Raw genomic sequence first — 117,402 nt, 5'->3', positions numbered from 1 at the left:
TGGAGAAAAGGGTTGGAAAGGGTTCCTTTCTGGTGACCGGGATAAAACAGCATGTCTGGATAAAGATTTTTCATTAGTCATTCTTAGAATCTAAACTGCTTGTATTTTTTGACCAGCTTTGAATCACTAGGTAACTATTCCAATGACATTCTCCAAAGTTCAGTTGGGTTACTATATTCATTTAGTATTAAGGCAAGCAGACAGAGAGACAATGACTCAACGAACATCATACTTGTCTTAATGGTCAGGGTGTACTTGGAATTCAAGCTCCATAAATCCCAAAGCTGTGTGTTGGTTAGATTTGACTTTATGTATGCATTTTTAGAGGAGTAATAACAAATAAAATATGTGCTTATATACATCTAAATCTAAATATATATACATGAGAGAGAGATGTATGATTTGAATTAGCAGCACTTTTTTTTTTTTTGCTGAAACTTTAAAGTCTACTTAGTCCTTAAATACTTGGGAGTATATGTTATAAAATGCAAACAAAAACAAGAAATGAAAGAGTACAAAAGCATCTGAAAGCAAGGTAGCACACATCAATCATGAGATATGTGAACATATTGATATACAAGGCTCAAACTAATATAAAGTTATAGATCTGTCTTAAAATATGATAGAGGGAGTAGATAGCATAGAGCTGGTAAGAAGTAAGTATCAGTTTTTTCCATTTCAATTCAGTTGAGAGTTCTGTGATAGATGTTTATGCCAGAGAAGGAATGCCTCAGTCATAGAAAACTATGCACCAGGCTAAGTTTAGGAAGGAGAATGGATCATAAAGAAAATGCCAGATAACAACATTACATATTTACAAAAGAATCTGTGTATTCAGTGTTGGAATTGGTGGTTGTTTTAATCATCCTCTAGTCTTGTAAGCAGAGAAATTTTTTTAAAAACTGCTAATGAAAAAATGCAATCTCTAGAAAGTAGCAATATCAAAGTATTGTATTAATACATACTGAAATTATAGAGAATTTGTATAATTTAAAATATATCTTTAAGATAACTTAGTTTTATTTAAGTTTTGGTGTTTATCTGTTTTAAAATAATAACATTGGCATCTGTGATAAACTAGATATAAGGCTCCCATCATGCCATTTTTTGGTCCATTTTTAATGTTTTAAAAAATAAAAATTAGTCATATTCTATTATGCATTATGAAGAAATCATTTAGTTTTTATTAGCAGTTTGAAATGAGTTATCATTTCTCATTAAATTGAAATTTTATTGCATGATTTCAACCATCTCCAAGTAATTAAACTGTATGCTCAATATCACCATTCTGTCAACCACCGAAAGGGGGCCCAGCGATTAAATATGCTAGCTAAAGAACAATACTCCCAGCTCTGCAACTCCCATAAAGCAGTATTTAAAAAGGGAAAATCTTAAGTTTTTTTGTTTTTTTTTTTTAAGATTGGATAGAAAATGATGGAATAACTCTCTGTTCACTATTGTATTTCTTCCTTTCCTGGAAGTGTGTATTAATTTTAGCTCAGCTGTCTGACACCTTTAGAAATGCCAAAATGTCATACTCTGGTTGCTACACAATCGAGAATTTGAAAGGAATTTTGAATAGGTTTCCACTGCCCTGAAAAACAGCTAAATTTTTCCAAGTCTGAAGAAATATGAGAGTCTATTTAGAACAGCAGAAAATCTGTGATATCTTTTCCAGTCGTATTTGTATACATGAAAAATGGAATAAAGGAGAAAGAAAATTAAAAGAAAAAGTAAAAGAATAAAAATAACTTTCATTGATGGACTATTAAATGCCAGGCACTGTACTCATGGTTTTATAAAGGCTTCTTAACATATATTTGTAATATTTTATTTACATAATTATCCTGTGAGGAATGTATTAGAAATAATCTCAATATTATATAAGAAAATTGAGCCTTAGAGAACTAAGGTGATTTGCTTAATTCTAGGAGAACTTGGTAAGTCTGGCTCCAAAATATATTCAGCCTTAAGCTATTTTTTTACATTAGACAAAATAAGATAAATCTCCATTATCTTAGTTTGAGGCAAATACAGCTATAAACTGGACAAATTCAGAGACCCCCTCCAAAGTCACTCAGGCACTCATGACCAGAGAAGGCTGCTCTGTCAGGCTATATTGAACGTGAACCCAATAAAACAAGCAACATGCATATTTAATTTTGAAATTTGAGAACCACAAAAGCGAACTCTGATTAAATTTGCTCATTTCTGCTCAGCACTGTGCATCTTCCTTTTCTTTCCCCTGCAGAGGCAAAGGAGGAAAGAAGAGGAAAGAAAGGAAAGGAGTGCATGTCACTAAGTACCGTAAGGTTGAAAGAAATCATCTAGTGTGATAATACACCAAAGCCATTCCTTTAAAGAAAATATTTTCTACTTTACAAAACTAGACAGAACTCTCTCAATTTCCATTATACTGTTCAACAGACTTCCGGATCATGAAATTATATCTCCTATTTTATGTAAGCCAATTTCCTGATGATCAGCTGGCCAATTGTTCTCTAGATAATAACTAGAGCCACATTAATAACTAGAGCTATGGTTAAAAAGACCATTCTTGGTTTTTAACTCTACTCCCTTCAATCATTTCTCAAAGTTAGGATTTTCCATTTCTTAACTCACTATTCAAAGGCACTTGATAATTAAAAATAACTAATTACAGGTCATTACAGAATCAAGGCAAATATAAACAATAATTTTGAGTCTAAGTGACCATTTATTGAATCCATTTAAACTTTTACATTTTCTAAATAGATCCATTTATAAATGTTTTAGCAGCTTGGAAATGGAGGGAGCCAATTATTCTTGCAAAGGCTAATGTGGAGCAAAATGTCCAGTCGTGAGTATGAAAAGAACATCCTGAACTTTCCAACTCAGGGCACAGCTGTACCAGCAGACTTATTAATTCTGGAATTTCCTCACTCTGCTGCTTAGGCAAGATAAAACTTACATGACATCATCGCAGTTTCTCAGCCACAACTGCTTTTTATTAAGCTTAGGGAAGTATTGCTTTGAATGCTTCTTTTCTTATGAAAAATACTTTCGACCTCCACATGCTCTATTCTGTAGGAAGAAGAGTGGTTTGCTTTCTATGAAAGGTGGAAGAGCGTCAGCTTCTGCTCAGAGAACAAGCAAGGGGAATCTACTGATCAAAGCACTTCACCAATATATCAACAAGTCTTTGGAAAATTATAATACTTTAAAAAGTTCAACTTTCCAGAGCCAAGAAAAAAAATAAGTAAAATTGTGTAAAGATTTCCAGGACTGAAGCTGGAGTGTTATCAGATAAAGAACAGGGTGTGTCTCTATTTGAATTCCTTAGAAGGGCTGGATTTCAATCCAGGAATAGAAATTTTTTCTGCTTTCTCAATATGTGATATCAATAGGAATATTTGGTCCGTATGGGCAGACGGGGGGGAAATGCTAATTTTAAGAGGTTATGGTTCAGCTCCAAAAAGAATGTGCTTATTTTTCTGTACTGTGTTATGTTTTACTGTGTTATATTTTGAAACACATTTCAGTGACAGCTTAGGCACTGTAGGGGATGGAGATGTTTCAGGAAACAGGACCGGAAAAAGTCAGAAGGAAAAAAGATAAATTCAGTGTCATACCCTATTTTAAAACTGCTGATTGAAGAACTAGTATAGAAGCTGCAGCACTAGCAAAATAAATATAAATGAAAGGGGCAAAAAAGGAATGCCAGAATGGAGCAGGCTGAAAGGAAGTTCATGCTAGCCTGGGCAGGAATTAATTGTGTCATTTAGTGCTTTCTGCAGGTTTCTCCTCATACCTTTTGAAGTACTTCTAATTCTTCATGTACACAACTGTCTGATGTGAATTGCCCCCCAAACAGATACTCTCAGTACATTTTCTGTATCATCACGTACTTACAGATAACATAAAAGTGGTCATTTTGAAGGTGCCAGCTGGGGGCTGATCTACCACAAATCAGCGATGTACTCTCAAGCAATTCACTTCACTCTGTAAATCCGTTTTCTCCAATTCTTTATGTGACTCAAGTGCTACCTCTGCCTGAGACCTTCCCTGACCATCCTTAATCCAGAGCATATATTTCTAACACCTTATTGTGCTTTTTTTTTAAGATTTTATTTATTTATTTGAGAAAGAGAGAGCGTGCGCACAAGCGGGGGGTAAGGGGAAGAATCCCATGCAGATGCGGGGCTTGATCTTGCGACACTGAGATCATGACCCAAGCCAAAATCAAGAGTCGGACACTTAACCGACTGAGCCACCCAGGTGTCCATTATTGTGCTTTTTTAAAATAGCACTTGGGACGCCTGGGTGGCTCAGTCGGTTAAGCAGCTGCCTTCGGCCCAGGTCATGATCCCAGGGTCCTGGGATCAAGTCCCATATCGGGCTCCTTGCTCAGCAGGGAACCTGCTTCTCCCTCTCTCTCCCTCTGCTTGTGCTCTGTCAAATAAATAAAATCTTTAAAAAAAATAAAATAAAATAAAATAAAATAAAATAGCACTTATTACTCCCTAACATAATATGTTAGTCTGGGTCCTCTGAGAAGCAGATGTCAAGGTGGGGTTAAATCTGAAAAAACTGTATTAGGAAAAATGCCCTCAAAGTGAAAAGGGGGAAGGAGTCCAGAGGGCTGGGAGAGCCAAGAGACTTCACGGAGTCTGTTCCCCACTGACTTGTTCCACACTAGCATGCAGTCGAGGGAAGATGCAGTGCAGCTGCTGGAGGATCCTTGAGCCAAAGTCACCTGCAGGAGAGGCCCTGTGTTTCCCTGAAGCGGTTCTGCCTTAGTGTCCCTGTCACAGTCAGTCATCGACTGGGAACAGACTGGAAGGCAGCCTAGGCCCGAATGAAGTGATGGAGGTCACAGTGCACCAGAACTGGGGCGCTTGGTCAATAATGTTGTTGGACATCTGCAAGGAGCATTCTTATGACCCACCAAAGTAATATACGTATTTGTTCCTTCCATGTTCATCTCGCCCACCAGAATGAATGTTCTCTCAGGGCAGAAACTTTGCCTTTTTTATTAATTGCTCTATCCTCTGTGCCTGGTACATAGTAAAGAACAATAAAAATGTGTTAAATGTAAAATGTATCTGAATTATGGGGATAATATTAGTTGCTATCTTAAAAATAAATGCATTATAAAGTATACTACCCCACACATGGTAAGTCCCTCAATAAATGTTAGCTATTGTTATGAATATAATAAAAATATATCAACATCATACAGTAAGAAATCAAAGGCACTGAGAACTAAGCTAGATTAGAGGTTACATTGAAATTCTTTGGGATAAATATACTTGGCTCTGATTTGGAATTACTGTATGTTGGAGCAAGGAATTTATTAAATACAGACATAGATAGAAACACTAAACTGACTACCTTTTTTGGATAAGCATTAGCTCCATTCTCCAGACTCAAAATTGCAGTTAAGATAGCCTTTTTAGGATCTTGATAGAATAGTCTTCCTTCCTGTGAGCTTTTCCATATTTTGTATGTCATTTAAGAATTTTTTTTCTTAGTACTTGGACTCTATTTAATGTCACACCTGGAACAAGAGCCAGCTTGGGAACCCACAGTCAGGACAGAGTCACATGGCCCATGGCTCACCAGGACCCACATTCTCCCAGCCCACCGCTTATGTGCCGACATAAGCGAAGGAGCCTGCATAACGAAAGTGTGGGACTTAGAGGTTTTCACAGATCACTTACAGCTTTTTATTTTTTATTTTTTTTTAAGATTTTATTTATTTATTTGAGAGAGAGACAGAACATGAGACGGGGGAGGGTCAGAGGGAGAAACAGACTCCCCACTGAGCAGGGACCCGGAGGCAGGGCTTGATCCCAGGACCCCAGGATCATGACCTGAGCCGAAGGCAGACGTTTAACCAACTGAGCCACCCAGGTGCCCCCACTTACAGCTTTTTAGAGCCCTCGTAAAATGAGCTCTCAAACCAGCCACTTTTCGTAGAAACTCAGACACCAGGTGGGTGCGTCAGGTGCGCTCTGGTCTTTTGTTTCAATCTAAGCTTGTTCCAAATCCTCTCCAGGGCCATTCTCCCCATGAAGAAGGCGATGGCAAAATTAGGCCGTGCCAGTCTCTGTTATAAAACATGTGTTTCTGAAAATTTTTACTTAAAAATTCCTTGTAAAAGTCAGCCATTTCTTCCACATTCAATGTCACTTTTTGACCTGATTCCGCTTCAGTTCCCAGGCCTTTAGCTTTTAATCTTGAGTGAATAAATTCTTCTTTTTTCTTATGAAAAGTCAAATTCTATTTTGCACAGAATTGTTGGTTACATCCTTCTGTATTTTGTCTTAACTCTCTTAGCTTTTGTTCCAATGGTGATTCAACTTTCAGGGATGTCAAAGTGAACAAACCAAAGGTTTGCATTTTTATCTGGGATTCCTATCCAATCATGGCAAGATGTTCTTGGCAGAATCTTGAGACCCTGCTGCGCACCATGCTTGTGCTTGGGGGTGGGGGGTAAGCTGACAGCTGGGACCAGTGAAGTTGTTAAAGAAAGGAGAGAGAAAAGTCCTCTTGGGGGCAGCAAGACTGCCATGTCCCAGGCAGCCTGTCACTTAAGAGTTTTTAAAAATCAATATGGCGGATACTTTCCTTGATCAGTGTACCCTACCTCTTCAGAAAACGCATCACACAATCAGAATGGAGTTCCTATGGAATTGATGGCTACATAACCCTTTTTTTTTTTCCCAACTAAAATGATTTTTCCTTTAAATTCCCGTTTGGAATGTTTCAAATCACAGAGCATGTTGCCCCTGGGGCGCCTGGCTGGTTCAGTCAGTGGAATCATTGACTCTTGATCTCGGGGTTGTGAGTTTGAGTCCCCACGGTGGTGTAGAGATTACTTAAATTTAAAAAATTTTAATTAAAAAAAAAGCCATATTGCCCCTAGATTCTAATGTTTTGGCACAATTATCTCTAGAGTATAGTGAATAAAAACAATCACTCCCATTCCCTTTCAGGGGTGGGCAAGGGGTAGAGAGGGTCCTGCTTTGCTTAAAGAAAGTAGGCATCTGGAATTCATAACCAGGGGAAGGAGTTGATTCCTCTATGAGCTGATGCTAAAATAATGAAAAATTCACCTAAATGCAATCTACCTGAAATAACCTTTTCTTCTTTTCCACCTTACCTTGTAAAGGCAGGCAGGAATACTTTCCAATTACCACTCTCAAACTTAATTTTAAAACTCACTTTCTAATATCCATTTTACCTTAATTCTACCTATGTGAAATATTGGGGCTAATGAAGATTCTACAACATAGCTGATTTACCTTAGGTCCCAGGCCTCCTGCACAAGGCTCTGTTCTGGGCCATGCAACACTCCAGGCTCAGCACCTACTTTGGAACATAAAGTCAAATGTGAACATGGGCCACACTTATTTAAGAAAAATATTCTTTTCGGGGCACCTGGGTGGCTCAGTTGGTTAAGCGACTGCCTTCGGCTCAGGTCATGATCCTGGAGTCCCTGGATCGAGTCCTGCATCGGGCTCCCTGCTCAGCAGGGAGCCTGCTTCTCCCTCTGACCCTCCCCCCTCTCATGTGCTCTCTCTCTCTCTCATTCTCTCTGTCTCAAATAAATAAATAAAAATCTAAAAGAGGGGCGCCTGGGTGGCTCAGTTGGTTAAGCGACTGCCTTCAGCTCAGGTCATGATCCTGGAGTCCCGGGATCGAGTCCCACGTCGGGCTCCCTGCTCAGCGGGGGGTCTGCTTCTCCCTCTGATCCTCTTTCCTCTCATGCTCTCTGTCTCTCATTCTCTCTCTCTCAAATAAGTAAATAAAATCAAAAAAAAAAAATCTAAAAGAAAAAAAAGAAAAATATTCTTTTCTTCTGATACATAGAAAGAGATGTGAACATAGTATATGATTACAGTTTTCTCACAAACTCATCAAAATAATAAAAACACATTAAACTTATCATAAACTTACCAAACTTTTTTAGGTATAGACTGAATGTATGTGTCTCTTCTAAAATTCATATGCTGATATCCTAACCCTCAATGTGATGGTATTAGCAGGTGGAGCCTTTGGGAGGTGATTTGATCATGACGGTGTAGCCCTCATGAATGGGATTGGTGCACTTATAAAAGAGACATCAAAGAGCTCCCTCACCTCTTCCCCCACATAAGTACACAGTGAGATAGCCATCTATGAATCAGGAAGTGGGCTCTCACTAGACACTGAATCTGCTGGCACCTTGATCTTGGGCTTCCCTGCTTCCAGAACTGTGAGAAGTAAATTTCTGCTGTTTATAAGCTACCTAGTCCATTATATTCTGTTATAGTAGTCCAAACAGACTAAGACACATAGCAACACAGAAAAATCATATTTTCAGATGCATATATGTATAAATATATCAGTTATGGTTAATGATCATACTTATCAAAATTATTAGACTATGCCATTTGTACAATTCCATACCCTGATGCTTACTTAAGTGTTCTCTTGTTAGCATAGCAAAGGACATTAATGTTTTAGATATAATAAGAATAAGCAAAGATAAGTTATTATTTTCCAAATGTCATCCACTAGAACTATGTTAATAGTGTAATAAAACACTCTCTTTGGTTTAAATGAACAACCATCAAAGAATCAAAGAACTTTATATACTATCTTGAAATTTTCTAGATCAATTCCCTCATCTACAGAATGGAAACTTAGAGAAGTTAAGAAACTAGCCCACTCTCACACTGCACATCTAAAATTAGGACACAAGAATTCTGCTTCTGATGTCACATTCCTTCCACTATCTTATTCTCTCTCTCCTATCTCAGTTGAGAACATAGTCATCCACAAAGACATAAGCTGCACATCTTCTGGTGGCATACTGTAAATGATTTCATATTTATCTATAACTATATGGATATAGCCTTATATAATTTGTACATCTCGTTTATTAACCATAGAGGATTAAAACTGTGAATAAGGGTAATGTTAGCAAAATGTGGAGCCAAAGAGCAATGGCCTTTTTATAATGTTAGGAAGTTTTTAATGGGTGAAAAATTGTTAATGTGATAATATCAAACCAAAATGAATATTTTTTTCTAACCGGAGGGAGTAAATTTCCACACTATATTGAAGGGGGAACTGCTTCTTCTGTTAAAAACCTCTTGCTCACATCTTTCAAACTATAGTTTTGTTCTGTTAGGGGGTCTAGAAATCAATTTCATTGGTTATGATCAGAAGATTTTCAAATGAAATAGAAATGAATAAAATATCAGAGTGCATCACTCAGTCATAATATTGTTTTAAGAAACTATTGATTTTGTTTTATACATGTCCATGTGAACTGGATCTTAGTGTAAAATATATACTGCTTTCTCTAGGTTACAGTCTACAGTGTTTGAAAGCTACTCTTCTACCTACTGCTAGCTGCTGTTTGAAATTGAAAGGTCAGCACAGTTTTTAGCAACTGAGATGGCTTTTCTTCATCACATTAAAACTATTATAACTAATTCCATAAGGAGAGTTATTCAGAATAAAAAGAATCTGAAACAGTAACAAGACAAAACTTGTAGAAAACAATTTAATCAAAAAACTTTGATTTTAAAATGTACAAAGTCTAGGGCGCCTGGGTGGCTCAGTCTGTTGAGCGGTTGAGTGTCTGACTTCAGCTCAGGTCATGATTCTGGGGTCCTGGGGTTGACCCCTGAGTCTGGCTCCCTGCTCAGCGGGGAGTCTGCTTCTCCCTCTCCCACTCCCCCTGCTCATGCTCTCTCTCTCAAATAAATAAATAAAATCTTTGAAAAAAAATAAAATGTACAAAGTCTTTAACATACATTCCTGGGATATTATTTGCCAAGAGTTAGATTGTTTACCCCCAGCACAATTTCAGTTTTACAGATAAGAGAATGAAAGACTCAAGAACACTAATAGTTGAGAATTAGAAATAAATTCAGTCTTTCTGAATTTCTGCTTTATATATACCTATAATTCTTTGAAGTATTTCTATCACTGAATATCTTTCAACAATTTTATTACTCTATTAAAAAGTGTTGTATTTCCCTTTTTCCTTTTGACTGGGAAGTGAATTTCAATAAGGAAGTTCAACTTGAAAACACTGGTGCCCTGAATATTTTCGTCATCTTTACAAAGAAAAGTGCTCTCCAGGGCAACTTCCTTTGGGCTCAGTGCTTCAGCCAATATGCTATGAGCAAAAGATATGGTGTTATTCTACTATTGTATTTCTTAAAGAACTACTTTAAAAACAAGTCAGTCCAAGATGTAAAGTCGTGTGTGTGTGTGTGTGTGTGTGCGCGCGTGGCTTAGAATTGTTAGGTTCCCAGGGGTGAGAAAACAAGTTTGGTAAATTTCCAAACTGCTTAGTATTTTTCATGAAGTCAAAGTACTACCATAGGTATCACAATTCAGAAAAATCTTTACTCGTGAAATGCTCTCGACTTCCTTATGTTCCCCTTCCCTTGTCTTTCAAAAGGGTACAAAGATGCCAAGTATGTTTATCACCAATACTTGAATATAGAAGAAATTTCATTGTACTTTAAGGGACAAAAGAATACTATCTCGTATGAAACCTCAGAATATTTCAGGGAAAATATTTCACACAGGCCAATTCCAAGTGTTTCAGAATTGGGTTTCAGTTCTGGTTCTACTTAGCGTCCAGCACAAGCTTGGGTAACTTTACTTCCCTGAACTTAAGTTTTCTCATCTGTACAATGAGAGACTTTAACAAACTAATCTCTAAGATCCTTTCCATCTCTAAGATTCTAAAGAACCTTATATGTAAAACATGTTATAAAACTTGTTTTATAAAAAATTAAAGGGAAAGAATATTTATGCACAAACCGTAATTGGGCTAGTTGAAAAAATCTGTTCTTATTTTTTGGTGTCACATTTTTTCAGAAGTTGACAGCAAAAGAGCATCCTGAGCTCAGTTTCATGGATGGTACATGAAGCCTGTTACTGCATTTTCCAGGGACATGTTGATGAGTCTATTGTCAGTGAACATAGATAAGAGCCCCCTTAGATGAAGGCCCACATGGGGGGAAACAATTTTAGGTGATGACAGAAAAATGTTTTCCTGTTACCAATAACTTAAATATCATATCCACTTTTGATTTTAGATCAGAGCCAAACAAGTTTAAGCTATAGGTTTGTGCATATTTTTGTTCTTTTGCTCTCACTCTTTATATTCTACTTGTATTTTAACTTCTCATAGCTCTGATTTGTCTTCTTATTTATATTTCACCACTACATTATATGTTTGAATTCATTTTATTATTATTATTCTTTAGAATTCACTTTAAATATTTCATAAGGTGATGTGAAATATTATGAATGCATGAATTGATTGATTAGCTTAATATTAATTAGGCCTTCAAAAAATTGAGAGAGAACTGAGTATTTTTAGCTTGAAAAAACAGAAGTATTTTCACAGTTAAATAGTGTCTTATGGAAAAGTGAATAGATTTCTGTTGTTACAAAGAACAGAAATAAGACCAGTATGTGGAAATTACTGATAGAATTCAATTCATTGTGATGAAAATTTCTTAACAGTTAGTATTTTTTTTTAAGATTTTATTTATTTATTTGACAGAGAGAGAGAGCGAGACAGGGAACACAAGCAGGGGGAGTGGGAGAGGGAGAAGCAAGCTTCCCACGGAGCAGGGAGCCCGATGAGGGGCTCGATCCCAGGACCCTGGGATCATGACCTGAGTTGAAGGTAGACTCTTAACGACTGAGCCACCCAGGCACCCCTTAACAGTTAATCTTAAAAAGGAATAGGGTGTACCACAAAGCATCAAGTTTTCTATCATGTGACTATATTTGAACAGAACCTGGACAACCACTGGTGGTAATAATCCTTCAGTGAATGGGAGGCTGGCCCAGATATAATCTAAAGCCTTCCACATCTTTGAGATTGTAATAAAATACATAGTACAGCAAGAAAAACAATATATAGGTTCTTACAGCATCACATTATCATTGATGACAACAGTATTGGTAATCATAATAATAGCACTAATGGCTGTAATAATACAGTATAGGACTTTACTTGCTTTTATCTGGGTCAGTATCAAAATACATCATATGTAAGTATTATTTCTCATCACAGTTTTACAGATAAGAAAATTAGAATGTTTCAAAGTGAAATAACATACAAGGGTAATGAAATTGCCTAAGCTGACAATAACTCAGCAAAAATTAAGGAGGCCACTGGCTAACCACTAGCTGTGGTTAACTAACAAATGTTGACTCTGGTATAGCAGAGCCTTTTAGAAGGATTGGGATGTATGGCTAGTGAAGTTTTGACTAAGGAAGAGCTGGCTAAGATGCTAAGGATATTGAATTTGACCTTCTGATATTTAACAAAATGTCATGCTGCAGAGCTTTGAGGAGTCTGGTAAGCACTCAACTCCTGAATTTCCTATTTTATAAGAGGATGGAGGACTTTAAGGGATTCTCTTCTCTCTCATATTTCCTCCCATATCTGCATTATTCTTTCAGACCAGCTACTCTAAATGGCAACATGCATTGCCACAAGCAGCTCTGAGCTCCCATCTTTACAGCTTTATGACCAGAGAAAACATCCAATTTGAAACTGCTCTGAAAGGATGCTGATTAGCCTAAATCACCCATACACCAATCACTGGGCCAGTAAAGGGTGAAATACCCCACTTGGAGTTATGCCCACCCTGTGGTTAAGTTATTATTAAAACCTGTGGGTGTTATTATTAAAAGCAGGAAAAGACATTCCTACCTACAAAGTTTTCTGGGTGGGATATGTAGTACAATGTCAATTTTCCTTTTTCCCATCTGTTTGCTTCAGACTGCCTTTTTGATGCTTAACTTGTGACCTATTACAAGCCTATAATTTAAAACTCAGTACTTAGATATGCCAAGAACTGGTAGAAAGTTTGAACTTAGAGGATTAAAAAAGTGTTCAGTCAGGGTTTAGTCAAAATCTCAAGCAGGGTGAACTAAAGGGCATTCTTCTGTAATCTTTAAATGAGGAGAGGAGATAGTATGAGTCTTTATTATCCACAGTTCAAATTATTTTTCAAGAGTGGAGATAGGGGTTGACTTGTCAGTTACATTTGCAAATAAATAATTACAGTACAATATAATTATTATAACAGAAATAAGTCCAAAAGGGTGAAGGAAAGGCAAGTCCGTCTTGGAAAATTATGAAAGGTTCCATAAAGGAGGTAAGTTTTCAATTAACTAAGACCCAAAGGATCCTGAAAGAACGTGGAAAGATCACAGAAAAGCAAGGAGTTCAGTATGGCTAGTGTGGAGTAAATGGGCAAGAATGGCAGATGATAGCAGTCTGAAGCAAGAGCATGAAAGGCCCTACTGGTGATGGGAAGCCCCTGAAAAAAATCTTTGCAGACGAATATTGTGATCATATTTTCATGTTAGAAAAATTATTAATAGAATATAGGTTGGAGTGGAGTGGGAAATAACAAGAGGCTATTGCAATTGTCCAAGGGAGATGAGTCAGGAGAGGTGTTAATTACTTGATGGACTGACAGTGAGAGTGAAGATTGAAGAAGAGTGGACTTGAGGGATACTTAAGGAGATGAGTCAATAGAATTTGATATTAGGATAGAGGAAGTGAAGGAAATGTAATATAGGGGTACTCCTGGATTCCTGTCTTGGGTAATTGGGTGCCATTATCTGAAATGGGGAATGAAAATGGGCTAGTTTAAAAGGGATGGGTGGGGAGAGTCTCATGAATAAGGAATGCTAAAGATACCAACATCAATTTAGGACCTATTTAAGGTATCTGTGTGATATCCAAATGAAGATGTTGCTTAAAAGTCTAACCTGAAGATATACATCTGGGAGTCCTTGGTGCACTGGGACACCTAGTAAAATAGATTGTTCAAGGATATGAGAGGAGTAAGGTCAGACAAGAAAAGAAAAGAAAATGGAGAGCTTGAGAACACAGAGGGCCTTAAGAAAAATATTTAAAGTGTGTCAGAGATGTAGTTGCACAACCAAGAAATAGTGGTACTAGGGAAACCAAAAGGAGAGTTAATAGTGTTACTATTTTTTAATGAAGTTTTTTTTTCCCTCCTCCTCCAGAAGTTTTAAATTTCTGGAAGGCAGGAACTATGTCTTAACTTTTACTATATTTCCTTTAGTGCTTAATTCAGTGAAGGAAATATAGTAAATCCTCAATAAATTCACATTCATTCAGTCTCAAGCAAAATGCACCTATATCAATGTAAAATGCTTCTTCATTCTAATTTTTCAAATAAACTTTTAGTTACCTATGAGTTTACTTAAATCAATTTTTATAACCTGTATGTTCTACCTGCATCAGCTTTGAAATGAGTTTCAAAATTTTATTACTTGAGAGGGATCTTTGATACTAAAGATGGCAGTGGGTTTTTTTTTTAAACTTCTATAAAAAAAAATTACAAAACAAAGTTTAGCCCAATTCCGAAGCAGTAGCTTAAAACTTCTAACTTAAAACTTGTTCTAACGCAGAGTAAGGAGGCAGCCAAATTTTTCTTACCACAATTAACTATTAAGTCAACATGTTTATTAAAGCTTTCATTTTATTAAGAGTCACGAAATAACCAGTTGGGGAATATACCTTCAAGCCAATGGAAGCTATTTCACCGTAAACAAATCGTAATGATTCACAGAAAGCTAAAAGGAACTGCATACCCACATGCGGTTTTGAAGCCAGGCAGTACGGATTGTTTTCTCTCAGGTAACAATACTTAACCCAGTCCTTCGTGGGTTCGCGTTCCTGAGCTTAGAAAATACCGAAAATGTTGACCAAGAGCGCGGGAATAATCACCTCCGCTTGAGGAGAACTAACCCCTTCTTCCTTCTACACCACACAGCCAACCGGCACGCACCTTCTCCCACAGCTAAGCCCTAATAACGCTCCACTCTTGCCTTAGGGGAAATGTTCAAGTTCCTGCTCTCGCGGGATCTCGCGCCTTGGAGTAAGTCAACTGGATCGCGCGCCCAGTCGAACCCCCGCGGGAATACAGTTCGCCAGGTCCGGAAAGCCGGGAAATCGAGTACGGGGCGGGGTTAGCTCGAGGAGCGTGAAGGCGGGGCCTTTCCCGAGGAGGCGGGGCCGGCACGAGGCGGAGAGTGGGGCGGGTCTCCCGGGACCTGTTGAACGCAGGTGTCACTGCCCTTTCTGGCCCTTGGTGTTGGGGCGTGTGCGCATGCTCCATGAGCAGGGTCGGGCTCTGGGCGGCGAGACCAGACTCCTCTGCTTCAGTTCCCGGTGAACCTCGGCTAAGGTGGCAGCTGTTAGTGTCAGACGGGTGTTGGCGTGAGGCGGAGCAGGGCCAGCGGGAGGTAGTCCTGTGAAAGTGGAAGGCCCGTATTTCTTTACCTGGACCGCACTCTCCCTCTCGTTAGGGCAGAGCTCAAGGTAAGTCTCCGAAACTAGTCCCTGGATAGAGATCCAACGACCTGCGACCCCCGCCCCGGGCCTGAGTGGGAGACCCTCGTTCCAACGTCAGATCTTGCTTTTCCCCTAGCAGCCCTGCGACATCCTTCGCCCCCGTTCCGCGGACTCTTTGCCCGGGCTCAGGCATCCGAGGTCACGCAGCCTTCCCTCCTCCTTCCCGCCCGGTCCCGGCCCTGGAGGAGAAGTGTCTGGCCAGGCTGGAGGCGCGCGGGAGGAGGTGCTGTATTTACTTGGTCGTGGTTGTTCATTGCTGCTGTGTTTGAGGGCGGACACGAGGCAGAACCTGGAGTCCGGCTGGGTCGCTTAGTGCGTTCGGATTATGAATATTACGCTTACTTGGCCCCTGCCCCTCACTTGCGGAGCAGCCACTGCCTCGCCCGAGCAGCCCCTTTTTAAAGGGGTCCTGATGGTTATGTTGCGCTTCTTGGAGAAGAGAGATGACTGGATTCGTGAGAATCTGTGGGCTGGTGGTTTCTGGGTGGTAGTAGTAATTTATAGTTAATGTTTAGCTTCTAAACGGCGACTTACGGGGCGTTTATCAAACTACTTTTAAACATCGTTGGAGAACAGGAAGTACTTGTACAGGTGTACTAGGGAGGCTGTCTAAAGCCTGCAATCTGAGCGTGTTCTGAGGTTTTGTTATCCTGCTACAGGGTTTTCTGTATCAGAGCAAGGTCTGATTAATGCTTGCAAAATGTACTGCAAGGCTTTATTTGTTAGACAGCAGAGTATGCCAAAATGTTTCCTTATCTGGAAAAATATATGTATTTTTGCAAGGGATTTTCAAGGCTATTTGTGAGGGATGTTTAAACTTAGGAAGTTCTTTGTGATTAGGGTCTGATTCGCTTTTAATTCTGTTCTTTAAAGAAAAGCATTGCTAATTCTGTGTTTAAAAGGAGTAGCAAGTGCTAACAAAATTCTAATTGAATGTACTTTTGGCCAAATTGATACTTTCTTGTTAGTTTAATTTTCTATTTTCAGTTTCCTGATGATGGCCTAGGCAAAGCTCCTTCATCCTGTGAAAGAGAAATTAAAAACAAACAAACAAACTTATTTTGCAAAAGTGATTTAGGATTTATCTACCATTGTGGTAAGAATTCCAAATAGACACACTCACTGTAGGTAAGAGTTAATTATAGGCTGGAAAAAACACAGTTTTTGTTTTTGTTTTACATTTTAGAGGCTCTTAAAATGAGCTTTTTGGACAGTTTGCCTAGGTTCATGATTAGTGGTGATAAACCATGAAAGTGATTTATTTAAATTTGTTCATAAATTAAACTCATTGGTAGTTACGTGTATTTTTTCCTATAGTGTAAAAATAAGTGACCAAGAATAGGTCTTTTTTTCTCTATTAATTTAAAAACTTTTTATAAATGCATAGTGTTCATGGAACACTAATAGTCACTCCATTAATATTATTTTCTCTAGAAGATACAAAAAGTAGTTTTTTAAAAGATAGCTATTTTAATGTGAGAGGGATACCCTTTTCCACCTAGTTTGTTCTTTTCCTTAAAAAAAAATCTCTTTTCAAAAACTCTTATAATTTTAGTATGCACTGTGATTCAAGAACTTTATTATTTAGTGTCAAATGTTTCTTTTAGTCTCAAATATAATTTTGGAATTATGGTTTAGAAGCCAATTTTAACAAAACAGTTAAAAAATGAAAATTTTTATTTATTTTAAGGTGATGTACACATTAAAAAGTCAAAAATCAGGGTTATTTTTCCTGTTGAAACTGTTTGGAATTCACTCACCTGCCATGCTAGGGAGGATGTTGCTTTACCCTACAATTTTCCAAAAGTATGTTTGAAATCTATAAAGTGGTAGATTAGGCTATCCTACAAAGACATTTACTTATTACAATACTTAGCAGATCTTGTAATTTGACAGCTTTAACTATAAGGTGTTTCTTAATTATAGACCCCAAAGACAACCTACAACAAGGTTGTTTATGTAGTGCGTCTGAAAGTATTTTGAATACAGAGTGTGCTAGGTATGCTAGGGCCCCCCAAATTGTCAATCCTACTGGTTCTCATGAGCTCTTGGATAAAGGAAAGACGTGTACTGATTTATGTCATCTTTGGAAAACTAGCTAGAAATTCCTGATGATACAAATGTAGCATTAGTATATTATTATTAATTTTGTACAGATGTAATGATTTTAGAAAATTTTGCAATATAAAAGATGCATATAGTAGGAACAATAAATGGATGCAACCTGTTCTACCACAGATAAAATCTTCAAAGGTTATTTAAACTTTAAATAACTTTATATAATATCCTAATCTTGGCAAGTTATTATGAGTTTCTTTTAATAGGAACATTATATTTTTATATCTATGTATCTATCTATAGACTATTTAGGTAAGAAGTATTTAGTCTTTGCTCTTCCAAGTTAACACATATCCTCTACCAGGAGTTCTTAAAGTAGGGTCCATGATTAGAACTGTGGTCTGTGGTTAGAACTGAATTTTAATATAATTGGTTTTCTTTGTGATATGATTTTTTTCTTTCTTTCAATCCTATGAATTTTATTTTATGCATTTACAAACATCATTCCAAGGAGCCCATAGGCTTCATTAGGCCACCAAAAGTGTCTCTGACATTCACAAAAGTGCTACAAACCATTTCATCTGGTTGAAGAATTTTTGTTTTAGGTAAGTCACTTCAGAAAAGTTGCTGCATATGTTCATATTTGTAATTCATCAGAAAATAAAATATAATGCAACGTAACTGTATTTCAGTATCTTAGCTGTCATTTCAGTCATCTGAGTTGTGGCATTTTTGAATCTGTTTGGTATTTTTGAATACATTTTGTAAATGTAACTTCTATTTACTTCTATTTTGTAAATATTGACCTGCAAAAAGCAGTTTGGAGAAATACTGGTCCTTTGGAATTTGGAAACTTTTTTACTTTTTGTGATTTTCTGATTTAGCAAATTTACTTAATGAACATTTATTGACCTATTGTTATGCTAGACACCAGAGATTCAAAAATTAATAAGACAACATTAAAGTAGTCAAAAATTTGAGTTCTTCCTTTTCAGAGCCTTATCTCTGGCTGTTCCCAATCCTCCCCCAACTGAACTGAGTTTCCAAAGATAAAATAAGTCTTTTTTTTCTTATACCCTTGCCTTTGCAAGATGCTGCTTCTCCTCTTCCCATTCCCCTTTCAACTTCCCAAAATACCACACCGATGAAGTATTTTCTAATCCATCAAAAGACAATAGATTATCACTTCATTTTTGTGTTACCACTGTATTTTGATCTATATCGTACAGAGATCTATGCTGTAGAGGGAAGACAGAATAAGGGAATCTGGAGATGATGTTATGTGTACTCTCATCTTAAGTGTAAAGAGAGAACCATATGGACAGCACAAAGAATGGTAGGCAGGCAGAGGCGCTTTCTAGGGGACCCAGAGACAGGATGAGAGCAATGTCCACGTACGGTTTGGGTGCTCTAGTAATTTTCTGTGGCTGGGTGGATCATGTTATTTATGAATCAAAATTGTCGTTGAGGTTTGTAGTTATTTTTCTGAAAAATGGCACATAGGTTGAATTTTTTAAATTAAATCTCTGTTGTTTATTATTTCAGAGTTGCTTACCATTGATTTCTAATGTTTTACCTCAGTTTCTCCTTCTCTAGTCCAAAAGTTTGTAGGCAAATGCTTAAAATAATACTGTGATGAATCCACTTGTAAAGTGAAGCATTCCCAAACATTTTCTTGTAAATTAGAATTTTTCATGTTAAATTTTCTTAAAGTAGGATATCTCTGTAAATGAAATCGCTTATTTTTTATTAAGAATGACTTATTAACAGATATTACAATTTAGAAATTGATACTTTATTGTACAGTATGTCTGATCTAACTGAAGTTATAATCAAGATTGATAAAATCAGTTTAAGGAAATGGAGAAAGATAGCAAAATGAGATATAAAATATACAGCTTTTACTTTCTATTCAAATGTTTATATTATTAAAAATAATTTTACTTCAAAGATAGTGTTGTTGTGGCGCCTGCGTGGCTCAGTCGGTTAAGCGTCTGCCTTTGGCTCAGGTCATGATCTCAGAGTCCTGGGATCAAGTCCCGCATCGGGCTCTCTGCTCTGCGGAGAGCCTGTTTCTGCCTCTCCCCCTGCTCTTCTCTCTCTCTCTCTCTGTCAAATAAATAAATCTTAAAAAAAAAAAAAAGTGTTGTTGCTATCATTATAATTAGCTTACATTTACTGAATGCCTGCTATATTTTGGGCATATATTAGGTATTTTATACATGGTTTATGATACTTATAACTATGACCTTTTTATGTAATTATGATTATAGATTATGTAACATACAATTTTAATGATTGAATAGTTGAGTAATGTTCTGTGCTACTGAAAACTTTATAAGAAGTGGAAGAAATAATTGTGGGGCACATGAGGTCAGTATCAGACCTTAGATTCCGTCCTTGTCAAGAACCTATCAGGGCATTCTTTGTCCACCAGGTGTTTTATGCTTTGGCATCTTTGAAACTTCTTAGCCTGCATAATAAACTCTTGCCCCTCTCATGGTGACCTTCCCTGTTTTTAGGCAAGCAGGCTGTTTGAACCCTAAAAGATATTTCCTTCTATAATGTATACTGTATAGGCCTGAAATAATCCTACCTCCTTGACCTAGCTGCCAGATGGTAGGAAATTGTCCTGAACTCTGATTGCCTAGGTCATCTTTGTTAGGAACACTAATTTGTTCATTAAGGTTTCATTTTATTTCCTGAGCTTCCTACAATAAGTATTTAATGAGTACTTACCATGTATTTGGTACTGGTTTACATGCCTGGGATTCACTTTACATTCTAAGATGATTGGGAGGAGAAACAGTAATAATCCTAATAAGTCAATTATATTGCATATAAGATGGTGATGAATGCCAAGGAGAAAAGAAAAGGTAGAGCATGGTAAGGGGGATTGGGAGTGTGGAGTGGAGGTTGTGATGGGTTGCAATTTTTTTTTTTTTAAAGATTTTATTTATTTGACAGAACGAGAGAGGGAACACAAGCAGGGGGAGTGGGAGAGGGAGAAGCAGGCTTCCTGCGGAGCAGGGAGCCCGATGCAGGGCTCTATCCCAGCACCCTGGGATCATGACCTGAGCCGAAGGCAGACGCTTAATGACTGAGCCACCCAGGCGCCCCGGGTTGCAATTTTAAATCCATATAGGCCTCATTTAGAAGGTGATTTTTGAGGAAAGCAATCATGAAGGGTGCCAGGGAGAAGCCATGTGTGCATCAAGGGGAAGTGTATTGCGGTCAGAAGAATAGCCAGAGTAAGGGCTTTAAAGCAGGTGTTTGCAGGGTGTATTCGGAAATCAGAGGGAGGCTGATACAATGGCAATAGAGAAAGTGAAGGGAAAGTAGTCAGAGATGAAGGTGAGGGGTGGGAAGGTGTGACATAATAAGAAATTTGGTCTCTGGCCCCTTTTCCTGACATACAGCTCCTAAAACCCTTGGAGCATCTCTGGAAGTGATTTTTTTTTCATGCATGCTAATGAGATGACTGCTGGTTGGGGGCTCCTGGATAGCCTTAGATTGGGGACTGGTTGCCAGGGGAACCAACTCTGTGATTAGAGGAATTGAACTTTCAGCTTGCCTACCTTCCTCCACCTCCAGGGAGAGGAATGTGGTGGAGGTTGAGCTAATCACTAATGGCCAGTGATTTAATCAGTTGTGCCTATGTAATGAAGCCTCCATAAAAAATCCTAACTGGGGGCGCCTGGGTGGCTCAGTCGGTTGAGCATCTGCCTTTGGCCCAAGTCATGATCCCAGGGTCCTGGGATCTAGCGCCATTTCTGACTGTCTGCACAGCGGGGAGCCTGCTTCTCCCTCTCCCTCTGCCTGCAGCTCCTGCTGCTTGTGCGTGCTCTCTCTCTCTCCCTGTCAAATAAATAAATACAGTCTTTAAAAAAAAAAATCCTAACTGAAGGGGTTTGGAGAGCTTTTGGGTTGGTGAACACGTGGAGGTGCTGAGAGGCTGGTATGTCTGGAGAGGGCATGGACACTCCATGCCCCTTCCCACATACCTTGCCCTATGCATCTCTTCCACATGGCTGTTTCTGAGTATCTTTTTATAATAAACCCAAAGTCTAGTCAGTAAGCTGAGTTCTGAGAGCTGTGCTAGCAAATTAATCAAATTAATCATCCGTGGAAAAGGTTGTGGGAACCCCCAAATTATAGGCGATTGACCAGAAGTACAAGTGACAACCTGGGTCACGTGATCAGTGTCTGAAGTGGGACAGTCTTGTGGGACTGAGCCCTTGACTTGAGATCTGACACTAACTTCAGGTAGATAGTGTCAAAACTGAGTTCAATTGTAGGACACCCTGTTGGTGTCCACTGAGAATTGAAGAATGGCTTGTGGAAAAACACATCTGGTCTCAAGTGCTGTGAGAGTATAGAAGAATTCTGATTGCAAATCAATAAATGTCATATACCACATGAAGAGAAGCAAAGATTAGATGCAGAAGAAGCATTTGACAAAATTCAATATCCTTTCAATGTAAAAATTCTCAGCAAAGTGGGTATAGAGGGAATGTGTCTCAATATAATAAAAGTCATATATGACAAGCCCACAGCTAACATCATTCTCAGCTGTGAAAAGTCAAAAGCTTTTCCTCTAGTATCAGAAACAAAATGGGTGCCGACTCTGACCACACCTATTAGATATAGCACTGGAAGCCCTAGGCAGTGCAATTAGTCAAGAAAAATAAATGGTATCCAAATAGGAAATGAAGAAGTAAAATTATCACTATTTGCAGATGACATTATATTAAATGTGGAAAACCCAAAGACTCCACCAAAACCTCTTAGAACTAATACTCGAGGGGCACCTGGGTGGCTCAGTCATTAAGTGTCTGCCTTCAGCTCAGGTCATGATCAAAGCAAGGGTCCTGGGATCGAGCCCCTCATCAGGCTCTCTGCTCTGCAGGAAGCCTGCTTCTCCCTCTCCCACTCCCCCTGCTTGTGTTCCCTCTCTCGCTGTGTCTCTCTGTCAAATAAATAAATAAAATCTTTAAAAAAAAAAAAAAAAACTAATACTCGATTTCAGTAAAGTTGCAGGATACAAAATCAACATATGGAGATCAGTTGCATTTTTATTCAATTTTATCTGACCCTAAAATTGCTACATCAAATTTCTTTTGGTTTATACTTTTCTGGTATATCATTTTAATTTTATATTTGTGTGTATATACACATATATAACATATAATGCATAAATGTAACTAATATACATACTGTAGTTTTTTTTAGTACAGGCTTTTTTTTTTTTCACTTTTATTTTCAAGCTTGGTTGTCCATCCCCATTTTAACAAGACATATACACACTTCTCTTTGTTCGGATGTTCATATAAAGCATATGTATTTTTTCCACATTATTTTACCAAAATGGGATTATATTACATTTCTTTTTTTTTTTTTAAGATTTTATTTATTTATTTGACAGAGAGACACAGTGAGAGAGGGAACACAAGCAGGGGGAGTGGGAGAGGGAGAAGCAGACTTCCCACAGAGCATGGAGGCCGATGCGGGGCTCAATTCCAGGACCCTGGGATCATGACCTGAGCCGAAGCCTGACGCTTAACGACTGAGCCACCCAGGTGCCCCAGGATTATATTACATTTCTTCATTTTGCCTTTGTCATTCAAAAAACCCTGTTATATAATTATGTCCCTATTTATGGACATTTATTTTGTTTCTTTCCTTATTTATTGCACCTATCAACTATATCTCAATAAGGTAATACTTTTGGGGGGGAGGCATAGATTTTCAGTATTGGGGTTTTTAGATTGAAGTGTGTCTTTAATTTTAACAATTGTTGCCAGGTTGATATAATATTGCTACAAGGGTATTATAGTATAATTACATTTTTTTATTAGTCAACAATAACGGAAAGTACCTCTTTCCCTTTAGCTCCACCAACAGTGTTTCTTTTAAGTTTTTGCCAGCTGATGGAAAGAAACAAACTACCTCTTAATTACTTTCATAATGCTTCTGTGTTGAGGTCTCCAAGATTCCTGACATTCCTAGGTTTGGTGATTTTGTAGAATTTTGAACACTCAGCATATAGTTGTACTTATTGGTATGCTTTTTTAATTATAGCAAAAGGAAATAAAGCAAAATCAGCAAATAAAAAAGGATCATGGGGTGAATTCCGGTGGAAATCAGACACAAGTTTCTCCTAGTTTTCTTCCAATGGAGTCACATGAAACACACAAATTCCTCCAGCAACCAATTGTGACATATGTAAAATGCAGTCTACCAGAAAGCTGTTTAGAGACTCAGTCAGTAGAATTTTTTATTGGGAAGGGGGGTCACGTGGTTATCCTCTAGCTCAAATGTTACCAGAATTCCAGACTTCCAGAAGGAAAGCAGGTGTTTAGGATAAACCACATTGTTTGCACAGTTTAGTTACAGTGACCAACTTTCACTAGTTACTGTGGTGGAATCCTCCCAAAAATTTAAATTCTAAAAGCCTAAAACCTTGCAAGCAGGCTTTCTAAGGATAGCAATCTCTGGTTTGCTATGTTGTCCTTTCTTTTTTCTTGTCGTACAGTTCACTCATTGAAAGAGTACAATTCAGTGGTTTTTAGTGTATTTACAGGAAGGTAAACCTATCACCACAATTTTAGAACATTTTCATCACCTCAAAAAGAATCCTTGTACCTTTTAGTTCTCACTCTTCCCTTCTCATCTCTACTGTGCCATTTCTCCAGTCCAAGCAACCACTAATCTCCTGGCTGTCTCTGTAGATTTCTCTGTTCTGGACATTTTGTATGAATGGAATCAATCGTAACATGTGGTCCTTCCTGACTGTTTTCACTTAGAATGTTTTCAATGTTCATCCATATTGTAGCATGTAAAAGTACTTCATTTCTTTTTATGGCTGAATAATATTCCATTTTATGAATATGTATACACACATACTCATACCGTATGTTGTTTATCCATTCATTAGTTGATAAACATTTGGCTTGTTTCCACCTTTCAGCTGTTACAAACATTGCTGTGTTAGCTCTTTTCTCCATAACCTCCCAAGTATTTATTGAAAGAATTAATATAGAATCACATTTGCGTTCCTGGAATAAATCCTCCTTGATTATTATTCTTTTAAAAAGTGTAATTATTCTTTTGACACATTGATAGATTATGTTTGCTAGTGCTTTATTTACAAGTTTTGTATCCAAGTCACATTAGTCTGAGGTTTATCATGTTTTGATAATAAGGTTATGTTAGCTTCATGAAATGATTTGGGATACTTTGCATATTATTTTCCCTCTGGTCTGCAGTACTATGTTAGAATTAACAGTTCTTTAATGTTTAGGTAAAATTGAACTTTGAATCCATCTGATCCAGTTGGCTTTTTCAGTGGGAGAACTTTTGTTTCCATATTATTCTAGATTTTAAAAATGTTTTCTACTTTTTCTTGGGTTAATTTTGTTAATTTGTATTTTGCTGGGAAATTACCTATTCCTTTAGATTTTAAAAGTTATTGCCCTAAGACTTAAGTCATACTCTTACAGTCTTTTGGTTGCTTATGTATGTGTGGTCATTTCTTATTTATCAATCTCTTTGGTGTTTACATACCTCTTTTCCTTTCTTTAATCAGGCTTGTGAAGATTTTATGTTATATTAGTTTTTACAAAAGTTTACTTTTGGATTTATTTTTTTCTATTGTTTGCCTATGAATGGGCTTGAAAATCTCTTTTTCTCTCTCTCTTTTCAGCTTAAGCCTTCGTAATTTTCATCCTACTTTCTTCCCCACATCATGTTTGGATTTTTTGAGTTATCATTTTCTTTATCTCTCTGAGATTTTTGGTCTTTAATCCTGGAAAAATCTTAGTCATTTCTAAAAGTATTTACTCAATTTACTTTATCCTCTTTCTGGGAACCTTTTAGATAGTATTGATTTCATCCATGCCTCTTAGTTTTTTCAAAATGTTTATATTTTCCACTTCTTTATTCCTTTTTTAGTGCTTTGTAGGAAAATTTCCTGACCTGAACTTACTGCTCATTGATACAGTTTTTGCTTCTATTCATTTTGCTAGTTAACTCATTCTTTTTTTTTAAGATTTTATTTTATTTATTTGACAGAGAGAGAACACGAGAGGGAACACAAGCAGGGGGAGTAGGAGAGGGAGAAGCAGGCTTCCCGCCAAGCAGGGAGCCCAATGTGGGGCTCCATCCCAGGGCCTTGGGATCATGACCTGAGCCGAAGGAAGATGCTCAACGACTGAGCCACCCAGGCGCCCCTAGTTACCTCATTCTTTTACAAAATTTTAGTAGTTTTTTAAAAAATTGCCATATTCAATTGGTGGATATTTATTTAGTTTATTTTAAATTTGTGTTCCCTTTGGTCTGTTCACTCTGTTTTCTCTGTTACAGAATGTTCAGCTTGTTGCCTTTGTTTCATAGTGCTGGTCCCCCTCAAGTGTCTGTTTCTCTTTTTCTTGGAGTACCAAGTTACAAACTAATGATATTTACATTCAAAGGGTGAAAGCACTTGCTCTCATTTGTGTTTCTTCAGATGATTTCAGTGAGTAGAGGTGGGATGTGAGTAGAGGGGCTTGATTTGGAGTGATGCAGCTTGAGCGTTGGTTCCAAAAAGAACTTTCTGTTTCTGTGCCTAGCAGCATGATCTTCCCCAGATCCTACTGTCCTCTGTTCTATTTGAGAAGTAGGGGTGAGGGCAGAACACCCAGGGTCCTTGCACGTACTTGTTACCATTCCCAAACTGCCTGTGATCTAGTGCTTTTCTGCTGTTATAATCTCCCTTACCCTCCAGATGGCAGTAGGGTGGTAGCTGAACTTCCCGTTTTGTTGCATTGTGTGAGGTGGGAATTCTCTGCCCAGAGAAATGTGAGGAATGGAAAAGGTCTTAACTAGAAAGATCTTTTCTAGTATGTAACACTTGGCCCTCTCTTTATCTTAGCTACTGTTTCCCTCCCACTTTAGAAGCCAGTTACTTTTGGTATCCTTAAGGTTTCCTTCCTGTAATCTCCAGACTTGGGCTGGAGGTAGGGAACCAGAGAAGCATATACTAGTTCGACGTCTTGCACAAGAATGGAAGCCACAGTATTTTTAAGTTATCTGTTCATGTCTTTGCCTCTCACCAAACTAAGCTCAGTAAAGGTAGGGATTATTTCATATACCTTAGGACAGTTCATGGTGCAAACATGGTGCCTAGTAAATGATGAAAGAATATCATTTCAAAAGGATTCGTTCATTAAAAATACAAATTTACCACCAACATAAAGCTCCCTTAATGTGGTAAAATTACGCATTTATTAAAAACTTAATTTGTATGAAAGGTTTGGGAATCATTTAGATCACTTTAGAGAAGGTTGCAACCCACGGAGTTAAAATAAAAAGAAAACAACTAACATAGTATAGTGTTTTAGAATTCCTGAAACATTTAACCTATGTTAATCAGGGCTATTATTGCTGTCCCCATTTTAATTAGCAATAATCACGCCTCGGATAAACCTCATTGGCTACGATACTGCCACTGCGCAAAGCTTGCTATCCCCATTTTATAGATGAAAACACTATAAATCAGAGAGGACAAGGATTTATCTAAGGCTAAACAGCTAATAAGTGATGAGCTAATATGTGGGGCTAGAAACAAGCCCTGACTTTAATTCTTTAGATAAGATGCTTCTTTATTCCTCGGTGCTTTCCTGTTTTCGTGGGTATTTGACCAATGGTATTGAACTGATCCATGCCATTCTGTCTTATCTTAACATGCTGTGAAAATGAAGCTCATGACTTTAACAGAGTTTAAAGGTGAAGTCCTTACAGAGGGCTTTTAGTACCCCCACATGATCTGTTTCCCGTTCCTCCTTTTCATCTTTTCCTCTTTGTTTATATTTCTCATGCCACATTGAGCTGCTTACTATTTTTCCAACATGTCAAGCATGCTATTCATTCTGCTAGAAACGCCTTCTCTCAGGTGACATTTTCACCTACTTCAAATATTTGTGCAAAGATAACCTGCTCAATTAGACTTTCCATGACTATCCTATTTAAAAGTGCAAGTTCCCTCACATTATATGCATTTCCCATCCTCTTTCCTTGCATTGTTTTTCTGTTAGCACTCAGCACGTAACTCTTCTAGTACAGTTACAATTTGTTATTTATTAATGTATGCCTTTCCTCATTATTAAATTAGTCCACTGCCTGGCACAGTACTTGGCTCAGTAAATGTTTGTTGAGTGAATGAACATAGGAAGGAAATTTAATTAAACAAGACTTTGTTAGTAATACTTGTTTTTAATGAAGTTTAAAGTCTTTTTACTCAGGAGCATGCATTAGTGAATAGTGTAGAAAACACTAAGTTCACTAAGATTTGTTTATCAATTTAAGGCTTCTTCTGAGTTTTAATGTATACCAATTTATGTAAAATCTACAGAGTTTCTTGGAAAAATAATATTCTGTTCAAGACATGTAACAACATAGAGTATCTGTACGTGTATTTGTTTTAATAAACAAAGCAATTTAGTGTTGACAACAAAGTTAGTACCTTTGAAAATACTACCTGAGATCTAATTTAATTACAGTGTTCTCTAGACTATTTTCCTTTTGAAATCAATGACCACTGAAATCTTCAAACAGGTAGTGATTGATGTCACATTGATATTTTTAAAAATTTTTAATGAAGAATAATGTCTTCTTTTTTGTATTTTAGAACAGTTATAATCCTTTTATGATTATATATTCAGTATTTGTGTTCAAATAGTAAAGTAGGAATTTTCTTGTTTAGCCATTCTTGATTAGCTTTTGCTTTTATTTAAACATTTATTTTCTTTCTTGTAGATTTGCTTTGAGGTCACATTGATGAGAAATATGGAACCACCATTGATAACTTCACCTGTGAAAGAGAGAGTCTTCTTTCTTACTAAAAAAACATAAGGAAAACAAATGACCAAAGGAATCATGCCAGATGGGAACTCAACATCTTTTTGTATCATCTGTTTTTTAAACCATCAAGACCAATGGCTTGTGCTTTAAAGAAAATTATTTGTTCATCAACATTGTTTTTAGCAGTTTAAAAAAAATATTTTTTGCTTTAACTGTACAACTCTCTTATAAAACTTAATGCATATCAAAATCTTTAAGATTTCTTTTTTAGAACTTCAGTGTTTATGTACCCTACTTTTGCTTGACAAAGTCGTCAAAAATTTACAGCATCAGGAAAGATATGGACTTGGAAACTTACGTTACTGTAATTGACTACAGTGAATTTAAGTGGACAGTTCAAGACATCATCCCATTTATCATCAGAAATATCACATAAATATATAATTCTTAGCTTTAATGTACACAAATTTTCTTGAAAATGGCATGGGTAAAATTCTTACGGAAACCTGGCGGCAATCTTGGAAAAGTTTATCAACCTGGGAGTATGCTATCCCTAGCCCCTACCAAAGGCTTGTTAAATGAACCAGGACAAAACAGCTGCTTTCTTAATAGTGCTGTACAGGTGAGGCCATAATTTCTTATTAAATTTATAAAAGTGCTTGTCAGGAAATCCTTTGTTTAATGTTTCTTCTAGTGTAAGAATAAAGTTATTATTGCCTAGAATGACTTTTTAATATCACTTTTAATGATATCAAAAATATTTTGGCTTGGAATTTTGTTTTTTTATTATAAACAGAAATAGATATTATTTATCTAAGATAATTGGGAATGGTTTTAGCAATAGAATAATGTATTACTATGATATAAAATATTTTGACTTAAAATGTTTACTTAGTAAATTAAAATCATGTTTCTAAAATACATAAAATAATTTCTTTGAACCAGCTAACCTACCTCCCTTTACCCCCCCCCCCCTTTTTTTTTAAAGGAATCCAGTAGAATCCCCATAGATAGCTTGGGTTGAAATGAGAATGCAGTTTTAATTCTCAGGACTCAAACTCCTTTCAGCCTCCACTGTGGCCTTAAATCGCTTCTCTGGAATCATATTTGGACACCACTGTTTTAGTGGAATTGAAGATTAATCCATTTTGCTCCAGTCCTTGTTGAAATTCTTTTAATTAACAAGCATGTGCTAACCTGCTTTTCTTCTTTAGATAAATATCCTTTCTTATGTAAGATGTAGTTTTTATTCAGTAGTTCCAGATTTTGCAGGATCCTATGTCCTTCTGACCATTGACTGTGTAGTACTAAAGATGAGGAAGATTTAGAATATTGGAATGTTATTCTATTGACTATAGAATATACCTTAAAAGAATTTATTTAAAATAAATCACTTCTTACATATTTTCCATTGCTTTTTTTTCCCCTCCTGAAAACAGAGTAGAAAGAGAAATATTGGTTAATTAACTCATGATAAATGAACATCTCTAGAATGTGTCACGTGCTCAGACATCTGACTCAGACTTGTTTTCTCAATTGTCCTCTGCCTGAGACAGATGTCAAACTTGAAAGTTCTGTAATTCACCCAGGGAAAGAAATCTAATTGGCATTCTAATATACATTGCGACCCTTAAGTGGCAGTCACTGTTCTGCCATGGCCAAAAGATCCTACTGGCATTAAGTGCTATGAGAAGTGCAAGAAAACATTTATTGAACAGCACTGGATATAGGGAAATACTGTATACCAAAAGACTTGGAATTAAATGCTTTTGTTTAAATCAGGCTGTGAGAAAGGGCTTCTGTCACTTTAAATCTTTTTCTGTTGACCCTTTTCCAGTTCTTTTTTTATGTTTATATATTTCCCTCTATTTCTGTCCTTTTCCTTGACTCCCAAAATCTGTGTGTAGTTAGTGAGACGAAAAGCATGTTATAACAGAAAATTCTGAGTAAGGACACTTATATGGTAAAGAAAATGGAGAAATATTCCAATGATGATCTGTATCTATATCTATCTATATGTTTTAATGAACATTCCATTGATCTTTACCATGAAAGTTATTTATTAACATTTCTGCTGCTCATCATTCCTTTATGGTAGAGGCAGCATTCCATCTGGTATCACTTATTCTTCTTGAAGGACCTCTTTTAACATTTCTTGTAGGTCAGGTCTGTTGTTGGTGAGTTCTTTCAACTTTTGTGTTTCTGGAAAAAATTCTGTTTTACTTTTGTTTTTGAAAGATATTTTTACTCATTAAAGAAGTCTAAGTTGGCAGTTTTTCCCTTTCAGTACTTTAAAGATTTTGGTCCTTTGACTTGTAGCTTGCATTATTTCTAGTGAAAACTATTGTCATTCTTTGTCTTCTGTATGTAATGTGTCCTTTTCCTCTCTCCTTTTAAGATTCTCTTTTTTCACTACTTTAAAGCAGTTTGATATTGATGTGCCTTGACATAGTTTTCTTCATGTTTCTTGTGTTTATTGAGCATCTTAGATCTGTGGATTTATAATTTTAATCAAATTTGGAAAGTCTTTGACCATTATTTCTTCAAATTTTTCTGTCTCTTCCTTTGAAGGACTGCAATTATATATTGCAGTTGGTTGTCTGAGGTTGTCCCGCAGCTCTGAGGTTGTCCCGATGCTCTCTTAACTTTCATTCTCAGTCTTTTTTTCTTTCTCTCTGTTTCATTTTTTATGCTTTCTATTACCGTGTTTTCAAGTTCATTAATCTTTTCCTTTACAGTGTTTAATCTGTTATTAATCCGAGTATATTTTAATTTCAGACATTGTAATTTTAACCTCTGGAAGTTTGATCTGGGTCTTTTAAAAATCTCTTTCAAGTCTATACTTAACATGTTCAGTCTCTTCTATACATCTTGAACATATGAAATACAGTTATAATAATTTTTTTAATGTACTTGTCTACTAATTCTGTCATTCTACACATTCTGGGTTTCAACTGATTTTTTTTCCTCCTCATTTGGGAATATATTTTCTTGTTTATTTTAATGCCTGGTAATTTTTGATTGGGTGTCAGACCTTTTGAGTTTTATCTTATTGGGTGATAGATATTTTTATATTCTTAGAAATACTCTTGAACTTTGTTCTGGGATAGGGTTGTTTTATTTGGAAATAGTTTGATCATTTTACTTTTAAGCTTTGTTAGGCAGTCCCAAAGTTGTGTTTATTTCAGGATTAATTTGTCTACTCCTGGGTAAGACCCTTCCTTCTTTAGCCAATGCTCTGTGGATTATGAAGCATTCTACATTGGCTCTTAGGAGCAGGCACTAGGCAGGTATGAGCTCTGGGCACTAGTCTCTCTAATTTTGGGGGGTATTTCTTTCCTCAGCCTCGGGTAGTTTCCTCACAGTATTTGCCTGAATACTCAAGGGGAACCCTCTGTAGAGCTGTGGTATTCAATCTGTGTGCAGCTCTCTCCTCTGCAGCACTCTGCCTTGCCAACTCTAGCTACTTTAGAGTCCCTGAACTTCCACCTCTATCCTTTCAACTCAGGAGATCTTTTGGCCCAGATGTTAAGATGTCTGCCATCTAAACTAATTTGCAAAGCCAATCTTCACTAACAAAACAGGTATTCAGATATAAATTTTCTGTTAGAAAAAGCCTGACTTCATTTTTTAAAATGCAGACTGTAAATATTATGCAGTTTGATGAATAGTTTTTAAAACTGCTGAGAAATAAATTGTGGAATATGTCCTGTAAGAAATTATTAAAAGTGGACATTATTAAAATGTACTGTTTTCAGTAGTGGTTGTGCTAATTTACATTCCCACCAACAGTGCCTGAGGGTTCCCCTTTCTCCATATCCTCACCAACACTTGTTATTTCTTTTCTTTTTTGACAATAGCCAATCTGATAGGTGTGAAGTGATATCTTATTGTGGTTTTGATTTGCATTTCCCCGTTGAACATAGTTTCAGGTGTCTGTTGGCTCTCTGTATGTCTTCTTTGGAAAAATGTCTATTCAAGTCCTCTGCCCATTTTTTAATCAGGTTGTTGTTGATGATGTGGTTGATATTAAGTTCTATAAGTTCTTTATATATTTTGGATAACAACCCCTTATTGTGTGTATGAGTTGCAAATACCTTCTCCCAGTAAGTAGGTTGCCTTTTTGTTTTGTTGATGGTTTCCTCTGCTGTCCAGAAGCTTTTAGGTTAATGTAATCCCATTTGTTCATTTTAGCTTTTTTGCCCTTGGCCGAAGAGACTGGTCAAAATATGTGTATGTATGTATATATATATATTACTAAGACTGATGTCAGAGAGTTTACTGTGTTTCTTTTCTTCTAGGAATTTTATGGTTTCAGGTTTTACATTCAAGTCTCTAATCCATTTTGAAGTTATTTTTATATGTCATGTAAATGTGGTTCAGTTTCATTCACATGTAGCTGTCCAGTTTTCCCAACACCATTTATTGAAGAGACTCCAGTATTTTCTCCATTGTATAATCTCAGCTTCCTTCGTTATACATTAATTGACCATATAAGCGTGGGTTTCTTTCTGGGCTCTCTATTCTGTTCCATTGACTTATGTGTCTCTTTTCCTGCCAGTACCATACCATTTTGATTACTATAGGTTTGTAGTATAGTTTGAGATCAGGAGGCTTGATGCCTCCAGCTGTGTTCTTCCTTCTCAAGATTACTTTAGCTATTTAGGGTCTTTTGTGATTCCATACAAATTTTGGGATCATTTTTTCTACTTCTGTGAAAGATGTCATTGCTATTTTGATGAGCATTGCATTGAATCTATAGATTGCTTTGGGTAGTATGGATATTTTAACAATATTAATTCTTCCCAATCCATGAACATGGAATATCTTTCCATTTGTGTCAGTTTTGATTTCTTTCAACAATGTCTTATAGTTTTCAGAGTACAGTCAGACCTTGTTTTATTGTGTTTCACCTTATTACACTTTGCAGATACTGCATTTTTTACCAATTAAAGTTTTGTGGCAACCCTACATCAAACATGTCAGTGGATACCATTTTTCCAATAGCAACTGTTCACTTTGTGTGGCTTTGTTATATTTTTGTAATTCTTGCAGTATTTCAAACTCTTTTATTGTTACTATATTTGTTATGGTGATCTGTGATCACTGATCTTGATGTTACTATTGTAATTGTTTCGGGGCACCACAAACTACCCCTGTATAAGATGGTAAACTTAATTGATAAATGCTGTGTGTTCTGACCAGCTGTTCCCTTATCTCTCTTTCTCCTTGGGCCTCCCTATTCCCTGAGACACAACAACATTGAAATTAGGCCAGTTAATAACCCTATAGTGCCCTCTAAGTGTTCAAGTGAAAGAAAGAGTTCATGTCCTCTTACTTTATTTATATTTTTTAAAAGATTTTATTTATTTATTTATTATTTATTTATTATTTGAGAGAGAGCGAGCACAAGTCGGGGGGAGGGGCAGAGGGAGAGGAAGAAGGTGAGAATCTCAAGCGGACTCTGAGCTGAGCATGGAGCCTAATGTGGGGCTTGATCTCACACAACTCTGAGACCATGGACTGAGCCGAAATTGAGTCGGATGCCAACTAACTCAGCCAACCAGGCACCCCTATACTCTCACTGTAAAGCAAAAGCTAGAAATGAGTAAGCTTAGTGAGGAAAGCATATCGAAAGTCGAGATAGGCTGAAAGTGAGGCCCCTTGTGCCAGTCAGTTAGCCAAATAGTGAATACAAAGAGAAAGTTCTTGAAGGAAATGAAAAGTGCTAGTCCAGTGAAAACACCAATGATAAGAAAGTGAAACAGCCTTCTTGCTGATATGGAAAAAGTTTTAGTGGTCTAGATAGAAGATCAAACCAGCCACAACATTCCCTTAAGTCAAAGCCTAATCCAGAGCAAGGCCCTCACTCTTTAATTCTATGAGGACTGAGAAAGGTGAGGAAGCTGCAGAAGAGAGATTCAAAGCTAGCAGATGTTGGTTCATGAGATTTAAGGAAAGAAGCCATCTCTGTAACAGAAAGTGCAAGGCGAAGCAGGAAGTACTGATATAGAAGCTGCAGCATGCCATCCAGAAGATCTAAGATAATTCATGAAGGTGGCTACATTAAACAACAGATTTTCAATGTAGACAAAACAGCCTTCTATTGAAAGAAGATACCATCTGGGACTTTCATAGCTAGAGAGGAAGTCAATGCCTGGCTTCAAAGCTTCAAGGGACAGGCTGGCTCTCTTGTTATGGACTAATATAGGTGGTGACTTTAAATTGAAGCCAGTAGTTGTTTGCCATTTCGAAATTTCTAGGGCCCTTAAAAATTATGCTAAATCTACTCTGCCTGTGCTCTATAAATGTAACAACAAAGCCTGGATGACAGCACATTGTTTACAACATGGTTTACTGAATCATCCTGCTGATGAGACTTACTGTTCAGAAAAAAAGAATCCCCGCAAAATATTACTGCTTATTGACAATGTACCTGGTCACCCAAGAGCTCTGATGGAGATGGACAATGAGAGTAATGTTTTTATGCCTGCTAACACAATATCCATTCTGCAGCTCACGGATCAAGGAGTAATTTCACTTTCAAGTCTTGTTATTTAAGAAATTTCATAAAGCTATAGTTTTCATAAGGCCTAGCTTCCATAAGTAGTGATTCCTCTGATGGATCTGGACAAAGTAAATTGAAAACGTTCTTCAAGACTGTGAATCTAGATGTTACTAGAAACATTCATGATTCATGGGAAGAGGTCAAAATACCAACATTGATAGGAGTTTGGAAGAAGTCAATTCCAACCTTCGTGGATGACTTTGAGGGGTTTAAGATTTCAGTAGAGCAAGTACCTGCAGATGTGGTGGAAAAAGTATGAGAACTAGAATTAGAAGTAGAGCCTGAAGATGTGACTGAATTGCTGCAATCTCATGATGAAACTTTAATGGGTAAGAACATCTTGTGGATGAGCCAAGAAAGTAGTTTCTTGAGATGGAATCTACCCTTGTGAAGATGCTGTATACATTGTTGAAATGACAACAAAGGATTTAGAATATTACATAAACTTAGTTGATAAAGCAGCTGCAGAGTTTGAGAGGATTGAGTCCAATTTTGAAAGTTCTATGGGTAAAATTCTATCAAACAACATTGCATGCTATAGAAAAATAGTTGGTGAAAGGAAGAATTGATGTGGCAAACTTCATTATTGTCTTATTTTAAGAAATTATGACAGCCACCCCAGCTTTCCACAACCGTCACCCTGATCAGTCAGCAGCCATCAGTATCAAGGCAGGACCCTCTACCAACAAAATGATTATAACTCTCTGAAAGCTCAGGTGATGGTTAATATTTTTAGCAATAAAATATTTTTAAGTTAAGGTATGTACATTGTTTTCTAGTCATAATGCTATTGCATGGTTAATAGACAACAGTATAGTGTAAACATAACTTTATATGCACTGGAAAACTAAAAAGTTTATTTGACTGACTTATTGCAATATTAGCTTTATTGTGATGGCCGACAATTGAACCTGCAATATCTTAGAGGTATGACTGTACAGGTCTTTCACCTCCTTTGTTAAATTTATTCCTAGGTATTTTATTCTTTTTGATGTAACTGTAAATGGGATTATTTTCTTAATTTCTCTTTCTGATAGCTCATTATTAGTATATAGAAACACAACTTATTTCTGTATGTTAATTTTGTATTCTATGACTTTACTGAATTCATTCTAATAGTTTTTTGGTGGAGTCTTTAGGGTTTTCTATATATAGTATGTTATCTGCAAATAATGACACTTCTTTTCAATTTGGATGCCTTTTATTTCTTTTTCTTGCCTAATTGCTGTGGCTAGGACTTCTTGAATAACAGTGATGAGAGTGAGTACTTTTGTCTTGTTTCTGATTTTAGAGGAGAAACTTTCAGCCTGTCATTGTTGAGTATGATAGTACCTAGGGGTTTGTCATATATGACCTTTATTATGTTGAGGTATGTTTCTTTTATGCTCACTTTGTTGAGAGTTTTTATCATAAATGTTGATATTTTTGTCAAATGCTGTTTCTGTATAAAGATCATTATATGATTTTTGTTCTTTGTTTTGTTAATGTGGTGTAATATGTTGATTGATTTACAGATGTTGAACCACCCTTGCATCCATGGAACAAATCTCACTTGATAATGGCATCTGATCCTCTTCATGTACTGTTGAATTTCATTTGCTAATATTTTGTTGAGGATTTTTGTATCTATGTTCATTGGGGATATTGGCCTGTTATAGTCTCTCTCTCTCCTTTTCTCTTCCTTCCTTCCTTCCTTTCTTTCTTTCTTTCCTTTGCCTGGTTTTGATATCAGGGTAATGTTGGCCCTGTAAAATGAGTTTGGAAGTATTTCTTCCTCTTTAATTTTTTGGAATAATTTGAGAAGGATAATTACCAACTCTTTATTTTTTTTATTATTATTTTTTAATTAATTTTATTTTACTATGTTAGTCACCATACATTACATCATTAGTTTTTGATGTAGTGTTGCATGATTCATTGTTTGCGTATAACACACAGTGTTCCATGCAACACGTGCCCTACTTAATACCCATCACCGGGCTAACCCATCCCCCACCCCCCTCCCCTCTAAAACCCTCAGTTTGTTTCTCAGAGTCTATAGTCTCTCATGGTTCATCTCCCCCTCTGATTTCCCCCCCTTCATACTTCCCTTTCTACTATCTTCTTTTTTTTTTTTTAACATATAATGTATTATTTGTTTCAGAGGTACAGGTCTGTGATTCATCAGTCTTACATAATTCACAGCACTCACCATGGCACACATCCTCCCCAGTGTCCAGCACCCAGCCCCCCATCCTCCCACCCCACACCACTCCAGCAACTCTCAGTTTGTTTCCTGAGATTAAGAGTCTCTTGTGGTTTGTCTCCCTCTCTGGTTTGATCTTGTTTCATTTTTTCCTCCCTTCCTCTATGATCCTCTGTCTTGTTTCTCAAATTCCTCATATCAGTGAGGTCATATGATACTTGTCTTTCTCTATTGACTTATTTCGCTTAGCATAATACCCTCTAGTTCCATCCACGTTGTTGCAAATGGCAAGATTTCTTTTTTTTTTTTTTTGATGGCTGCATAATATTCCGTTGTATATATATACACCACATCTTTATCCATTCATCTGCTGATGGACATCTTGGCTCTTTCCATAGTTTGGCTATTGTGGACATTGCTGCTATAAACATTGGAGTGCACATACGCCTTCGGATCACTACATTTGTATCTTTGGATTACCAACTCTTTAAATGATTAGTAGAATTCACCTGTGAAACTGTCTGATCCTGGACTTTTGTTTGGGGGAAATATTTAAATTACTGACTCAGTTTCATTACTTGTAATCATTCTGTTCAGATTTCCCATTTCTTTGTGGTTTGATCTTAGAAAGTTGTGTTTTTTTCTAGGATTTTATCCATTTCTTCTAGGTTTTTCAGTTTGTTGGCTTGTTATTTGTAGTAGTCTCATATCCTTTGTATTTCTGTGGTGTCAGTTGTAACTTCTGCATTTCTGATTTTGTTTATTTGAGTTGTCTCTTTTTTTCCTGATGAGTCTGGTGAGAGGTTTATTGATTTTATCTTTTCAAAAAACCAGCTTTTAGTTTCACTGTTCTTTTCTAATTTTCTTTTTTTAAGTCTCTCATTTATTTCTACTTTCATCTTTATTATTTCCTTCCTTCTACTAACTTTGGGCTTTGTTCTTCTTTTTCTAGAGTCTTTACATGTAAAGTTTGTTTATTTGGGCTTTTCTTATTTCTTGAAGTAGTCCTGTATTGCCATGAACTTCCTTCTTAGAACTGCTTTTGCTGCATCCTATAGATTTTGGAAAGTTGTATTTCCATTTTCATTTATCCCAAGGGTTCCCCTCCCCCTTGACATTTCTAAGCACTTTTTTTCCCCTGTCTTTTTATTATTCAAGTGCATAACATGTAGTGTTATATTAGTTTCAGGTGTATAATATAGTGATTCAACAGTTCTGTACATTTCTCAGTATTCATCAAGGTAAGTGTACTCTTCCCCTTTATCGAACCCATCCCCCAGACTACTTAAGAGTCTTTTTTTCTAGTTTGGCTCTTTTTTTTCTTGTTTGTTCATTTGTTTCCTAAATTCCACATATGAATGAAATCATGATACTTGTCTTCCTTTGACTTATTTCACTCAGGATTATGCCCTCTAGTTCCATCCCTGTTGGTGCAAATGGCAAGATTATACTTAAATTTTTTTCTTCGATTTCTTTGTCTACCTATTGGTTGTTTATAATCAACATTTTAAAATGAAGTAGGATAAAGATTAACGATTAGAATAACTTTTGATATGGATTTGTTAAAAGAGGGGATAAACTGTTATACTGAATAATGTATAAAGAAGTTGCATAAAATATTTTTTCTGTAGTTTGGATCCAGTATAACTTAAACATTTTGCTCATCTAGAAAACATTCCAGTTACATTTGAAGAGTCACTTCACTGGCCTTAGAAACATTATGGAGGGTATTCGCTTTTGACTGAATATTTTAGAATTTTATCCGACATAACTATAAGTAGTTATGACATATGGTGTGGTTTTAAATTTTCTAAGTTAAAAGCAAAGTTATTTAATAGCTAGCATTTATTGTGTTCTTACTTATGTTGGTACTTACCTGAACACTATATGTTCTCTCTAATCTAATTCTTACAACAATCCTAAGAGGTAAGTACTGCTTTAATCTTCATTTTACTGATGAGAAAATTGAGTTTCAGAAAATATTTTGCTCAAGCCAACCCAAGAGCTGGCAAGCAGTAAATCCAGAATTAATACCTAGGCAGTCTGCCTTCAAACATTTATTACTAAGCACAGTGCTATGCTACTTCCCAAGGTTGTGCTGTCCTGTTCTTCATCTTGACAGATGAATGAATTCCAATGCCATGTATTTTATGGTGTGATCAGATATGTATGATATGCAAGAAAATTATTAGACATTTTCAAGTGCTTTGCAAAAACACTGCATTATTTGTGATACTTAAATGGATCCTATTTTCTTTAAGAAAAAGCAACTGTCAAAGGGAAATTCTGAAATGGCCTTTAGTTATTAAGTAATTGAAAATAATAGGATATTTATTAAAATCATTTATTTTTCTTAATCTTTGTTTCTAATTGGGAGAAATGAGAGATCATGAATGGATTTTCTAAGTTACAGTATTTGAGGAAATGACTGAACAATATAGGGAAACTTGGAGATGTTTGTTGTAATAGTAATTACAGCAACAAATAGGAGCTGGCATTCATTGCATTCCAGTTATGTACTGGGCGCTCCTCTAAGCACTTTATATGTTAATACATACCGTTTAATCCTTACAAGAATGCCATGAGGCAGGCAAAATTATCCCCACTTTTTAGTTTTTAGATTTTTTTAGAATGATTTTAAATAATGGACTGATTTTATTTAAACAATTAGTGGTTTTTGTTTTTTTCTTTTAGTAGCAAATGATGAATGGATAATTGCAGCAAATACATTCGTATTATTCCTTAACTGATGCTTTTTACTGTCCCCCTGTTACCACACAGCTGGCTGCTTTGTCATTCAGTATACCAGGCCACAGGCCTCATCAGCTCACCTTTTTTTCTGGCTGTTACATACTGACCCTTATTTGATACACCCTGGCTTTCAACTCCAATTATATTTCCTTCCTAAAGTTCAGTCTGTTCCAAGTATTATAATCACTTCCTCTTTCATGTCACTGCCAAGTCCTCCGTTCAGTGTCCCATGTTTCCTGTTCATATAAAATCCTTAACTGAGGAATTAGTTTTTTCTTAACTCTGCCTGTCAGTTTTTACATGTGAATCAATAGGAATATCTTCTAAATCCCTCTTTTATATATTCACTACACGTATATAGCAGTTTCATCCTTGCTGTTAGTTTCAGTGCTTATATATGTCTGATTGTGCACAAGAGATTAAAAGAAGTTACTAGCCTTCTGCAATTTAAATCAAATCTGTCTTTTATCATAGGGAGAAAAATTTTACTGTATTTCTTTCTTATAATTTTTTAGGTCTTATGGCAATTGGATATATTCCGAAGAAGCTTGCGGGTTCTAACTGGACATGTTTGTCAGGGAGATGCCTGCATATTTTGTGCATTGAAGGTAACCTTTTAATAGTACTGAAAAATTACTATTAATTGTTTTGCCAAAAATTTAATTTTGATAGTTTGTTTGATCAGTTTACTTGAAGTTGAAATTCATTGTCAAGTGACTTAGAGCTTTGAGACGAATTCTTAAAGTATGATTTATTCAAGTTTCTGGATTTTTTCCCCACTTTTATGTAAGGACAGTTAAAATTAATATTCTAAATAGTGTAGAAACATTAGGAACATTACATTTTTCATTATTTTGGAAAAATTCTTTATTCATTTTATGAAATGGATTTTGAACTACTACTGGATTTTGTGCACTGCTGTAGTTACTGATGATACAGCAGTGAACAAGGTGATAAGACCTCTGTTCTCATGGAGCTTACATTCTTGTAGGGGAGGAGAAAATAAGTAAGCAACATATAAAGTATGTTAGATGGTAATAACTACAAAGGGGGAAAATAAATCAGGGAAAGGGAATAGAGAGTGTTGAATAGTCAGGAAAGCCTCACTGGGAAAGTTTAAACCATTACCTGGAAAAGGTGATAGAGTGAAGCTTTCCAGGCAAGCCGGGAAACAGTAACTGCAAAGGCCCTGAGGTGAGTGTGAGTGATTCAAGGAAACCTGGGTGTCAGAAGCTTTGTGAGCAAGGGGGAGAGTGATAAGAGGTGAGCTCAGAAGTAAGGTGAGTTGTGGTGATTTTAAAACATGTCTGCAGGGGTGTCTCGGTGACTCAGTTGGTTAAGCGTCAGACTCTTGATTTTGGCTGGGGTCATTATCTCAGTGTCATGACATCAAGGAGCTTCACCTTGGGCTCCATGCTCAGCAGGGAGCTGCTTGAGATTCTCTCTCTGCTCTCCCTCCCCCCACTCCTGTGACTCTCTCTCTCTAAATAAATAGATAAAATCTTTAAAAATAAAATAAAACATGCCTGCAAATTCTTAAGTTTTTTTTTTTTTTTTTTTAGAAAGAGAGCATGAGCAGGGGAGGGGCAGAGAGAGAGAGAGGGAGAGAGAGAATCCTGGGCAGGCTCTCATGCCCCGGGCGGAGTCCAACACGGGGCTTGATCTCACAGCCCTGAGCTCATGACCTGAGCTGAAATCTAGAGCCAGACAGCTAACCACCCACGTGCCCCTCTTCTGCACTCTTCCTATCAAAAGGTGGAGTCTAGTTCTTTGAATATGGACTGGCCTTAATGATTCATTCCCACCAAATAGAATGGCAGAAATGACACTGCAGACATCTGAGGTTAGGTTAGATTAGAAAAGGTGATAAAATTTCTATCTGGCTCTGTCTGTTGGGCTGTCATTCTTGGGAGTGAGCCGTCATAGGGTGAGGAAGCCAAGTTGGCCACAGCTAAAGCAGAAGTCTAAGCGGACAGGCAGCACCAACAACCAGCATCAACTGCTCAATGTAAGTGAGCAACCTTCAGATGGTTCTAGGTCCCAGCATTCAAACTGTCCCAGATAACTCCCAGTGGAGCAGAGTTGAGCTGTCCTTACCAAATTAATGATTTGTAATCATAATGTTATTTTTAGCAAATAAGTTTTGCGGTCGTTTGTTATGGAGCAATAAATAACTGGAACAGGAGTCCATATTGTGTAGGTCCTTCTAGGCCTTTGTGAGGACCTTGGCTTTTTCTCTTGAGTGATTTAGGAAGTCTCTGGATTGTTTCGAGTGGAAGAGTGATATAATCTGTTTTAACTAGATGGAATGTTTGGACTAGATCTCTTTGGCTACTTGGATGAGAATAAATAGAAGAGAGACAAAGGCAGAAACAGGGAGTCGCAATGAGTTAGCATCTCATTTGTATCATTGAAATTTGCCCAAGAATTTAAGGTTTTATTAACATGTTTCAGAGATAAACATTTCATTCTTTTACATTCTTGAATATTCTTACACACACACACATACATGCAAGAAAATGAAGAGCCATTTTCCTGCTTTATTTTGATTTTTTTTTTTTTAAGATTTTTATTTATTTATTCATGAGAGACAGAGAGAGAGAGAGGCAGAGGGAGAAGCAGGCTCCCAAGGAGCAGATTGCCCGATGCGGGACTCGATCCCAGGACCCTGGGATCATGACCTGAGCCGAAGGCAGACGCTTAACCATCTGAGCCACCCAGGCGCCCGCTTTATTTTGATTTATATTCCTGAATATAAATCACCAAAGAAGGCAATTTTATATTCTCTTTTTTAGAACATGGCAAAATAGGGTTATTGTTAGGGGATAAAGAATGAACTTAGTTCAAATTACAGTATCACATTTTATTTACGCCACAGTCAATTTTGGATATTTTGTCCAATTGTAAAATGAGTATAGTTAAGATTTCTAGCCTGAATCTTTCATAGCCTTACACAATCACCTGCCTGCCTCCCCACCGGCTACCCAAAACACTCTCTTCTTTCTCACTCTCTCTCTCCCTATCTGTCTCAGGTACTGCACTTTAGCCAGACTGGCTACCTCTTGCAATTTTCAGAGCTGGCTTCCATCTCTGACTCTTTTCATTGTTATTCCTTTTGTCTAGAATGCTTTTCTTCTAGATGTTTTTGTGGCTAACACCCTGTTTCCTTTATGCCAATCCTCAAATGAGGACATCAGTAAGACCTTCCCTGACTACCCGAGGTAATAGTTAACCTTTCTACTCTCAGTATCTCTACTTCTATTTATAATACTTTATTTTTCTGTCTTGTATTTTATTTCTTTGTTTTTCTCTATTGTGTTTACCACCTTCTGATATACTATATAATTACTTACTTGCTTTCTCCTGACTATAACTAGAATGTGTGCCCCATGAGGGCAGGGTTTTTGTTTATTTTCTAGTGAAGATGCCTCACATATACTAAGCAGTCAAAAAACAGATAACAAATGATTGAAACTCAAGTGTAGGATTAATATCTTAAGCATTATCTTGAAAAGTTAATTAACTAAATAAGAAATGACATATGAAAATATTTTCTATTTTTTCATATTTGTAATTATAGCTAAAAGATTATACTTCTGGATATCTAATATCATTTGGCATCTTTATTCTTCAATTTTTAAATTTATTTATAAATTAGATTTTCTTGCAGTAGTGGAACAGATTTTTGAAATATTTTCCTAGCCTACCATATATTGATCTGAAAAAAAAAAATGTTTTTGAGATGACATACCCCTTGAGCTAATTAAGAGTTTAATATGGCCAATCCTTATTTGGTGGGTTGTCACTAAAAACTTTCTTTTTCCCCCACCTAAGATGATTGTCATAAAACTGGAACTTATTAAAAAGTTTTTCTTATTTAAATTCAATAAGGAAAATGGAAAACCAGATTAACACCTATAATCACTTGTTCTTGAATGTTGCCACTATTTCTTCAGCTTAGGTTAGAAATAATGCTCTAGGGTCGCCTGGGTGGGTCAGTCATTAAGCGTCTGCCTTCAGCTCAGGTCATGATCCCAGGGTCCTGGGATCGAGCCTCACATCGGGCTCCCTGCTCCGCGGGAAGCCTGCTTCTCCTTCTCCCACTCCCCCTGCTTGTGTTCCCTCTGTCGCTGTCTCTCTGTCAAATAAATAAATAAAAATCTTAAAAAAAAAAAAATAGAAATAATGCTCTAAGTGAGGAAAACTGATAATTTGAAAAAAAATTTTCTTTAAAAATTAAAAGTCATCATCTTTTCAGAGTTCATGCAAATTGTACAGTGTCAGTTTTTAAAGGCAAATTTAAATAGTGGAAAATTTTCATTGCATTGAAGTTATTTAATTTTTGTTTACTTTTAAACCAGAGTTTGTCATTTTCTGAGGTTTATTTAGGAAGAAACAAAAAAACTGTAAAAGTTCATTTAAGCTACTTTTTCTTTTTTTAAGATTTTATTTATTTATTTGAGAGAGAGAGAGAGAAGCCAGGGGAGGGGCAGTGGGAGAGGGAGAAGCTGACTCCCTGCAGAGCAGGGAGCCTGATGCTGGGTCCCACGATCCCAGGACCATGAGATCGTGACCTGAGCTAAACCAGCTGAGCCACCCAGGTGTGCCCCAACCTACTTTTTTTTTTTTTTTTTTTTAAGATTTTATTTATTTATTTGAGAGAGAGAATGAGATAGAGAGAGCATGAGAGGGGGGAGGGTCAGAGGGAGAAGCAGACTCCCTGCCGAGCAGGGAGCCCGATGCGGGACTCGATCCCGGGACTCCAGGATCATGACCTGAGCCGAAGGCAGTCGCTTAACCAACTGAGCCACCCAGGCGCCCCCCAACCTACTTTTTTAAAAGACTAGTGAGTTCCTACTAATTTTCGTGTGATTATATATTTATTTTTGGTTAACACAATTTTAATTTCTATAATATACTTTTAGATTTATAGCAATTTATCTCAGAACTCTTCCTTAAACAATTTGGATCAGAATTAGCTGGGGAACAGTTTAAAAATTGCCCTCACTTCAGCATACTCAATTAGAATCCCTGAAGATGGGAACTGAGCACTTACTTAATTCTGTGCACACTAACGTTTGATTTCGAGGCTGGGGCAACCATTTCTATACATTACTGATACAAATAATCTTTATATGGAATTTTGGAGCAAAAGACTATTAGTTTCTGGGTATAGTGTTATGAGTTTCACTCTTTTATAATGAAATTACTGACATGTTTCTTTAGTCGTTGGCTTTAAACTTACTGATGTACTTGTTGATCCCCAGACAATATTTGCACTGTTTCAACACAGTCGAGAAAAAGCACTTCCCTCAGATAACATAAGGCATGCTCTAGCAGAGAGCTTCAAAGATGAGCAGCGATTTCAGTTGGGCCTTATGGATGATGCTGCAGAGTGCTTTGTAAGTATTTTTGATAATCCTTAAATCAGAATACTAGCTTGTTTTCCTTAAATGATACGAATTTAGAGATGAATGAAACAAATTTCTAGCAATGGAAACAAATCATAACTACTCATTGGATCCATGCCTTACCTGCCCTTCAGAGCTCAGTTTAAGTCCATCTGTCTCATGACTTGATTTTGGTTATTGTGCTGCTATCATTTTTATTGGGTATTAGAGTACTGGAATATTTTAAAATTTATTTATTGGAGAAAACATTTATTAAATATAAATTATGTCACTTAAGTCAGTGTTCTGCCTCCACAGGGTTTATATGTGCAACACATTCCCAGCAGTAGCATTTCTCATTACATGCAATGATTCTCTTTGGGAGAGAAGAGGTTCTTGGTGGGCAGCTATCAGGGGCAGCAGTTCTTTTTTTTTTTTTCCAGTAGTCTCATTGTATATATTTATTGAGATATAATTTAAAAATTGTCTCCAGCTTTACTGAGATACAAGTGTAAGGTGTATGATGTGTTGATTTGATACATTTATATGTTGCAAAATGGTTACTGCGTAGCATTAGCTGACGCTTCCGTCCCGTCACGTGATTGTTTTTTGTGGTGTATGTTATGCAATATTACAGTTGTCTTTGGATGAATTTATACATGCAGGTTCCTGCCATCCGAATTACAACATGAAACATGCCCATTGCAGTAGTTTGTTGAGCGACTCTTGCCACTCAATTCCACCCCACGGGCACTTGTGGGTCTCCTTTTGTTTTCACAAAGCCCGTTTCTGAAATGCCTCCATGTTGCGTAGATCCCGACTCTGTCTCTCGTCTGGAATCATTGCGAATCGTTATAGTAGGTGACCTTTTGTGTCTGGCTTTGCTCACTAAGTTCTTTGTGGAGATGAAGAACCCAAAGAATTAGCAGTGAAGCTTGTGGAAAGAATTTGGAATTCCATAATGGGACATAGGGAGTAGATGTTAGGATCTCGGCAGTAGCCAAAATGGACTATTTTGTGGCCAAAAGAATGGTCTGGGAGAGCCTTAAAATTGGAGCATATGCTGAGTTGGAAGGAAGGTATGGGGTGATCTGTATAAACTAGGGAAGCAGGGTAGGCACCACTGGGGGTTCCTGGAGCGGCATCCGTGTGTCTCTTGGAAGAGCTAGTCTTGACTTCCACCCCAGCTAATTGCTGTTGTTTGGCTTTCTTGACTTTTGCTCTGTGGTTCTTGAACCAAACCTGCAGTATGGTGGGATGTATCTCCAGTTTCGAGGCCATTTCTTTCTGAAGGCTGGGAGTGGGGTATGGGTTCTTGCTGAACAAGAATTCTAAATCTGCCAGTTGTTTCTCAGTGAACATGGCTCGTTTCCTTTGTGAATGTTTCTGATCCTTTCCTTTAGGAAGGTCCCCTGCGCCTGCCATCCCATCTAGCGGGGTCCCCATGCTCTGGTCCTGTGTCAAGGGGGGCGGGCAGCAGTTCTGATACACCTCTCACTCTGGGTTGAGAATCATGACTGGGGTTGATGTTACCACAACATTGATAAGTAGAGCATTCCTTTGAGTAGTAACTAAACCTTACATATATGTGTGTTGATTATTGAATGTGTCAGTCTTCTAGATGTTACCTATATTTAAAGAGGTAGCCATTTTTTTTTCATAGTCTTACATCTATTTAGCAAATTCTATACATTTTTTCATCAGAAAACCTTTTAAGGTTTTCCTTGACACATTATTTTCCTGAAACCACTTCTTACTAGTTCAGGCCCCTACTCTCAGCATTATTTAAGCCTCCTTACTTGTATCCTTTCAGCCTATCCCCTTATAGTGTTTTTTAATGGCCAACAGATTAATAAAATTTTCTTCAGATTAATCTTTGCCCTTCAAATATTCTTGTGATTCAAATCTGGACTCTCTCCTGACATTTAAGGCCGTTTACAGTTAAACTGCAGTTTACCTCTTTATTTCCTCCTGGAATTTTCCCTCCTATGAGGTGGTTGTATTCCTCAAGTATGTCTTCTAAATTCACTGGATTTCTGTAGATTTTACTATCTATAGAATTTATTTGGCATTTATATGTTATTATCATTTTTTTAAAGATTTATTTATTTGAGAGAGAGAACGCGTACACGTGCACTTGCACGCGTGTGTGTGCATGCACACACACACAAGTGGGGGGGAGAGGCTGAGGCAGGGGGAGAGAGAGGATCCACAAGCAGACTCCCCGCTGAGTGTGGAGCCCGATGCAGGGATTGATGCCAGGACCCTGAGATCACGACCTGAGTTGATACCAAGAGTCAGCCACTTACCTGACTGAGCCACTCAGGTGCCCCTGTTATTTCCTTAATGAGCATCTTTACTGTTTCCTTGGACAGATGGAAAGCTCTTTGACTAGTGCACTGCATAGCATACTTTCCATGTTGATCAAAATGTGTCAAAAACAGTCATAAAATATGCTTTTCATATTTCTGTTCCTAATTGATCCATTACTTAAAATATAAATATATTTTGTACAATACCAAACTTTGTAGTTTATTTTCACTTAAATGAAATGTACTAATATGAGATAGGATAATTCATAGAATACCTAGAAATTTAGGTTTAAATAATTGAATGCTTTTAAACTTCCTAGGGCAGAGGAGAGGGGTTAAGTTAGCTAATTAAAAGAATCCATTGGATAAGCTTTGCTAAAAAGAAGTCTTATTTGTTAAAGAAATAAATACTCCTTATTGATCTGTATTACAAATTTGAAATTTGTTTGCAGGGCAGATTCCTTGCATTAGGTTGTTAGTGTAGGTATTGTAAACCTTTATCATTGCTATTTTAATGTGAGTTATAGAGACTATAAAAATGTTCCAAGTAGAATTTTTGAAAGATTAACTGCTTTTCCCTAATGTGAGAATGCTGGAAATATAGGAAACATGTTTTCTAATATTAAATTCTAGATGTTAGCCACCATGAATTGATTTTTTAAAGGATTTTTAAAATATTTATTAAAATCATATGTTACATTATAATGTTTCTTTCATTAAATTTTTTTTTTAAAAGCTAATACTACAAAGGGTGAATAATTGAACAGCATTTGAAGGGTTGATTAAAGAGGAAAGCTGGAAAGCTGACAGTATATATGGCACTGTTCAAATTGGAAAATCTTAAAAAGATTTTTAAAATTTGTAAAGTTAAAAAGTTATATTGTATAGTGTCATCTGTAAGATTCACAACTCGTTTGTCTTTTAATTTTTTAAATTAGGAAAATATATTGGAGAGGATTCATTTTCATATAGTACCAAGCAGAGATGCAGACATGTGTACCTCCAAGTCTTGTATCACTCACCAGAAGTTTGCTATGACTCTGTATGAACAGGTGAGATGGCTTAACCACTTCATTAGTTATTCTCTTTGTTATTATTATGTTTGTTTGCATACATTTATACATATATATTACATATTTAAATATATGTAACATATGTATTATATTTATGTTTTATGGTTGATAAATTAAACATGTTTTTACCTGTAGTGTGTGTGTCGCAGCTGTGGAGCATCATCAGATCCTCTACCTTTTACAGAATTTGTGCGGTACATTTCTACAACAGCCCTATGGTAAGAACCTACTAAAGCATGTTTACCGAAGATGTTAATAACGCATTTAAGCACATTGAGCATTTATTTTATAAAACCATAACATATGTGAGTATCTGTTCTCTGTCTTAGACCTGAAAATATGTAACCATCAGAGGTACTAAGTGATGTCTATCTCAGCTGGCTGTTCCTGATTTGGCCAGAAACCGTACACTTGATGAAATTTCCAAATATTAGTCAAAATTTGTATCTTTTTATATTTATAGCAAGTTTTGGGAATTTTAAAGGAGACCGTAAAATGACAAGTTCAATGGTAAATGGAGCTGCACGTGATTTCTTCATTTTTCCTAAGGTGTTATCTTTGTAGTAACAGTGTTTCCCGTCAGCTCCATGTCCCTTCATGGTGATGGAAGCCAGGGTAAGAAGAGAAGAAAAAAAAAGGTGAAATTAATTCTCCGTTAGATATATTTCATTTAAGGCCTCAACATTCACCTGAAATAAAAATTTGCCATGCTTGCCTGTCCCCTCCCTCCCTGCCCATGAAACATTAGTGAGTTAGGGATCCAAAATGATCCCTAGACTTTACATAATAAGAGTAATTTAAACACTTCCTCACAGGTATTAGAAAATATAAATATTTGATATATGACAAACATTGAATAAAATCATAAATATTTACAGGTATTTTGATACCAAAAACAAAACATGGATCAATAATTATCAATCAATACATTAGTACAAAAGTTAGTTACTAAATGCTACCAATATTTTTATCATTGTGCAAAATGAAATTCAGGTGCTTATCTGTTTCATTATATTATTAAACTTCCTGGCTATTTTGCATATGACACAATATTTCTTGAAGATTATTGAACAATAGTAATTTGATTATTTGAGTGTGTTTAGTGTCTTAATATATACAGAGTTGGGGAGCATTGTTTTGGGAAGCGTTCTCTAAACTTCAGTCAGTTATAGATTCATTTTTTTTTTTCTTTGTATGAAAAGTAGGATGGTGTTTGAACAAGGATAGGCCACACATTAAAAACCGTAAAACTTTAAGCCTACTCGGAAACTCTTATATAAAATGACAGTGCTTTGATTCAGTATCTTATGTAACAAGAGTTGGAGCTCCATTAGTCGGTCCCTGGTCCACACCACCAATTGCAAGAAACCAGACTTTGAACTCTAATTATGGTTGATCCTTCAGATAACACAGGTTTGAACTGCACAGGTCCACTTAGATGCAGATTTTTCTCAATAAATATATGTACAGTACTGTAAATATATTGTCTCTTCTTTAGATTTTTTTTTTTTTAAGATTTGTTTATTTGAGAGAGAGAGAGAGAGCATGCACATGCAAGCGGAGGGAGGGGCAGAGAGAGAGAGGGAGAGAGAGAATCTCAGGCAGACTCCCTGCTGTTTGTGGAGCCCAACCCAGGGCTCGATCTCATAACCCTGAGATCAAGACCTGTGCCAAGATCAAGAGTCTCACACTCAACCACCTGAGCCACCCAGGTGCCCCCTTTATGATTTTCTTAATAACATTTCCTTTTCTCCAGTTTTTTGGAAGAATATAGTATATGATACATATAACACAAAGTGTGTGTTAATTGACTGACTATTATTGGTAAGGCTTCTGGTTAATAGTAGGCTATGAGTAGTTAACTTTGAGGGGGGTGTCAAAAGTTATATGCTAATTTTGGATTGTGTGAGGGTCGGCGCCCCTTACCGCATGTTGTTTAAGTGTCAACTATAATCACCTTCTTTGTATTGGTAATAAGTATTGGATACCAATTACAGAATTCCAGGCTTTACATAAATCATCACTTTTAATGTTAACAAAAACACTATTTTGAATGTACAGTTTGAATGAGCTTATCAGATTTAGTGCTTTCTCATATACTTGTGAAGTGCTTTAGAAGAATAGGTGCTTTTAGTTGTTATTGAATACTGTATATTAAACCGTGGAACTGTAAAATATATCCAGCTCTAGGATAGTTAATATTACCACTAAGCAGAACCAGAGCATCTAGAATGGAAAGTAGTAAGGATATTTGAGCTTTTATTACATTTCTTTTTGGAAATGTTTAAATAGTTATTTAAAGATAATACGTTGATATATAAAAATTTGATTCTAAAGTAGACTAAACAAAAAGTGACACAGATATCCTGCCTAGGCTCTAATGAAATGGTTAGCACTCATAAGGCACAAGCCTGGCCTAAATAGTTTTGGTTTTGACTTCTGCATTAATCAGCAAAGGACCCCTCTGTTAGCTGAAAATGATACCTTTGTTTCTGAGAACTTTAGGCCAGAGAGGAAGTCTTTCCAATAATTTGTTGTTCTTGTTAGGCCAAAGTTGAAACTCAAGTCCCTACTTGTTAAGTAATAATAGAAACATTTGACTTAGAACTACCTCCAGATGGATCATCTTATCACCTCGTTCATGTAGTTCCAAACAATGGTAAAATTTAGTGTTATTCTATTCTTGACCTAATTTTTTTCATCATACACCTGCCAAATTTCATAATTTTTCACTGTATGGAAATTTACTTTATGGTTAATTTTTCAAACAGAACCTGTTTTAAGACAGAAAAAGCAACCATACCCATATTGATAACTTGGTATTTTTCACGCATAAGTTTTTAGATCTTCTTAAAGTTCATAGTACACATTTGAAACTGCTGCTTTCTTTTGTAGCAATGAGGTAGAAAGGATGATGGAAAGGCATGAACGTTTTAAGCCTGATATGTTCGCAGAATTGCTGCAAGCAGCAAATACGACTGATGACTATAGGAAATGTCCTGTAAGTATAATTTGGAGAATATTAGTGTGCTTCTATGTTTGTAAATTTGAAAACAGATACTCAGAAATTACCATGAAAATACTACTTATACATGGACTTGATTTTAAGAATTTATTTTTTTCAGTGTTATTTTAGGCAACTCTTTATACCATGTGAGCTATTTATTTGAGCACTATTTCTTTAAAAACTCTTTGTGAAGGATTTAAGTTAGTGTATGCTGATTAATTTTTTTTTTTTTTTGAGAGAGAGAGAGAACGAGCATGCAAGCAGTGATGGAGGGGAGGGGCAGAGGGAGAGGAGAGAGAGAATCTTAAGCAGACTCCCTGCTGAGCATGGAGCCCTAGGTGAGGCTTGATCTCACAACCCTGAGATCATGACCTGAGCTAAAATCAAGTGTTGGGTGCTTAAGTGACTGAGTCACCCAGGTGCCCCCTGATTAATTTTTTTAAGTTCTGAAATCTATCGTTTGACTAAAGAGAAAGTTTATTTATTTTCATTTAAACATTACAAATGGTACCATTGTTTTCTAATGTAATATTATTAATGACTTCAGTGTTCTGTTTCTCATTTTTTTAGATAGACTTCTTGTTTTAACAGATTTAAAAAATACCAAAGAAAAGTACTTCGATTTAAAATAAACTTACTTTTAATCAATAATTAGACAAATAATTTGATAAAAGTGAATTTTAGTATGCTGAACAAATAATTTTCTGGTATATGTAAAGATTGTTACTGTTTAATACAAACTGTATAAGGCATTACCTATGATATATCTATTTCAGTAATTTCAAAATTTGCCTTTTGTGTTTTTCTTTAGAGTAACTGTGGCCAAAAAATAAAAATTCGCCGTGTTTTAATGAATTGCCCAGAGATTGTTACAATTGGTTTAGTATGGGATTCTGAGCATTCTGACTTGACTGAAGATGTTGTTCGGAATCTAGCAACACATCTTTATCTTCCTGGGGTATCTCAACTGTTTTCATTCTCTTCCTTTTTGTTTTTAAATTCTTTTAAAACATATTCATGTTTTATAATACACTTGTTTTTCAGAATTAACTTTTCTTTCTAAAGAAAATAACATTCAGATATAATGCTGATAAAGTTCATCAAATCAGGCTAACTGGAATGCCTTTCTTGCATAGACTAGGAATAGCTTTCAATTATAAACTGTCTCATGCTCTAATTCTGTATTACTCTAGAATGATGATAGTGATGTGTGTCTTTGTGTGTGTGTGTGTGTGTGTATGGTAATGACAAGTATAAATATTAACCTAGAAAGGTTTAAGATTCAGAAATCATCTACAGCACTGATCTCTTAATATGCTTATTAACATTTTAATATATTTTGAATTGGTTTATATTACAATTAAACTTTTAGATAATATGTTTCATGTATGTTCAAATATGTGATTCAATCAAAAATTATTAGGAATTGTGTAATTTATCCCACATTTCCAGTTTATGTATATAAAGTGTCAAGATACTGGGTTACTGAACTAAATTGTAGTGAATTCATTTTATTGGAGGAAGAGTAATAGTTATAGTTAATATTAAGTAATAGTTAAGAGTAATTCTATTCAGTACAATCTCAGTGATACCTTCTGTACTAGTATAATATTGAATTAGGGAAGCTTGCATAAGAAATTTTTTCATAGATAGTCAAATACATAACTCATGAAATTATTGTTCCTCATTTTTAAAAAGATACAGTATTAAATATACATTGTTATTTTTTAAACAGCTTTTTTATAGAGTTACTGATGAAAATGCCAAAAATAGTGAACTTCACCTAGTTGGTATGATCTGCTACACCAGCCGACATTATTGTGCCTTTGCTTTTCATACCAAGAGTTCCAAATGGGTATTTTTTGATGATGCAAATGTGAAAGAGGTAAGTGACACTTTCACTGGGATAATTATTGTGACTTTTACTTTTTAGGAATAAATGAAATAATATATAAAATGTGTATTACATAATATGTAAAAAAAGATTGTATGTAAACATTTCTTATATAAAATAATAACCTTAATGATAATAGTATTGTTAAGTTCATACTTCCTTTTAATTTTTGAAACCTGGTTTATTTTAAAGCCAACTTTTAAGCCAATCCATTTCCAGAATAATAAAAAAGGTGACTAATAAATGTTAGAATGCAAATATGTAACTGTCATTGATTCATATGTCTGATACATTTTGTCTGATACATAGTTGCTCTGTGTATTTCTTTGTGAATGATTCACAATTGCTTTGTATAATTAGTGATGAAAATCTGCTTGTTTTTTAAATTATTATGACTGCCTTTTCAAACTTTGTGTATGGTATTCAGAATTAGATATGCTTATTATATCTTTTGGTAAATAACTTATTCAAACATTATAATATCTAGAAAACTAGTGAATAATAGTTTGTAGTAAGGAGTATGTATGAGAATCACCTTTGGAACTTTTTTTTTTTTTTAAAGATTTTATTTATTTAACAGAGAGAGACATAGCGAGAGCAGGAACTTGTACAAGCAGGGGGAGTGGGAGAGGGAGAAGCAGGCCTCCCGCAGAGCAGGGAGCCTGATGTGGGACTCGATCCCAGGACCCTGGGATCATGACCTGAGCCGAAGGCAGACGCTTAACGACTGAGCCACCCACGCGCCCTCACCTTTGGAACTTTTGAAAAAACCGGTACCTGCCTACACTCTTAAATTCTCAATTCAGAGGTGTAGAGGCCAATACCTGATTTTTTTTTAAAAGTTCTATAGGAGATTCAGATTTTCCACATTTGAAAACTGTTGATCTTGTCAGTACTATGCCTGGACCTATTGGCTTTGAGAATCCTATTATTAAGCAGTAAATGGATTTAAAGTAAAAATTATTTCACTGTTATAAGCAAATGATGTACAATTCCATTTGCTTTCATTTTAACGTAGAAGAAAGGGCCATTTATCAGCATCATGAATTACTAAGTCAGGAGAAGTTCAAATATTCAGTATTTAGTGGATTTCTAATTGTTTCTATGAAGGATGAACTGCTATGGAAATAGCCCCTCCAATATTAAAAATTAGAAAACCAAATAGATGAAACAACTTTTTTAGACATTGGATAGCAGGCAGTTGAACAGAAAAAAGGAAACAAACAAGATGAGCCCTATTATTATTCCCATTTACTGCCTACAGATAGTTTTTACACTGCAGGGAGGTGGAACTCAAACAAAGCCTAGACATCTCATTGAGTTGAGGAAACCGAGATTGGAGTTCAGGAAGCCAAGATGGCTAAAATTCACTGGACAGATTACCAGAAAGAATACTGCACAGAGGGAAAGTTCTGGAGATTGGTAGATGGGTCCCCTTTAATTTTTGCTGAATAGTGATCTGACATGTGTGGAGCAAACCTGCACAAGGTGGGGGAAAGAATTACTGGAAAACAGAAGGTCAGACGATTTTCAAAATTCATACAGGGCTAGGAATAGTTTGCATCCACACCAGCAAGAGTGGAAAGATGTTGTAATGCATAGAGCAACAAATAGAATCCTCAGAAAAGTACCACCTTAATAATGGGGCTAAATTATACCTAGCCTGAATACTGCTCTGGACCTGGCATAAAAAGCCTAAAATGAAGTCTTCAAAGGACCAAGATGATCCTACATAACTTAACAAATGCCAGAATGAAGTCCAGTACTTTTTAAAAGAACACAACAAAATTCACCCAAAAATATAAATTTCAATTAAATTTCAATATGGCATTTCAAGATAGTATTCAATAAAAAATTACAAAATATGTGGAGAAGTAGGAAAATGACCCATACCCGTATTAATAGAAACAGACCCATTCCACCACTCCATTTCTTCCAATCACATGATATGGGGGTGAGGAAGCAAGGTAGAGAAATGAAGTACACCTTCTATTCTCTCAGGAACTTCATCAACTTCACCATTCCTACCCTCAAAAAAGGGTTCTGGGTAATAATCAGGTGACGTCCAAGGTCATGTCCAGGCCAGCTCTAATATTAAATCATTAAAAAAAAAAAAAAGACCCAAAATGGCAGAGATGGAAGTATCAGACAAGAATGTTACAACTTCTGTTTCAGTGTAGAGAGAGTTATTGGATAACAGTCAATAAACATGGACCATAAAAATAATCGATAAATTGGATTTCATCAGAACTTTTGCTCTTCAATAAGATACTGTCAGGAGAATAAAAAGGCAAGCCATAGACAGGGACAGAATATTTGTCTAGCATATATCTAATAAAGGCTATATCCAGAGTATATAAAGACTCTTACGACTCAATAAAGAAAGACAAATTGATTAAAAATGGGCAAAAAAGATAATAGGGAAAGATAGTGGAGTAGGAGGACCCTATGCTCACCTCGTTTCATGGATCCAATTAGATAACACTCACATCAATGTAAATAATCCAGAAAACTGCCTGAAGACTGGCAGAACAAACTCCACAACTAAAGGTAGAGAAGAGGCCACCTCAAAGAGGGTAGGAAGGGCAGACATGGTGGGGAGCTAAACAGATCACAGGCTGTCTGTAGAAGGGAGGGACTTGCGGGTGAAGAGAAGGGAGAGAAACAGACTATCACACTGGGAAGACAAATCCCTATAACATTTGGCTTTGAAAACTAGAAGGGCCAAATTCTGCGAGTTCTTACAACCAGTAGGACTTAATACTAGCAAACTGAATCCAACAATACATTTAAAAAAAATCATTCACCACAGTCAACTGGGATTTATTCCTGGGTTTGCGAGGGTGATTCAGTATTCACAAATGAATCAACATGATACACCACATTAATATAAAAGAAAGGATAAGAACCCTATGATCTTTTCAATAGATGCAGAAAAAGCATTTAACAAAGCACAACGTCCATTAATGATAAAAACCCTCAACAAAATAGGTTTAGAGGGAACATACCTCAATGTAAGAAAAGCCATATATAAAAAACCCACAACTAACACCATAGTGGGGGAAAAAAAGAACTTTTATAGTCAGGAACATAACAGGGATGTCCACTCTCATCACTGTTAATTTAACATAGTACTGGAAGTCTAAGCCACAGCAATCAGACAACAAAAAGAAATAAAGGCATCCAAATTGGTAAGGAAGAAGAAAACTTTCACTATTTGCAGACAACATGATGCTCTATGTAGAAAACCTAAAAGACTCCACCACAAAAATTGCCTGAACTGATACACAAATTCAGTAAAGTCACAGGATACAAAATGTACAGAAATCTGTAGCATTTCTACATACCAATAATGAAGCAGCAGAAAGAGAAATCAAGAAATCAATCCCATTTACAATTGCACCCAAAACCATAAAATATATAGGAATAAACATAAGCAAAGAGATGAAAGACCTGTACTCTGAAAACTATAAAACACACATGAAAGAAATTGAAGATGATGATGGAAATGGAAGAACATTCCATGCTCATGGAAAGACAATATTGTTAAAATGTCCATACTACCCAAAGCAATCTACACATTTAATGCAACCCCTATCAAAATACCACCAGCATTTTTCACAGAGCTGGAACAAACAATCCTAAAATTTGTATGGAACCACAAAAGACCCCAAATAGCCAAAGCAACTTTGAAAAAGAAAAGCAAAGCTGGACACATCACAATTCTGGACTTCAAGTTATAATACTTGAAGTTATTTTACAAAGCTGTGGTGGTCAAAACAATATGATACTGGCACAAAAATAGACATAGATCACTGCAACAGGATAGAAACTCGGAATGGAACTCACAACTATATGGTTAATTAATCTTTGACAGAGCAGGAAAGAATATGCAATGGGAAAAAGACAGTCTCTTCAACAAATGGTGTTGGGAGAAGTGGACAGCAACATACAGAAGAATGAAACTGGACCACTTACACCATACAAAAATTAAAAATGGATTAAAGACCTAAATAAGAGACTTGAAAGCATAAAAATCCTAGAGGAAAACACAGGCAGTAACCTCTTTGACATCAGTCATAGCAACTTCCTTCTACATATGTCTCCTGAGGCAAGGGAAACAAAAACAAAACTAATGGGACTTCATCTAAATAAAAAGCTGTACAGCAAAGGAAATGGTCAATAAAACTAAAAGGCAGCCTACAGAATGGGAGAAGATATTTGCAAATGACATATCTGATAATGGGTTGGTATCCAAAATGTATGAAGAATTTATAAAACTTACCACCTGAAAAAATGAATAATCCAATTAAAAAATGAGCAGAAGACATGAGCAGTTCTCCAAAGAAGTCATACAGGTGATCAATAGACACATGAAGAGATGCTCAACATCACTGATCAGCAGGGAAATACAAACCAAAACTACAATGAGATATCACCCCACACATGTCAGAATGGCTAAAATCAACAACTAGGAAACAACAGATGTCGGTGAGGATGTGGAAAAAGGGGAACCCTCTTGCACCATTGGTGGTAATGCAAACTGGTACACCCACTCTGGAAAAGTGTGGAGGTTCCTCAAAAAGTTAAAAATAGAACTACCCTATGATCCAGCATTGCACTACTAGGTATTTAGCCAAAGAATACAAAAATACTAATTCAAAGGGATACGTGCACCGCAATGTTTGTAGCAGCATTATCAACAACAGCCAAATTATGGGAACAGCCCAAATGTCCGTCGACTGATGAATGGATAAAGAAGTAGTAGGGTGGATGTATGCATGCATGCAATGGAATATACATGTACAGCCATAAAAAATGAAATCTTGCCGTTTGCAATGACATGGATGGAGCTGGAGAGTATTATCCTAAGTGAAGTAAGTCAGAGACAAATACCATATGATTTCACTCATATGTGGAATTTAAGAAACAAAGGGAAAAAGAGAGAGAGGCAAAGCAAGAAACAGACTCTTAACTGTAGAGAACAAACTGATGGTTATAAGAGGGGAGGGGAATGGGGGATGGGTGAAATAAGTGATGGGGACAAAGGGGTGTACTTGTGATGAGCACCAGGTGTTGTGTAGAAATGTTGAATCACTAAATTATGTACCTGAAACTAACACTGTATGTTAACTAGCTGGAATTTAAATAAAAACTTAAAAAAAATTAAATTACATGAACTAACACACACACACACACACACGAAATATGCTCATAATAGATATGTGACTTGCCTAGCATTTTCCTTGTGATACTAATCCAGAAATGGAGGTAGAGAAAAGGAGAGAATAAGCACTCCCAGGCAAACTGTGACATGTAAAATTTAACTTGAAAACCTCCACATCCCTTTTCTTCTTCCTTTTCCCCAACCATGATGTGTCCCTCTCCCTGAGAGCTCCTGTCCCCTATGACTCCACAACAGTTGATGCTCTGCTCCAGAAAGAGTTTAATAGGTTTATTTCCAGGGTGCTTTTGTTTGTGGGGTTTTTTTTTTGGTGTTTTGGCTCTATCAAAATTTTTTTTTAGCAGCAAGGCCAAATGAAAGGAAAATTGGTGGGTCCAGGAAGTCCTACAGAGAGCTACCAAGGTCACACCATACTGTAGTTGGTCACCTTACTTACCTTTAAAGAAAGTCATGAGAAAAGTAAATCTGACCCAGGTGTCTTAATATTAGCAAAGAAACTCAACAGTAGTGTCACAAAGACTGGTAGGAGGAGGACTTCTCAAGGCTCATGTAGCTGTGAGTGACTCCACCACCCTGAGTGACTCCTGGGTCTTTCGGTGCACATACTGCATAGTGCCCTGGTGGCTCATGGGAATGCATGGAGGGCTGGCCTGACAAGGTGAGAGGAGTACTCCCAGTATCATTCTTGCCTCACAGTCAGTCAGGAGAATCCCCTCAGGGGCCTCCCTTCTCTCCTGTCATACGAAGTGCAGTTTGTTTTGCCTCGTCGGCACGTGAACCTTTATAATACACATCAGGACCTGAGTAGCCAGAGCAGCTAGAAGAAGGCAAACAGCTACTGACTATAGGAAGAGAGCAGGCATGGAAAGAAGAAAATAGTGAGAGACACGAGAGCCTTCCAAGTCTGAGTTTGTCAAACAAGGTCTTTTTTGGAGTTTGGGATGAAAGAGAATCCAGCCGTAGGTGTGAAAGAAGGAAAGCGCAAAATGAAAAAAAAAAGAATTGCAAGGTTTTTGTGTGCATGCATTATTAGTTGTAATTGCTTTTTTTTTTTTTTTTTTTTTGCGTAACTAAAATAAAGGTTTAGTTTTCTATTAAATAAAAATTCGGGAATTTAAAAAATCTGTGGGCTCAGTGTGCAAGAACCCAAGAGTGGAAAACCATAGGAAGCTGAGTCCCTGCCCTTAAAAAATGATACTCAGTAAACTATTAGGTATAAAGTAAATACAAATTCAGTTCACAATGAGATTCTATTACTCATGTGTTAGAATAGCTAAAATTAAAAAGACTGACCATTCTAAGGGTTGGTGAAGATGTGGAATAGCTAGATCTCTCACAGAAGACCGATGGAAATGCAAAATGAACAGTCATTTTAGAAAACTGTGTATCAAATTCTTACAAATTTAAAAATGTACTTCCATAGATACTAGTAATTCCACTCCTATAAAAACATTATGTCCACACAAAACTTGTACTTGAATGTTTATAGTAGTTTTGTTCATAATAACCAAAACTGGAAACAACTTAAATGTCCATCAACGGTGAATGGATAAACTGGTATAACCATTCAATGGAATATAATACTCAGCAGTAAAAAGTAATGAACATTGTGGAACATTGTGGAAAAATCTGAAAAGCAACATTGTGGAAAATGCTGTGGAAAAATCTGAAAAGCAATATGGTAAATGAAGGAAGTGAGACATAAGAAACTATGATTCTGTTTATCTAAAATTCATGAAAAGGAAAAAACAAAGTGACAGTAAATCATTGGTCGCCAGTCACTGCAAAGGGGGTACAAAGGAAGTTTATTGGGGGAGATACATGATTGTATGTATATATTTGGCAGAATTCATTGACTGGTGTACTGTAGCTGGGTAGTTTATTTCATGTAAATTATACTCAATAAAGCCAATGAAAAAATTGGGGTATTTATATTCTAAAATAAACACTTTGCTAAAATTATGTGGTACTTTTATATAGCAGTTTATCAACAAATTCCACGTTGAATCAGTGTGTAGTAACATTTTGGCACTCCTTTCTATCCACATAGTTTAAATGGTCCAAATTTGAAGGAAGAATTTTGAGTCACTCTGAGTTTCAGGTTTGTTTTGTTTTCAGATTACTCTAGATCCTCAAGTATCTCAGATTCCAAGGTAAGAAGGGTAAACAGCTAAATATGTGTAGTTTGAAAAAGCTCCTTAGGACTTTTAAAGATCCCTTACTTCTCTGCCAAAGCCAGTATTCTAGAATGCTTTGTTTTTTATTTGGTTGGGTTTTGTTTTGTTTTGTTTTAAATCAGTTTTATAGAGGTATAATTTACAAACATTAAAATGCACCCATACATAGATACGGACAAATGTGTACATACCTGTGTAACCTACACAATTATTATACAGAACACTTTCATCATCCAGAAAGTTCTGTCATGTTCCTTTACTGCTAATACCCCCCCCACCCTACCCTGGGCCCCAGGAAATCCCTGATCTCACTATAGATTAGTCTTGCTCTTTCTACAGTTTTGTAAGAATGGTGTCTCATAGTCTCAATTCTCTGTGTTTGGTTTCCTTTATCGAGCATAATGCCTTTTAAGACTCATTCATGTTCTATCAGTGCTTCATTTTTATTGTTGTGTTCCATTACATGGCTATATAACAGTTTATCTGTAATTTACCTTTTGAATTATGGATAGTTTTTGTGTGAACATGATTTTTTTCCTCATTGCTCTTAGCTAATACTCAGAAATGGGGGCACCTGGATGGCTCAGTCAGTTAAGCGTCAGATTCTTGATTTCGGATCACATCATGATCTCATGTTCGTGAGATCAAGCCCCACATTGGGCTTTGCACAGGATGTGGAACCTGCTTAAGATTCTCTTTCTCTCTGCCCTTCCCCCCCCAATTAAAAAAAAATATATATATATATATATTAAAAGATACTCAGAAGTGGAACTTCTGGGTTGTATGATAAGTGTAGTTAAACTTTATAGGGAACTGGCAAAATGATCTTCAAAGTGATTATACCAGTTCACATTCCTATTAGTGTATGAGAGTTCCAGTTGCTCCACATTCTCAGCAACGTTTTATGTTAGTCTTTAATTTTAGCCCTTTTAATGAATGTATAATGTTATCTCAGTGTGGTTTTAATTTGCATTTTCCTTATGATTAATGTTTTGAGTACCTTTTTGTGTGCTAATTGGCCATTCTTTTATTTTTTTGGTGAAGTGTCTTCAGATGTTTTGCCCATTTTAAATTGGATCATCTTCTTATTAATGAATTGCAGGAATTCTTTATTCTGCACAGCAGTTCTTTATTAGATGTTTGTGGCTTGTTTTTTTCATTTTCTTAATGGTAACCTTTAAAGAGCAGAAGTTATTAATTTATTTTGATATGAAGCCCATTTTATAACTTGTTTCTTCTGTGGTTTGTTTGATATCCTTTTTTTATTTTTCTGAAAGAGAGTGTGTGTGTGCATGTGCAAAAGTGGGGGGAGGGACAGAAGGAAAGGGAGAAAGAATCTCAAGCAGGCTCCACACTCATTGCAGAGCCCTTGACCCCATGATCCCCAGGTCATGACCTGAGCTGAAACCAAGAGTCGGATTCTCAACCAACTGAGCCCTCTAATCGCCCCTGTTTGATGTCCTAAGAAATCTTTACCTTCTCCAAGGTTAAGATTTTCTCTTTTGTTTTTTCCTATAAGCTTTAAGTTTTTGTGTGACTCATTCTGATTTAATTGTTGTGTTTTATGTGTAGTGGTGTCAAAGTTCATTTTTTCATATGGCCATCCAGTTGTTCCAGCACCTTGTTGAATAGAATCTTATATTTCTCCATTAAATTAACCTTTAAATCTTTGTCAAAAGTCAGTCAACCACATACATAGAAAAGCTTTTTAAAATTTGTTAATCTAAATCTTGATATAGTAAGTGTACGATTTTGCTCAATTTTTTAATGATAACATTTAAAAGATGTTTATTAGACTAGTTTAAGACAAAAGTAATCATATAATATGATGAACAATTGAACTGCTAGTGTCTGAATTCTTTAAATTTTTTTAATATACAAATTTAGTCTCTGCTATTCAAATATATAACACATTGATTACAAGATTTTGTTTTGTTTTTATTCATTGTGGGTTTTTTTAAAGGTTGGGACTAGATGGAAGGATGTGGTCTCCAAATGTATCCGATGCCATTTCCAGCCACTGCTTTTGTTTTACGCAAACCCAGATGGCACAGCAGTTTCTACTGAAGATGCACTTAGGCAGGTCATCAACTGGTCACATTATAAATCCGTTGCAGAAAATATGGGTAATTTTTAAAAGTTCTTTTTAGTGTTCTTTATAGTATCATAGTCATACTAAGTATTAATATAGTGAAGATAAAATGAATTTTGAGGATAATTTCAAAATTCAATTTCAGTAAAGCAGAATTCAGGAAAATTCTTACTTGGAGTTAATCTTTATAAGGAAGCCTTTCCCCACCAGTGGCCTCCAAAGCACCCTCAGGAGCCACCCACTTCTGTGGTCACACAAGCACAGAAGGGGATACTTGACTGGAAGCTCTTTCTAGCAGTAAAAATTGAGAGTTAAAGTGAGTTATACCCTGAAAAAGTCCAAAGGAGCCAGGCCATTTTTGGATGCATTACAAAGCAGATAGAAATCCTTTAAAAATGTCACTCCTTTGAGTTTATAAGCAGTTATCCACAATACTAAAAATGATTCAGGGGAGCCTGGCTGGCTTGGTCAGTGGAACATGACTCGATCTCAGGGTTGTGAGCTCGAGCTCCACATTGGGTGTAGAAATTGCTTAAAAAAAAAAAAAAATTCAAACTTCTTTTCTTCTGGTGGGGAGGAGGATGGGAATAATACGTTTTTGTTTGTCTTTTAAGGATGTGAAAAGCCCTCAATTTATAAATCAGATAATTCAAAAGAAAATGGATTTGGTGATCAGGCAAAACAGAGAGAAAATCAGAAATTTCATACAGATAATACATCATCATTTAATCGGAGCCACATTCAAACAAGTGACGGTAGAGGACAAGGTATGTGTTTAAATTGTTATTTTCACATTGTCCCTGAGTGATTACGTTTCCCCCTTTCCTCTTTACTGAATCTGTAATTTCTGGTAAGTACCATAGAAAAGGAGGGTGCTTAACTAACTTTGCTTGGCCATGAAGAGAAAATAACAACTAGATAGCAAAATTTTGTCTTTTACGCATTTCTCTCAGACTTATAGTTTGATCTGAACAGTTGGACTCGACTACTGTTTGGGTTCCTCCATACACTCAGAGCTGTAGTAGGCTTGAGGCAATCTGGACAGTTACCAAAGAAAGTCATAATATGGCCTTCTAGGAGTTAATTATTAACTTGGAGAGGAAAAACATGAGTTAATAATTTGGCACATATGCTAAATTTAAATTTACCATTAGTGAATGCAACAGTAGTAGTTCAAAGTTATTATAGTTGTACTTTATACTTAACCTCATTTTTATTCAACTCTGTCTTGTTATTGTCATCTCACAACTTTAATTTTCACAAACCAAGTTCTGTGACTTGGGTCCAAAATAAGACATTGCAGCATGGTGTGTATAGTTATGGTTTAGAAATTTATTGAACTCTGAGTAGGTTGATGTTCAGGATGATTTTATAAGCGGCTTTAAAATGCATTAATGAAATAATGTGTAACCATAAAAGTAACCCATTTAATCAAGGGTGGTAGGATCCAGAATTAACAATTGTCATCAACAAAGAACTACAATAAATGCTTTTAAAAGTTCTTAATGGAACTATACCTTTTACCCTCTGTACTGTCATACTCTTAGATTAAGCTGTTTGTCAAAAGAGAACTACTTTTAAGCCCAGAAACTGTGTATGTGATTACAAACACAAACATTAGAACCAGACAACTTGGGTTCGTAATCCTGGTTCTACATTTACAAGCTCTGTGAACTTGGGCAAGTTTTCAACTTCTCTGTGCCTCAGTTTCCTAATCCATAATGGAGGCAGTAATTGTACCCACCTCAAAGAATTAAATGAGTTAAGACTTATAATAGTGTCTGACACATAGTGACCACTCAGTTACCTTTAGCTTTTATTATTTCAATACAAGATCTCTTTTTTCCTTTTACACTAGCTTTAGGAGCAATACAAGAAGTTTTAAAAGCCAACATGCATCTCCAGTGTCAGAATAAATCACATTGAGTTTTCTGGTTAAACATAAAAAAATGAGTTCATTGTATACTTTATATTTTGTTTTTAATATATAGCATCTTAAAATTTTTATATAGTTCAATTTGTACTTTTGTTGAGCAATTTGAAAAATGATCTATATCATTTATAAGAATGATTTCTTTTACAGTTAAGTTAAGTCACAGTGATCAAAGGGAAAAAATAAAAGACATTTCCAGAGAATGTGCTTTAAAAGCCATTGAACAGAGAAACTTATTTTCCTCACAAAGGAAAGATTTGGAGAGGGGACAAAGAAAAGATTTGGGCCGACATAAAGGTAAGTTAGAGCTAATAGTGTTCATTTGAAAAGGAGTTGCTAAAATCTTATTTTTAAACCAAATTTTATAACTTTAATACAACTTAATATAATTCATTTATATTTATTATATATATTTGTTTACATGTTATGTTATGTATCTCAATATTATTTCTTTAATACACCTATTAAATCTATAAATATAAAACTTTTCTGGTTCTTATTTAATTCTGGCCTGGAATACTTGTGCTTTTTCTAATGTTTTAACTTTCCTTTTAATTATAAATTCAATTCACCCATATGGTACATTCAAATAAGAAGGAAGGTATAAAATTAAGTGAGAAGAGCAGCCCCTCACCTTCCCTCTGTTTCACTGTTAATAGTGTGCAGTTCATTATGAGCATGTCTTACTCTTTATGGCTTTATCCTCTTTTCTTAAGGACATACCACAATTTAAATGGTAAACTTGCTAGACTTTAAAACTTGATTTAAGATTTTTGCTGCAGTGATATCCTTTTACATATACCGTTGTGTCCTTTTTTGTGTATAGCCGGAGCATAAAATTATTTCAGGAGAATTGCTGGGTTGAGGTGTGTTTATGCTTAATTTTGATGGATGTGGCTCAGTTGCTCTCCTAAAAGACTGAACCAGTCTGCACTCCCACTGACTGTGATTAGATGTCTGCTTCTTCATATTCTTATCAGCAGTTGGCTTAACAAACTTTAAATCTTTACCAGTATAAGAGATGGAAAGTACTTTTATTATTATGACTTTCATTAATGATGAGTGAGATAGAATACTGGCTTTTTTTTTTTAAAGCTTGAACTATGATCTACTATAGAGGTCATTTTCTAAAATCAGTATATAACTACTTACCTTATAAATGCCTCTCATTAAGCATAGAGAGTGAGGAAAACACTTTTCAATGTCAAATCACAATGTGAGATAATATAAATCTTATAATTATTATTCACTTACTACGGCTTAACATTTCTTCTCAAACAAGGTATTTGGCTTGTAACTAAGAAATGTCTCTGAAGAGTATTCATTTGTATCTTTATTTAATTATTTAAAGATTTGGTTGATGAAGACCTTCCACATTTCAAGTCTGGATCACCTCCTGCCCCAAATGGCTTTAGACAATGTGGAAACCCACATCTCTATCATAGTCAAGGAAAAGGACCATGTAAACATGACCGAGTTGCCCATCAGAGTCGAGCTTCTGCACAAACGCTGAGTTCAAGTAAATCCCAGATTCTTGCCCCAGGAGAGAAGGTAACTGGCAAAGTTAAGAGTGACAGTGGCACTGGATATGATACAGACAGCAGCCAAGATTCTAGGGATAAAGGAAGCAGCTGCAGTGGCAGCAGTAAAAGCCGGACCCGAGGTTGGAAACCTATGAGAGAAACGTTAAATGTTGATAGTATTTTTAATGAAAGTGAAAAAAGGCAGCATAGTCCAAGACATAAATCAAATACCAGTAACAAACCTAAATGTAGCAAAGATCAGAGTTTTAACAACTGGCCAAAAGAAAACCCAAAGCAAAAATGTCTAATGACCATATATGAAGATGATACGAAGCAGGAAATAGGAAGCAGGAGTTCCCTTGAATCTAATGGAAAAGGAGCAGAGAAAACTAAAGGCCTCAAAGAGACTAAAGTTCATGGTGACAACTGGCAGATGCAAAGGACCGAGTCTGGATATGAAAGTAGTGATCATGTCAGTAATGGATCAGCTAATTTGGATTCACCTGTTATCGATGGAAATGGTACAGTAACGGATATCAGTGGTGTTAAAGAAACAGTATCCTGCAGGTAATGCACAAATTAAATGAATGATTTCCCCCCATCATTCTCTCCTGTTATGTGAAGTAATTTCAAAGTCTGGGGTCAATTAAGTGGGAAAGAGCTTGACTTCAGAATGAAGAGACCTCTGGGATATTGCAGGTTATTTGATGGTTCAGGTTTCTGTTTTTAATAGTTATTTCCTGATTCCAAAAATATTTTTAGGAAATTTTAAAAGTACAGAAATACATTATTATTGTTGCCACTGATAACTGTTAATACATACTACAGGTTTTAAAGCATAGATTTAAATTGGTGGCGTCTCAGTCATTAAGCTAATTATATAATTCTTCAGTCTATTTAATGTTCATTATCCCATCTCTAGTATCTGTAACTCAGAGCTGGGAATATTTTCTACTTTCACAGCCAGTTCCATGGAAGAGAGATTTTTTCCTTTAGCAAATATAAAAGAATGCAGCCAAATAACTAAGTCTGTGTTCAATTAATTTTTAATTAATTCTGAATATATTTGTATGTTACTGTTAGCAGTACATTTGCCCTTTTCTGTGTAACCTCTAAAGCATGTCCACAGCTTAATTGGCTGATTTCTTACGTCAGTCTAGCCACAATTTCTGCTTTTAATCCACCTAAAACATCTTAATTTGTTATTAGCTGGTGTTTCATCACATTTATTATTAAAAAGCCAGATTTGCAAAAATCAACTGCTTGTATTTTATTAAAATAATCATTGCAATAAAGACTTCAGAAAACTTTTTTATTTGGCAGGATAATTTCATAACACATCTTGGAAAGGGGTAGCCTATGGTAGTAGAAAGATCAGGACTTTGCAACCAGATAGACTTGGATCTTAAGTATTGGGCAAATTAATTTGACTTTGACAGCCTTAATTGCCTTTTGTAAAATGAGGATGATAACTACTTTTAAGTGTTGCTGTGGCTATGTAAATTAAATAATGCACATTAATTCCCTAGAACAACACATGTCATATAATTGCTTAACAAATGTTATTTCCTTTCTTTTTCTTAGATTCTAACTAAAATAATAATTCATGATAGCTGATGTATTTCATGTATGTTTTCTTCTGTTTTCTAGTGACCAGGTAAAGACAAACAACCCAAATATAGAATGTGTCAGCTCTTCCTCCCAACAGAGCAAAAACTACTTAGAAGGTAAAATTTTATTTACATATATTGTAGTAGTAGCTATAAAGAATAAATTGTGGTAATAAGAGTAAAGAAGCTAGGAACAGTCCTGTTACTGATAAGATTATGAGTAATGAGGATGGAAGTTAAGAGAGTTCATGCTTTTAAAGGCTTTGAAAGGATGGGAATAGCTACTTCAGGGAACTGGCAAAGAGGGGAGTGTCAGTCAGGATAGGCTAGGTTCTAGGCTACGCAGTGGTAACAACTTCAAAATCTCAGTGTAGCAACACACATTTGATTTTTGCTGATGATATATGACCAGTGGAGGCCCGAATGGAGTCTCTTCCTAGAAATCACTCAGTGCCCCAGGCTAATGAGACTCCATCTCCATAGATGCTTCTCTGAACCTTGCAGTATTGTGGGGAGAGGATATTGAGGGAGGACACAACAGTCACTTAAAACTTCAACCCAGAAGTGATACATGTATTCCCCTCAAATCTCATTGGCTGAGGCAAGTCTTACAGACAAGCCTAATTTCAAAGAGGGTGGAAAGGTAGTCTTACCTGTGCCTGGAAGGTGAACTGAAATGTGTGTGGACAGTCCTAATATCTGCCACAGGAGTTAGGGACAGGATAGAAAAATGGATAAGCAGCCTGTTGGAAAAGTTCAGTTTGGAAACAGTAAATATATTAATGGGGTGGCATTATTATAGGTGATCCATTACCCACACAAAGCAGCCCAGAAACAAAATTAGATGTTTCAATGTATATAGAATTCAGGGCTGCTAATGAGAGGATATACCTGAAGGATTTGGGGGAGAAGGATCAAGGAAAAGGATGAGCAAGGGGATTATTGAGGTTGCAATCAAAAACAGTATTTTCAAATGTTAGAATTCAGAGGATTAGAAGAGATACAATTTTTCACAATAAAAAATAGCCATGAAGAAATTTTAAAGTTTGTTTTTAATCTTTATCATTCTTAAGGCTTTTGTGGAGATTATTTCAAGGTTACAGACTTTGAATATGATTAAATGTTAAATCATTTTGTTTTTATCAAGTGGTATAATATCAGAAGGAAACACTTATATTGAGGAAATAACCTTCCTTTCCTATATAAAATGTCTCGCCTCTTTTAAAAATCTGATAAAAGTCTGGTAAGCAAGTATTACAGGAAACAGTAAAGGGCTGGCCAGAAATCAACAGCAGAAGTCGGTGAAATTGAAAAATAACCACAAGTTCAGTGCTTTTTACAAAACGATGCTTGCTTCCTGATAGTAATAAAAACATAACATCATAGAGATTTTGATGGTCAAGAATGCATTGCTATAAGAGCTTTGCAGCGGTTTTCCCCATTTAATATGAAAGAGTATGTATGTAACCTACTTAAAAATATTTTTTTATTGTGGAAAAAAAGATATTTTTTATTGTGGTAAAGTACACATAACAAAATTTGCCATTCTAACCATTTTTAAGTGACAGTTCAGTGGTATTAAGAACATTCACATAGTTGTACAACCATCACTACCATCCACCTCCAGGTCTCTTTCAACTTCTCAGACTGAAATTCTGTACCCATTAAACAGTTCTCTATTTCCCCCTCTCTCCCAGCCCCCAGTAATTACCATTCTACTTTTTGTCTCTATGAATTTGACTACTCTGGGTACCTCAGATAAATGGAACCATACAATACGTGTTTTTTGTGACTGGCTTATTTCACTTAACATAATGTCTTCAGAGTTCATCCATGTTGTGGCCTATGTCAGAATTGCATTCCTTTTTAAGGCTGGATAATGTTATGTTGTGTGATATAACACATTATGTTTATCCATTCATCTGTTGATGGACATTTGGGTGGTTCCTATCTTTTGGCTATAATGAGTAATGCTCCTATGAACATTGGTGTACAAATACCTGAGAATTCCTGCTTTCATTTCTTTTGAGTATATACCCAGAAGTGCAATTGTGGGATTCTGTGGTAATTATGTGTTTAATTTTTTGAGGAACCGCCACACTGTTTTCAACAGCTGCTACACTGTTTTACATTCCCACCAGCAATGCACAAGCGTTCCAATTTCTCCATATTTTCACCAACACTTGGTGTTTTCTGGGGTTTTGTTTTGATAATTATCATCTAATCACTAATAAGTGTGCAGTGGTTTCTTACTGTGGTTTTGTGTAACCCACTTATTTGACCACATAAATTACATTATGTCAAAATTATTTCTTATTTAATTAATGTCAAAGCCTACCATAGTTCTTTAAGCTGTCTTTGCCTTGAGAATCTTTGTTAATGCTCCTGCCTAATGGTGTCTCTATGTATTCCCCTCCCCAACCCTTTGAGAACATGTTAAAGTAGTACAGGAATTTTTTTTCCCAAGCCAAAAACATACCCTGTGTGGATTTTTGTTTTTGGTAAGGCACAATTTAATTTAATTCTTTGTGATTTGCACACTTATATTATTGGCCTGAAGAATCACTTTCTGTAAGTAGCTAACAGATTTAGAAAGTTAAGGAGCTTTAGAAATTTTTTTATTTTCATATTTTGTTTGATATTTAAGTGAGTTTTTAATACAATCCAAACAAATTTGTTTGATGTCAGAGAACTAAAAATCTATAGTTGTGCCATCGTAATTATTTCTTGGTATTTTTTCATTGACAAAGATATGTAGATTTCTCTGCCTATGTCATTATGGGTTCTGCTGCCTAAAGCTATTATTTGGGAACATTGTTGAAATTTCACAGTGCCATTTGGATTATTTTAGCTCCTCTTTTAAAATGGGTCACTGATTAGGAGAATTTCAAATGCCTTAAATTACATTCAAGACAGACTTTATATGTTCAAAAGTACATGGTTGGGAGAAGGTATCACATATTGTAAGAATACAGGTAGTTTGGTCTATGCAAGGCTGAGTGCGTTTGTGGAAATTATGAGATAATAGGTAGAGGGTGGACAGAAGCCAAATCATGATGAAACTTTTATGCTATTTTTAAATCCTACAGTAAGTGGAAAGGCACCAGAGGACAAGGAGAGGAATATATTCCAGTTGGCATTTTAGAAAGACTGGTGGCAATGTAGAGGGTGAATTTGGAGCAGTGAGAGAAACATTAGTTAGATGACTATTTGAACAGCCTGGAGAGAAAAGGTGGGGGCATAAACTAAGGCAGTACCCGTATCACAAAAGAAGATTTGGGAGTTTATAAGAATGTGTAGACAATGGAGTCAGTTTTTATAACAGATGTACAAAAGGGAGGAAAAGGAGGAAGCTGGGGATAGCTGTTATCTGAGACTTGTGTAAGTAGATACACCATTTACCAAATCAAAGAATATAAGAAGAAGAAACAACTTCGGGGGGATGAGAGGAGACACCAAATTTATTTTTGGATTTGTTTATCATCTAGGTAAATAAATTTTTCAGGCAGTTAAGGACATATGTCTACAACTCAGGAGAGATGATATATTTGGTAACCAGACACATATATGGGAATTGAATGCCATAGACGTGGACTGCATCCTCAGGAAAACTGGAGACAAAGGAAAAAACTTGGGATTTGCTGAGTAAGAGAGATGAGCTAAGGATAGAGAGAAAGAGCAACTTTGGGAAAGTATGAGGAGTAGCTAAAAGGTATGAGAAAAAAGGAGAGAAGAGTATCAGAGGGAAACCAGGAAAATGGGGAGCTTCAAGAAGACAAGTTGCCACAGATTGAGCAGAATAAGGATAAAAAATGTGGATTTTTTTTTTTAAGGATTAAAAATTTGATTTAGCAGTTAGTAAGTCATTAGTGAAAGAGGAAAAGCAGTGTTAGAAGAACATTAGGAATGAAGCAAGCTTGAGGTAGGACTGAAGTATTTAGAAGTAAAGGGCCATGATGTTTGTAACTTAAAGTGGTTCAGAAAAAAATGTTAATGGGTGAATCTGGGTAAAGGGTTTACAGGTATTCTTTGTACTAGTTTTAATCTTTCAGTTTTTCTGGGCTTTTTAAAATTAGTTCCAAATAAAATATCTTAGAAAATTATAGTACAATAAAAAGTTAATAAAAGAGAAGTAAAGAAATGTCTGTTCAAAGAAGCAGTACTTAGAGGAGAAAGAAGCAACCAAGGGCTTAGTTTTGCATTTATGTTACAGAGGGTAAGGAACTAATGATGTGAACAGGGCAAGAGAAAGGTGCTAAGAACTAGATCAGAATAGTAATTGATGGAGTAAGATCTCTGAAGGTAGAAGGAAAATGAAACAAAGAAGGTAAAGAGGCCAGTTAAAGTTTTGTGATTTTTCCAAAGCATTCAAATTTTATTAAAAACGATTTTTTATTGTAAATCAGATCATTGATTAGATTACTGCTCTTGAATGTTTAAGCTTTGTAATTGTAATTTTACTGTTATATTTTGAAGTCTCCCTATGCAACAAGAGTGAAGATTACATTGTCTAGACGAGCAGTTTGGTTTTATTGCTACCTAAGCCTATTTTAAACATAGGTCATCTTTTCAGATGAAATATATGTTTTGATTTCTTGACTGTTGGGCTTTTAAAAAAAAATAAAGTATCAAAATTAGCATTATTAATTAAAGCTTCTTGCCTGATGTTAAGGTGTCTTCTGTGCCGAGTGTAAAAATCAGACTATTTTAGATTTGCAAAGAACCTGGAGCCAAAAGTCCCAGTAAAGATACATAGATGTCTATGTCAGCAGAAGAGAAAAATAACACATCTATTTTTAAGTTAGTTGGAATTCTGAAGTCAAACCACTTGGTTGAATGTCTGCCATAGTGATATTAAAATTTCAAATATGTTTATAAGACCTCTGCTGCCTCCTGCTGTCTGTTATGTGGATACGTTAATAATAGTGAAGAGTTTTTTAAGAATTAAGTGTTTCTTTGATGTTTGTGAATAATAAACCTGAAATTAATGGATAAGTTAAGTAAACATTCTGAAGTTAAAATCAAGATGAGTGGAGAATTATAATGTAACTTCAACTTAACAAATTTTTCAGGCTGAAAATTATTGAAGTTCTTTTTGACATTACTTTTTTTTCATTTCCCCCCCCCCCCCATCAGAAAGTAGCTGTTGAAGAGAGAGGCTGTTTTTGAGCCTCAGCAGTGGGTCAGGCTTACAAGCAACTAACACTCTCTGGGATAAATTATACTGCCTTTTATTTTTAAGATTTGTATAAGTGTGGCACTTGATAGACCAAAATAGGTCAGGGGGAAAGGTAAGAAGAATTTGTCTCAGTTTATACTTATCTAGTCCTGGTTCTGTGAGTCGGGAACATGGTGGACAGGGTGGGGATGATTTAAAAGAAGAAAAACAGTTACGTTTTCCATGTGATTGTTTATTCATTCTCTAGACTTTCACTGAATGTCTTTTATGTGCTAGATATTGTGCAAGGGGAAACAATAACAAAAAGGGGATATACTGTCCAATAGAAAGAGCTTACTGCAATCTAGTGGATGTAGGAGTGTGAAATCTTAAGCAAATAAATGCCAGACTTATAGTTCCCCTCATTCTACTATCTTAGGCTTTTATTGGAAGGTAACATTCACTGTGTGAGCAATATTGCATATAGGGTATTAAATTCTCATATGTGTTATACAACTGTTTCTTGGAAATTCAAGATTTAACTTGCAGAGGCTGATGATAATCGAATATAGATTTTTCACAGGATAATATTTAGATGTTTAGATCAACTATAGATTCCAGTTGAATTTTGACTGACAGAGTAGTTTTTAAAAATGTACCCAGAAGATCAACTTAGGGATAAAAGCCATCAAAGATAAAGTTCTTTGTTATTGTTTAAAAAATAAAGTTCCTGCTTTAATAACTTTGATTTTGTTTTCTTTGCAATCTTCAATTCATAGACTTGGAGTACAGTCAGAAGCATGAGAATGAAAGGAAATGTAAATGAACATGATGAAAATGCCATCTAAAAATAAGGGAGGATACTGAAAACTTACTAGAATTTTACAGAAGTATAGGGAATTAATTGAATATTCAAGCTAAAGCCATATATTTTGATATCTTCTGGGGGCCTAGTTTCGTCAGGAGGAGATTCTGTATGACGATCTAGGATTTTAGTGGCGTATGAGAAAGAGAGCTTGCAGGTAGTGGAAAGAGCACTGGCTTTGGAGTTAGCCCTGGGCTGGTTTAAATGCTGTCACTTACCCAGTTATATAGCATCACTTGGGTCACCCAACCTCCTTGGGTAAAAAAGGGAAATTGTTTCACAGAACAGCTGTGACTGAGATTTTTTAAAGACTATTTTCAATCAACTGAAGCAGTGCTTTGACCTCAGGATATCTTTATACTATTAAAAAATACTGAGGACCTCAAAGAGCTTTTGTTTTGATGGGCTATATATGTTAATAATTACTGTATTAGTCTTTAAAATGGGAAATTTTTTCATTTAAAGAATGATTTACTTTACTTAGGCATGATTTTGTAACATCAGTATATCCTTATTTGGAAAATATTGGTTTGCTAAATTATGCAAGTCTTCCAAATGTTGATACATTTCTTTATATTGTTTTTTTAAAAAACCACCTTTGTTAATATTACCACAAATATTAGCAGAAAGCCTTTATAATTCTTGGGAAGCTAAAAACTCATGGTGGTGGATACAAGTTTTCCAAAATTCTTATTTTCATCTCAAAATTTGAATTTTATCAGTGGCAATAAATAACTCTGGTTGTTTTCCTTGAAATGACAGGTTCACTTCTTTAATTTTCAAGAAAATTTCTGCCAGATACCCAAGTCTGAATAACCAGAATCTATTATCTTTCAAGTAAAAAACAATGTTCAACTTTAAAAATTAAATGAAATAATTATTATGAACCTCTTACAACTTGAGTCAGCAATCAGAAAATGGTAGCTACCTACAGGGCGCCTGGGTGGCTCAGTTGTTAAGCAACTGCCTTCGGCTCGGGTCATGGTCCCAGGGTCCTGGGATCGAGTCCCATATCAGGCTCTCTGCTCCGCAGGAAGCCTGCTTCTCCCTCTCGCACTCCCCCTGCTTGTGTTCCCTCTCTCGCTGTGTCTCTCTCTGTCAAATAAATAAATAAAATCTTTAAAAAAAAAAAAATGGTAGCTACAGAGTGATCATATTAACATTTTACATGTTAATCATAATACCTTTCCACATGTTTTAATTCAGTTGACGTTCCTAATGTTCCTGTGAGGAAGGTAAAATAGGTGTCATTATCTCATATAAATGAAGAAACTGAGATTATAAGGGATTGAGAGGTTTGCTTAAAGCTACTAGCAAATAAGTAGTGAATCCAGACTTCAATCCAAGCCATCTGTCTTCAAGTGCAGGATTTCCCCGCCATTTTGTCAGCAAAGACTATATGTTATATGACAGGGAAAACACATAGCTCCCCACAGTTGAACAGCAATAGTGTTATTTGGGCATTGCTAACGTTTTCAGGTGATGATAGAAACAGCCATTTATTTTGTATAAAGTATTCAGAAAAGACATATTATTTGAGCTGAATCTTGAAGAATTAATTTTGTTTGTTAGTTGTAAGAGAATTACCTATTTGTAGGAAACGTAAATTATGGAGAAGTATACACGCAGTAAATTATAAAAGATCATTTAAATAATTTTGTTTTTCTCTCTCCTAGCCTCAGGATTTAGAAAAGAACTCAAGAATTTGGAAGTAGGCTATAAATCTCATGAGTTCCACCCAGAGTCACATCTACAAATAAAAAATTCTTTGATGAAAAGGTAATCAAAGATATTTAGAAATACTAAAATCTTTCGTATTAAATGCATGTATTATAGGAACTCTTTATCAGGCTAAAAATCCATGATGTTATGATGCCTGTATTATTGGGGATCATTAAAAGGATATAGGCCTATGGATAGAGGGCCTACAGAGTACCAGGTACAATACATGATGGTTATAATCCTCAGCATTCTGATGAGGTGGGTGGTATTTAGTAAGAGAAAATTAGGGGCTTTTATTAAGTAATTTGCTCAAAGCAGTGGAGCTGAAATTTGAATGCAGCTCTTATCTACCTAGCAAAGCCTCTACTCTTTTCATCATTTCGCTCTAATTGAATTCCATGCAATTCATGTGAGAAAAGTAATTTTCATGACAAAAATAATTTGCAATGTGGTATCATTTATCTTCATCTCAGAAGTTAATTATTACCTAAAAAAAGGTAATCTTGATTAAATTATTTTTAATTCGTATACCATCCTTATAGCATTGTATGTCAAAGTTGTCTCTATTGGTATAAGCTTTGTAATGTTGGTCAAGAAGTGTTTTAGGGTATTGAAGTATTTGCTTATAAAATTTTTTTGAAGTCTATGCTACATTTTATTACAAATAAATGTAATTTCAGTGTTTGTAAGTTGAAATGAATTTTTTTTAATTATGCTTCTGATTATAAGCGATCTAATTTTGGTAATGACAGGTGTTTCTGGCATTCATGTATTTTGGCATACACTTTGGAGTCAGAGAGTATAAAATGGTAATGGTTACAAATATCTTCCCATTTCTGTTATGTTATAAAAATAACATCAGGTATATATTGAGAAGTTAAACTACAGGACAAATGTTCGTTTTTCCTCCAATTTTGCCTTTTAGCTTTGTCCTTGTTTCTTTTCTCTGTTGCAGGTCACAGATACGTGAAACAAATGGAAAGTTATTCCCTTCATCAGGTCCACAGATACTCAAGGACAATGCAGCAAGAGAGCATATCCACCAGTCAGGTGAACAGAAACTTGAAACCCCAAGTGAATGCAAATTTTCTGAGTGGCTTAATTCAGAAAATTCTGAGAGAACAGGTTTACTTTTTCACGATGATAATTCTGCTCCTGGAAAGAGAATGAACAGTAATGAAGTAGTCTCATCATCTTCACTGTGGTCTTCACACATGAGACCTGTTGGGATAAAGCCAGAAACTTCTCCCCTCATCCAGCAGCAAACTATGATGGAACAATGTTGCTCTGAGAACTCTCTGTCCAGGGAACATATAATTGAGTCAACCTGTAGGTCTGATGGTTGTCAGATGCCAAAACTTGTTAGCCATAATCCACCACCTCCTTTGCCACCAAAGAAATATGCTATAACCAGTGTGCCACAGTCAGAGAAAAATGATCCCGCACCTAATGTAAAACTTACAGAGATGTTTAAAGCTAATTCTTCTAGTCTTCCAAAGCACAGTTTATATTTGGATTCAGAACCAAGTTCAGAAGTAGGTATGTATATGAATGATCAAAGACTTAAGGAAACATTTCAAATAAAAGAGCATGATGGCAACACACCAAACTACCTGTCAAGCTTTTCAACTAAAGATTTTCAGGCAGACTTGGGTACAGTTGTTGATGCATTTTGCCAACCAGAAATAGACTCTAGTTCTACCTGTCCAAATGAGACCATTTCATTAACTACCTATTTTTCAGTTGATAGCTGCATGACTGATACATACAGACTGAAATACCATCAGAGACCCAAGCTCTGTGTTCCAGAAAGCGGTGGTTTTTGTAATGATCATGCAATATCTCAGAGTGAAAGAGGGCTAGCACCTGTGTTACACAACAGTCTTGGTTCAAACTGCCCTTCTGAGCAGAGATATAAATCTAGTATACACTGTAATAGGTAAGTGATGAAACTGGTAAGCTTATACTTCTCAGAGGCCATGAAAATATAATAGGAATTGACTGACCAAACCTGGTGATACATGAAACTAAAACCGTGGCATTTTTAAAGTCATTAATCACTTTAATTTTCTATATATATTTTTTATTTTGTGATCAATTTATTGGATATTTTAGAAATTCCCTTTGAATAGTCTTGGCGTGCCTGCAAAACAGAAAATCAGGGGGTATGCAAAAAGTCACTGCTGCAGTTGAATAAAAATGTAATTTGCTCCTTTATATGTGGCTAGTAGAGACTCGTAAGTATTAAACTAACCAGTACTCACATTTGTAGATTGGTAAACTATGCTAATTGAAAAATACCAGGTGATACATAGTTTGTGTAGTCAAAGCAGTATTTGCTTTATGAAGAAGCACTTTCTTTCTAATGGGTAACCAACCAAAAGAGGGCTTCACCCATTTGTTTTTGACTTCTGTGATAGTCTACTACATATGATCCCTTTAAGTGTCTTAAAAAATACCAACCCATGAAATTGATAGCATTTGCGGGGGGAGCCTTAATGATAAAGCAGTTTTTAAATTAAATTCTTAAGGTCAGAACAGAAGAAACTTAATTTTACTCCTAGAATTTTAATCTTCATAATGCCTCGATAACATAAATTAGGACTTTGTTTTATCATAAACTTACTTCAGCCATGTAAGCTAAAAATAAGTGAAATTCTTAACGTTAGTATATTTGTTACATTTTTTTCTAATTTTATATGAAATGTGAAAGGTTTTATTTTGGTTTGGTTTATTTTGGGCTGCTAATAACCAGTGTTAGGAATTTAACTTAGGGCCCACTGGGGATGTCACTGTGACTGCCTAAATTTTCCCTGCTATCATCTTAACCTCTCTTTATAGGTCAACCCATTTTAATGATTTTCAGATTCTTGAATTCGAGTATTTCTGGGTTCCAGATTCAATTTCTACCTTCATTTAGAGGGTTTAATTTTAATGAAATGTATTAATTTGAGCATCCCTCCCATTTTTCTAAACAGTCATTTTACCCTACTTTCACGGAGAGGGCTTTTTTTTTTTTTAAATAAAGGAATTTTCTATTATCAGTATGACCTTATAAATGAAATTAAGTTACATTAATTGCTTTATTTCATTAGTTGTCATTTTATTTTGTACTAAGTTGGTAAATGTATTGTGGCTAAGTATTGTATTGTCCATGTAAGAAAATTGAAAATTACAGAATTAAAAATTTTCTTACATTAATAAACTTCATACATATAACTTAATTCTATAATCTGATTAGTAAATTTTAATGTTTTGACCAGCTCCATAAATTGTTAAAATATTCTAAAATATAAATGATTAAAATGAGTATTCCTAGATAAATATAAAATAATTGCTTATAAAAACCTAATCTCACCCAGTTAAGAAATCTTGGTCAATTATTGTCTTCCACCTAGAGAAGTTTTTACTAGCCTTTTCTAACTGTAACAGTAGGGTGATTATTACTTTATATTCTCTTAATTTAGAAATACTTGAATATGAACTATATTAAACTTTTATCTTTTAAGAAAGCTTATTTTTAAATAACTTTTAGTATGGAGGGCTTGTAAATAGTGTAAAGTTTCTAAAATTGTATTTGACATAACATTGTATTTAATTATTGCTTTTATAACATTGTAAAATACTAGAAAATGGGTTTCAAGTATTTTTAATAACTTTGAAAAACTTTGTCTAGTTTTTTTTTTAAGATTTCTATTTGGTCAAGGTGTCTAGTTAAAAATGTATTATTTGAAACATATAAACTAATTTCTGTTATTTAACAGCAGTCTCATAGATTTGTATTTTCAACTCACAGTTGAGTTGCAGCATCAAATAGAAATATCTAATTTTGGCTCTTTTTAAAGTACTGTCCAGTTGAAACCACCTGAATCATGTAATAGTACTAACTAGGAACTGTTTTTGTTGATTCAACACTCCAAATACAGATTTGAATACATAATTACTAACTATTCACATGTAAAATTTTTATTTCTAGAGTACCTAATTTTTATACATGTTTTCTTCTCATTATAAAATTATGGTAACTTCTGAAATAATGCAACCAATAATTATTGTAATGTTCAAAATACTTATCTTCAGACTGTTGATTTTTCTGTGAAATCAGTTTCTAACGGTTCAAATTTTTTTTTTTAAGATAAACTGATTTTTGGGGCGCCTCAGTGGCTCAGTCATTAAGCGTCTGCCTTCGGCTCAGGTCATGATCCCAGGGTCCTGGAATCGAGCCCCACATTGGGCTCCCTGCTTAGCGGGAAGCCTGCTTCTCCCTCTCCCACTCCCCATTTGTGTTCCCTCTCTCGTTGTCTCTGTCAAATAAAAAGATAAACTGATTTTTATGTTAACATGGTTGGACTTTTCTGTGCATTCATGAATTGTGGCTTCCTCTCCTCACATGTTGATTATGTATTTTATGAGAAATTAAGTTACCTTAAAGTTCAAGGGTACTTGGAGTATCACTAATCATACAATGTTATCACTAGAGGCTCCTACAAGTTTAACTGCAGTGAGGTCTAACGCAGGGCTCCAAAGGAGTTGGCAAACTTTCTAGAGAGAGCCAGATAGTAAATAATTTGATCTTGGTGGACCATAGGGTCTTTGTAACAAACAACTACTCAATTCTGCCACTGTAGTGAAAGAAGCCGTAAATGGTATGTAAATGAATGGCATGTTTGTGTTTCAATAAAACTTTATTGACACTGAAACTTGATTTTATGTAATTTTCATCTGTTATGAAATAGTCACTTGATTTTTTTCAACCATTTTAAAATGTAAAAATCATCCTTAGCTCACAGGCCTGATCAAAAGAGGTAGTAGGTCAGATTTGGCCCATTGGCCATAGTTTGATGATCCTTATCCTCGAACGTAATTTACATTAAGTAACCTTAACGACCTGAAATAAATTATCCTGTAGTCTCTGAATGTATCCCCATGACATTTAGGGACTAGATACACAGAGAGGTTTCTGTCCTAAATTTTCAGGTTCATAGACTCCTAAATCCTAAAGACTTTGTCACAGTTACTGGTCAGCCAGTTCATTTCACAAATGGTTATTAAAATAATCATTTCATTTATATGAAATTAAGTCTTTGAAATTTACAAAGGAATTTATCAGATTAAAATCACATTGATGTTATTCTTTGTTTTCGTCATAGCAAGTTTGCCAACTTTTCTTGGTGTCCCAGTCATCCTTCAGCCTTACCCAGTTAGCCTTTACCCATTTAGCCTTCAAGTGTGGATGCTGTAAGCACTCACTATACTTGAGATGGCACAGTAGGTATAATTTCTTATTCATCAGCTGTAGAAAAGATTCACCCTCATACTGGAACCATTTCTGTATACCATTTACAGTCATGTCATAACACCAAGACCTTGCTACCTTCCCTCTACTAGAAATTTTCAGAATATTCAATAGTTGTGGTAGTGGGCTGATTTTAGCCTCAGAAACATAAAATTATAAATCTTTGTGTGTAACACAACATTAAACTACATGAGAACTGTTAATCCTTTCAAAACCCTGCTACCTACCAAGTAATTTGTTTAAACAAATGCAAAATCCGAATCAGACCAAATTTAGCTACACAATAAACATTGATTGGACAAAATTATTAGCAAGCAGCAGAAAAACAGTTCATACTGTTTGATATACTCAATGAAATTCCAGTTTTGTGTTTCTTTAGATGCATCAACCTTTGCATAAAAGGTTCTCTCCAAGTAGATGCAACAGTACCCTGGATGCGTAACTGTTACCTTGTAGCGGGCAATAGGCAACTAAAATCTTCCAAAATCAGTCCTGGATTTCATTCTAACACCATTAAGAGAGAGGGTGTAGAGTTTACCAGATCTACACTCTATTTCTAAGGGAGGTGAATATCCTCAGAATATTTAGGCAATTCACATGTATCAAATGTCACCAATTTTTTTTTTTATTTTAAAGATTTTATTTATTTATTTGACAGAGAGAGACACAGCGAGAGAGGGAACACAAGCAGGGGGAGTGGGAGAGAGAGAAGCAGGCTCCCCGCAGAGCAGGGAGCCCGATGTGGGACTCGATCCCAGGACCCTGGGATCATGACCTGAGCCGAAGGCAGTCGCTCAACCGACTGAGCCACCCAGGCGCCCCAAATGTCACCAATTTCAACAAGAGCCCCTATCTACTTTTTTTTTTTTTTTTAAGATTTTATTTATTTATTTGACAGAGACACAGCGAGAGAGGGAACACAGAGGGAGAAGGAGGCTTCCCGCCAAGCAGGGAGCCTGATGCAGGGCTCAATCCCAGGACCCTGGGATCATGACCTGAGCTGAAGGCAGACGCTTAACGACTGAGCCACCCAGGCGCCCCAACAAGAGCCCACTTCTAACATCTGTTACATAAAGGAGTATCTGTTATATAATAGGACTAGCTTCTGAAGGGCTTTTAGTAGCTGCTTTGGGAGTGTGACCTTTGATTAAACACCAGCTGATCACTCCTAGAATGTAAATTCTTATTAACATTTAGATATAAAAGAATGTAAGCTCCATGAAGGCAAGGATTTTTTGTCTTTTTTGCTCACTACTGTACCTGGCCGAGTAAGTGATCAAATATTTGCTGAAATGACTTTGCTGAAGTATTTAAGGTACAGACATTATAAAAACAAAAATATATTTTAGCTACAAGCATTCTTAATACAATCACAATTATAAAAAATAGGTTTCAAACACAGTCCTATTTTAGGGAAGTTCAGGAACTTAAAAGGAAGCAAGGGGAAGCATCCAGGTAAGAGGACATGCACACTAGATTTCCAAAGTTGGATATTATATACTTCCTCTGAGATTGTATCAATCTGGCGACCATAACAGAGGCCCACTTAATCTAAAAATTAAACTGGTACTTAACAGCCAATACATTTTGGGCCTGCACTTTCTGTACAGCTCTTAACTCCTTTTTCTTCCTTTGCTTTTGAGTAATTTATTTTTAAATACTTCACCTTAATATGTCACCACATTTTTGCATCATACTAAACCCTGGCTAATCCTTAAAATGTTAAAGGGAAGACATTACCATATTTGTTAATGAATACATTAAACCTTTACGTATAAATGCTTTAATATTCAGCCCCTATAAAGCCATCAGATGTCTGAAAAGTTTTTAAACATGAATCAAAGAGTAGTTTTAAGAATTTAGCTACGAATGGGTGAGATTACCCATTTAATATAGTCCCCAAAAGGAAGAGCAAGAGTATGTAAAATGAAAGAAAGTCCCTCAGAGTTTAAAATTCTGTTGCACAATCCTGTCTTCTTTGTTCAAGAAGTTTGTAGTCATTTTCAGAATCCACTCCAGGAGCCAACTTCTTAATCTAGACATCAGGCAAACAGTTCTGTAAAAACCAAATATTCGTCAACAATGTCTCCTTCCAGTTTTAATACTTTACCCCAATATCTGAAAATCTAGATTGTCTCAGTCACTTTCCTATTCCTAAATGATTTACATATTGTTAAGAAAGAAAAAAGGGCCTGGAGTATTCCTCCTATGGCTTCCATTTTCTACCCAGAGCTGAAACTGTCATTTTTTTAAAAAAGATTTTATTTATTTATTTCAGAGAAAGAGAGTGGGAGCGGGGGGGCAGGGAGAGGGAGGGGGAAAGAACTCTGCACTGAGTGTGGAGCCCAACGCGGGGCTCCATCTCACGACCCTGAGCCGAAACCAAGAGTCGGACGCTCAACCAACTGTGCCACCCAGGCACCCCTGAAAACTGTCATTTAAAAAAAAAAAAATCACTATATTTGAGGTATCAGTCTCTACCAAAAAAGGAGGGGAAGTAGAGGAGAGTGAAAACTACAAATAGTTTGGCAGAGTATTTTATAGAAATATCCATCTCTTCCATTCACCCACTCAACCCTCTGCCTTTTTTTTTTTTTTTTTAAGATTTTATTTATTTATTTGACAGAGAGAGAGAGTACAAACAGGCAGAGAGGCAGGCAGAGGGAAAGGGAGAAGCAGGCTCTCCGCTGAGCAGGGAGCCCGATGCGGGGCTCGATCCTTGACCTGAGCCGAAGGCAGACGCTTAACGACTGAGCCACCCAGGCGCCCCTCAACCCTCTGCCTTCTATCTGTCACATTATCCAAGAAATCAGCGACAATGGGGCCTTAGATACAATGAGCTCATGCCCAAATCTTTGCCAAAATTTTGGGGGTGAGGAAAGAAGACATAATTGCCTATCATGGATTGCAAACTCATAAACATGATTGAGAAAAGTTAATTTATGATAAGTCAAGAACTCCAAAGTCCAAGAGAGCTCCCTGATGTCCAAATGAGCTGCACTGCTTTTCTTCCACAGGCCCTCCCTTCAGCTCACTGCTTCTCTCCAGAACTTTTCCCTTATCATCTCGGTCCTATGTCCCTCTTCTTGTTCTGCTCCCCTGCCCCTTCTCTACCTTTCCTTTCCTTATCCCCTTCCAAAACTGTCTTTTCAGAGTGGCAATGAAAATGGAGAGCAAGGATTTTGCAAGTGGAACCTACAGAATTTTGTTATTTAAAAACAGTTGGTGTTTTGGGATGTGTGGGTGTATGTAAAAGGGGAAAATCAAAGAGTCCCAGACTTCTGGGAGGGGTACTGAATGAATAAGTTAACATTTACTGAAATGGGGACACTGAAAAATAAGTACATTTTGGTAAGAAGTTCCTAACAGTTCAGGCTTGGACCTGTTTGAGATACCTATCTGGCCTACTCGAGGTCAAACTGTAGTTATAGTAACAACACCTTTAGTTAAGGGCTTACTGCTGCCAGGCAAAAATGCGAATCGCTTTTAGATAAATTACTATCTCATTTAATCCTCACTACACCCCTATGACCTGGTTACTACTGGTCCCAAATGGTAAATGGAAAAATAAAGCTCAGAAAAGCTAAATAACTTCTTTAATTCCTTTGTAGTAGTGCAGGAACTCAAACCCAGCTGGTTTCATTCCAAAACATAAGAAAAAAATTATGAAGCCAAGTTTCTTCCACACCTCTTTGAAGACCCTCGCTGAGGTGCAAGGAAGAACACTTTTCATTCCAGCCTCATCCCGACCCCAACACCACCCGCCCCTTGACCCCGCCATTAACCAGCTATATTATTACCATGGGCATACCATACTCTCTGGAATTCAGTTACCCTGCCTCCCCCCAAATTGTAGTGGTAAGCTCCCTACTGGTTCAGCTCTGCGTTCAGAGTACTCACCATGGTAAAAGATACACGAAGATAAACAACACTACATCGAAGAGGATGAAGAGCCAGAGATCCAACCAGTAGGAATGCTTTGGAAACCGGTCGGCCCGGGATTGAGACCGCACTTCGTGGTTCTGCTGCTGCCTCCCTGCTTCACCGAAGCCTAGCCGCTCTCGGGGACCGTCCCGACCATCTTCCGCAGCTGCGCCCTCCTCCATCTCGCACCAGTTGCCCCACCACAGTCGGAGCAGCCAGCAAACCCTCACGTCCTGTACTTCCGCGTTCACCTGGCCCTAAACTGGCCCCAGTCTGCCCGCGTACGCATGCGCGCTCACCATACCCGGAAACGGGCCCGGTGCCCTCTTCTTCCAGCGCGCAGGCGCCGCCGGGAGGTCCGCTGTCTCCGTGACAGCCGGCAGGCAGCGCGGCCACTACCCGGAAGCGGAGTAAGCTGGTTAGACGGGTTTTGCTAGAAGGAAAAGTCTCTGGCCGCGCCGGAAGTCACCATCAAGTCCCGTTCCTGTCAGGTGATGGATTCCACCCAGGAACTGCCCACGGTCCCCTTTCCTTATCCCTGTTCTTTGGGGTCTTAATGCCAAGGGTTTAGGGCCCCCTCTGATAGGTTTTGTATTGTGTACATAGCACGTTACACTTTAATCCTCAAACAGCGATAATGAGATGGACGTCATAATTATGAGCATGAGTTTCTAAGGGGGCCAGAGAGCAAATCGTGAGAATGTTGCGTGTACGTCATGGGAGTGAATTTTTAAGAATAACCCGAAGGTTTGGGAGTGTAATCCCCTAAGAGATTAGAGTGCTAGCGGAAAGAAAATGACCATTGTAAGGGAGGAAAAATTCTCTACCTACCCTCTTTGGGTCTCCAACAGGGCCTAAAAATTAAACTGACATAAGACAGATTAACAGGAGAAAAGCACACACGTTCTTTTTTTTTTTTTTTTTACATGTACATGAGAATCTTGGCAAGAGAATGAAGACTCGAAGAAGTGACCAGAACAGAAAGCTTTTATACCTTTTAGACAAAGAACCAAATGAGACGAAGGGGTTTGGGCCAGGGGTAGTAAATTGTGGAGAAATGCCTAGGAAGATAAACATTAGTGTAACAAGGTTGGTTTGTACAGATTTCTCAGCCTGATTTCCCCATCTCTGGTGATAAGACTGTTTTTCTTCCTCCTGGTAGAGGGAGGGCACCTTTCGCATGGCAGTTTTATCTCCTGTCAGGAAGAATTAAGGTAGGTCAGAGTGCCCCTCTTGCACCTGCTGTTTCTCAAGCTCCTTTAACTTAATCAATATGACAAAGCAGCATATTTTGGGGTGACATGCTGTGAAGTCCTTCATTTCCTCTGTCTGAAAGTTCCTTAGAAGTTTCACATAAAAGCTGAATTGGTGACTGTGGAAAGAATTGAGTTAGCAGCCAAGTGGCAAGGGATCTATCTGCAAAGGGAAAGGAGAGCATAGATTAGAATAAAAATAAATAGGAAATAACAAATCTAAGCACATTTCCTCATACCCCATTAAATCAGTCTCCTATCCCTGGAAATAGGTCAGTCCAACAAAATGGCTGGACTTCATTTATCTGATGGAGAGTGTTCATCTTGTCTTTCAAAGGGTGCAGGTAAAAGCTCCTCCTTTTGGGCTGTCAGTGTGTCTAGGGTGAGGCAACTTTGGAGTATAACAGAGCCTAAACTATTAACTTCTGATAGAACGGCTTCCAATGTTTGTGTAGTGATACTGAACTCTTGTTCTATTTCTATGGAAAGATTTAGAACTGCCTTTCCAACTCATAGGTTCCAAAGCCTGGGAAAAGGGAGGTCAATATTGATAAAAACTTAGAATTGTGATGCACAAGCCAGTTCTCTGTAACATCACATATAGTATATTTATGTGGCACTGATTTATGATCAAAGGAGCCCAAGTTTGTAATTTGGCTGGCATTTAAGGTGGAGTACCTGGTTACAGAGAGTGTCAGGAATCTGAGTCCACATCATCTTGACCATCTAGGTGGAACTCCTTAACCTTATCATCACATAAGATAAAAAGACCAGTATTGTTCATGGATAAGGTCAGAATGAAACTTGTGACCTACTAAGTTGGGGTTTGGTGTATCTTGTCACCTGTCATGTTGTCATCTGCACATTTCCATCTTCCGTGTATCCCTGTCAGTCTATGGGAGCAGAACACGTTGTGAAAGATCAGATAGAGGAGGCCTGCAATTAGGCCTTAGGAGCTATAAGGCTTGGTTTTGTTACATGACCAGGTGAGTGCAAATTTTTGGGCTCCCCATATGTAATCTTTGGCCTTTGGCAGTTCAGCTGCTCCCAGGTTACACAAGAGTGGCTTGTGAGCCTGCTGTAAAATCTGGTGGTTTGGCAAGTGTCAGTACCATAAGAGTCAGTAATGAGACCATTTCTGACCTTCATGAGAGGCTCGAGGATGCTACCTGTGGAATCAGACCACAAGGTTTGATTGTAATATTGCCTTGGTATGTCATGTGGGAAAGGTCCAGTACCACCGCGATTTTCAATGCAAAGGGAAAAAAAGTCCCTTCTAATGTCTTTGAGCAAAGGACAGTTCTTGAGCTTCCATAGAGGCTTTTCCATGTACAACTGACTCACAAAAAGAGAAGAATGATGTGTTTTGGCCATGGGTACCATAACCTGTCATGCATCCAGTGATTAGTTAATGTGGCCAGGGTTTGGAAAAGTGGTTTAAGGTGGTGTCAGGTCTATGCATAACCTGAGGAAACAGTAAGAGTTAATAAGTGAGACCCAGTTTGAAGGACAGTCCATAGTAGAGGATCAGAGGGAAAATGGAACAGATTGAGACAATCAATATCCAATCAGCCTCTTTTTTTTTTTTGAAGATTTTAAGTAATCTCTACACCCAACATGGGGCTCGAACTCACAACCCCGAGATCAAGAGTCGCATGCTCCACAGACTGAGCCAGCCAGGTGCCCCTCCAATCAGCCTTTTAATAAATGGCTAAAGAAAGGGGAGGCTTTGTTAAAAGGAAGATTTTTTTTTTTTTCTCTTTTTTATTTCCTTCTGGGAGTAGGAAGACCCAGTGGGGGAGAAAATAGGTAGAAGTGAAGTTTCTTGATCTGTGATCTTGAGAAAAGCTGTCTACTTCATGATTTTGTCTGCTTTTGGGACCTGGGAATTTGCCTGGGAAATCCTTACTTTAAGGTCCCCCTAGGGATGGTCTTCCAACTGTCCTGGGAGTGCTGATCCTGGTCTAACTTAGCAGGGCTTGTGTGAATCTAGAAGGATTTTTCTTTTATTTTGATAGCAGTGTGAGTGGTTAGTAGTACTTCATAAAGGTCTTCTCAGTGAGATGATAATGTGTGCTTTCCTCTAAAAACGGTGTTGTATATCTAATCTTCTGGTCAAAAGGATGGCAAAGCTTGCCAGTCATCAGAGGCCATGCTATTTTACCTGTTGATGATATGCTCCATTTAGACTAGTTAGGTCTTGTATACAGCTAGTCATAAGGACAGGAGAACAAAGGCAAAAGAATTGTAGATAAAATTAAACCTCTTTACAACTTGCAGTCCATTGACAAATACTTGAGGCAGGCAGAGTAGGACATTCCTCAAGGAACCCACAACTGCTATAAGGTTCATGTTTTGCTAGAGGCAAAAAGCAACCTTAGGGGCGCCTGGGTGGCTCAGTTGGTTAAGCGACTGCCTTCGGCTCAGGTCATGATCCTGGAGTCCCTGGATCGAGTCCCACATCGGGCTCCCTGCTCGGCAGGGAGTCTGCTTCTCCCTCTGACCCTCGCCCCTCTCATGTGCTCTCTCTCTCTCATTCTCTCTCTGTCAAATAAATAAATAAAATCTTAAAAAAAAAAAAAAAGCAACCTTAGTTTGACACCTCCAGGATCCTGTAAGTCTTCTTTAATATATGAAAATCCTTTTGGAAATTTTCCTTTATCTCTCCCCCTCCCAACTTAAAGTATATAACCAGTCTTTGTTCACAATGACATTGCATCTCTTGTTTGCCCATGGGTCCTGTCCCTGCCATAATAAAAACATCTTTTTGCACTGTCTCAAGAATTCTTTTTGACCATTCACTCCCAGCCCACATTATATCAATAGCATCAAAATTTTCACTTACACTCCTATAATGTTCACTCAATCCAGGAATAGAAGGTTTAGAGATGCCAGTAGGAATGGGTGAACAAATATTATTTCAAAAGATGTTATGTTTTCTCTTTGGAGTATTCCAGATGTTATAAGGGCCAGAGGTAATGCTCCTGGCCATTAAATCCAGTTTCTTGACAGATTTTTCCTCAAGTCTTCTTGATGTCTGGATTTTTATGTTCTCTTTGCCCTGAGGATTAGGGATGGTAAAGAGTGTGAAATTTTAATGAGTACCCCAAAGTTTTTGCAAGCAAGTGGTTAATTTCTGCTGTAAAATTAGTTCCTTTCTCTGACCCAATCCATAAAAGAATGCCCAAACAAGGAATACTCTCAGTTATTAATTCTTCACCACTGTTGTGGCATTGGTACTTCTGGCTGGGTAACATTCAGTCCATCCACTAAATATACAGACAATAACCAAATAGTGGGAATAGCTTGACACTGGAGGTAAATCTATGGAATCCATTTTGGGGTTCCATAAGGGGGAATGTGGGCCTTGGAGGATTTCCTGAGGTATGTTGGTTTCCTCCAGAAATTTGGTGAGATTTATAAGTAGTACACTGGGAGATAATTTGGTCAGAAATTTTGTGGATGCCAGGGAAGAACCAATTATCTTTTAGTTCCTTAACTATCTCGCATCTACCCATATGTCCCATCTGATGGGAGATAAGTGCAAGTCAAAAGGACAAAAGAAAGGGGGCCACAGGAAGTCTGTTTGACCCAATGTATAATCTAATTGTTTGGCACCCTTTTGTATCCATTTGTCTTTTTCAAGATTGTGGGGTATTTGCCCGAAAAGTTAATAATATCAGTCAGGGATAAAAGCAGGTTTATAAATTGGGTGGAAAAAGGAAAGGAGTTCTATTTTGGGCTGCATATTTAGCAACCTTGTCAGCCCTATTGTTCCCTAGAGATACGGTATCTGTCTCCTTAGTTTGGCTGCACACCGAACAATAACAATTTTAGTAGGCAAGTGAATAGCTTGTATACAGCAGCCATTACATGCCCATTGGCAAGAGGAATACCAGCAGAGGTTAAGAATCCACAGGATTGTGGCAACAGCCCCGATGGGGTCCAAAGGCATATCTAGAGCTGGTGTAAATTGTGGCAGTTTTTCCTTTTGCCAGTGTTCAGGCTCTGGTAAGAGCTATACATTTAGCAGCTTGGGCTGAGAGTGTGCCTCAAGGGTTTCACATGGGGAAACTATGGCATGGCCAGTTACTATGTTTCCCCAGAAGTTTCCTCTGTAGGAATGATCACAAAATAGAACTTAAGTCTGGGTTGTGTAAAGGGGGGGTATCTAAGAGATTCCTCTCGTGGCTTCTATATTTGCAGAGCAATCCTGTGGAATGGAGTTGTGCTGTCCCTTATCAAGGATGGGATGATCGTGTAGTCAGATTTAGAGTGTTCCAGCAAGGGAAGATGAAAGAGGGGTCGAATAATAAGGGCCTTTTCATGGGTGATTTGTCACCAGGTGAAGAGGTTGTCTTGTGAACTTGTAAGAGAGCAGACGTAGTGCGAGGAACATAAAGGTGAATGGGAAGCCTGATCTAAGGGTACTGGCTCTGTCAGGGAGGCAGCTGTTGCTAGTGTGCGCAGGCAAGACGGCATGCCTGCCCTCGCAGGGCCCAACCGACAGCAAGGACTTAGCTGAGAGGCAAAGGATTTCCTGAAATTCCCGTAGCAATCCCAGTATTTTCATAACAATATAGGTGAAAACTTTTGTCAAAATTAGGTAAGCCAAGAATTATGGGTGTGGACAGTGCTAATTTTAGCCTTTAAAGGAGGTTAAGGAGGGCCTGGAAATGGGCTCAGAGGTAGTATTTGGGAGGGTAGCAAGGGCAGCCAACTTAGGAATTCATTTGCAGCTGTAGCCAGGTGCCTCTAGAAATTTATGTAGCTGTTTTTTGGGGGTTTTGTTTTCATCTGTGGGAGAGGGATAGACAAAACTGACTGATGGCATTTGGGAGTGAGCTTTGGAATGCCTTGAGATATCTCCTGTCCTAAGTAGGTTAACAGTTGTTTGTATCCCTTTAAGTTTAGATTAAAAGGCCTTATGGCCTCTTTCAGCTCCTGTAAGAGCACACTGCTTAGTCTGGTTACAAGGTAAAAGATCATCAACATACTGAACAAGAGTGGAGCCTTGGAATCTAAGTTGGCTTTAAGGACTTGGGAAATTATTGAGGGAGACTTGCAATATCCCTGAGGCATACCAGTCTATGTTAATTGTCTCTCTCTAAATGTGAATGAAAAGAGGAATTGTGAGTCAGGGTACAGTGGAATTGAAAAGAAAGCTGAGCAGAGGTTAATTACTGTAAATCAGGCTGTGTCCGCTGGAATTGAGATAAGAATGGTAGCTGAGGGGCGCCTGGGTGGCTTAGTGGGTTAAACATCGGACTCTTGGTTTCAGGCTCAGGTCAAGATCTCAGGGTTGTAGGCTTGAGCCCCACATGGGGCTCTACGCTCAGCACAGAGTCTGCTGGAGATTATCTCCTTCTCTTTCTCCCTCCCCCTCTGCTCCTCCCCTCTGCTCATGCTGTATCTCTCTCTCCTTCTCTAAAATAAATAAATAAAATCTTAAAAAAAAAAAAGATGGTAGCTGAATTAGGGACTATGGGGTGTTGAGGAATTACAAAGGCATTAATGGCTCTCAGATCTTATACAAATCAATAGATTTGATTCCAGTCTGAATCAAATTTCCCTTTCTTTACTGGTAAGATTGCGGTGTTAACAGAGCAAGGAAATAAAGAATACCCTGCTGTAAAAGAGAATAGGTTCAATGCCTCGCTGTGCACTCATGGGGGCGGCACTGGACTACTGGTAGGAGAAGTTTAGTCCTTCTCCAGGTAATATGCACAACGTGCGTTGCTGTAACAATCCAATCTCATTTGCATGTGAGGCCCAGGCGCTAGCTGAGACATCTTCTAAGGCTGCATCCTCTTCAGAACAAGAACAAGCGGGATATTATCCCCCAGAAGGGGAAAATGAGGTGAACCCTCTGAGGGTGCTGAGGTCTAGGGAGATTGTTTTTTAAACTTTACTTTTTTTTTTTTTATAGCCATTAGAAATCGAAAACAGGAATATTCATAAGTCACTGTGCCTGAAGAACTAGTTCACACCAGTTTTCTCCTGCTAATCTAAATTTGAAAAAGGAAAAACATGAGGAGAGACTCTTACCACTTTGCTTTCATTGGATCTTACAGGCAGAGACCTAGGACACAGGTAAAAATTTTTACCTTGTGTTGGCTTATGTCAGAGGTCCCAGTGATATGAAATGTTGGGATCCAGGAGTGAATGGTCAAGAAAGAATTCTTGAGATGTCCTTGGTGCAAAAAAGGTAGTTTTATTAGAGCACAGGCACAGGCCTGTGGGCAGAAAGAGTTGCATTGGGGCGCCTGGGTCGCTCAGTTGGTTAAGCAACTGCCTTTGGCTCAGGTCATGATCCCAGGGTCCTGGGATGGAGCCCCGCATTGGGCTCCCTGCTCGGCCGGAAGCCTGCTTCTCCCTCTCCCACTGCCTCTCCCCCTGTGTGTTCTCTCTCTCTCTCTCTCTGACAAATAAATAAAATCTTTTTTAAAAAATTTAAAAAAAAAAGCTGCATTGAGGTTGTGAGGAGTGACTAATTATATACTTTCAAGTTGGAGGGGGTTAGGGATAGCTTAAGTCTCCAAGGAATTTGTAAGTAAGATTTCCAGGACCTCAAAAGGCTAACTGCTGTTAGGATAAGGTCATTTACAGGGAACCCTGGGTGGCTCAGTCAGTTGGACGTCTGCCTTCGGCTCAGGTCATGATCCCAGGATCCTGGGATCAAGTCCCACATCGGGCTTCTTGCTTAGCGGGGAGCCTGCTTCTCCATCTGCCTGCAGCTCCCCTGCTTGTGCTCTCTCTCTATTTCTCTCTCTCTGACAAATAAATAAAATTAAAAAAAGAAAAAGAAAAAAAAAGGATAAGGTCATTTACTACTGTCTAGTAAAACCTTATTCATGAGACCCTTCAGATGTATATCAGTGGGCCATATGTTTGGAGGATAAGTGCTAACATCTATCCTGGGGGTGGGTGGGTAGAGATAAAGGAAGTTTCCAAAGGGATTTTTATATGTTAAAGAACACTTAAGGATCCTGGAGGTCCAGCTAATGTCAAGCTAAGGTTGCCTTTGCCTTTAGCCAAGTATTAACATTGAGGCAGTTGAGTTCCTAGAGGAAGGTCTGCCTGTCCCAGGTACTTGTCAGTGGGCTGTAAGTTATAAGGAAGTTTGATTTTTTCTATACTTCTTTTGCCTCTGTTCTCCACATCAGCAGGATCTCTCCGCTGAAGCAGCTCTGGGGTGAGCAGTGTCTAACCAGTGACATCCCTCCTTGTCAGCAGAACTGTAGGTGAGGAAAAATTCTCCTCTACCTACCGTCTTTGGGTCTCCAGCAGGGCCTAAAAATTAAACTGACATAAGACAGATTAACAGGAGAAAAGCACACACGTATTATTATTATTTACACGTACATGAGAACCTTGGCAAGAGAAGGAAGACTCGAAGAAGTGACCAGAACAGAAAGCTTTTATACCTTTTAGACAAAGAACCAAATGAGACGAAGGGGTTTGGGCCAGGGGTAGTAAATTGTGGAGAAATGCCTAGGAAGATAAACATTAGTGTAACAAGGTTGGTTTGTACAGATTTCTCAGCCTGATTTCCCCATCTCTGGTGATAAGACTGTTTTTCTTCCTCCTGGTAGAGGGAGGGCACCTTTCGCATGGCAGTTTTATCTCCTGTCAGGAAGAATTAAGGTAGGTCAGAGTGCCCCTCTTGCACCTGCTGTTTCTCAAGCTCCTTTAACTTAATCAATATGACAAAGCAGCATATTTTGGGGTGACGTGCTCTGAACTCCACTATACTGCCTGGATTTTCCCTGATGGCTCCAATTTTAAATATTTTCTCCCTTGTCACATTTTGATTCTTGGATTGTTCAGAAAACACAGGTATGTATTAGTGATTCTTTTAGTATGATATGAATGAAGATATGACTGTGTCCCACTAAATCTTCATGAAACCTCTTTGAAGCTGTGATTACTCCATTTTACAGAATTTGAAAATGAGACACAAAAGGAGTACATAGTCTAAGGTTACTAAAAAAAAATTATAAAGCCTAAGATTGATTCCAAATCCAGCATTTTTAATGCTGTTCTATAGATGCCCACCCTTGCTTTCATTTACCTCCAAATCTGTTAGCCAATAATAGAGACAAAGACAGTATACTCCCTTAAAGAAAACTACCATTGTCCTTTTGCTTTGTACATTCTGGGAATGAGAAGACCATTACCTGAAGATTAGCTGGACTGTGTGTTGTAGCCCAGATTATAGGCTGGTAGTAGATTGTAAAAGGCCCTGATCATAAGTGACACAGAAGCTTTACAGAAATTAGTGGAGACAAGTCACCTATTGCCCCATGCAAATGATGGAAGCATTCTTCTCAGTGGCAGGGTTGAATCAATTGCTTCTAACTTTTGAAACAGGATCGATAAAAAGTATTGAAATTATTAAAAGTAGCCTGACATAAACTGAACAAGTTCTGAAATGGTTTTAAATTTGTCCTTGGCAAAGAATCACATGCTCATCTGTGAGAGGATGTTGGTACTAGAGTCTGATCTCTTGAGTCAGGAAGGTCGTCACATTTGGGAGAGCAGTTAATGCAAACAGGGAGGGGTCATTTGGACTCAATTCATTTGAAAGAGCCTGTCACCTCCTCTGGCTTCACCCCTGTTAAAATTCCAGTAATTCTTGATTATTCCGCATGACAGAAATGAATATGGAGTATGTGGTAGAATTTGCTATGTCCTTAAATTGAAAGCAGTTTAATTTCAAAAAGTACTTTACTGAAATCCAGGCACACTGTTAGTGAGGTAGGAGCTCAGCATTTTCCCCACCCCCTTAAATCTTTTTGCCCGATATGTCCAAGTGAAAAAGATGCCCCAGAAGCCACAGAATGAGTTATTATACTGCAACCATGATCCAGCACATTCAAAATACTGTCAACACAGTTAATCTGACTGGAGCTAGGGTTGAGAAGATAGTGTATGAGAATGCCATAACAATCAGATCAAAGATAGGTATGTTTAGGAAGACATTCCAAACTTCTGAAGTTCAAGTGAAGTGCAGTAAGTTCTTAAGAGGGAGGTGATAAATTATGCTTTAACCTAAGGTGATAATGCAGATTTCTTCAGGCAGCAGTCAAGCTTGTATGTCCATATAATAAATCATCCTCATGATCATTCTAGGAATTAATTTTATAGAGTAACCTCTCCAACAGCAAAAAACTTTACAAATTTGCCAAATTTCCTCTGAAAACATGGGTTTTCTTAAGTTATCCCTTTCTTATTTTCATTCCATTTTTGTCTCCTTTCCAAATTGAATGAGTGTTCCAATAACCCTGTTGACTGGTACAGCAAGTTATTTCTCTGTCTTCTGGGAATTTTATCCATTTGGTTTTTTTTTTTCTCTTCCATCATCACTGCTATACACTTCTATTATAGTTTCCTCTGAGAATTGAGTCGTCATCATAGCTAATTGCTATTTGTTGCAGCTTCCCTTTTATCTTCATCTTGGCCTGCAGCAGCTGCCATCCATGTACCCCACTATTAATTGGTCTCCACCCTACTCAGCCAACCTCACGTCCAGCAGACACCCTTTGCTCCAGCCAGATTGCTGTCTTCCATCTTTTTTTTTTAAGACTTTATTTATTTATTTGAGAGAGAATGAGAGAGAGAGAGCATGAGAGGCGGGAGGGCCAGAGGGAGAAGCAGACTCCCCGCTGAGCAGGGAACCCAATGCGGGACTCAATCCCGGGATTCCAGGATCATGACCTGAGCCGAAGGCAGTTGCGCAACCAACTGAGCCACCCAGGCACCCTGTCTTCCATCTTTCTTATGGAGACTGTTCTCCTCTTGGCCTTTGGGCTTTGGTGCATGTTGTTCTCATTAACCTGTAATGCTTCCCCACCCATCCTAATCCTACCATTCCTTTTTCAGTTCAAATGCCAACTTCATGAAGTTTCCCTCTAGAATTCACATTGATCTCTCCATTCTCAGTATTTCTAACATACCAATTGTGAAAACTTCACATTTAATTTGTCTCTACCTATTTTGTACACCAAGCTTTCTTCTTGGGGAGAGGGTTATCACCTCAAGATCAAAGCAGTGAAGTGTTTGCTTCCATTCTTTTTTCTTTTCTTTTCCTTTCTTTTCCTTTCTCTTCCTTTCTCTTCCTTTCCTTTCCTTTCCTTTCCTTTCCTTTCCTTTCCTTTCCTTTCCTTTCCTTTCCTCTCCTCTCCTCTCCTCTCCTCTCCTCTCCTCTCCTCTCCTTTTCTTTCTTTCTTTCTTTCTTTCTTTCTTTCTTTCTTTCTTTCTTTCTTTCTTTCTTTCTTTCTTTCTTTCTCTTTCTTTTACCTTCCTCTGCATTAATTATTACCCTCTGCATTGTATAACAGCCCCCTATTGATGAGGCTATCTCCTGGGCTGGTAATTTTTCAAAATTTTTCAGTCCTTAAGCCTCTGCCTTTGGCTCAGGTCATAATCCTGGGGTCCTGGGATTGAGCCCCGCATCGGGCTCCCTGCTCCTCGGGAAGCCTGCTTCTCCCTCTCCCACTCCCTCTGCTTGTGTTCCCTCCCTCGCTGTGTCTCTCTCTGTCAAATAAATAAATAAAATCTTAAAAAAAAAAAAGATATTAAATTTCTTTTCCTACCTTCAACTCAAAAAACACCAAAATTTTCTGGACATTGCCTGGCACATTGGCTTGCTTTATAGCACAATGTTATGTAAGTTTTCTCCCATTAGCATATTAAGTATCCTTTAGAAGGGAAACTATACTTTTACCATCTTTGTAACTTCCACAGTCCCTCAAACAGTACCTTGAGCACAGAAACAATCAAATATTTATTCAGTTATATTTTGTCGTATTCTGCAACCACTAATACAATTCTGGTCAAAAAATACTTGTTGAATTACCTCTGTTGTAACACTAAGATATGTTACTACTTATCTTCCACTCTCAGTGGGGCTATTTTATGAGGTTTTTTTTTTCAACTGCTAGTAATAGATATGCACTAACCCATTCCCCACTTTTGGATTTCTTGTCTTTAATTTCAATAAATACTCTTTGAATGCCTCCCGAGTGTCAGGCACTGTCTGAAGAGCCATAGGAAGTGGTACAATAGTCATTCAATTCATTAGAGGTACTGACTGAGGATATGTAACAGAGCAATGGGATGTTCAAACACTCTGTCCCAGAGCCCTGAGGTTCCGCATCATGGTTTCAGTGTTAGGAAGGCTAAGCAGGGTTGGCTGTTGGACAAACTACCTCCCTCTTCCATCTACACATGTGTGCACATTTCAACCGTAAAAGCTCAGTTTTGTTTATTTAAATTTCAGGTTCCATAAAAGATTTCATTTCAAAATAAAGAAGGCATTTTGCTGCTTTTTAAAGTGTAAAAGCAACTTCAATAGGGCCAGGCTTAAATTGGTAAGCATAGATGAGAAAGACGTTGAAATCTCCAATCTTGAAATCTCATTGCACTGATCAACTGAGTGATCAACCTGTTTTTCTTTTATTGAAAGGTATTGGAAGGGACAATCATTGAGGGTGGAGATTGACAAGTTAGTCAACACACGAAAAGTCTTCTCTCATAAAATTATGTAATAGGCATCCAGGAGTAGACATGACAACCTTAACACAGGCGTGAATAGAATAACTGTTAAGTGGATGCCAAGGTGATAACTGCTATATATAAAATGTTAACCAGAATTAGACTTATTTTGTAAATAAGAAAAATGTCAACATATTAACAGCAGTTATCTCTGGAAGATGTGGTCACAAATCATTTTATTCTTTGTGCTTTTTCTTATTTATTTATTTGTCAGAGAGAGAGAGAGCACAACAGGGTAGTGGCAGGCAGAGGGAGAAGCAAGATCCCTGCTGAGCGAGGAGCCCGATGTGGGACTCCATCCCAGGACCCTGGGATCATGACCTGAGCCAAAGACAGATACTTAACCGACTGAGCCACCCAGACATCCCTATTTAACTGTTTTTAACACCAGATCATAAGCACCAGACACATAACTATCAGGGGGTTGTAATGACTTATTATAGTGCTTTTCAAACTACATTTCATGGAGTTCTATGATTCCTCAGGGGCTGACATGAAATGGAAGAGCTAGATGCAGGGAATGAGGCTTCAAGCCCCTACGGCAGAAGGTCAGCTTTTATGTTCGTATCTATAAATATGTCCTGTTAGAAACAGATTTGCTTTTTTTCTGCTCTGGTGAGAGCTGTGTCAAAAAGTCACCTTGGGAGACCCATGTTCAAATTGGTGGAGTAGGCCATGCCAAGCCTCCAGAAACATTGAAAAATAAGCAGAAACTACTTGAAGCAAGTTTGTCAGAACTCTGGGAAATAGTCAAAGGTTTACAGCAACCAAGAAAATGCTAAATCAAAATATATAAAGAGGATAAAGACAGAGTTAAAGAGAGAAATAGCCGGTTCTACAGTAATAGTTAGAAACTTCCCTACTTTCAATAATGAGTAAAACATCTAGAAGAATCAGTAAGAAAATTGATATTAGCACCTGGGTGGTTCAGTCGGTTAAGCATCTGACTCTTCTTGATTTCTGCTCAGGTCATGATCTCAGGGTCATGAGATCCAAGCCTGCGTTGGGCTCCGTGCTCAGTGTGGAGTCTGCTTGAGATTCTCTCACCCCTTCCTTCTGCCCCTCCCCCCACTCATTCTCTCTCTCTCTCTCTCTCTCAAATAAATAAATAAAATCTTAAAAAAAATAAAGATAATCAAGGTCTTGAACAACACTATAAATCATTAGACCTAATAAACATATATAGGATACTCCACCCAACTATACTGTATCAGTTGGTAACCCAGGCAGAGTAAAATAGTGTATTGACTTTAGAAAATGGAAAGAATGAGTTCATGAAGTTTTCAACATTGCCAAGTCACAAAGTAATCCTACACAAATTCCAGCTCAAAATAAATGAGGAGGCTGTTGCTCATTTAATAATGCTCATTCAATTGCATTATTCTGCCCTTCCTAAGCTAGCAACTTGGAACCCTCATAGAATGTGCTAGTTAGGCACTTTATATCGCAAATCCCAGAAAGTCACTAAATGTAACTCCAGGGCTATTTTAATACTGTCATGGGTCCTAGAATCCAAACCCAGGGCTCTTATTCTACTGAATATTCTACAAGACATACTTAGAAAGGCACATTCCCTCACTTTTTTTTTAAGATTTTATTTATTTATGACACAGAGAGAGAGGGAACACAAGCAGGGGGAGTGGGAGAGGGAGAAGCAGGCTTCCCGCGGAGCAGGGAGCCGATGCGGGGCTCGATCCCAGGACCCTGGGACCATGACCTGAGCCGAAGGCAGACGCTTAACGACTGAGCGACACAGGTGCCCCCATTCCCTCACTTTTAGGTTGTTGCTCAAACATCACGTACTCAAGTTATGTCTTTGAACACCCCATTTAAAACTGTACCCCCAATGTCACCCCTAGCACTCCCCATCCTTCTTCCTGGCTTTATTTTCTCCATAGCATTTATACTATCTAATGTACCATTTATTTTACTTCTTGTATATTATCCATATCCCCTCCATGAAGACAGGGATTTTTTGTTTTGTTTTGTTCGCTGTTTTGTCCCTAACAGCTAGGTCAGCACCCGCATATAATAAATGCTCAACAAATATTTGCTGAATGATATTTTGGAAGAAAATTTACTTATGTAACCACATTAAATTAAATTGAATCTGGACTCTAGAACACAGAGACTCTAGAACCAATACAGACACTTACTGGCTGTTGACCTTGGCTAAGTTATATAACCACTCTCTGCCTCAGTTTCCTCATCTGTAAAATGAGAATAATAATACTAGTTCTTATTGTATAGAGTTGTTGTGAGGATTAATGTGAGCTGATTTTTATAAAGCACTTTGAACAATACTTAGCATATTGTAAACACCATTATGTGTTAACTTGTGGTAGTAAGAGTTGTTTTGAGCTGCCTCTGAATTAGGGTAACTTGTAGTAAGAGTTGCACTGAACTGCATCTGAATTAGTGCTGTGTTCTGTGGATAAAACATTTGTTTGTTTAGATTTTACAGTTTCCTGTTTGTATTTTGGAGCAAATTCGTATTTTGAAGATTTTATGGGCTCTGGGAGCTAGCCTTTTCATGTAGGATTACAGATGAAAATAAGAATGAAAAGAATCTCGAATGGAAATTAGGCCTCTTTGAATTCTGGAAAGGCCATATAATCAGGCATTTTAGGAAAAAAACAGGCCAATGAAAAATATAATTCAAGATACTATCTGCGTCTATGAGAGGCTACACTACTTCTCTGTAACACATATTACCATTGTTTGTGTTTGTTCAATGTCAATGTTCCACCTCTAGATTCTAACCTTCGAAGCTACATTCAAAACTCCATGGGAACAAAATAGATCTGTCTTGTTCACCACTAAAATTCATGTCATATCTGTCACATGGTAGATGCTTAATTCATATTTGGTTAAAGAAATATGTACTCTTGGCCACCCAGGATCCAAGGAAGCTATGGTTAACAAGTTATACTTTTATCCACCAGAAGCAAGAATTTATTATTTCTGCCTCTAAGAACCTACATTCACACTCTTTTCTTCTATCCAGGTTTTTATTGAACTCAATCATGACCTCCCTTTGCCTCATGGCCTCAATTGTCTACCTTTTCCTTTGTGCCTTTGAACTTTTACCCGTTGTTACTAGCTGATGACTTTCTCTGTATTGAAGTCAAATTTCCCAGGGAGAGACCCTTACTGGCTTAATTAATTAGTATTATTGGTCTTAGACAAAATTCTCATATTATAGGCTGCTCTCAAGTATTATAGATTGACTGCCCTTGGATCTTCTGGCCTAATCGATATGGCCAGGGTAGTGGTGATCTGGTTCAGAATAAGGTTATCTGGGTATAAGGAATAACTAGGGCTGATCCCCTCAGTACAGCCTCTGTATATAAGTTCTCAGAATACAGGATGGTGAAGGCTGGCTTGCTGAGGCTGAGGCTGTTTAGCATGCCCCATTTACTCATTCAGTTACAATTATTGTTTACTATATTGTTTACTAAAGGGTATGGTGGGGGAAGGGGTAGAGCTATAACACTCTATCCTAGCTCTCCTAGACCTCCCAGACTAGTGGAAACAGTCAAGCAAATTGAATACAGAATAATGGTATGATATTGGTGAGCACGTCTTACTATGGAAACAGAATGAACAGCCTGTAGGGACTGGGAGTGTGAAAAAAGCTCCATCTTCACTCAGATTTTTCTGTTCTAAGGATGTGCTGAAGAGGAGTTCTGTGTCACGTTTATGTCCTCTGATACCCTTGTTATCTTGATATCTTGTATAAAAAATTATCTAAAGCAAAACCAAGAAACGGCATTAAGCATATACTCTTTCACCTAAAGGACTTTTGTGTTTTTGTTTTTTTGTTTTAATTGTATTTTAGTAATCTCTAAACCCAACGTGGGGCTCAAACTCACGACCCCCAAGATCAAGAGTTGCATACTCTTCCTACTGAGCCAGCTAGGCGCCCTGGACTTTTGTTTTTGAGTGAAACAACAGAGTCTTTGGTTCTCAGATATTTTCTCCAGGGAGTGTAGTGAGTGTATCAGAATTGTTTGAAAATAACCAGTTACAGCCCAGTAATCTGAAAGATGTGTCCATAAACTGGGCTGAGATCTGGGGAGAATTTCCTTGTCCTCCTCCTGATTTCAGATTTCTGTTATTCTCCCTTCACAGCGGTTCTAACTAGTAATTACTGGACAGGTATTTAAGTTCCCTAATTTTTTTTATTTGAGTATAATTGACACACAATGCTACATTAGTTTCTAGTATTCAATTTAGTGATTTGACAAGTTTATGCATTATGCTAAATTCCCTCTTTTCTTTCTGGTAATCTAGATATTGTAGAAGGGAGGGCTTGTGATAACCCTTCATTCTGATAGAATTCTTAGTGGGGGTAGATATTCTATGATGAGAAGCCCCCTGGAACACTATTCTTTATCGGTAACTATTAATTTTCTCCATGTCCCCTAACTTTCTACATCTTCTGCCACTGCCTTGCTTTCTCTTTTTTTCCCAATCAATTCTCCAGTAATGTCTGCTTCACCCAATAGCCTGAAGGTAGGTCATTGGGCCTGAAGATCATAGATATATACCACCTTACACATTAGCATACACTGAATATAAAAATGTAAATCTACCCCTAAATGACCAGTTTTAAAGATGATGATGATATTCTAAGTATTCTGATTCTGACCTAAGATGAACCTGAGAATTTGAATTCATTCGATGAAGTTCTTAATGGTGTTCCTCATTGAACATTTGATTTCTGGCACATAGTTACTTTTTAAAAATTGTTTTTTTTGTTGAATCAAGGAAAGCAGTTGTAAGGGATTGTTCAGGGGGATAGAAAAGGTCTGTCTTTGTTATTACTTAGTTTGGAAGTTGGAACTGTGGAAGCACTTAATAATTATTGTTTTTAGCTGCAAAATCTGTTCACTCAAACCATTCTAGATCACCCTTTGGACACTGAAATGCAAAGACCCTGCATTGGAAGTCTGTGAAAGAGTTCATATCATTGACCAGTAGATGGCAGTGTTATACTATAGTTTAGAGAAAGCAAGGAGCAGAAGGTAAAGAAGCATTTCATAAATTGAAGTATCCATCCACAGTGCCCTTCCTCCCCTACTGATACCCCCCCAAAACCCCTTCCACTTACTTTCTACCCCAGACAGCTATCTTATCCACCCAATCACCCCTTTTTAGGTTCCCAGGGATCTCTTGTCGCCAGTCTCTATTTACTCACAGGAAATAGCTTTTACACTTATTCATAGTAAGCTCATAGGAACAGGGCCAGCTACATAATTTGCAGGGCTCAGTGTAAAATGAAAATGTGGGCTTCTTGTTCACAATTTATTGAGTGTTTTAAGACAGTAACAGCAGCATGTTAAACCAAACACAAAGGCCCTTCTGAGCCTGCAAAGGGCGTACGTGCAGGAAGCCAGCTATGCGTTACGAACTTAAAAGATCTCTTTCTCTGCCCACTCCTCCCTCTGGTATTGCAGTGCTGTCCTGTGACACACACCAAAGGGCTACTCAAAGGAGGAATCACTGAATGTTATTCAGACATCATAGAATTTTCTTTTTTCTTTTTTTTTTTTTTAAGTAGGCTCCACACACAGCATGGAGCCCAATGAGGGGCTTGAATTCACAACCCTGAGATCAAGACCTGAGCTGAAATCAAGAGTCAGATGCTTAAACAGCCAAGCCACCCAGGCACCCCCAGACATCATAGAATCTTAGTACTGTGAGAGAATTAGAGATCATCTAGTCCAATTGCCTTATTTTAAAGATGACTAAACTAGGGCACTTGGCTGGTTCAGTCAGTAAAGCATATGACTCTCGATCTAGGGGTTATGAGTTCAAGCCCCACATTGGGCAGAGAGCCTACTAAAAAAAAAAAAAAAAAAAAGATTGAATTCAGTTCTGAAGAGATGAAGTGGTTCACCCAAAGTCCCCAGCTAGTTATATCACAGGTTGGACCAGAAGTAAGAGTTCTCACCTGCCAGGCCAATGTTCACTCTACCACAAAGGCTTGGTGAGGGGTATTTTGAGAAAAGTGTTGTCCTGTCTATTCAATCAAGACTACTTTGTTCTGTTTTCTCTACAAGAGAAGGGTCCAGGCTCATATTACTTAGATTTATTGAATACCAGCCATATGCTAGGCACCATGTTAAATATTATATATATATATTATATATTATACATATTACATATTATGCTTCAATTAAAAACAACTAAAAACAATCGCAGAAAATCATTACTATTTTCCTCACTTTTCAATTAAGAAAAATTGAGGCTCAGAACTTGACTTTTAGTAAGTAGGAAGACAAGAATTTAAGCAAGTCTATAGGATTCCAAAACCCATTTTCTTTTGACACATCATTCCTGAGTTCTAGAAATGCTGAGTCAGCCTGTATTTCCTGAACGTTGTCTTTTTGGCCGGCTCTAGATGATCTTGGGGACTCTTACTAGACTTTCTATGCTCTTAAACTTCATCAAGCTTGCTCCTGCCTTAGGGCCTTTGCTCCAGGGCTTTTCCTCCACTTGGGATTATTCCCCTGGACAATCCATGAAAACAGGAATGCATGTCAGCTAAATAGGGGACCTGATCATGGGCCACTGTGAGGAGATGGGCTTTTTCTCTGAATGGAATGGGAGACACCGCAGTGTTTTGCCGGAGTCACATGTTGAAAAGAGACTAAGGGGGTAAGGAAGGGAAGGTAGAACCTGGGAGGCTTTTTAGGGGAGTTATATTAATCCACGGGAAAGATAATGGTGATTCGGATGAAAGTGATAGCAGTGCAGGTGATGGGAAAGGCTTGGCTTCTGGAATTATGCATGTATTTAAGTATGATAATTTTAACTTTGTGTTATGAATATATATATATGATTTCAAATATATACAAAGGTAGGGAGACAAGTATAATGAATTCCCATGTTCCTACTAGGCACCTAATGAAACTATCCTGTGTTAGGTACTTTCCAACAACTGTAACAATTATTAACTTGTAACCAATCTTGTTGAACATATTACACCCCCCTCCCCACCTCCCCAGTTTGAAGCAAATCTCAGACACCATATTTCATGTGTAAATATTTCAGCGTTTACTACTTCACTTACTTCTGACGGCCCTTCTTTTTGCTTTCTGCTTGTTCATTCTTTGGCATACTTTTGGCTTTTTATTTACTGTCTGCCCTCTTTGTCCTCTTTAAACGTTTTTCATTCCTACCAATTACAAATTTTGTATTCTCAAATTCAGACTCCGTGAAGAAAGTTTCTTTCTTGTCTTTCTTTCTTTCTTCCTTTCTTCCTTTCTTCCTTCCTTCCTTCCTTCCTTCCTTTCTTTCTTTCTTTCTTTCTTCCTTTCTTCCTTTCTTCCTTCCTTCCTTCCTTCCTTTCTTTCTTTCTTTCTTTCTTTCTTTCTTTCTTTCTTCCTTCCTTCCTTCCTTCCTTTCTTTCTTCCTTTCTTCCTTCCTTTCTTTCTTTCTTCCTTCCTTCCTTTCTTTCTTTCTTTCTTTCTTTCTTTCTTTCTTCCTTCCTTCCTTCCTTCCTTCCTTCCTTCCTTCCTTCCTTTCTTTCTTTCTTTCTTTCTTTCTTTTCTTTTCTTTTCTTTTCTTTCTTTTTTTTTTTTAATGTAAACTCTATGCCCAACATGGGGCTTGCACTCACAACCCCAGGAGTTGCGTGCGCTACTGACTGAGCCAACCAGACGCCGCAAGAGAGGTTCTTCCGGGTTCAGTTAGTTGTATTGTTCTCTCTGCACAGAGGTTATAAACTGGCCAAATTATGATAGATTGGCTGTTCTCGAGTCTGGCCCCCTCTCTTGGTCAGTCAAGTTGGCATAATATTAAGGTCAGTTTTTCAAAGAGGGGTGATGGCAATGGCACTCCATTAGCAAATGATGGGCAGATCTCTAATACTAATAAATAGTGGAAATGTAATACTGGAAAGGATATAAATTGAAAAAATATGAGACTGCAATAAAGCGAGAAATCGGTAAGTACCTAACCACTTAATTGCCATTATTTTACTGTCTGACTTGACTCATTTAGAGTGCTATTCTTGAGTGCCACTAAGGAATTAAGGGGCATTTTTTTTCTTAAGGTATTTTTGTTTTAAACAGCCTGAGTAATAGTGTAGATCATAATGTACTGGATTGAAAGTCAAAAGGCACATTTAATTCCTGTGTTCATTATGGACTCTGTACAACATTGGACAAGCTAATAAACTCTGTGCCATAGCTTTTCTACTTTCAAATGAGATAAATACCTGCCCTTTTCCTATTTCACATATGGAGACAAGATGAGAGAGAGAAAAGTACTTTGAACATTTATTTTTTAAAAAAGTGAAAATCTAAGTAATTGCTATTTTCTATGTGAAGTTTTTTTTTTTTCTATGTGAAGTTTTTTTTTTCTATGTGAAGTTTTTAATGCAGTTATAAAATGAACAGTGGATTTCATTTCTTACTTTTGCAAATGGTTACATATTCTCTAATCTGTTTCTTTTCATCATGTCCTCAAATGTTTTTCTTCCCACACTGTAATGTATCTGCCATATGTACATACCACTTAGAACAGTGCCTGACACTTGGTAAGAACTATAGAAATGTTAGCTGTTACCTTCATCAGTATGAAAAAAAATTAGTCAAAACAAAAGTTCGTAGAGTTAAATGCTGAAAAAGTTGACTCCCCTCCCCACCGCGTAATACCCACCTTCTTAAAATGTTATTGCTTGAAGTATGTAACATAGCATACCGTGTGAGAATATGAAGAAAATAAAACTTTTGGGACCCTAGCCAACTGTTAGAATCAGTGTTTATGGAAAAAAGGGGGGGGGGAAGAGGTGGCAGTTGAAGGTGACTATTTTGGTATCTGATAGCCCAGTTGTTCTCAAAGACTGCTTTGTTCTCAAAGAACCCAAGAACCACTTGGGAGCTTTCTGAAATCTCTGGTTCCATTTGCAGAGATTCTATCTAGTCAGTTAACAGTGGAGATCAAGAAAGCAAAAAAAAAAATTAAGTTTCTCTGGTGATCCTGATTCTTAGCCAGGCCTGGGAATCACAGGTGTAGAAAAATATAATAGAATTCTTTAACTTAGTACATCATTTATTACCTATAATTTTATTCCAAGTGGTATTTATGGGGAAATATACATACCTACACCCAGAGAAGGGGACTAGGAAGATATTTATCAAAATCAGAATAGTGATTATCTCTGGATTATAGGTTTATGGAAATACTTATTTTGCAATTGCTTTTCTTATTTCCAAGTTCTGGTTGAGCGTATGTTATTTTTATAATAATAGATGTTTCTAAGGAAAATATTTACAACCAGTGCAAGATTTGTTTTTATTGAGGTATAATTGGCATACAATATCCTATTAGTGTAAGGTATACATCATAGTGATTCTGTATTTTTTATACATTATGAAATGATCCCCATAGTAAGTCTAGTTACTGTCACCATACAAAGTTAATACAGTATTATTGATTATATTCCCTTTGTGTACGTTACATTCTTATGACATTTATTTTATAACTGGGAGTTTGTCCCTGTTAATTCCCTTTATTTATTTTGCCCACCCCTCAACACCTCCCCACTCTGGTAACCAACAGTTTATTTCCTGTATCTATGACTGTTTCTGTTTATTTTATATGTTTGTTTGTTTTATTTCTTAGATTCCACATATAAGTGAAATCATAATGGTATTTGTCTTCCTCTGTCTGACTTATTTCATTTAGCATAATACCCTTTAGGTCCGCCCATGTCACAAGATTTCATTCTTTTTTATGGCTGAGTAATATTCCACTCTGTATATATGTGTGTGTGTGTGTGTACCACATCTTATTTATCCATTCATCTCTTGATAGGTTGTTTCCATATCTTGGTTATTGTAAATAATGCCGCAGGGAATGTGGAGGTGTCTATATCCCTTCAAATTGGTGTTTTTGTTTTCTTTGGATAAATACCAAGAAGTGGAATTGCTGAATCATATGGTAGTTCTATTTTTAATTTTTGAGGGGAACCTCCATGTTCTTTTCTACAGTAACTGCACCAGTTTACGTTCCCACCAACAGTGTATGGGGGTTCCCTTTTCTCCACATCCTGGCTAACACTTATTTTTTGTCTTTTTAATAATAACCAACCTGATGTGAGGTAAATGTGAGGTAAAATTGTGGTTTTGATTTGCAGTTCTCTGATTTGCATTTCCCTGATGTTGAGCATCTTTTCACGTGCCTATTGGCCATCTGTAAGTCTTCCTTGGAAAAATCTCTATTCAATTTCTCTGTCCAATTTTAAATCAGGTTGTTTGGGCTTTTTTCTTTTATATTAAGTTGTGTAAACTATATATATTTTGAATATTAACCCCTTATCAGATGTATGATTTGCAGATACCTTCTCCCATTCAATAGGTTGCCTTTTCATTTTGTTGATGGCTTCCTTCTCTGTGCAAAAGCTTTTTACTTTAATCCCATTTATTTATTTTAGCTTTTGTTGCTTTTGCCTGAGGAGACTAGTCCCCCCTCCCCGCAAAAATATTGCTAAGACCGATGTCAAAGGGTTCACAGCCTATGTTTTCTTCTAGGAGTTTTATGGTTTCAGGTCTTGCATTCAAGTCTTTAATACATGATGTGAGATAACGGTCCAATTTCTTTTGCATGTGGCTGTCCAGTTTTCCCAACAACATTTATTGAAAAGATTCTCTTGCCCACTTTGAAGAGAGTGTTCTTGCCTACTTTGTCATAGATTAATTGACCATATAAGCATGGGTTTATTTCTGGGCTCTCTAGTCTATTCCATTAATCTAGGTGTCTATTTTTGTGGCAGTACCATACTGTTTTGATTACTATAGCTCTGTAGTATAGTTTGAAGTCAGGGAGTATGATACCTCCAGGTGTGTTCTCTTTTCTCAAGATTGCTTTGGCTATTTGGGGTCTTTGTCATTTCAAATAAATTTTAGGATTTTGTTTTGTTTTGTTTTAGTTCTATGAAAAATGCCCTTGCTATTTTGATGGGCATTGCTTTGAATCTGTAAATTTCTTTGGGTAGCATAGACATTTAAACAATACTAATTCTTCCAATCTATGGGCACTGTGTATCTTTCCATTTGTGTCAGCTTCAATTTCTTTCATACTGATGATGATGATGATGTCTTATAGTTTTCAGAGTACAGGTCTTTCACCTATTTGGTTAAAATTATTCCTAGGTATTTTATTCTTTTTGATGCAATTGTAAATGGATTGTTTCTTTCCTTTTCTGATAGCTTGTTAGTATATAGAAATGCAACCGATTTATGTATATTAATTTTGTATCCTGCAAGTATACTGAATTCATTTATTAGCTCCAGTAGTGCTTAGGATTTTCTGTATATAGTATCATGTCATCTGTAATTAGTGACACTTTCACTTCTTCCTTTCCAATTTAGATGCTTTTTATTTCTTTTTCTGGCCTAATTGTTGTAGCTAGGAGTTTCAATACTATGTTGTATAAAAGTGGCAAGAGTAGGCATCCTTGTCTTCTTCCTGATCTTAGAGAAAAAACTTTCAGCTTTTCTCTGTTGAATATAATGTTGTGGGTTTGTCATATATGGGCTTTATCATGTTGAGATACATTTCTTCTATACCCACTTTAAGAGTTTTTATCATAAATGGATGCTGAATTTTGTCAAATGCTTTTTCTGCATCAATTAAGATGATCATATGATTTTTATCCTTTGTTTTTTTTCTGTGGTGTATCACATTGATTGATTTAAGGAAGTTGAACCACCCTTGTATCCCTGGAATACTGTATACCCTGAAATCCCACTTGATTGTGGTATATGATCTTTTTCATGTGTTGTTGAATTTAGTTTGCTAGTGTTTTGTTGAGGATTTTTGCACATGTGTCCTTTAAGGAATATATGCTTATAATTTTCTTCTTTTCTTGTATCTGGTTCTGGTATTGGGTAATTCTACCTTTGTAAAATGAGCTTGGAAGCATTCCTTCCTCTTCAATTTTTCTGGAATAATTTGAGAAGGATAGGTAACTAATTCTTTTTTAAATGTTTGGTAGAACTCACCTGTAACAACATCTGGTTCTGGACTTTTGTTTGTTGGGAGTTTTTAAATTACTGATTCAATTTCATTATTAGTAATCAGTCTACTTGAGTTTTCTGTGTCTTTATGATTTGGTCTTGCAAGGTTGTGTATTTCAAGGAATTTATTCATTTCTTCCAGGTTTTCCATTTTGTTGATGTGTAAGCGTTCATAATAGCCTCTTGTGATCCCTTATATTTCTGTGGTGTCAGTTGTGACTTCTCTTTCATTTCTGATTTTATTTGGGCCCTCTGTCTTTTTTCTTGATGACACTGGCTAGAGATTTATTGATTTTGTTTATCTTTTCGTAGAACCAGCTTTCAGTTTCATTGATCTTTTCTATTTTTTTAGTCTCTATTTCATTTATTTCCACTCTGATCTTTATTATTTCCTTCGTTCTACTAACTTTGGGCTTTGTTTGTTATCTTTATTCTTTTTCTAGTTCATTTAGGTGTAAAGTTAGATTGTTTATTTGGGATTTTTTTTTGTTGTTTCTTGGGGTAGGCCTGTCTCACTATGAACTTCCTTCTTAGAATTGCTTTTTGCTGTGTCACACAAATTTTGAAACATTGTGTTTCCATTTTCAAGGTGTTTTTTATTCTCTTTCTTTCTTCACTGACCCACTGATTGTTTAGTAGCATGTTGTTAGTCTCCACATGTTTGTGTTTTTTTCCAGTTTTCTTCTTGTAATTGATTTCTAGTTTCATGTTGTGACCAGAAAAGATGCCTGTCTTGGTTTTAATCTTCTTGATTTTATTGAGACTTGTTTTGTGGCCTAACATTGTGGTTGATCCTGGAGAATATTCCATGTACACTTGTAAAGAATGTATATTCTGTAGTTTTTAGATGAAGTGTTCTGTATAAAACTGTAAAGTCCTTCTGGTCTAGTGTGTTGTTTTAGGTCACTGTTTCCTTATTGATTTTTTTTTTTTTTTTTTTTTGCCTGGGTGATCTATGTATTGATGTAAGTGGGGTGTTAAAGTCCCCTACTATTATTGTATTACTGTCAATTTCTCTATGTCTGTTAATATTAGCTTTATATATTTAGGTGCTCCTATGTTGGGTGCATTAATATCTATAAATTAATTGATTCTTGGATTGACCCCTTTATCATTATGTAATGTCCTCCTTAGTCTTTTGTGACAGACTTTGTTTTAAAGTGTATTTTATCTCCAGGGCATCTGGGTGGCTCAGTTGGTTAAGCATCTGCCTTCAGATCAGGTTATGATCACGGAGTCCTGAGATCGAGTCCCACGTTGGGCTCCCTGCTCAACGAGGAGTCTGCTTCTCCCTCTCCCTCTGCCCCTCCCCATGCTACTTCTCTCTCTCTCTCTCACTCATTCTCTCTGTCTCTCTAAATAAATAAAATATTAAAAATAATAAAGTCTATTTTATTTGATATGATTATTGCTATTCTTTCTTTTCATTCCCATTTACATGGAATATTTGTTTCCATCTCTTCACTTTCAGCCTGTGTGTCTTTGATCTGAAGTGAGTCTCTTGGAGGCATCATATTTGTAGTCTTCTATTTTTATCCATTCAGCCAACCTATGTTTTTTTATTGGAGCATTTAGTCCATTTATATTTAAAGTAATTATTGATGAGTATGTACTTATTGCCATTTTGTTAATTGTTTTCTGATTATTTTTGTAGTTTTTCTCTGTTTATTTCTTCCTCTCTTAGTCTTCTCCTCTGTAGTTTGATGGTTTTCTTTAGTGTTATGTTTGGGTTCTTTTCTCTTTATTTTGTGTGTACCTATTGCAGGTTTTAGGCTTGTGGTTACCATGAGGTTTATCTATGTTGATCTATTTATATAGCAGGTTTTTTTTTAAAGATTTTATTTATTTGACAGAGAGAGACACAGTGAGAGAGGGAACACAAGCAGGGGGAGCAGGAGAGGGAGAAGCAGGCTTCCCGCTGAGCAGGGAGCCCAATGTGGGGCTCGATCCCAGGACCCTGGGATCATGACCTGAGCCGAAGGCAGACGCTTAATGACTGAGCCACCCAGGCACCCCTATGTAGCAGTTTATTTTAAGCTGATAGTCACTTAAGTGTGAATGAGCCTAAAAGCACTTCCTTTTTTACCTCTCCCCATGTTTAATGTTTTTGACGTCATATTTTATATCTTTTTATTTTGTGTATTTTTTAACTACTTAGGTAGTTATGGTTATTTTTACTATTTTTGGTTTTTAACCCATACTAGCTTTTAAGTGGCTGATCACAGCCTTGACTATATATTTGCTTTACTAGTGAGATTTTTTTCTTTTATATATTTTCTTATTTCTAGTTATGGCATTTTCTTTTCCAGTTAAAGAAGATGCTTTAATGGTTCTTGTAAGGCTGGTTTAGTGGTGATGACCTCCTTTAGCTTTTGCTTGTCTGGAAAACTCTTTCTCTCCCCTTTAATTTTGAATGATAACCTTGTAGGGTAGAGTATTCTTGGTTGTAAGTTCTTCCCTTTTAGCACTTTAAATATATCCTGCTACTCCCTTTTGGCCTACAAAGTTTCTGCTGAAAACTCATGCCCGGTGTAGGATTTTAAAGACCCCCATGCAGTCTGTCTTTTTAGTTTACCAAATGTGAAAAAAACAACAACAAACCATATAGTCTATCAATGCATATGTCACATAGCTTTTTTTTTTTTTTAAGATTTTATTTATTTATTTGACAGAGACAAACAATGAGAGAAGGAACACAAGCAGGGGGTGTAGGAGAGGAAGAAACAGGCTTCCTGCCAAGCAGGGAGCCCGATGCGGGACTCAATCCAGGACCCTGGGATCATGACCTGAGCTGAAGGCAGACGCTTAACGACTGAGCCACCCAGGCGCCCCAGCTTTCTTTTTTTGTTTTTTTAAGGAGAAGCTACTTATAAAACAACGTAGAAACAAAGTTTATTCATCTGTGTTAAAAAATGGCACAAATTCTTTTAGAACACCAATACAGCAATGAACGTACATCTTAGGGAATGTAAAACAAATTAAATCCTAATTAGCTTTTACTTGTTTTGCCTTGGTCAGATTAGAAATGTGAGTCACTGGTTATGTTTACAAAAGGACTAATCAGAGAGAGAAAAACAGTTTTATTACAATATAGATTTTCCATTCAATTTGTATTCTGGGCTGTGCTCCAAGAATAAAGCTCATTCCTTTTTGAAAATCCTCTGGGCTTCTACTCCTTCATATATGTAAGTCTGAAAGGTGTTAACAAACATAGAAGAAATTGACATTAAGATTTAAGGCTCAATTAAGAAAAATGTTAGTATTATTATAGCTTTGAAATGATTATAGTATTTTTTTCTTAGTCTTTATAGCAACATTTTATACAAACACATTTTTGGTTTTTAGTCACATTTTTAGTTAAAATAAGTAAGATTTATGAGAAAAATAATAGTTTATTTGTTGAAGATATAACTCAGCAATCACAAATATAAAATTATTATTATGTAATTATTTTTGTCTTTAGGAAATAGCTATGATCTTTTTACCACTCACCTGAACCAATTCACCATCTATAATTTCTCGGATAGCATTCAGTTCATTTCCATTGTCTATCCGTTTGAATTTTCCAACAAGTTTATTTCCTTCTAGGTTCCAAGTACCCTATAAATGTAAAATAATAGTAATAAATAATAATAATAATAATAACAAATAGCTTTTTTAAGGGTCTTACATATGTTAGGCACTGTTCTGAGTATTATAGATCTACTTCTTCAGTCTTCAAATGACCTTATGAAGTAGATATTACTGTCTCCATTTTATGGTTGAGAAAAATGGGACACAATAATTCACCTAAAGTCATAGAGCCAGGATTGAACCTAGGCTTTTGGGGCTCTAGATTATATGCTGGTAACCCTTATGTTTGTCTCACTCAGTTGTTTCCAAATGCTAAATTTTAAGGTAGATGAGCAATGCTTCCTTTTTCTAAATCTTTCATGTTAAAAAGAGTATCCTAAATTTAGTCATGGTTCAAGTTAGTTTCATGGAGAGCCTAACAACACTGTGTATGTTCTAATTTTATAATTGTTGTAATAATTTAAAAATGGCCATTGGGATGCCTGGCTGGCTTAGTTGATAGAGCATGCAACTTTTGATCTTGGGTTGTGGGTTCAAGTCCCATGTTGGGTGTAGAGATTGCTTACAAATAAAGTCTTTAAATAAATAAATAAATAAATGGCCATAAATGATAAAATATTTGACAGTTTGTCATTACAAACATATAATTTAACTAGAAAATCCTGAGGACAAAAATGTTTTAAAAACTCAGTTGAAAAATACGACTATCTAAAATTTTTTATTTTAAACATTAAAAGGTGTATTCCCAGTGACCTACAATGTAGCATGCATCAGACTTTTCCATTTGGTCACCCATTCATTAATTAATTTATTCATTTATTTTATTAATTTAGTGTATTTATTAAATGACTATTAAGCTTAAGTTAGATAAATCTAAAAGCTTTTGGTGCTATCAGGTATGTAAAGTTGAAAACACTGAGCTTCAGTTTTCTTTATGAATAATAGGTCTATAGTTAATCATCCAAAAGATGTTTTTCTAATTCTTATTGTTCAATCCAGATTATTTACAGATGTATGAAATTAAAAACATTAGACTTAAATATCTTGCCAATATGTGCAATATATAATGTGGATAAATTCTATTGGCTGCTTCAGTAAATGAAGGAGGCTTAACATTAAACATCCAGTGACAGAAAAGAGATTATTTTAGTATTGTGTAGAAAAATCAAGAATGTATTGCTTGTAAAAAGTATCTTACACTGAGTTCAGTTCCATCTGCTAGGCTGTAATTAAAAGTGACACCAAGCTCAAAAACAATTTCAATGGTACGAAAAGTGCTTGATTCTTTGATGGTGAATTTATTTCCTTCTTGTGTAACTGTCAGTTTCAAATTGTCATGAGCTGCAAGCTTCCTTTTCACCATGTTAACACCTGCAAAGCAAAAGATGTTGGAGAAAATAGAGTCAAAATGCCATAGAAAGTGTTTATTTCAACAAGTTCTGTTTTATTTATTTGTTTATGTACATTTTGAGGGTGGGAAGGAAAACTTGATTGCATTGCCTTTGTACAAGAGCATTCAGATTGCCTCTTACAGAAAAAATTCAGGCTTAGTCAGATCAAGAGTAGTGATTCAAGTTATGTTTCCAAAACTTATGAGAAATTAAATGAAAAACAGAATTGTAGAATCTTACAACTGAGTAATTTTAATATAATTATCAAACTTTTTGCTTCAGTGTTAATTAAACTAAATTCCAGAAATGTCAAACAAAGGATTAAATATATTAATATATTTATAAGGAACTTTAATTCTGCATAAACAGTATTTTTAAACATTTTTTGACTTTCCATAATGGCTTTAAAATTTTGAACTTCATAATTCTCTTTGCTTTTTGTGGCATTTCTATCACAAAAATGAGAAAATTGGCAAAGATTGCAGTCAAATTCATTATTGTAAGAATGTGCAAATCCCATAAATTTCAACATGGAATTCTGGAACTATAGGATATAATTGATGCAAATTTTGTTTTTGGGGAATGACTCCAATTTGTTTGCACATCTCACACAGTGTATGAGCTGCCAGAGTATTGGAATAGATATTAAATTTGTTAAATTAAAACCCGCATAGAAACCACATGGAATCATGAGATTATTCCCAAAATTTTATGTCAGAGGAAATGAGAATTACATCTAATTTATTTAGAGCTGTGGATCATGATAGAACTTTTTTTTCCCCATTGCTTTACTATATGATCTTTGTTTTTCCATCCCCTAGAATTCAACGTTTTGAAGTTTTCATTATGCACTGCCCTTTTTTACTCTCTAAACCAAAAAAAAAAAAGAGTAAGTTTTCAATGATACAGGCACAATCAGCAGTTGAAGAGTGAGTGAATCATACCTGGATCTTTTTTGTTTCAGAGAACTCAATCTTTTCTCCCACTAGTGAAACTGTAGTTTTCCTAATATAAGAAGTGAGAATATTGTTTTCCCTACTCTGAGCCTCATACATTTTGGATCCTCACCACCAGAACAGGAGTCATTCCCTAAACCCTGAGGTTTAGAAGGAATTAGAAGGAAAAATGTCTGTGAAGAACAAAATAACAAGCCACTAAAGAATTAAGCCCTTACCCATTTTTTCCATGAACTTGTCATAGTTCGCGTTCCGGTCTATCTTCCAAGTACCATCAAAAGCCATGATCTTCAGTTGAGTCAGCCTCTAAGCAATCAGAGATTCAGGTCTGTCCTTAGGAGACAATTTATTCTAGTTCTTATCTTAGAACCAGCTTCATACTGTGATGTGGAAGTTTAAAGTTTAAAAGGTCACTTAACTACACTAATGCCCAGCCATTATGGTTTATCTTTCTATAAATTTCTTAGTTCCTCTCCGGAAATTCAACTGAATTACAGTTGACCCTTGAACAACATGGGTTTGAATTGCATGGATCCACTTATATATGGATTTTTTTCAATAAATACAGTACAATATTGTAAATGTATTTGTTCTTCCTTATTTTTTAAATATTTTCTCTAACTTACTTTAGTGTAAGACTATAGTCTGTAATACATATGACATACAAGATAGGTATTAATTGACTGTTTATGTTATCAGGAAGACTTCCAGTCAACAGTGGACTATTAGTGTTTCAGTTTTTGAGGAGTCAAAGGTTATACAAGGATTTTTGACTGCGTGGGGAGGGTTGGTGCCCCTGACCCCTCCCCCCCATGTTGTTCAGGAGTCAACTATAAAACAGGATAAACAATACCTAGTCTATCTCAAACTACAACTTGTGAGTACATTTATTTCAAGAACTAGAATGCGTACTCTCTTAAAATAGGTTTTCTGCTTATAAGTTCAAAGTGCTCACTACACTGGAGGTAACACAATTTAGAACATATATCAAATAACATCTGGGAAATGAGACAATTAATGACCTATCCCTTTTTTACAATAGCAATTACCTTGTAAAGTAAGATTTTATGACCAAATATAAATAAAACGTTAAAGTTAATATGATACTGAGACTGAAGATTTATTTATTTTACTAATACGTTCTTTTGCATTGTGCTTTTGGGTTGCCAGGAGTTTGGTAAATATCCTGACACCTGGTACAGTCCATAACACATGGGTGCTCACTGGGGTTTTTGTTTTGGTCTTGAATGATGATAGGCAGCTGAGAAAAATTTTAAGAGGTAGAAATGTAGCTAGATAACTCAAAAACTTCCATTAGAGAAACAGTTTTAAACATCTGCCATGTAAAGAGAAAACAAAAACCAGATATCAGCTATGCCATTAATTAAAACCATTCCTTTGTTTTACTCTTATTCTCTCTCATCCCCAATCCTGGTGCAATCAGAAGCTAAAAGTCCATATGTATATGGGACGAGACCATGGAGGATAGCTAAAAAGGTAAAAAGTAAAGGAGGTCACCATATCTCTCCTTTCCCCCACTGCAGGCTTTCAGCCTGGAGCAGGACTGAGCTGGTAGAGGAAACACATTAACTTATTATGACGTGCAGAGTTTTGGTTATTAACTAGTCTGAATATATCACTTGCTAAGAAGAGAC

At 36.7% G+C, this 117,402-nt stretch overlaps 4 protein-coding genes and 1 non-coding gene across 9 annotated transcripts; 1 reads left to right on the top strand and 4 right to left on the bottom strand.

Moving 5' to 3' along the window:
• Positions 1-26,833: 26,833 nt before the first annotated feature.
• LOC123324094 lies at positions 26,834-26,975 on the bottom strand. The gene has a single exon (XR_006539607.1). It is a non-coding gene; the product is annotated as a U4 spliceosomal RNA (small nuclear RNA).
• Positions 26,976-28,605: 1,630 nt separating this feature from the next.
• On the top strand, positions 28,606-79,453 carry USP53 (ubiquitin specific peptidase 53). Of its 5 annotated transcripts, none has more exons than XM_044912885.1 (15): positions 28,606-28,937; positions 40,335-40,427; positions 45,087-45,221; positions 48,460-48,573; positions 48,730-48,812; positions 51,490-51,595; positions 52,413-52,559; positions 53,337-53,486; positions 62,821-62,983; positions 63,564-63,716; positions 65,033-65,179; positions 66,234-66,972; positions 68,056-68,132; positions 75,721-75,817; positions 76,716-79,453. In XM_044912885.1, exons 1-15 carry the CDS (start codon positions 28,794-28,796, stop codon positions 77,701-77,703), a joined length of 3,336 nt encoding a protein of 1,111 aa, XP_044768820.1. In that variant the 5' UTR covers positions 28,606-28,793; the 3' UTR covers positions 77,704-79,453. The 5 variants fall into 5 exon arrangements, with proteins under 5 accessions (XP_044768820.1, XP_021540134.1, XP_044768821.1 ...); XM_021684459.1 differs by having other exon boundaries at positions 75,715-75,817; XM_044912886.1 differs by lacking the exon at positions 53,337-53,486.
• On the bottom strand, positions 46,098-46,634 carry LOC110575532 (divergent paired-related homeobox-like). Its single transcript, XM_021684517.1, has one exon. It carries the CDS (start codon positions 46,632-46,634, stop codon positions 46,098-46,100), a length of 537 nt encoding a protein of 178 aa, XP_021540192.1.
• A 2,574-nt stretch (positions 79,454-82,027) lies between the features above and the next one.
• On the bottom strand, positions 82,028-85,270 carry C2H4orf3 (chromosome 2 C4orf3 homolog). Its single transcript, XM_021684458.2, has 2 exons — positions 84,957-85,270; positions 82,028-83,112 (listed from the first exon to the last, which is right to left on the bottom strand). Coding segments are annotated over exons 1-2 (207 nt in total). The 5' UTR covers positions 85,163-85,270; the 3' UTR covers positions 82,028-83,111.
• Positions 85,271-112,967: 27,697 nt separating this feature from the next.
• On the bottom strand, positions 112,968-116,032 carry FABP2 (fatty acid binding protein 2). Its single transcript, XM_021684457.1, has 4 exons — positions 115,966-116,032; positions 114,599-114,771; positions 113,320-113,427; positions 112,968-113,018 (listed from the first exon to the last, which is right to left on the bottom strand). The coding sequence occupies exons 1-4, from the start codon at positions 116,030-116,032 to the stop codon at positions 112,968-112,970; spliced, it is 399 nt and encodes a 132-aa protein (XP_021540132.1).
• Between the last annotated feature and the right edge of the window lie 1,370 nt (positions 116,033-117,402).

Source organism: Neomonachus schauinslandi, chromosome 2 (genome assembly GCF_002201575.2).
Source record: "Neomonachus schauinslandi chromosome 2, ASM220157v2, whole genome shotgun sequence".
NCBI classification, from domain to species: domain Eukaryota; kingdom Metazoa; phylum Chordata; class Mammalia; order Carnivora; family Phocidae; genus Neomonachus; species Neomonachus schauinslandi.
Note: the sequence above shows the minus strand (reverse complement) of the source record. Positions and strands in the feature narration are given on the sequence as shown.

Excerpts from the sequence above, each read along its gene's own strand:
- USP53 (XM_021684459.1), top strand. The coding sequence starts at position 28,794 with ATGGCATGGGTAAAATTCTTACGGAAACCTGGCGGCAATCTTGGAAAA. Across the intron at positions 48,574-48,729 it reads CTATGACTCTGTATGAACAG|TGTGTGTGTCGCAGCTGTGG; the intron begins GTGAGATGGCTT and ends TTTTACCTGTAG. Across the intron at positions 68,133-75,714 it reads GAGCAAAAACTACTTAGAAG|CCTCAGGATTTAGAAAAGAA; the intron begins GTAAAATTTTAT and ends TCTCTCTCCTAG.
- C2H4orf3 (XM_021684458.2), bottom strand. The coding sequence starts at position 85,162 with ATGGAGGAGGGCGCAGCTGCGGAAGATGGTCGGGACGGTCCCCGAGAG.
- FABP2 (XM_021684457.1), bottom strand. The coding sequence starts at position 116,032 with ATGGCTTTTGATGGTACTTGGAAGATAGACCGGAACGCGAACTATGAC. Across the intron at positions 113,428-114,598 it reads CAGATGGAACTGAACTCAGT|GGTACTTGGAACCTAGAAGG; the intron begins GTAAGATACTTT and ends TTACATTTATAG. Across the intron at positions 113,019-113,319 it reads TAGATGGTGAATTGGTTCAG|ACTTACATATATGAAGGAGT; the intron begins GTGAGTGGTAAA and ends AACACCTTTCAG.
- LOC110575532 (XM_021684517.1), bottom strand. The coding sequence starts at position 46,634 with ATGGCAGGCGCAGGGGACCTTCCTAAAGGAAAGGATCAGAAACATTCA.